This window comes from Panicum virgatum, chromosome 9N (assembly GCF_016808335.1).
Source record: "Panicum virgatum strain AP13 chromosome 9N, P.virgatum_v5, whole genome shotgun sequence".
Classification (NCBI taxonomy): Eukaryota; Viridiplantae; Streptophyta; class Magnoliopsida; order Poales; family Poaceae; genus Panicum; species Panicum virgatum.
The window spans coordinates 19,208,428-19,348,893 of record NC_053153.1 but is presented as its reverse complement, the minus strand read 5'-3'; the positions used below and the strand labels follow the sequence as shown (position 1 = coordinate 19,348,893).

General features: G+C 45.0%; 12 protein-coding genes, 1 long non-coding RNA gene and 4 pseudogenes across 27 annotated transcripts in view; 10 read left to right on the top strand and 7 right to left on the bottom strand.

Annotated features, from left to right (window-relative positions):
- Positions 1 to 23,077: 23,077 nt before the first annotated feature.
- On the bottom strand, positions 23,078 to 25,666 carry LOC120688816 (annotated as a pseudogene).
- A 688-nt stretch (positions 25,667 to 26,354) lies between these two features.
- LOC120691153 lies at positions 26,355 to 33,619 on the top strand. Of its 3 annotated transcripts, XR_005682122.1 has the most exons (5): positions 26,355 to 27,120; positions 27,992 to 30,904; positions 31,227 to 32,435; positions 32,762 to 32,848; positions 33,223 to 33,619. XR_005682122.1 is itself a non-coding variant. In XM_039974142.1 (2 exons), exons 1-2 carry the CDS (start codon positions 26,470 to 26,472, stop codon positions 28,349 to 28,351), a joined length of 1,011 nt encoding a protein of 336 aa, XP_039830076.1. In that variant the 5' UTR covers positions 26,355 to 26,469; the 3' UTR covers positions 28,352 to 31,739. The 3 variants fall into 3 exon arrangements, 1 of the variants encoding a protein (XP_039830076.1); XR_005682123.1 differs by lacking the exons at positions 31,227 to 32,435; positions 32,762 to 32,848; positions 33,223 to 33,619 and having other exon boundaries at positions 27,992 to 28,458; positions 29,164 to 29,295; XM_039974142.1 differs by lacking the exons at positions 32,762 to 32,848; positions 33,223 to 33,619 and having other exon boundaries at positions 27,992 to 31,739.
- On the bottom strand, positions 28,994 to 31,549 carry LOC120691152 (annotated as a pseudogene).
- An 8,071-nt stretch (positions 33,620 to 41,690) lies between the features above and the next one.
- Positions 41,691 to 58,623, top strand: LOC120689695 (galactose mutarotase-like). Of its 4 annotated transcripts, XM_039972063.1 has the most exons (7): positions 41,692 to 42,255; positions 42,352 to 42,401; positions 51,909 to 52,092; positions 55,561 to 55,665; positions 55,748 to 56,224; positions 58,232 to 58,345; positions 58,459 to 58,593. In XM_039972063.1, exons 1-6 carry the CDS (start codon positions 41,862 to 41,864, stop codon positions 58,294 to 58,296), a joined length of 1,275 nt encoding a protein of 424 aa, XP_039827997.1. In that variant the 5' UTR covers positions 41,692 to 41,861; the 3' UTR covers positions 58,297 to 58,345; positions 58,459 to 58,593. The 4 variants fall into 4 exon arrangements, with proteins under 4 accessions (XP_039827995.1, XP_039827997.1, XP_039827994.1 ...); XM_039972061.1 differs by lacking the exon at positions 58,232 to 58,345 and having other exon boundaries at positions 41,691 to 42,255; positions 58,459 to 58,623; XM_039972060.1 differs by lacking the exons at positions 58,232 to 58,345; positions 58,459 to 58,593 and having other exon boundaries at positions 41,699 to 42,255; positions 55,748 to 56,606.
- A 144-nt stretch (positions 58,624 to 58,767) lies between these two features.
- LOC120689697 (oxysterol-binding protein-related protein 10-like) lies at positions 58,768 to 59,696 on the bottom strand. The gene has a single exon (XM_039972064.1). It carries the CDS (start codon positions 59,446 to 59,448, stop codon positions 59,095 to 59,097), a length of 354 nt encoding a protein of 117 aa, XP_039827998.1. The 5' UTR covers positions 59,449 to 59,696; the 3' UTR covers positions 58,768 to 59,094.
- Positions 59,697 to 64,083: 4,387 nt separating this feature from the next.
- Positions 64,084 to 65,789, top strand: LOC120688815. The gene is made up of 2 exons (XM_039971186.1): positions 64,084 to 64,449; positions 64,551 to 65,789. Exons 1-2 carry the CDS (start codon positions 64,084 to 64,086, stop codon positions 65,787 to 65,789), a joined length of 1,605 nt encoding a protein of 534 aa, XP_039827120.1.
- Positions 65,790 to 75,686: 9,897 nt separating this feature from the next.
- On the top strand, positions 75,687 to 77,244 carry LOC120693199. Its single transcript, XR_005682918.1, has 2 exons — positions 75,687 to 75,782; positions 76,521 to 77,244. It is a non-coding gene; the product is annotated as an uncharacterized LOC120693199 (long non-coding RNA).
- A 2,536-nt stretch (positions 77,245 to 79,780) lies between these two features.
- Positions 79,781 to 80,907, top strand: LOC120688814 (subtilisin-like protease 4). The gene is made up of 2 exons (XM_039971184.1): positions 79,781 to 79,978; positions 80,512 to 80,907. The coding sequence occupies exons 1-2, from the start codon at positions 79,781 to 79,783 to the stop codon at positions 80,905 to 80,907; spliced, it is 594 nt and encodes a 197-aa protein (XP_039827118.1).
- Positions 80,908 to 85,542: 4,635 nt separating this feature from the next.
- LOC120688813 lies at positions 85,543 to 90,320 on the bottom strand (annotated as a pseudogene).
- A 3,789-nt stretch (positions 90,321 to 94,109) lies between these two features.
- LOC120691883 (molybdate transporter 1-like) lies at positions 94,110 to 95,990 on the top strand. Its single transcript, XM_039975083.1, has one exon. The coding sequence runs from the start codon at positions 94,341 to 94,343 to the stop codon at positions 95,757 to 95,759; it is 1,419 nt and encodes a 472-aa protein (XP_039831017.1). The 5' UTR covers positions 94,110 to 94,340; the 3' UTR covers positions 95,760 to 95,990.
- Positions 95,991 to 96,180: 190 nt separating this feature from the next.
- LOC120691884 (protein FATTY ACID EXPORT 5-like) lies at positions 96,181 to 99,173 on the bottom strand. Its single transcript, XM_039975084.1, has 3 exons — positions 98,800 to 99,173; positions 96,554 to 96,641; positions 96,181 to 96,437 (listed from the first exon to the last, which is right to left on the bottom strand). Exons 1-3 carry the CDS (start codon positions 98,996 to 98,998, stop codon positions 96,365 to 96,367), a joined length of 360 nt encoding a protein of 119 aa, XP_039831018.1. The 5' UTR covers positions 98,999 to 99,173; the 3' UTR covers positions 96,181 to 96,364.
- A 1,659-nt stretch (positions 99,174 to 100,832) lies between these two features.
- LOC120692984 lies at positions 100,833 to 102,520 on the top strand (annotated as a pseudogene). The gene has a single exon (XR_005682813.1). The product of XR_005682813.1 is annotated as an uncharacterized LOC120692984 (transcript).
- Positions 102,521 to 104,132: 1,612 nt separating this feature from the next.
- On the top strand, positions 104,133 to 107,716 carry LOC120692023 (4-coumarate--CoA ligase-like 1). The gene is made up of 6 exons (XM_039975233.1): positions 104,133 to 105,173; positions 105,368 to 105,560; positions 105,789 to 105,931; positions 106,761 to 106,828; positions 106,917 to 107,034; positions 107,250 to 107,716. The coding sequence occupies exons 1-6, from the start codon at positions 104,163 to 104,165 to the stop codon at positions 107,364 to 107,366; spliced, it is 1,650 nt and encodes a 549-aa protein (XP_039831167.1). The 5' UTR covers positions 104,133 to 104,162; the 3' UTR covers positions 107,367 to 107,716.
- Positions 107,717 to 107,797: 81 nt separating this feature from the next.
- On the top strand, positions 107,798 to 110,507 carry LOC120691408 (F-box protein At5g07610-like). Its single transcript, XM_039974462.1, has 2 exons — positions 107,798 to 109,177; positions 109,781 to 110,507. Exons 1-2 carry the CDS (start codon positions 108,408 to 108,410, stop codon positions 110,370 to 110,372), a joined length of 1,362 nt encoding a protein of 453 aa, XP_039830396.1. The 5' UTR covers positions 107,798 to 108,407; the 3' UTR covers positions 110,373 to 110,507.
- Positions 110,508 to 114,692: 4,185 nt separating this feature from the next.
- Positions 114,693 to 117,429, top strand: LOC120692346. 8 transcript variants are annotated; one of them, XM_039975615.1, is made up of 8 exons: positions 114,695 to 115,141; positions 115,232 to 115,383; positions 115,865 to 115,999; positions 116,102 to 116,174; positions 116,266 to 116,304; positions 116,413 to 116,467; positions 116,679 to 116,729; positions 117,258 to 117,429. In XM_039975615.1, exons 3-8 carry the CDS (start codon positions 115,885 to 115,887, stop codon positions 117,291 to 117,293), a joined length of 369 nt encoding a protein of 122 aa, XP_039831549.1. In that variant the 5' UTR covers positions 114,695 to 115,141; positions 115,232 to 115,383; positions 115,865 to 115,884; the 3' UTR covers positions 117,294 to 117,429. The 8 variants fall into 8 exon arrangements, 5 of the variants coding, with proteins under 5 accessions (XP_039831546.1, XP_039831547.1, XP_039831549.1 ...); XM_039975612.1 differs by lacking the exon at positions 115,232 to 115,383 and having other exon boundaries at positions 114,693 to 115,141; positions 115,891 to 115,999; XM_039975613.1 differs by lacking the exon at positions 115,232 to 115,383 and having other exon boundaries at positions 114,694 to 115,141; positions 115,894 to 115,999.
- Positions 117,430 to 131,078: 13,649 nt separating this feature from the next.
- Positions 131,079 to 133,228, bottom strand: LOC120692149 (purple acid phosphatase 18-like). Its single transcript, XM_039975391.1, has 4 exons — positions 132,563 to 133,228; positions 131,861 to 132,049; positions 131,652 to 131,740; positions 131,079 to 131,559 (listed from the first exon to the last, which is right to left on the bottom strand). The coding sequence occupies exons 1-4, from the start codon at positions 133,199 to 133,201 to the stop codon at positions 131,535 to 131,537; spliced, it is 942 nt and encodes a 313-aa protein (XP_039831325.1). The 5' UTR covers positions 133,202 to 133,228; the 3' UTR covers positions 131,079 to 131,534.
- A 3,471-nt stretch (positions 133,229 to 136,699) lies between these two features.
- The window catches only part of LOC120693392, a 5,571-nt gene continuing 1,804 nt past the window's right edge, over positions 136,700 to 140,466 (bottom strand). Inside the window, exons 2-5 of one of the 2 annotated variants that reach the window (XM_039976817.1) lie at positions 139,969 to 140,166; positions 137,179 to 139,867; positions 137,000 to 137,078; positions 136,700 to 136,906 (exon numbers count right to left, since the gene is read on the bottom strand). In XM_039976817.1, coding sequence (XP_039832751.1) covers positions 137,016 to 137,078; positions 137,179 to 139,867; positions 139,969 to 140,166 — 2,950 coding nt within the window. In that variant the 3' untranslated portion in view covers positions 136,700 to 136,906; positions 137,000 to 137,015. Of the gene's footprint in view, positions 137,079 to 137,178; positions 139,868 to 139,968; positions 140,167 to 140,466 lie in introns of both variants that reach the window. The other variant, XM_039976816.1, reaches the window with a different exon arrangement.

The following is a 140,466-nucleotide window of genomic DNA, read 5'->3' as shown; positions in this document are numbered from 1 at the left end:
ACCCAAACCTTGTTGGGTCCATACAAGTTAGACACAAGATGCTTAGGAATCCAAATGGCCCTTATCAAAGTTAATTACTCTAATAGCACAAGTACCAGCTTTGTCTTTCCTAAGCTTAGTAAAATCATAATGAACAAGGTTTGAGTTGGGTGATTTACCTTTGGGACAATCCTTACCCAAATGTCCCTTTTTTCTACTTGTGTAGCAAGTGCGATGTTTGGCTTTGCTTGACTCAGAATTATCCTTGACATTCTGCACTTGCCTCATTTTGGGCTTCACCCATGAGTTATAATCTTGATTGCGCTTGTAGAAGTGAGGCTGGGCACTCTGGGCACCAACTGGTCTGACCGGTCTAGGGTGACCGGTCTGACCGGTCAGGTCAGATCCCACTTCACTTTGCTGAATGGGGCATGCTACAATAAGATGTCCTTTTTCCTTACATCTGAAGCATACCCTAGTCCTTGCACGACACTTTTCTTTTCCTGAAAGCTTGATCTTGTTCTTGGAGTTCAAGAAACAAGTGAAGTGTTCCATGTTTGACTTTTGCCTTTGAACAAGATTGCTTCTTTTAGCTTGACCTTGTTGAAGAGTAAAGGAAGTGTCATTTGAACCCTTCTCAAGCTTCTTCACCATGTGACCACGGTTATCTTGAGAAGGTTGCACTTGAGCCTTACTCGTCAACTTGGTTGGCTTAGATTTTAGCTCTTTGTCCTCTTTCTTGGAATTATCGTCTTTTTGATTAATGAGGTCTTCACAAGTATCTGCAGCAACATGCTCAACACAAGAATTTGTTGCTTGGGAGCAACACGATTTATCACAAGATAATGAAATTTGAACCTATGAGCATGTGCATGTGTGTGTGGGAGGTTGATAGTGTGTTACCGATGTTATTACAACCTCATGAGCAACTTGTAGTGACACATGTGAATCTACAAGCATCTCATAGGACTTTTCAAGTTCCAAATGAGTTCCTTGTAGAGCCACATGCTCATTAGTGAGCTTCTTAACTTGATCTTTGACCATTTGATTTTCTTTCTCCAATGATGCTACACAATCAATTGAGTTAGTAGCATTAGTATAATCATTGTATAGCTCATTATACCTCTTGATCAAAGAAGCTTGCTCTAGTTTGATCTTTTCAAGGTCTAGAGTTAGAGCCTTGATTGCTTCAACTCTTCGATCTTCATCTTCCTTGATCATTTTCTTGCTCTTGGCCATCAAGCACTTGTGATCAACTTCTCTTGAAGATGTTGATCTAGATGAGGGTTGCGCTTGTCTTGATCGCCTTCGGGAGCATTTCTTGCTCTGTCTGCGTTTGTCCCTGGGTAGACCGGTCTGACTGGTTACAAGGACCGGTCTGACCGGTTCCGCCTGGGAACCAGCAAACTTAGTCGATTCAGCCCCTTGATCTTCATGAGGAGTCTCAAGAGGATGAATGCATGTTTCTGAAGTAGAGCATTCCTCTAGTGACTCCTCTTCTTCTTCTTGATCCTTATCGTCACTATCTTCTTCCATATAGCTTCAAGAAACTTCTAAACACGATGAGCATCAACACATGTCACTTGTAGCTTGTCCTCTTGATGTATAAGATCTGAAAGTTCTTTATCCATATTCTCAAACAAGAGGTTAGTGACACAAAGATTGTGAAACCAACATTCTTTTTCCTCGTTTGACAATTTTACAAATTATCAAAGTCCTTGGGAAGAATACTTGTTTCCACAATCTGCTCATAAGAAGGACCCAAGGTCCTTAAAGCATTAAGAATATGAGCCATCGCATTGGAGTGGCTCAAAGGATACCTCACAAAGGGTCAACATCGAGATACTCCAAGCGGTCAAACTTCAATCTGGAGACCGAAGCACTGATACCAATTGAAAGGATCTTTGGATGTCGCCTAGAGGGGGGGTGAATAGGCGTTCTAAAATTTCTGCAAATTTCAGCACTTAAAAATAATGTCAGTACACAAACCGGTTAGGCATACCAGCCAGACCGGTCAAAGACTTAACCACAGAAAATAGAAGGCAACCAGTCAGAACGGTTGTGTGGACCGGTCAAACCGGTCTTGTACAGAACCTGCCCGAAAATTAGAGTTTCTCCCATCTTTGACTCTAGCACAAATGTAATTTGGTGTAGTGTCTTTACAGGTGATATCAAATATATTTCTAGTCCATGCACACACACAAAGAATACAACCAAGTAGATTGAAGCGGAAGCACAAAGTAATAGCTAGAGAAAAGAGTAGTGAGGCAAACCACAAGGAGGCACGAGGATTTGTTTCCCGAAGTTCAGATTCACCAAAGTGAATCCTACGTCTCCGTTGAGGAACTCGTTGGGCTTGAGTCTTTTGCAACTCGATCCCTTGAGTTGGGTCGTTTTCAACCACTCCTCCTTTCCACTATCTTGATTCTTTCCACCAAGGGGGCAAGATCACGCCCGCACAAACTTGCCGCTGCTCACCACACCGTTGGGAGCTAGCCGGCGACGCCTAGCCGTATAGGAGGCTCACCTCCAAGAGTAACAAATGCAAATATGAATCTTTGACGAAAGCAAGAGTGCTCAAGCTATGAATGCTCTCAACTGCTCGAAATGCAGCTCTCACAATGGTTACTTTGCTCACACATGCTCAACCTCTCAACCCAATCCAAGGATATGCAATCTAGTTAGCACAACTCACAAAGAGTGTTGGGGAGAGCTAGCTGGTCAAGAAAATACTTCAAAAAGCTCAGAATAATGTAAGGAACCAGCAACCCACGCAAGAGAGGGCCAAGGGGTATAAATACCCATCAATAAAAAACTAGCCGTTGAGACTGTCAGACTAGACCGGTCCTCCAGACCGGTCAGACCGGTTTGGCTAAAACTAGCTGTTACTCTCCCAGACTGGTCTGACCGGTCAGGGCCAGAGAACCCCAAACCCTTGTTTATAAGACCCTACTTGATCCACCAAGTCAAGACTTTATCATTCAAGTATTTCTATGTTAGTTCTCAGAGGTTTTCTCTCAGGATCCTCTCATTGGTTATCTATGAGCACTTTTGACCGAGTCTAATAATCAATGTTGCATCGCTTTTGATAGTATGGCAAACTTATACTCAAGATTAAATATGAAACACAATTCAACCACTTGAGCCTTGAATCGCTTCAGTCTTGCCATACTTTGACTTGTCAATCTTGGGATTTCAACATTGCATTCTCTTATCATGAGCAAATCCATACTTGAGCTAGTGACTTAGGAATTCCAACTCTTAGAAAAGTATGTCCTTGAATCCAAGTCACTCTATAATATATTTGATGCATTGCATTGCTTCTCCCAACATGGCTTAGATATGATACTTCGAAAGCCCCACGGATACTAGCAACTTCACCCTAGCAATTCACACATGGTAAGCCATCGCTTCACCAAAGCTTGTTTAGTCTCTCGCACTAGTCATCTCGGTTGGCTTCTTCATCACATACCCTTGCCACATTAAGCTTTGCACATCAATAATGAATTCCACTTGAACTTTCTATTTGATTGCTTGAGCTTGATCTCATATATAATACTCCATATCTCACGCTTCCTCCAAACATCAATGACTTGAATAAGAAATAATCTCATATATGTGTCTTGCTTTGCTATCACTCTTCAAATCAAACACCTTTTAAATTTATGCCAAGCCATATATATGGAAACCACTTGTTGTCATTTCATGAACACTTGTTTCTTGTTTCTCTTCACAACATGCTTGACTTTCACTAATATTTGCCTTTTGTTTGATTCTATATCATATAAGCTAATGACAATAACTGATTTGCAAATAAATCCCTGCTCATGACAACTTAAATGATATCATTAGTCTTTTAATCATGTTGTCAATCAACTCACAAAAACCCATTAGGGCCTAGAGGCACTTACACAATAGCTTCACACATATCGTTCGTACGCGCCCGATATTGATCTAGCCTTTACTACAACCACTCTGCGTTGGACCGGTCTGACTGGTCGGCCCTGTGCGCCGAACGGGATCGGACCGATCTGACCGGTCGGCACAAGCGGTCTGACCTGTCGCCTCTGGAGTTTCTATTGAACTCATCTGATTTACATTAAATGATTTAGCCAATTATCCATTGGCTTTAGTATAGTAGAAACAAAACCATCCTTAGTGCAACTGATCAAATCATAATTGAACAGATCCACGCCCGATAAACACTTGGCGTTGTCATGTGCACTAATAGAATCAGAATCGGCTAAGGCAACAAATGACGAAGTGTCTCCATGGACCACCTCAACCTCATCGCCGATCCACTGAACAAAGAACTGATGCAAGGTAGAGGGAACACATTGATTTGCATGAATCCAATCCCTCCCAAGGATCAAATTGTAGTTGCCTTGCACCTCCGAGATGAAGAAGGCCGTAGCAAGCGTCTTACTTCCAATGGTGAGCTCCATGGAAGCAACTCCATTGGCACTAATGGGCTTGTTCCTACCAACGCCACTGACCGTCATGTTCGTCTTGATCAAGTCTTCGTCTTGGCCACCGAGCTTCTTGTATAACGAGTAGGGCACAAGATTTACAATGGCCCCACCATCCACTAGCATGCGAGTCACCGGCTTCCCGTTGATGTGTCCCCTCATGTAAAGAGCTTGGAGATGGTTGTCCTTCTCGCTTGGCTTCTGGAACACAGCTTCACGGGGCCCAAACTGAAGATGAGCCATGTCTTCCTCCGAAACCACGAAGTAATCTGAAGAAAAGTGCACCACATTGACTTCCAAGTTGGTGCGCTCCGGAAACGCTTCATAATCCACCAATTCCTCATCTTCTGATGCCGAAGGAACTACTAGGGCTTCATCAACAGAAGGAACTGAAAGGGTGGAGCCGATTCGACTCCTGGCTCTGCACTTGGCTCGACCGGGCTGACCGGTTGGTCAGAGCGGTCTAACCAGTCAGGCTGACCGGTTTGGCCAGTCGGCTGCAGCAGTCCAACCGGTCTGGCTAGCTAATCAGCCATTTTGATCTGCGAAACCTTGCCTTGAGGGATCACGGGTCTGTACTTGTTGAAGTGGTCGTCCCTCATCTTCTTTGCCTCCTGCTCCTTCTTCTCCTTGTTACAAAGGCGTTGCAGCTTCCTCTTTTGCGTATGAGTCAACCCCGAAGGACACCACCTAGGCTGGTGGTACTTATCTGCTGCGCTCTTGCTGCTACCGGCCTCATGATCATTGGCCATGACTGGTTTTTGTGAAGGAACATCAACCGATTTCTCAATGTCCATCGATCCTTTGCCCACATCCTTTATGGGCACCTTGATTTCACCGATCTGAACAAACGCATCGGCTTTGGGCTTCTCAAAATCAGCAATAGGCTTCTGCTCCTCTTTCTTTTCCTTAACACGATATTCAAACTTCGGAGCAAGAACTTGGCCCGACCTCTGATGAGACCAGTCTGACCAGTTGGAGGTGACCGGTCTGACTGGTGGAGCCTGCTGCACTGGACCAGATTGGCGTGGTCCCAATCAGTCATGCACGGACATCCTAGAGCTTTCCCCTTGATAATGCGGAGGATACAGCATTGGGAAACACAACATCCAAATCCCCTCATGCTCCCACGCCAGATTTGTAGCATTTGATGCCCGCGGTACCCATGGCATGGTGGCATACATCTTCTGAGGAGGATACAATGTAACAACATCACCTCTGCTCCTGCTGGATTCCCTCCTTGGGGACACTGGACGATCTTGGCGCGGCGGTGATCGTGGTCTCTTTTTTAGCGGCCGATCCTTTTGAACGACCTTTGTGTACTTGTTCAACAACTGGTTGAAGGTAGGCTTCTGATTAGCAGTTCTTCCCTGCACCTTCACCTCATTGGTCTTCCAAGTACCCACTTCCGGACGCTTCGACTTGAAAGTCCGGGGACGGTCACCAGACCGGTCTGACTGGTCGGAGACACCGGTCTGACCGGTCGTGCCTGAGCAGCAGACCGATTTTCTGGTGGAGAGCTTCTTTGCCCCCCGAGCCTTGGATTTCTGATGGTGATCTTCAGAGTATCTTTGCCATCATCAGTTTTCTCCTTGATAACCTCTCTGGTCAGAATCTTGTCATTTGCATTCATTGGCCTTGGATCACCAATGACAACATTCTTCCCCTTAGCTCCTTCGGCTTGTTCTGGCCGAATGAGTACCTTTGGATTATTCAATTCTAGGATATGAACAGGGAAAGGAGCCTTGCCTATTTGCATCTCAGAAAGTACCAATCGTCCTTCGTACCAATCGTCCTTCATTAATGGCCGATTGTACCTGCCGATGAAAAACATTACAATCATTAGTCGCATGAGATGTAGAGTTATGTCACTTACAATATGCATGTCGTTTAAGCTCCTCGGGCGATGGTATAGCATGTGACAATCGGATGTTACCATTTTTAAGCAATTCATCAAAAATCCGATCGCATTTAGAAACATCGAAGGTAAATTTCAGCTCCTCCTGATGATTCTTTTGAATCGGCTTGAGAGACGGAACTGAACCAGGTTTGGCCTTTCATGGCCAAATAAATTCGGCGGCGTACACTTCTTTGCTCTCATCGTCCGAGCTATCCGAATCATGATAAAGAATATGAGTATTGGACCGATGAGGCTTGAAAGTGTCTTTGGCATTTTTAAGCTTAAACTCTAAACCCATGACTTTGACTTGAAAGAAATTCACCATATGATATTCAAAGCTCTCAAGTTTTCTTTAAAATAAGAATGTAAACCATTAAACGCCAAATCCGCCAAATCCTTTTCAGAAATTGTTAAACCAAAACACCGATTCTTAATTTCTTTAAATCTCTTGAAATAATTAGAAGCAGGCTCATCACGGCCTTGCTTAATCGATGTCAAATCCAACAATTTTGCCTTGGTTTCCCCACTAAAGAAGTGATCATGAAACTTATGCTCCAATTGATTCCAATTGCGAATAGAATTTGGAGCAAGCGAAGAAAACCAAGAGAAAGCCGTTCCAGTCAAAGATAAAGAAAACAAATGCACGCGCAAAGCATCATTGAAACTGGTTTCCCCCAACTGCAAGATTTACTAACTCACATGTTCCCAAGTTGTACGAGAATCATCGCCATTAAACTTAGTAAACTCGGGAATACACCAACCAGCAGGAAAAGAAACAAAGTCGAACTCAGCGGGATAAGGTTTTTGATATAAACGCGTAGTACCCATATCCACCACAAGCTTACTTTTAATCGCATTTGCCAGATCTTCTTTGAACTTAAGGAGATCAGCCTGATAGTGATGGCTGGTATAAAATTCAAAAAATTGACGATGTGCATTGGGATTTCCATGTGTCATCGTCTGTGAAAAAGTTGGGATCGGTCCTTGGTTAGATCTAGATCCTCGTGATCCACCTGCCACAGCAGTAGTGCGAGGTGGTGTGTATATCGACAATTCATTGGTTCGCCCAGGGGCAGCCGAATTTGGAACCGTCTCGAGGGGCGTCGGTGACGGCACCGTTCCTGAATAACTGGTCTGACCGGTCAGTGAGACCGGTCCGGCCGGTGCTGTGTACATTGTCGATGATGTCGGGGATTGTCCTGGAAACGAGTTCGGCAGCATACCATATCAGGTGTGAACTCAGGGGTAGCTGAACTCGAATCTGATGAGTTAGGATCTGCCATAGGTTTCTTGCCCTTAAGCGCATCAATATCACTACTCATCTTAATTAAAACATCACCCACAGCAGCTTGTGCAGCAACAATCTTCTGATCTATCATGGATGACATTTTATCAAACATATCAGAGGGAGAGAGGCTTACATTGGGTATCTCTTGAATCTCATCCTTGTTAAGATTGACAGACGGCAGCACGAACTCCTCCACACTCTTGACGAGGCCATCACGATCCTTCTTGAAGCCCTTCAAGAATTGAGCCTTGACGTGTTCTTCAACAAGAAGGTAGGACCTGCGCTCCTCTTTGGTGAGCTCCTCCAGCGTAGCCGTGATGATGTTTTCCTTGTCGATCTCTAAAGAGCCCATCTTTTTTGGAGACTAGATTAGATCAGTTTTTTAAACCAGATTAATCTATCCCCAGTGGAGTCTCCAAAAAGTATGTTGACACAGAATTGCGCCAACACACTCGAATGTGCTAGAACGCGTGATTGATCGTCAAAATGACCAGAACCAACGAAACCCTGGTGGACCGGTCTGACCGGTTCCACCGACCGGTCTGACTGGTGTGGAGCAGGGCACCGCGAAGACCTAGGAACACGAGCTCAGGAGGGACCCCGTTAGAGCTTGCGCAGCTAGGGTTGCTCTGAGATCGGCAGGCCACTCATAACGCCTTCAAATGCCATCGAGACGCAGGAAGAATAGAATTAGGGTTTGGAAATGCTAGGGTTTGAGAAGAACAAAAAGTAGATGTAAATTGATTTGATTCGATTAGGAATACCTCAATCAGCCTTAGCCTTTATATTTATAGGCCGGGGAAGTCGTACCTCTTCTCCAAGTCGGATTACATAAAGATTTCATCAATAAAACAACTCCTACCCGGATTAGAACTGAGCAGACCGGTCTGACTGGTCGGGCTGCCAATTTTGCCGTCAACAAAGGCCCAGGCCCGACTCAGCCCGGCACGATTAGGTCCGGCCCGATTGGCCCGAGTATTTATCCGTGCCGGGCCGGGCCGGCCCACATGCCGAGGCCACAGGCACGAGCACGGCCCGAAGGCCAATTTGGCATGCCGGGCCGGGCCGACCGGACCGTTTGGCCCGTTAAGCGCCCCATAACCCGAGAGGCACCGGCTGCCACGGCGTGGAACTGCCGACCGCGCGGCACGGGAGGATGGGCGGCGCCGGCCACCATAGCACAGGAGGAGAGGAGGTGGCCTGCCGGCCATGGTTCGAGAGGAGACCGCCGGTCGTGGTGCGGGGGAGAGGATGTGGCGCGGCGGCGACGGCCGGCGGCTGCGCGGAGAGAGGGGCGGCCCCGGCTATGGCCCGGAGGAGGAGGCAAGCCAACCCAGGCGGGCGGCGGTGATGAGGACATCGCCACGCTGGACATGCACGAACCGGCCTCATCTCCAAGTTACAAGTCGACTCCAACTCGGTTTTCACGTTCATCTCGGATTCAGCCAACACCCCTTCACGGTTTTGGCGATATCTCCCTCATACGGAGTTGAAAAGAGGTGATCTTGATTCCTACTAGTCCTGGAGGTTTTTCGAGGAAAAGATTAAAAACAAGTGCATAGAGTGTTGTTTTGCTTGTTCTTTGAGCATTATCCGCCGTTCTTTGTTCCAACTTGTTGTGCTACGCCTAGGACATGTCTTAGTCAGCAACTATGACTTATACTTAGGATACTTATTGAACTTTGCTAATCTACATTCGTTATTTGCTACTCCTTGCTACATATTGTGCCTGTCCCACAGCTCCACATATACTTCAATCAGTACAGGTTCATCTTGCAACTGTTACACCCAGCTCAACAACAGATTGTACCATCCTGTTTGGCTTTGGTAAGAACACTTGCAAGATGGTAGTAAGCCGCTTGAGATTTTGCTCCCCACTTTCACCATCACCCAGTACTTGTTAGTTGATAGGGATAATACCTTGGTGTTGTCTTTTGCTGTCTTCTAACCATGACAGGGTCAGGTAAAGGAGGGGAGTCCCTGCGAACTTCAATGAATGTGTCACCAAGGATGAACTTAAGAAACTTGTTGATGACCAGCACACCTACATCGACGGGAAGTTCAATGAGATGATGCGCAGTATCAATGGAGTTGTCACACGCCTTGAGCATATTGAACAACATCCCTCTCGATAGCGACACCGACACCACCCTCCTGATGGTGATGAGGATGAGGATGAGGATGCCGTCCTTGATGATGATGAGGATCATGATGCGTACCGTCTTCGGCGCAATCATTAAGGTATGAGAGGTAATTATAATCGTGGTAACAATGATTCTTTTGCTATGATTAAATTTACCATGATTCCTTTTGCTGGTACTGCTGATCCTAAGGCTTATTTAGATTGGAAACTCGATGTTGAACAAAAATTTAATTCTCATTTGGTTCCTGCTGAGTATAGAGTTAGACTTGCTACTAGTGAATTTACTAGCTTTGCTTTGTTTTGGTGGAATGATCTTTGCAATGCAGGTAATGCTGCTGCGGTGCCTCAAACTTGGCCTGTTTTGAAACAACGCATGAAGTCTTGTTTTGTTCCTCCTTATTACCAGCGCGATCTATGTTTAAAATTGCAAAATTTAAAACAAGGTGATAAAGGAGTAGAGGAATATTATCAGGAATTGCTTATTGGTCTAGCACGTTGTGGTATTCATGAGGATGATGATGATACTAGTGCTAGGTTCTTTGGTGGTTTAAATCCTGATATACAGGATATTCTTAATTACAAAGACTGGACTCGTTTTTCCCAATTATACCATCTTGCTCTTAAGGCAGAACGGGAAGTACAGGGACGCCGCATTGTCCAACATTCTTTCAGGTCCAACACTAGGAGATCGTTTCAGCAGTGTTCCGACGTTGAGAAGCCCAAGAAGGGGAGGATGATGAAAACATCACCATGCTGGACATGCACGAACCGGCCTCATCTTCAAGTCACAAGTCGACTCCAACTCGGTTTTCACGTTCATCTCGGATTCAGCCAACACCCCTGCACGGTTTCGGCGATATCTCCTTCAAACGGAGTCGGAATGAGGTGATCTTGGATGTGTTGGAATCGTGACGATGAGACGCTTCTTTTGGTTCTGGTCCCAGCTCCATAAGCCTCGTGGATCCTTCTGTGTGACCACAGAAAGCTGCTGCGACACCTGTTTTGGGCCTTTTCAGGCTTTGTATCGTGTCGGGCCTTAAGCTCAAGTTGTGGGTGCCCCCCTAGTCGCCCCCAACCCTAGGATGCCCCCTTCTCCTTTAAACTCAGTAGCCGCTGCCATTTAGACTTGGGTTTTGTTTAGTTCTTGTGTTTTCCTTCGAGAAACAGAGATTGATTCGTTGTAACTGTGGCGACTAGTCCTTTTACAGTGATCCAGGGCCCCCATTCTTGATCTCCTCCAATGTGTCGATTAGTACTTTGGAATCGAGTTCTCGAACCCCTCTTGATTCGCTTCATTTATATTTGCAATATCAGATTGCGTGTTTACAACTTCTTGCTTGTGTCCTTCGATTCGCTTGCAGGAAAAGCCTTCTCGGCGAGGTCAATCAAGTTGTGCTTGGTTGATAACCAACGGAGCAGTGGTGTAACAGTTGCTTGACTTCGAATCGTGCTGATTAGAAGCCAGATCGCCAATGTCACACACTCCACAAATCGAATTTACCTTTATCTCTCTGAAGATCGGGCCTAGTCCTCATCAAGTGGTATCAGATTTTAGGTTTCCAGTGAGGTATAACCCTTCGTTTTTCCCTTTAGATTCGTTTCGTGTCACTGTCCTAGAGTCCACAAAAACCCTACAAAAAATATCATTGTCCTAGATCCATTTTAGCCTTTGCAATTTCATTTCAGATTCGCTTTGTTGAGTTTGTGTTCGTGGTCGAGTCTTGTTGCAGGTTTAGTGTGTTCGTAGTCGTAGTTCAATCGCCCATTGCAGTTTGTTTGTTTCCGCCGCTATCCCATCCACTTTTACCCAAACAACAAGTCAATCCACCCCATTACTCGACTTGCCCTCGCTAGCCGCCTTGCATGAACTCTCGCCGTGCCAGCCCTAGATTGGTTGCAAACCGCTTTGTTTTTTTCGCCTTGCATCGCAGCCTTTCTTGATTCCATCTGGCGATACCTATTGCTGCATATACTAGGGATACTTTGCCCTAGCTGAGACACTTTGCTCAGTCGCTTTGTGTGCCGGGGATAGGGAAGCTTTGCCCTAACTGCCGCCGGCCAATCTGCCGAGTTATGCCATTGGAAACGCGTAACTTGAGTTACCTTCGGTAAAACAGGCATAACTTTTCGCTCGGTGCTCCGTTTTAACTCAATTTTTTACAGCAGAGAAAAGACAAAATTCTGTACATATGATAAAACTGCATTGCCGTTTGGAGCCGATCTCAAAAAATTCAAAAAATTTGGGAAGATAGAGTTTTGAGGCTTCCAAGTTATTTTCCAGTTTTTCAGAAACGCTCCCGATTTTCTGTAGGCCACATCCCACCTCTGTTTAAGGTGCAAATTTTTGTGGTTGGAGCTTGTGTTACATCTGTTCGGAGAAAAATATAAAAAAATAGTTGAAAAAATAAGAAATTTTGATTCCTACTAGTCTTGGAGGTTTTTCGGGGAAAAGATTAAAAACAAGTGCATAGAGTGCTGTTTTGCTTGTTCTTTGAGCTTTATCCATCGTTCTTTGTTCCAATTTGTTATGCTACGCATAGGACATGTCTTAGCCAGCAATTGTGATTTGTACTTTGGATACTTATTGAACTTTGCTAATCTGCATTCGTTATTTGCTACTCCTTGCTACATATTGTGCCTGTCCCACAGCTCCACATATACTTCGATCAGTACATGTTCATCTTGCAACTGTTACACCCATCTAGACAATAGATTGTACCATCATGTTTGGCTTTGGTAAGAACACTTGCAAGACGGTAGTAAGCCGCTTGAGATTTTGCTCTCCACTTTCACCATCACCCAGTACTTGTTAGTTGATAGGGATAATACCTTGGTGTTGTCTTTTGCTGTCTTCTAACCATGACAGGGTCAGGTAAAGGAGGGAAGTCCCCTACGGACTTCAATGAATGTGTCTCCAAGGATGAACTTAAGAAACTTGTTGATGACCAGCGCACCTACATCGACGGGAAGTTCAATGAGATGATGCGCAGTATCAATGGAGTTGTCACACGCCTTGAGCATATTGAACAACATCCCCCTCGACAGCGACACCGACGCCACCCTCCTGATGGTGATGATGACAAGGATGAGAATGCCGTCCTTGATGATGATGAGGATCGTGATGCGTACCGTCTTCGGCGCAATCGTCAAGGTATGGGAGGTAATCATAATCGTGGTAACAATGATTCTTTTGCTACGACTAAATTTACCATGATTCCTTTTGCTGGTACTGCTGATCCTAAGGCTTAATTAGATTGGGAACTCGCTATTGAACAAAAGTTTAATTCTCATTTGGTTCCTGCTGAGCATAGAGTTAGACTTGCTACTAGTGAATTTACTAGCTTTGCTTTGTTTTGGTGGAATGATCTTTGCAATGCTGGTAATGCTGTTGCTGTTCCTCAAACTTGGCCTGTTTTGAAACAACGCATGAAGTCTCGTTTTGTTCCTCCTTATTACCAGCGCAATCTATTTTTAAAATTGCAAAATTTAAAACAAGGTGATAAAGAAGTAGAGGAATATTAACAAGAATTGCTTATTGGTCTAGCATGTTGTGGTATTCATGAGGATGATGATGATACTAGTGCTAGGTTCTTTGGTGGTTTAAATCGTGATATACAAGATATTCTTGATTACAAAGACTGGACTCCTTTTTCCCAATTGTACCATCTTGCTCTTAAGGCAGAACGGGAAGTACAGGGACGCCGCATTGTCCAACATTCTTTCAGGTCCAACACTGGGAGATCGTTTTAGCAGCATTCCGACGTAGATCATCTACAAACATCACCTGTTGCTAAGCCACCAGCAACACCACCAGCAACACCACCAGCTCCTGCACCAGCTTCTGAGGTAAGCAATGTGTCTACTGTGCAGGCCCAACAACACAAGAAGCATGCTATGTTTGAAAGGGGGTCTTCGAGTAGATCATCTACAAACATCGTGTGCCACCGCTGCAAGGGAATGGGACATGTCATGAAGGATTGTCCAAGTACTCGAGCTTTCATCGCTGCACCTGATGGTAATGGATATGTAAGTGCTAGCGATGTTGTGGATGAATTGGTTCTTGCATGTAACTTTGTTGCAGATTCGGAGGACGAGGGTGAGGCAATTGATTCTGCGGCTGCGACAAAGGACCTTCCTAGTCTTCTTGTGCAGCGTGTGCTGACTTCTAAAGCGGAACATGAGGATGAGGAGAAAATCCAACGCAAGAATTTGTTCAAGTATTGCCGTGTTCTCACCATAATTGATAGCGGAAGTTGCAGCAACTTGGTGGGTTCAGATTTGATCAAGAGGTTTGGTTTGCCCACTCATTCTATTCCTCAGCCTTACTACCTTGAATGGTTCAACACTAGTGGTAAGACTAAGGTAACTAAATCAGCACGCATACACTTTTCGGTTGGTTTTTATCATGACTATGCTGATTTTGATGTTGTACCTATGCAATCATCTTCATTGTTGTTAGGACGACCATGGGAATTTGATAATGATGTTGCACACCATGGTAGAACTAATACATACACTTTCATGCATAAGAATAAAAAGATTACTTTGCTTCCTTTATCCCCAACTGATATTAGGAATTATTTTAATGAGTTTGCTGCAAATGATAAGAAAACACCTCCTAGTAATGACTCTTGTGATGCTCAAACTAATGGAATTAAATTGAAGGATGGTGTTTATATTGCTACTACATCTGTTACTGCTGCGTTATGTGATAACCCTGATGCACCTTGTTATACAATGCTTTGTCAAGATATGTGTTTTATTAACAATGATCCTATGCCATATATTTCACATCCTATTGTAACTAACCTTTTTGAAGCGCCCCCTCATGAGAGAAGACTTAAAAGTGATACAATATCAGTCCCAGGAGGCTGATAACACTTTTATTACATCAGATGGTACATCACCGTACAACTCTACGCGGAAGTGGGCAGTGAAGCGCCACTATCGCGAGGATAACAACTAACACCCACACAACGATATTAACTAAGAAGAGGGGGTCATCAGAGTCTTGTGCCATACGGAACTTCATGCGGGTGACCCTATCCACAGGCAAGGTTGGGTGCAGGACGGTACCTCTACTCAATGTCTTCGGGAACGAAGCCTGGATCTTCCTCTGTAAAAATTAAGAATGGGGTGAGTACAAACGTACTCAGCAAGTCCAACCACACCCACGGAGGGGTATAAACAGAATATAATGCATAGGGTAAATCAAGGATAAGGCTAGGGTTTAATTTGCGGAAAGCTAAGTTTTATGCAAGGGTTCATTTGAAAGAAAGGATTTTCAAAGCAAGTTTTCTTGTACCGAGCAACATGTAGTGTTGATCCACACAGGATCCCAGTTTTAAACTGCTACCGGACTCCTCATCCGCCGTAGCACACGGCACAACTGCCGGACGTTTTTCCAAAACAACTCACGCCAACCCATCCCTTCCCAGAAGAAACACTAGTTGTGTGACCACACCGTAACTCGCCTAGTACCGTGGGCACGGCTATTCAAATAGATTTTAACTCTGCAGAGGTCTGCAACTTTACCCACAAGCAGGGTACCACAGCTCGATCACCGTAGTGTCGGTGCAGATCCCAACAAAGCCATTACCCACCTTAGCTAGACCTAACTAGCCATCACGGAATCCACCAAGGGGTCATTGACGTATCACAGAGGTTCTAACTGGGGCATAAGTCACACAGAGCTAATCCCTTCTCTTTGATCACCCGTTGCTCTCAGCTCTCCTGATGGCTATCATACTAACTAGTGGGGTTTATGCTAAGCTGTTGCCCATTCAACGGTCGAGTGGTTTGCATGATATTGGAGTTAGGTGAGATGACACACAAACTTGGTCCTTAGTTGTGACAAGATGGATATCTCCCTTCCTTGCTCTGCCACACAGGCACGAGCACACCATCCGGCAATTCACACAGAAGTGCCATCCATCTCATCTAATCTCATCTTTCGAAATCCCACATTTTTCCCTTCCCACACACTCACACATTTTCCTTTTATAAAACAAGTTGTATTGTGTTTAAGGTCCTAAGCGTTCTAGCGGCAATTAACGTCCAAACACATTCAGACATTAATCTAGGTGGTCAAGGAATGGTTATAACAAATCAAGGGGTGGCTATCCAACCATGTTTTCAGCAGGAAAAACATATGCAGTTTTATAAAACAGGCCAATAGGTTGTGTTTATAAAAACTAGGACAAAACATGCATCAAAGGGCGGGATTGAACTTGCCGTCTTCAAAGCCTTCCGGGTGGTCCTGATCGAAGTACTGTCCTTCGGGCTTGGGGTCGCAGAACTGGTCCTCGTTCACTTGCTCACAGTACTGCTCATCGACGTTTTCTCCCTCATTCACACCGCGATCTACGACGCATACAAACAAACGCACAATCAAGAAAAAGAAATAAAGGTTTTATCGTTGAGCTTGAATCGGAAACAATTAAGATATAGAGGTAGGAGTAATATTTTTGGATGGTTTCTTAATGGCACAGCCAAAATTATGTTAGGTTTGGTGTGGTAAAGTTTCAGGTCGATCGGAGATTGTTTGGCGCATAAAATGATAAGTTAACGAGGTGTTTAGGGTCTAAACAAGGGTCCATGGACTTGTTTGTAATTAGTGAAAGGACCTGATTAGAATTATGGGGAGTGTTTGCGTTATTCTGGAAAAGGTAGGGGTTTATTTAGAATTAATTTTATATGGTGGAAGGGTTTATTTTGAAATATAATAAAAGATTGGGTTTCTTTTGCAAAATGGTTAGAAAGGGGGAGGGACTCTTTAGGAAATAGAGAGAAGGGGAGGGGGCCAAGGGTAAATCTGCCCTCTTCTCCTTCCTTTCGACTGGGAAATAGGGGAGGGGGAGGCAAGGCGTCGGCGGCGGCCAATCCGGCCGGCCTGAGCTCCGGCGACGGCCGTGGAGGGGGGGAGCAAGAGGGAGGAGAGAGGATTTGATTCCCCCGCTCACCTTGGACTGGGACGTGGCGAGAAGGCGGTGCAGCGGCGGGGGCGGCGGCCGGCGAAGGCGTGCGTGGCGGCGGCGCTAGAGATAGGGAGGCGCTAGGCTGGGCGGAGCTACGGGTTATGGGGGCACCAGGGGTGCTCCTCGGCCCCTTTTATAGGCGTCCGAGGCGGTGGAGGGCGGGGCGCGTCGGTGGCGGTAGGCGAGTGGCGCGGCGGTGATGGCGGCCGCGTGAAACGCGCGCGGCGTGGCCAGGCGTGCGGGCAGGCGGCCGCGACGTGGCGCGGGCATCGCGGCTCGGTGCGCCGAGCGCCACGTTCGTGCGTGCGCGTGCGCGTGCGCGTGGCCAGGCCGGGGGCGTGGCGCGCGCACACAGGGACGGGGAGCGGCCGAGGTAGCCGGCAAGCGTGGTCGGGGCGGCGCGGCTAGCGGGCTGCAGCGCGCGGGAGAGGAGAGAGGGAAGGAAGGGAGGAGGAGGAGGAAAAAGAAAAAGAAGGAAAATTTTAAAAGGAAAAAGAGAAAGAAAAGGAAAGAGAGAAAGAGAGAGAGAGAAGAGAGAGATGGCGGGGATCGCGGCGGCGACCGCGGCCATACGCGCATGCGCGCCGGTCGGGCGTGACGCGCGGGACGAGGGCAAACAGGGAGACGGGACAGCGATTGGATGTCAGGACCGGGTTTTCGGGAGATCGGGAGATCGGGCGGGGATCGATTTTGAATGGACTGAGCTCAATGATTGAAAAGAGGTTTTGAAATTATTTAGCGCGTGATTTGATTTGGTAACTTTTTGGGACGTTACACTTTTGCAGGAATTTGATGCTGGGATGGAGTCGAGGACGACTCCAATTCAAGAAGGAGAGGATGATGAGGACATCGTCACGCTGGACATGCACGAACCGGCCTCATCTCCAAGTTACAAGTCAACTCCAACTCGGTTTTCACGTTCATCTCGGATTCAGCCAACACCCCTACATGGTTTCGGCGATATATACCTCATACGGAGTCAGAATGAGGTGATCTTAGATGCATTGGAATCGTGACGACGAGACACTTCTTTTGGTTCTGGTCCCAGCTCTAGAAGCCTCGTGGATAATTCTGTGTGACCACGGAAATGTGCTGCGACACCTGTTTTGGGCCTTTTTCAGGCTTTGTCTCGTGTCGGTCCTTAAGCCCAAGTTGTGGGTGCCCCCCTAGTCGCCCCCAACCCTAGGACGCCCCCTTCTCCTTTAAACTCAGTAGCCGCCGCCGTTTAGACTTGGGTTTTGTTTAGTTCTTGTATTTTCCTTCGAGAAACAGAGATTGATTCGTTGTAACTGTGGCGACAAGTCCTTTTACAGTGATCCAGGGCCCCCATTCTTGATCTCCTCCACGGTGTCAATTAGTCCTTTGGAATCGAGTTCTCGAACCCCTCTTGATTTGCTTCATTCATATTTGCAATATTAGATTGCGTGTTTACATCTTCTTGCTTGTGTCCTTCGATTCGCTTGCAGGAAAATCCTTCTCAGCGAGGTCAATCAAGTTGTGCTTGGTTGATAACCAACGGAGCAGTGGTGTAACGGTTGCTTGACTTCAAATCGTGCTGATTAGAAGCCGGATCACCAATGTCACACACTCCACCAATCGAATTTACCTCTACGTCTCGGAAGATCGGGCCTAGTCAATGAGTCCCGGAGGTCCGAGGAGGAGGGGGTGGCGGCGGCGTGCCGGAGGTGTGGCGCCGGCTGTCGCGCGACGGCTCGGAGGGGAGACGGGGACCAGTGCCACGCGCATGCTGGAAGGGAACGGAGTGGCGGGAGGCGGCGGCGCTTGGGGAGAGCTGGAGCGCGAAGAGGGCTGGCGGCGGCGATTGGGGAGCGAGAGCGACCGAGAGGGTTGTGACTCATGAGAGGAGGGTTAGGGTTTCGAGAGATTGATGGGCTGGGTTGGGTAAATGTTTATTTGGGCCTTTCGTGCTCGGGCCGGCCCGCGTGCTTTTGTCGGGCCGCTGGCTAATCGTGCCAGGCCAGGCTGGCCCACGTGCCTAAGGCGAGCCCAGGCATGGCACGACGCCCGTGCCGGGCCGGCCCGGGCCCATTTAAGTTCGTGCCGGGCTGGGCCTTGTACCGGGCCAAAAAAACATGCCTCGGGCCGGCCCACGGGCCTCGGGCCAAATGGAAAACTATACCCGCTCATTATTTCCACTGCTGACGCCAACGGCCACTAGACCAGTTGGTCTGGCGGTGCGCTAGGCATCCGCCGGCCAGAGTTCGACTCCTATGAGTAGCGGATATCTTTTCCGGAGGTGGCACAATTTATCTGCGCGTTGCAAAAAAATATCCTCGTCTTTCCCATATCCAAATCATAGTTGGGGACTGACTTTTCTCACAGGTAACAGGCCACTATGTACGTGGTACAATTTATCTGCGCGTTGCAAAAAAATATCCTCGTCTTTCCCATATCCAAACCATAGTTTGGGACCGGCTTTTCTCACAGGTAAGAGGCCACAGGTAACAAGCCACTATGTACGTGTGTAAGGATCGATGGACCAAGAGGGGGGTGAATTGGGCATTTTTCAAATTTCTAAAACAAAGTAAAACAACCTTAACCTATGTAATACTAGTGAGGCTCAATTCACCAACCGGCTAGCTAAGCAAACTACACAAGCTTATGAAGATACAACTAGATAAGAAACTAAGCAAGGTAGAGCTAAGCTATGATCTCTAAGGTCAAGCACATGAATAATTGCATGAAAGTAAGTGCTTGAAAGTAAAGAGTGGGCAAGAGACAACCGGATTTTTTCCCGTGGTGTCGATGTGTTGGCACACACCCCTAATCCACGTTGTGACACTCACTAAGAGTCTTGTCACTTCCCAAGTCACCGAGATAAGGGCGCTCACTAAGAGTCTCCGTTCACCTTCCCGGCGTGGTGGAGCTCAAGCCACGTACAAACTTCTTCGGGCTCCCACAATCGTTGGCAAGCTCCGGAAGAAACACCTTCAATCACCAAGATTGCCTAGGTGCTGCCAATTACCAAGAGTAATAAGCTAAGGTCTTCACTTGAGCAAGAACCGATCACCAAGAACGGATGCACACAAGCTTCTCTCTACTCAAGTCCTTAGTCTTGCTCCTTGAATGATTGAATGAGCAAATATGTGAAAGATGAAGCTCAAGTTGGCTCTCAACAATATATGAGTGTATGAATGTTGCCTGGTGTCAAGAGAGTGCAAAATGACCCATTGGAGGGGTATATATAGGCAGCTCACACGAATAGAGCCGTTGGAGAAAAGCTGCCAGAAAACTGCGTAGCGCCGGTTAATCCGACGATCCTCCAATAGCCAGCGTCGGTTTAACCGATGAAAGTAAACTGCCCATTCTGAAAACTAGCCGTTACAACTCGGGCAGATTAACCGATGTATCATCGGTTTAACCGGTGAGTGTAGTTGTCCACTGATCAACTGAAAAACCAAGTCTCTGGACAACTGCACCGACGTTAACTCAAATCCATCGTCGGTTTAACCGGTGAGGACAACTTCTGAAATCCCTGAAGAAACCATCTCACTGGTCAATTGCACCGACGTCTCATTTCAAACAGCGTCGGTTTAACCAGTGTATTGAACTTGAAATGCCCTGGAAAAACCAACTCTGGACTAATGCACCGACGTTAATTCAAACAACATCGGTTTAACCGGTGTATAGAACCTGTCCAGACTCTGTTGACTGCGTTTAACCGACGTATAGAAAAGTGTAAGCGTCGGTTAAACCGGTGTATAGACTTTTTCTGATTTTGCCTTTCCTGATTTGAGTCTTGAGTGAAATCCAAATATTCTTGAGATATAAGTTGAAAACCACTTATTTGAACTTCTAGAAACCTGAGTGACCATAGTGTGTATCCATTTTCAAATGACATGTCCATGCTCAAGTTACTTGACCTTAACCCCTCTTAATAGTGCGATCACTACAAAACTATAAAACCTATACTAACCTAAGTGTCCTTCTCAACCTTACGACACTTAGGACTAGAAAGATCCTTAGTCTTGTTATATATTTGAGTTGAATACCGAGATCGCCTTTTTGAATAACGGAATTGAGGGGCCTCTTTTGACATATGACCAAATGAGCGATAATGATCTATTAAGCTGCACAAACTCATTAGTCACAATAATGGTTGTCATTAATCACCGAAACATACCTTGAGGGCCTAGATGCTTACAACGTGGTACAATTTATCTGCGCATTGCAAAATAATATCCTCATCTTTCCCATATCCAAACGATAGTTGGGGGCATGCTTTTCTCACAGGTAACAGGCACTAAGTACGTGTGGGTGCTTTGTTTATGCTGACCGTTGATTGTTGTTAACCACACGTGGGACCCTAATTTATTGTTGTTAACCACACGTGGGACCCTAACGATTCGGATTTTAAAATTTAAATTGCCGGGGAATTAGCTTACAGTTACAGTTCAGTACTAAAATTAATGGCACATATTTAATTTTCCTTCAATCAAGCAACGGTGTCATTTATTTTTCTTCCAATAATACATGTCTTTCTTTTCCTTCCATAAACAATGATATCAATTGTTATCCTTCTAAAATAAATAATGATGCGAACTATGAGTGAATGTATGTGCTAAAGAGAGTAAAGTGTGTGCTAAAAAAAGTAATACGAGGGTACAGAGGTTGGTATAGAAAATTGTGTAAAAGGTATTAAGATTTTGGTGGAAAACATTGATGAAATCAATATCCCTCTCCCTTTCTTCAAACATTTTAGCCTGATAAGTGAGACCTCTGCAAGAGATACGATGGATTTGGTAAATATAATACAACTTCCACAATATAGTGTAGAGACCAGTTAAGTACTCCAAATAGTTCACACCATACTACTACTGATATTGTTGGATGATAACACTAAAAGGAAGAAAAACAGGAAACAAACATCACAACTTTTATTAGAGATGAAAAGAGATTACCTAAATGAAGCAATGCTGGATATATGTCAAACTTAACAATAATACATATTGTATAAGTAAAATCTTTTCCATAACACACTCTACATTTTATAAAATTCTACTCCCGCAGAATTTATTCCATTTGTTACCGGATCATTGCATTTTAAATGAGGAGCATTAGCTTTAACCAAATCATGGTATATGCATGTATATTTGCAAAATTAGCCATTGTCTATTATCTAAATGTGCTCTCATGATGAACTGATTTAGACACACTACTATAAAAATTGATTAACAGCGATTTTTTAGGAGCTCTGAGGCGGACACAAAAAATAACCAACTCTGTAGTGACACCAAATCATGGTATGTCCATGTATTTGCAAAATTAGTCATTTACTGACGAATCAGCTCCATCAATGACTGCAGTGGCAAAATCCAATTCCCATGTCATACATGCAACTGTAAAATAGAGCATTATCTTAGTTAATGAAGTGTACAAATTACAATCCTACTCTCCTAGAAAAACAAAGATGCAAAGCATAAAAATGTCAGAGTGCCTGTGTACGTAAATATGAGTGATATCTATGCCTTCTCGAATGTCATAGTGTTACACTATGTCTAATTATAATCTATTCATCTAAGCATGCAATTGACAAAAGTTTCTACCTTATGCAAAAAATTGCACTTAAACATCTCGATTTGCATGCATTGTGATATGAAGCGAGCAAGGAAGCGACATTAATGTAACTATTCAATATTCACAGTTCAAGAAAAATCATAACATAGCTAATATATATATATGCACAGAATATATAACAAAAATTTTCTACATAATAACATCCTAAACCACCATATGAGTTCAGTGGCTTAAAAATTAAGTATCCTTATACCAAGAAAAAGATCTCCCAACCTAAATAAACACAAAAGCAACTATAGATTCCATTCAGAGTCATCCCAACTATGAGAATCACACCCTCATTTAAAAAATGCACTACATTGCAGTATTACTATTTAAAAATTCAAAAGTTGCTCCTGATTTGTCAAAAGTCTCCTTAGTACGTTCATGTCAGGATTCACATCATCAACGTATTCCTTAACGGACACTATTCAGGGTGTGTTTAGATCTCAAATTTTTACACCAAAACATTACATCGAATGTTTAGACACATACATGGAGTATTAAATGAAGTCTATTTACAAAACTTTTTGCATGGATGAGTTGTAAATCGCGAGACGAATCTAATGGATTAATCAGATTCGTCTCGCGATTTACAACTCATCTATGTAAAAAGTTTTATAAATAGACTTTATTTAGTACTTCAAATTAGTAAGATTCTATTGCAAAAATTTTTTGCGTTGGAACTAAACACGGCCTTATTCAGGTGTGTTGCCATTGTGATTCGTGTAATTCTTTTTCCCTCTGCTTGTCCGAGCACATGAGCAGTTACAAGAATACTATATTATTCATCAAAACAAAATCAAAACTGTTTATTCAAGGGCAAAAAAATACGAAGGGCAAAAAAGGAAAAAAGAAAGTCACTTTGCATCCTCTCCCCCGAACCAATCAACAAACGCTTTGAGCGGTCAGACGCCACCACGGAGCTGGACAGCTGGCGACCTACACGACCCGGACAGCAGCGGCCGCTGCCACGGCCAGCGGCGGCCTCCCCCGTCCCATGGTGAACCCGCGCGTGCCGTCCGGCATCCTAGGCCCCTGCGCCGCGTGCCGCGGGGTCGCGGCGAGGGACTCCAGGTGCGCGGCCGCGCCAGCGGCGTGCGCGGAGGAGTGCGGCGCCGCGGCGGCGGCGGCGTGCGGCCTGCCGCGCCCTCTGCCCCACGGCTTCCTGGCGCCTGCGTGCTGCTCCTCCTGCTGCCGCCGAGAGGCCAAGGAAATCGCGAGGTAGGTAGTTAGCGGCATGCATGGTCGGTCGGCGATAGCGTGGCGGGTTCGGCTTACGCTGTGCTCAGGCAAGCGCGCCGCCGCCGCCGTCGGGGAGTCCGGCGCGCCCTCCTCGTCGGAGGCGGCGAGGTTGTCCAAGTCCGGCCGCTTCGGACGTGTTACCGGCTTGGCCTGCAGCGAGTTCAATGGGCGCCGGCCGCCGGCATGCCAGCAGGTCAGTGATCAGTCCAGAGATCGGGCGACAGCCGATGAGTGAGTGGGCGAGGGGAGGCTTCGGTTACCGGGCGGCGCAGCACGGCGCGCACGCGGAGGCCCTTCCTCCAGTTCCTCCCGTCGTTCAACTTGTCCACCTGACAGAATACGAAAACAGATTCCAAAAGCACAAGTGGAGTCACGGGAACTGGAAGAAAAACTTTCAAGTTTCATGTCTGAAATTGACTTACTGCTCTGTCGGCTTGCTGCGAGGTCTCGTACTCTATGAGGGCATGCAACTGTGACAGAACAGAAAGCCAAATTTTCAGAGGACGAGGTGAAAAGAAAAAACTGAATTTCAAGTTTTCAGAGGCACCACTGTCTGCGTCTGCAAAGCGTGTCAATACTGAATTACTAGAAAGAAAAAGTGTGTGTACCTTGTTACTGACCAGCAGTGGGTTTGCGTCAGGCTTTGAAGATCTGGAAGATCTGGGCTCCTGCGGATGGCAGATTCTGATGTTCTTCACACTGTAAAACTTGTTGCATCGCGTGGCACACGGTTAGGCGACGGCGCATCGCATACAGTACACTACTACAAGTCGCATTGAGATCAGAGAGGAGCTGTTTGTTCTGAGTTTCCTAACCTGCCAATGACGCCGAAGATCTTCTCGAGGCTGTTCCTCGTGGAATCGTCTGGCAGATTCTCCGCGATGACCATCCGGGACTGCACGAGTCAGGGTTAGTCTAGTCTTTAGATGGCTGATGGTGCAGCAGTTTCCATTTCAGGAACCAGAACCATGCCATGGTTTGTCCATTGTGTGTCATGTTCGGAATCACTGACCTGCAGCTCTTCTTTGTGCCTCTCAGTGAATGGCTGTGCCCGTCGCACTCTCCTGCCGTCGTCGCTGACAACCTGAAGCCAACAAATCAAACTCGAAAGTGTTTCATGATACTCCATGGTTACCATTTGTCGCGAGACGGTAGAGATGCGAAGGTCGAGATGGCCGGCTTACGAGCTTCTCCGAGGTCCGAAGAGCCCTGACCAGCAGTTGGTTTGTCACCCCCATAGCCTTGATCTTCTTCCATGACGAGATCACAGACAAAGGAACTGCCCAAACGGTGAACACACATTCAGTTTTCTGTTAACACTTTTCTTCGGTGTTCCTGCATTTAGGGCCGTATAATCCATGTCTTGGGAATTTAATTCTTGTCCCTCACCATAGCCCTCAGGATCCTTGTTCATGATCTTCGTCAGGAAATCATTCGCAACCAAGTTAGTGTCGCTGAATTGGTACTCGACCTGCACAAAGGCCAGCCACTCCAAGATCAAGAAACAGAAGGAACATCGTGAGGAAAAGAAAAGGTCAACAGCACGATCTACGCAGGTCCGAAAATCACGAGGATCGTCTGATAACTGAGAATATCATGAAGACAAATAGCAGCATCAAACGCCTTGATCGATCGGTATCAAACAATGGATAATGACACCGGAAAGAACAGTGGAGATTGCTAGATCATCTAAGTTTTCCAAACCTGCTTGATAATCTTGTGCGCGATGTCGGCCGGACTTGCGCCCTTGGGGTGTCCGGTGATGCCGGCAGCACCGGCGACACCGGCGATCTCGGCATGTCCAAAGTCCGGCAGGAAGAACGTGGGGTCCGGCTCGGCGAGGAAGGTCCAGTCCGCCGCGGCGAGGAAGGTCCAGTCCGCCGCGGGCAGCCCAACGCCGCCGCCGCCGGGCAGCTGCAAGAACGGCGGGTAGTAGCCGGCGGCCGCCAGAGCACCGGCGCCCATGGGTCCGGCCTCCGGCGCCACCGGCACGAACTCCCGCGCGTGCACGTTGAGCCTGAACGGCGTGGAGCAGCCGCTGCTGCCCGCCGACGCTTTACTGGAGCTCTCGCAACCCTCTTGCGCCATTGCCAGTTCGGTCCGCCGGCGCAGAGTGGTGTGCCTTGCGATCTGGATTGCCGTGTGAATTAGTAAGTAGTCCACGGGGGTTGGGGGATGGGCTGTGTGTCCATGTGTAAGCCTGTGACATGTCTGACCGCTTCTTCCCAAGCGTTTGTGTGGCGGGAGTGTTTCCTGCGCAGGTTGTTTCGCTGTCACCTCTGAGTGCCGCCCAAACCGTTACATGTAGGGGATAGTCGTTGACCACAGTACAAATTACTCAGGCTGTGAACCTACTAAAAAAAACTCTAGTAGATACAAAGAGGCGTCACCAAGTTATTTTCAGCTAATAGACTTTGCGACCCATGACCAGCAATGCAACAACCTATAAGCTGAGGGATCTAAACAACTTCAAACGTTTTGTTAGCCAACTTTGCTAATACTACCATGGACCTCTTTACTTACCAATATTAACAATTTTGGAAATTTTCATGGAGACCTTTTTTTTGCACTTTGTTCCCTTAAAAAATATTCTCTCATAAAATTTTCAACATTTTTAGAGTAAGGTTTTTCAATTTTTGAAAACACAATTCTGAAGAACTTTGGGGAATTTTTTAAGAGGAGGAGGAAGGTGACATATGAGAGTTTTGGGCCGAAAGGAAAGGTATAGCGAAACCGGCCCACAAAATGAAAAGGAAAACAAAACGAAAACTAGAGATCCCGTGTCGGGTTGCGTCACCGCCGGAGCAGCAGCGCAAAGCAAGGCGCCGATTTTTGCTCCCCCGCTCGCCGCCGGTGGCTGCTCCCCCCGAAGCTCCAAACTCCCTTCACCAATGCCGGCGCTGCCCGCCTCGGCGCCGTTCAGCTCGTGGCGCCGGAACGCCAGCCCCTCGGCGGCGGCGGCGTTCTCCTCGACCCCCAAATCCCTCCTGCTGCTCCTCCTGGTCCTGCTGCTCCTCCTCTTCGCGCTCTCCAGAGCCCCGGATCTCGCCTTCTCCAGCACCTCCACCGCCGCTATCGCGGCCGCCCACTCCTCATCCCGCCACCTCCGCCCCTTCGACTGCTACGCCTCGCCGCAGGCCTCCCCGGTCGTCGCGAACCTCGTGGAGGGCGTGCCCCGCCCCTTCTTCTACTCGCTCGCCGACATGGGAGCCCTCCCCGACCGCCCCCACAAGAACATCGTGCGACTCCTCAAGGGCAAGCGGTTCCGCAAGCCCGACATCTCCGAGACCATCCAGGGGCTGCTCGGCGGGGAGGCGGGGAGGGGCGGGCCGTCTGGCGGGGTGGTGGTGGACGTGGGGGCCAATGTCGGCATGGCGTCGTTCGCGGCCGCCGTGATGGGGTTCCGGGTGGTGGCGTTCGAGCCCGTGTTCGAGAACCTGCAGCGGATTTGCGACGGGGTGTACCTCAACCGGGTGCGGGACCGCGTTGTGGTGTATCACGCGGCGGCTTCAGATCGGGTTGGGAACATTACTATGCATAAGGTAGTGCTTCTAACCCTAGCTTTTATAGCCTACTAGTTTTAATGGCTGTTTCTTCAATGGAGTATGTTATGTCAATATCATAACTGCCTGTTGTTTTAGTTTGTTGCTACCGCAACTACGAGAACATCATATAGATTACTTAAGGCAGTGCACAACAATGTTTCATTTCTGAAACCATTACATCACTCCTGAAAGGATCAACTGAGTATCCATACTTTTTCTGGTCTATTATGGTGCATAGAGGAGTCTCCTATTATTGATGATGGTGACACTCATCTGCAAATAAGTCTCATGTTTGATATACTGAAGTTGTGAGTTTGATTTTCATTTACACATTAAGTTATCATTAGAGTGTTGAATGCATTCATCTTCTATCGCTGTGCTATAATTGCTACATGGAGTCACTTGGAAATGGAAAATGCTACACATTTTAGGAATAAATGTGCACCCTTTTCGTACTGATCTATATACTTGTGGTATTTTTTCTTATTCTTGAAGCTTACATAAATGTCATCTAATGTCATCTAAGTGATGGAACAAGTTTATATGAAAAATCAATATTCCAGACTCATAATGTTATATTTTTGATTTTATTAAAATGACACAATGAACTTTGCATTACATGATTACCATTTTTCTTGGTAGTTTATAACCTGTCTATTTTTTAAAACATTCATATGGAATAATTAGAGGAGACACAGGTGTATAAAAGACTATCCATGCACATAAGATGTTACAGCTTGCCAGTTATTCTGATTCTTATCTTCATGAGGTTATGCATATTGTAGAAATCTCAGGTTCCTTTCTATGTGTCTGGATAGTGCTTCTATCTTGCCTTTATACACAACTTATGAGTATTGTTGTAACCTAGGTGATTGGCCGACTTGACAACAGTGCTATTTCTGCAACTGGTGCAAAGTTAGCGTTTAAGTCTAATGAGGAAATTGCTGTTGTGGTTTCCACAATCCCATTGGATGAAGTCATTCCAGATACCGAGCGAGTTCTTATGATCAAAATTGATGTTCAAGGTTGGGAATACCATGTACTCAGAGGTGCATCAAAATTGCTTTCGAGGACAAAAGGTGAAGCTCCCTACCTTATATATGAAGAAGATGAACGCCTGCTGCAGGCAAGCAACACAAGCTCACAGGAGATAAGGGCATTTCTGTCTAGTGTTGGTTACAATCATTGTACACAGCATGGCACTGATGCTCACTGTACAAAAGAATAGACAAATTGGTTTCTGAGTGGTGCTCTGATGCTCCTAAGCTCAAGTTGATCAGACCAGGGGTTTAGAAATTTCATGTGTCCAATAGTTGGGTTGCCTTAAGTTCCATGGTACTCTTTGTTTTTTTAACCTTTTAGGTTAGTTTGTTAATTGCTGAGTCTTGGTATAATAGAAATTTTAGCCATGATTATGTAGCTTATTTCATTAAACTTACACTCCTTGTAGAAATATATGTGGTCACATTGAACATCATGAATCATAGCGGATGTTTCCAGATTCTAGTGCATTTTTTTTGGATTATGACATTGGAATTTGTGCTACTTACTGGATATCATTAATATAGATGTTTCAGTTATCCAGTGTCTTAAGAAGCATCTAGGAATTTTGTCTAAAATTGAATAGCCAAACTAATTTATATTAACTCACTGTTTGGCTTACCACACATATTTCCTTTTAGTTTTCATAGGTTACCCAAGTAACTTGATCATTTTGAATTAGATTTGACATTAATTTTACCTTGAATGCCAAGATCTGACAAGCTGCATTTTTTTTCCTGAGAGGGCAGAATGAATGAATGGTAAAAAAAATAACAGTTGCACTTTCCTGAGTTCAGAAGTATTATGATAGTTCACATATTAGTACTTCTACTGAAGCTCTAAGCTAAACTAATCTTTTTTACTTTTAGATGTATTTGGTACACTAAATTCCTTTCCTAAAATCAAAGTAGCATCAACATGGCAATATCTATCGATATTGGATTCTAAGTTTGTGATCGAGAAAATATACTATTTTCCTATTTGCAATTTCTGCTGCAGAATTTCACCATCTATTTCGACCCAAGGGATATGTGCAATCTTCGGCCAGTCAACGCCATTTTCTTTTTTCAGTTTCTCCTTGAGCAGTGGGTGACAGAGTGCAACTTCAATCTTCCTAATGGATAGCGGCAGCGGTTCCTCTGGCAGTGATTCCAATGCAGGGCAGTTCCACAAGACCAACTTATACAGAGACTTCATTCTGGACAGGGTTGAAGGGAGTGATCGCAATGTATTACAACCACTGATACATAAGCTTTGGAGTGACTTTAGCTGTAGGAGAATATCGTTATCATCTGTGCTGAAGGAGGTGATTTCTGAGCAATCTTGGATATCTAGGCTCTCAATGAGCTCAAGCCTTTCTCTCAGAAGAGGACACTTGAGTATTGTTATCTGATCAGTGATAATGCTTCTAAGTAAGCCAAAGCTTGCATTGATTTCAATGGTCATTGGTGAGGATAATCTTGCAAGTAACAACGGACAGTTGAATATGCAAAGAGATGAGACACTGGATCTAGCAGTGGTTGCAGGTGCCAACTTTACATCATGGTGGTATGGCATCCAGTACCCCTTCCTTGCCGTTGTTATCTCCGTAAGGTTAGGAGGTATTGGAGGCAGTGCTTTGAGCCTACTGCAATCCTTAATCACAACATTGCGTAGATTCCTCATTGACGGCCACTCCACAACCACTCATTGAGTTCTGGCATGTCATCAAGCACCAGCTCTTCCAGCAAATGGAATGGCCCCTGTTGGCTGCCACTGCCATATGCCTCTGGGCCTATCTGCCTCAGCATTTTCAAACGCTGCAACCGGATTGTTTTGATGGAGGGAAGTTGACCAAGTGGTGGAAGCTGCTCCCATGCATTGCAGCCACTTAGGAAAATATGCTTAAGATTACTTAGCCATTCATTCTCAAGCCAACTAGGGGATTTGACTCCCATCCAACCCATGATGTCTAATCTCTTTAGATTTTCGTGTGGTTGGAGAGCTTCTAGCACATCCTCTTCCTTGTTTGTATTTACCTCATCTAGATCAGGGGCCCACATTAGCTGCAGCACTGATAGTTGGCTTTTCTTACAGAGCATGGCTTCCTTTGCCTCATCAGGAGTATTGATATTCTCAAGGTTTCTGATCTGGAGGGATCCTTGGAGCTCTAATAGATACCCAAGCTGAACTATGCTTTGTGTTTGCTCTCTGGTAACCTTAAAAATGGGCAACCTCTGAAGGCATTTCAACCTGCCAATGTTTGTTATGGAGGAAACAATTTGATTAGCTGCTGTGAGATGTCGTAGATTAACCAAGTTGTTCATTCTGGAAGGCAATTTTCCAAGTTTGCTGCAACCTGCTAAATTCAGAACCTGTAGGTGGTAGAGTTTGCACAAGAATTCTGGTAGTGTGGTGATCATAGTTGATGAGATATTTAGGTACCGGAGATGCACACATTGCCGTATGCTATCAGGAAGTTTGTCTATCATGCACGGTGACAAATCCAACACTCGGAGGCTTCTTAGATTATTGAGAACCACTTGAGGGATGGAAGCTTTGATTGGAGCCACTGTTCTGCTACTGAGGAAAATTAGAGTGCGCAGATTCTTGTATGATATTGTATCATCAAGTGCTGAAAGGCTATCTAGATGCACTGACAGATGGCGTACTGATGATGGGATTCTTATCCATTCATCATCTCCTATTCTGAAGCATTCTTCTGTTGCAACTGATTTTGCAAGCTTATAAATTACAGGAGGTATCACATAATAGCTGACAAATTCTTTCTTCTGAACTGTGAAGAATGACTTATTGCACAGATCATTTATGTATTCCTTCCCAATGTCCTCCATTCTCCTGCAACCATCTGGGTGTACAAAACCTTGTGCTATCCACTGGAGAATCAGCTGCTCAGCTTCAAATTCCCAGTCCCTGGGGAAGATGCTGCAATATGCAAAGCACTGTTTTAGATGTGGTGGCAGATTGTCATAGTTCGTTCGTAGAACTGGCATGATTTCTTCCCATACTGCATTTCTCTGCAAGACTTGTTTCCACTCATCCACACTGTGTTTATGTTTCAGGTGTCTAGCTGCAACCTTTGCAGCAAGAGGAAGACCACTGAGTGTCTCAGCAATTTTCCTTCCGATGTGCTCCAATTGTGAATTGATGTTGTGGCTTGTCTCATCAAACATAGAAGACTTCATCAGGGACCAGCAGTCATTAACTAGCAAGGCCTCCAAACTAATTATATAGGACGATTGCAGCATCTCAGCCACCATACTTGACCGAGTTGTCAGAAGCATCTTGCTCCCCTTCGCTCCATCCTTTAGGGGGGCTAGCAGCTTCTGCCAGTTCTCTTCTTCCATTGCTATTGTAGTGCTGTCACTGTTCCAAACATCATCTAGGACAAGGAGGAACCGTTTTGAAGCAAGCCTTGCCTTGAGCGCCACTTGAAGTCTATTGAAACTTATTGTGCCATCATGCCTAACCGACTGCTGGAAGCTGACTCCAGCATTTCTTTTGTGATCCTCAACTCGTCAAAGAGATGAGTAACAGAGATCCACATTCTCACATTAAAGTTCTCAGTTATTCTATTGTCATTGTACACATGCTGTGCTAAAGCAGTCTTGCCTATGCCACCTACCCCAACAATAGAGACAACAGACACTGGATTCTCATCCTGAGAGCTTGTTAGAGTGGTTACCAACTGTTGGGCTTTGAAGTCGCGTTCAATGATTTTCCCAAGGACTATTGAGCTAGTCATGATGTTGCGATTGTTGCTCCTGATGTTCCTGGGTAGGCTGAGGGCTTCACTGACTCCACTTGCAACCTGCTCAATACGCTCCAATAGCTCTACCATCTTATTCTTTACCTGGGTTGATCTATCCCAACGCTCCAATAGCTCCGGACTAGAAGCTGGGGCACCTTGGTCACGAAACCGGGAATGCATGAAGGCTCTGATTGGGCTACTGCTGCTCTCGTTTGCACTGGATTCTTCCATTTCATGATGGAGGCGGTTGTACTCAAGCTTGTCTAGGAGATCCTCTGCATGATATATGACATCTCGGAGTTCCTGCATCCATGGAAGAGAGCTGTGGGAGAGTGTGGGCGCCACCTCAGTTACATGGAGAACTGACTGTGTGCGAAGCAAAGCAACACGAAGCCTGTCTAGCTCATGGTCGATGCCACAGTTGGCTGCCCACCTCTGGAGCTTGTAGGAAAGATACTTATCGAAGATAACCTGGATGAACCAGCCACCTACAGCCAGGTAGCTGGAGATGTCCATACTGGTAATTGTTTAACTTGCTGTTTCTTCTTAAGATCAAATCTTGATATATGCTGCCAGGCTACCAGGTCAAAGTCTTCCACCAAGTCTTTGTGGAATTGTACACCAGGGGCTAGTGGAATCTATTAGTTTTCGAAAATGACACATTTCTCAGCTTTAATGATTTATTATGTCTCCGTGAACTTTAATGCACTCTTTTAACCTAACCCTTGTTGCTACATTGACCTGTTGTAACCTTTTTAAGTTCTGTATTCAGTATATAGTCCTAGAATTTGTTTGGATGTTAGATAGGCCAATGAGTATCACCAATTTACTTTTAATGGAATTTAGGACAAATTCTTACAAGAGGTCGCTGCGGTTCAGACATTATGTTGTATCCAAATGGAAGAGGAAGACATATATCAGAGAAATTAGAAGGTAACAAACATTTATAGTTCTGTCCATATACCACTAGTTAAATCCTGTGGGAACCATTCATATTATAAATAAACTGTGGAGATTGGAGATTCAAATTTCCAATGCAGAATCGGTTCTTTACCAGGTTACTAGGATAATTCTAACCGTACCTATGGATAATCAGTTCCCCAGACCCCGCACAGTGCGGGAAGCCTACGGCACTGGGTACGCTCTTTTTTTTTACCTATGGATAATCAGTTGTGACTATTGGATACTTTGTTATGAAGATAAGCTGGAAACACTAGCTGCATTTTTGTGGTCACCGATAAAGTACATAGCATCTGCCTTTTCAGTTCTTTCCTTTGCGCTGAATTTGTGTGGAGTACATTTTGCAGGAATTCTGGTGTGGAGACTACAAAGATGTTTTGGTCGATTTTCTTCACTGGTGGAAATATCAGCTTCCTTCAAGTTCCAATTGTCTTTGGGCCGGTTCTGCTGCTATTAGTTGGGCCCTTTGGAACATGTTGAGCCTATAGACCCTGCTGCTGCGTACAAAAGTGAAAAAAAAACTTGTGCTTTTCTGACATAGTAGTAGGCAGGTTTGTTCTACACTACTACGCTTCCAGGACCAGGAGAACACATGGAGGAAGCCAAACAAATAAAGAAAATATATTGCCAAGTGATGCAGAATGTCCCTTGAGGAGGGATGGTACTATTTAAATATCCCTGATGCTATGCAAGACTTATGGACTTGATTGACAGGACTAATTCAGTAAAAGACATGAACGTGAAGTAATCCTTTGTAGTACTGTCGGTGTCCTGATCCGGCGGTCCGGACCCAACTAGTGATGATGCTGCGTGTTCCTCGTTCCAGATGTTGATGCAAGAGGCAATACAGGAACACACGGATTTATCCTGATTCCGGTCGTGGGGTCGTATGTCCAGCAAAGGGGTGTGCGAGAGCACTGTATTATCTCGCACCGGAGGTGCCTGTAGTAGGGGGTACAGGCGAGGCGAGAGAGGGAGGGAAGCTCCCAAGTTTGCTAGAGAAGGAGTTGATTGAGGCGAGTGCCATATCGGGTTTCAGAGGAGCGTGTGTGCTCTGCTAGTAGTACGAAATGTTGTGTCCTACCGAATGGGCCGACCCCCTTAGGGAACGCCCGCCTCCTTTTATAAACACAAGGAGGGACGGTGTACATACATAGGGGGTCATGAAAGTCATCTTTTTCCCGAATCGCGGGGGTGCAGTGGTCGAGCACTGTGGGAAGTATACTGTGGGGTATGACGCCGAGCGTGGCTGTCATCCTTGGCATCGTCCTTGGTCTTGCGGAGATCATGCCGGCGTCCTGGCGGCTCCAGCGGGCGGCGTGACGGCGTTCCGAGGGTCCTGCGGGCCAGGGTCTTGTCCTGGTCAAGGCCGGAGTCGCTTCCGAGAGTTGTGCCCATCTGGAGCCGTTCGGGGGTTCCACGGAAGGGAAAGTACGAAGGAGGTACGGGGAGTTGGCAGCATAGTAGCTGGAGCAGTGCCGAGCACGTCTTGCACTGCGTCGCAGGTTCCCACAGTGCCGCCACAGCACCGGGGAGCAGTGACCGGAGTTGGCGGACGGGACTTCGGTCACTACCACTGTGGGGAGTGGCGGCCTGACGTCGTCTGACCCGGGCGCTGTGGAGGAGTGGTTGGCATTTAATGCCTTCGTACGGCGGGCGGGTGAGCGGAAGGGCCGTTTCTCCTTTCTGCCGAGAGGTGGCCTTGCCCAGCAGCAGAAGAGCACGCCTCAACCACTCGCACTTAATACGGGTGGGTGAGAGAGCTTCCAGTGGAAGGCTTGTGCTTGCACCCGCGTCCGCGTGACACGTGGTGGCTCTGGACCCCTCCTGAGCAGCTGGCTGAGCCGAGAGGTCACGGGGGTCCGGATAGGCACGTGGGAGTCCCGAACCAATCTGCGGGGGTCCGGGTCCTCGGCCACAGGTGCCGAACATTTCCATCTCTGGGACACGTGGTGACACCGGACCCGTCCCCGAGCGGGAAGCGGGTCCGGGACTGTTGGTCCGGTGAGATGGAGTCGGACCCTAGGGGTCCGGCTGCTCAGCTCCTTAGGGCGTAGACGATCCGCTTTCTCGAGGGTAGGTTCGCTACCCTCGAGCGAGGCGGAGGTGCGGGGTGCGGTTGAGGGCTTCGGCGGGGAGCCCTCGAGCGAGGCGGAGATCACCCCGCGGGTCCGAGGGGGGTGCATACGGGCCGTACTGTGTACGTGGGCCGCGTGCTGGGCTTCTTCGAGTCATTTTCTTTCTTCCATATTAGAAGGGGGTTGCTTGCCTTCGTGGGCCCGGTTGCCCAGCATGCGTTGGTTTTTAGGGCGATTTTAGTCCCCTGATTAGGGTGCCCCTAATCATGGTGCCCGACAAGTACTAAATAGTTGTTGGGTCAAGTGTTTATCTCTTTTTTTGTGGTAAGGTCAAGTGTTTATCTCTTGAAAAAGAATTACATATAGAATTAGCAACATCAGATGGCTATTTTCAAAGCAGGTCAGCAACCAAACTCTTTTTCCTTCAAAAGCATGTGACGTACTGACGTGCCCCAACTGCAGTTGATTGCTGAGCCCGTGGAAGAACACGGGGTGCGCAAACGGCGTTCAGTCCAGCGCCTTCCGTGTTCGAGAAAATTGGGATTTTGTCCTTATGAGAAGTGGGTTTCGCTGAAATGCCATTAAACTTGTGGGTTTCGTTAAATTGCTCTTATGAATGTTGTCCCTCACGCCATTTGCCATTTCAACTCATTTGACTGATTTACAAATGCTATAGCTCTTTTTTTTATATGGATGGACGGTTTTGCCCCTACCTCCCATGTCTCTTGTCCTGCTAGCGTGACCTCCATCACGGACCTCTCCTGTTAGTGGCTGAATCTCGCCGGCCCGCCGCTTCCTGCCGCCCCAAGGCCGCCCGCCTCTGCCTGCCGCCCCCAGGCCGGCGCGCCGTCGCTGCTCGGCGCCCCGAGGCCAACCGCCTCTGCCTGCCGCCCCCAGGGCGGGGCCCCGCCTCTTGCCCGCGGCCCCAGGCCAGCACACTGGGTCCGCCCAGCGGCCTGAGGCCGGCGTCCCACCTTTGCCCGGCGCCCTGACTCGCCCCGTGGCCCGCGCCGGCCACTAGCAGAAGAAGCAGCGCAGGTGGCAATGTATTTGTACTTTTCGACGGCTTCGAGTCGGTAACCCTTTGAAATCTTTGTTTGTAAAGTGCAATGAAGTCTCCTCTCCTTCGCGGAGAGGACGACCGAAAGTGTACGGGTGGGCACCACCCCTGCAGGGGATTTTGGTCCTCGAATGTGTGAAGTTTCCTCCGTGGGGGCGCGTCAGCGCACCCGCGGGTGTAGCCCCCGAGGCCTTGGAGGAGTGTTTGCACTCGTGCAAGGGCTATAAACGTCGTCCTGCTTGTTTGCTTCACTAAGGTGGCCGTTCAGCGTCTTTTTCAGCCGGCATCGACACTCCTTTCAGCCGGCCTCGGCGTTTTTCGTGCTGGCACAGCGACCCAGTGTCCAGCTGAACCATCTGGCAGGCGCGCGTCAAGAGTGGGAGTTTTGGTTAAACACATGGAACTTCATAATCGACGGTCGTCGATCCATTCGAGGGTGCGGCCTGAGCTGCGGTGTGTGAGGAGGCCCCGAGCCCCGGCCTGCGTAAAGGCGTCCGGGGAACCCTCGACTTTTATTACGGCCCTCATCACCCTTCCGCAGGGAGGAGGGGTGAAGCGCACCATGCTATCCATGCCCGGGCCGCGAGCTATGGCTGCTTCAGTGAGCTGTTATCGGGTAGTTCAAGTGGACGTCCGTGCCCCGTTCGATAAGGGTCGGCTAGTGGTCCGTGGACACGTCACATAAAGCGCTCGCAAAGGTTCGCTAGGCGGGGCTCGGACCCATTCGATAGGGTCCGAGGGCTCGATGCTCTCCCTCGATGGGATCCCCCTGCTAGGCACCCTCGACTGGCCTTGAACACTGCGTAGGATGTCTCGAACTCCGCGTTCGAGGGTAGCTTGTACGGCACACCTATGCAGTCCATGCCTCTGGTGATCTGGGGCGCCTGTCGAACCCTTGACGGGCCAGGCTTCGAACCCCTGATCAGTAAGGCCTCGAAAATTCGGAATGAGATTCCTTCGAGGGTGAAGAGCCCCCTAAAGGAACATTCCGTCATGGTTCGAAAACAGCATGGAGTCGCAGGTCGTGCGCACAGGTCTTTCGCTGGACGTGGGCGATGTGACCCAGTATGTGCGGTGCAGTGCGGGCGCGCCTTTTCAGGCGTCTGCCTTAGGTAGGCAAAGAGGCGTGGGCGGTGGCTGACGGATAGTACAGTGCTACAGTTGCGTCGCGCCCATCGGTTACCGCGCCGTAATTATTGCCAAGTGTGCGCGTGGGAGACTCTGCGGTCGTGGGGCCCAGCCGTCAGCGACAGCGAAATCTACCGCATTGATTGCGGCGGATTCGGGCCACGGCGGCGAATCCGCCCGTTTTGATGAATAAAAATGAGGAAGGGGGGATTGTTTGGGCTCACCTGGCCCTTTTGCCTTCGTCTCCCCTGCCTTTTCCGCCTCCCCTGCATCCTGAGCCCAGAGTCGAGAGCGAGAGGAGGAAGAAGGAAAGAGCGAAAGCGCACCTTAGCCGCCGTAAAGCTTGCCTTCCCGCACCCCAGCGGTTCGAAGCGATGTCGGATGTCCAGGAGCCGTTGTCGTGGGGGAAGTCCACCGCCACCGAGGCGGTTTTGGTGCAGCTGGTCGACAACAGGCTGCTGCCGGTGAACGTCAACTCGGAGCGGCCGGCGTGGATCCCCCCGCGTCCAGAGGAGACCGAACCGAATCCCCCCGAGGGCTGCGTCGTGAGTCTCGTGCGACTCCACGAGCGGGGATTCAGCGTCTCCGTCGGCAGATTCATGCGGGCGCTGTGCGAGTACTACGGGGTGGAGCTGCACAACTGTAGAAGGGCCCCTCACGGCGAACTCCCAGAGAACCCGGAGGCGACATACACTCCAACACCCGCCATCATTCCACTCCCATAGTAGCGGGTTGCGATTCAAAGTATCGTTGCAAATCAGGTAATTAGCTTACCGGTTTCGACTATCTCCTACTTCCGGCATGTGGTTAGTACTATTCAAACTTGGTCAGCACGGCCAACAACGGTACGGTCCTCAATCGACACAGGCGGAGGCTTACTTTCCATTCCTTTCATATCCAGATCCAATTCCTCTCCGCCCGGTCTCCATTTTTCTTTCCTCACAGATTCATTCTCAAGCCACTTTTCCATAAGTAACAAAAACCTATAGCTCGCGAGTGACAGCAATCACTCGACTTCTACCGGATCCTAGTTACGCATGGCGATACTAACGACACCTGTATACTAGACTCATAGGTACCTAGGGAGAAACATGCATACTAGGGTTCCATACAACTCCTAAAAACATAAATGCACAAATACTTAAATAAACATTGAATACTCAAATTAGGGGTTATGCTCCGGGGCTTGCCTGGGTTTGACACAAAGTCAGTTAGTTAGCTTGTAGTCTTGCACCGGTTTGACATCATCCCAGTCCAAGGATGCACTCCAGTCGGTCCTTCCGTCTTCTGGATTGGTCCACCCATGCACCATCTTCTGGCTCGACTTCAACATTGCCCTCCGGTTCCACATGTCGCACATTTAGCGTACCTAAATGATATGCAACGATGCAAATGCAATGCAATTAAAGGAACGACATGACTGGACAATCATTAATCGAGCAAGCACCGCATACACACTAAAAAGGCAACTGGGTTGGTGCTACAACATGAGAGTTCAATCAAGTATTTTAGCCTGAAGCGTTTCCTACAAAAAGTGTGACTAACTTGATTAGGAAGACTAAGCATAAAGCTAGAGCAAAAAGAAGTAAGCTCTGGACTTTATTTACTAACCAGCAAACACAAGCAAAGCACATAAAAAAAACAAGCAACAAACTGGTTCTAGCATGGTTAGCATGATTACCCAGGAAACAAGAATTATCTACTGAATTTAACATGTAGGAAATCACCTCTTAGCAACACACAAGAGAACAACTATATTTAGGAACCAAACAAGGGCAACAACTTGACATGCAGCAAGGACCTGATAGCACAAATTAATTAGCATGATAAGATACTGATAAAGAGTGTAAAAATAATTTACCAACATTTATTGCTAACATAAAGCATCTATTTTAGCCAAAACAAGACAAACCGAACAAAAATAGATTTACACACATGTGCATAGCTTTTGGACATGAAATTTTTACAGTGAACTAAGCATGCCAAGATTAGACTACGGCATAAATTTCATAATTATTCGACTTCCAAAACTGCAGATATTAAATTAACAAGCTAAAACAAGAATTACTCATAATTAAATCAAAACATCACAGAAACATTAAACAACCAGCATGTTAAATATTTTTTCTAAGTTCTACATGCCAAAACAAAACTAACCCAACTGGTTTTACCTTTTTACCATTTTTCTACTATTTACTAAGCATTTTCAAAGCTTGCAACCACCTAAACTAACATTTAAAATAGAGCAAAAACTATTTAGAAATTGAAAATCAACTTGTAAGGAAAGTTGTAGATCTTAAAACAAGGAGTCCAAAAAATTTTAGTTTGTATTTTTCTGATTTTTGTATGATTTACTACGATTTTTCAAAATTTCAGCCAAAAATTTCAAAAAGGTCCAGCGCGACACTATTCAACTGAGTCTTGGTGTGTGCAGATAGGCCCCTGGACTTGTGTCAATTGTTGCCCGAGGTCCCTGGTTGCGATTTGGAACAGAGGAGCGCACGGGAGCTCGATTTCCGGCGACGATGCTCACCGGCAGTGAGGGGAAAGAGGGAGAAGTGGAAAGGGGAAAAGGAAGGGAGACCAAGCGCCTGGGCTCGAGGGAAGGGCCTACGGTGGAGGAGCGAGGGCACGACGTACACGACCGGCGGCAGCGGCGCTGGGCGCAGGTGTGCGGCGAGCGCGCGGCGACGGCGAGCGTGCGGCGACGGCGTTCGCGCGCGAGCATGGGAGGCCGGCGTGGTCTGAGCGGTAACGGCGCGGCTCGGTTCGTGGCCGCGACGACCATGGCGGCACACGCGCGCGAGAGAGAGGCGAGGCAGTGAACGAGAGCGGTGCCGTGGACGACTTGAGGACAGAAACGATTCCGGGAGCTTCGAGAGGAAACAAGGAGATGACAAGCGGACCCAGTGGTCAGGGGAGCACAGTGAACACATTTGAATGATTTTGACCCAAATTTGACGATCCAAAACTCAAAAATTTATATTGGAACTTGAAATTTGGCCAAAATAGAAGTTGTAGAGGAAGAGAAAATCTACAACTTTTGTTTTGGGCAAAACTTGATTTGAAGCTTAGATTAGGGAGAAAAACACGATTGAATCTAGCTAAAGTGGAGTACACCATTCCAACTCGGTTAACACTAATGACACATTTAGGCTTGAGATTAGCGAGTTAAACCTAAAATTAACATCAGGGTGTTACAAAGGACTTGGCCCGCCTAGCGAGGCGCCGCGCTTGAGCGCGGTCCGAGGGTAGGATCCCTCGAATCATCCAGTCGAGGTACTGGATGCGCCAATCTTGCGAAGTGGGGGCCTCGTCAATCTCCATTGCTTCAGTCTCGTCCATGGAGGAGGTCTCGAAGTCAATGTCCATGGGCTCGGCCTCATCCACCGGAGGGTTCCCGCCGGAGGGCCCGGCGTTCGAGGGGCCTGGCTCCGCCGGATCCTTGAATTCGACGGAGGACTTGGTGATGTCACGAGCGAAGATGTTCGGGGGGACGGTGGTCCGCCCTGATGCGATCTTGGCTAGTTCGTCGTCATCCTCGTTGTACTTGCGCAGGACATGATTGAGTTCTAGGCCGTCGAACTTGTCTTCGAGGCGGCGTACTGCTTTGCAGTATGCCTCCATCTTCGGGTCGTGGCAGCTAGACTCCTTCATCACTTGGTCGATGACGAGTTGAGAGTCACTGCGGGCGTCGAGGCGTTTGACGCCAAACTCGATGGCGATGCGGAGGCCACTGAGGAGGGCCTCGTACTCCACCATATTGTTAGACGCAGGGAAGTACAAGCGTATTACGTATCGCTTGTGATCTCCGAGGGGTGGGATGAAGAGGAGGCCAGCGCCGGCGCCGGTTTTCATCACCGACCCGTCGAAGTACATGGTCCAGCATTCAGCCTGGATTTGTGGTGGGGGTAGCTGAGTGTCCGTCCACTCAGTCACGAAGTGAGCCAAGACTTGGGACTTGATCGCTTTGCGGGGGGCGTAGGTGAGAGTTTCTCCCATCATCTCCACGGACCACTTGGCAATTCTACCTTCGGCTTTCCTGTTGCAGACTATCTCTCCCAGAGGGAAAGACGAGACCACGGTGACGGGATGAGCCTCGAAGTAGTGGCGCAGCTTGCGCCGAGCCAAAACCACTGCGTATAACAGTTTCTGTATCTGCAGATAGCGTGTTTTTGTTTCAGACAACACCTCGCAGATGTAGTACACCGGCCGTTGAATAGGCAGAGCATGACCCTCTTATCTTTTGACGACCACCAAGGCGCTGACCACTTGCCCGCGGCCCCAGGCCAGCACACCGCGTCCGCCCAGCGGCCTGAGGCCGGCGTCCCGCCTCTGCCCGGCGCCCTGACGCGCCTCGTGGCCCGCGCCGGCCACTAGCAGAAGAAGCAGCGCCGCCAAGCACAGCCCCTGCGCCGCCGAGCACGGCACAGATGAGATAGATGGAGTTAGAGGCAAAACTGTCCATCCAAATCAAAAAAAGGAGCAGTAGAATTTGTGAAGAAATGACAAAATAGCGTGAGGGACAACGTTCGTTCATAAAGACAATATAGCGAAGCCCATAAATTTGCATTATAGCGAAATCCACTCATCGTAAAGGCAAAATCCCAATTTTCTCTCCGTGTCCTGTCCGCTTGGCGGGCGCCGGCCTCGCCGCTGGAGATGCTCCAGAGCTGAAACCCAAACCCCCGGGAAATCGGGACGCCGAGCGCCGGAGCAAATGGAGCAGCTGGTGGGGGTTCACCATCACCACCACCACCACTCCCTCTCCCCTCGGACCCCTCGCACCCCGACCCGCGCGCAGCCGCTCCTCCACCACCTCCCGTCCAACCGGTTCCGGGATCCCCACTCCCAGATTCACGCCGCGGCCGGCAGGATCCTCCGCGCCACCCCGCCCTTCTTCCTCGTCCTCCTCGCCGCCGTCTACCTCCTCGCCTCCGTCACCATCTTCTCCGCCCCCACGCCGCTGCTCCGCCTCCGCGGGACCTCTCCCAGGCCCCTCCTCCTCTCCATGCCCGCGCCGGAGTTCTTTGAGCTCCACGGCGGGGGGCTTCGGGTCCGCCTCACCAATATCGGCGCCGCCGTCACCTCGCTCCTCGCCCCGGACAAGAACGGTGAGCCCCCCCCTCCCCCGAGAAGTTTCTGCTTGCTTTTGCCTTTTGTGGTTCTGAATCTTTTGGTTCACGGTGTTCTGCTTGTTTTCTTCCCAGGGGTTCTCGCTGATGTGGTGCTTGGATTCGACTCGCTGGATCCGTATCTGGTGAGTTCTTGATGCATTCATTCCCATTTACAGCCATTGATCAGCACATTTGGCTCATTTCTCCGAGATCTCGGCGGGACTAGAGTTAGGACTGCAAGAAGATATTTTCTTGGTTTCGGACTTTTGGAAGTCAACTTGTGCTATTGCCTTATTTTTTCTGTATCCAAGCACTGCATTTCTTTTTGGTTAGCTTGTGTAAATGTCTCTGCGTTTGCGTTTGTGCTAGGATCTCTTTCTTTTTGTTTTGGCTCATAGGTTACTTCAGTTAAAGCCTGCATCTTGTAATAGTTAAGTATACTACAGTGAGATAAAGTAGTAATTTTAAATTTTCTCGCAAAGGTGCAGCAAATTCATTGATTCATGTCAGAAATCTAAAATAATCTTAGTACCTACAGTATTATAATGTAAAAGTGACATCTTTAAAACACTTTTGCCAGTAATAAATGCTTTAATCTTCTCTATAAGTTCTATTTTTACCATCTGCTGTGTTAAGTCAACTCTACTAGAACATTTGGTCATTCAATTGCCGTGATTAATATTTTTCTCCTCTATTTTTATTTTTTTTCTTGTATTTTTCTTCATGGTCAAAATGATATGAGTGGTGAAAAGGAAATGGACATATATGGTGCAGGGGTAAAAGACAAGTGCCGTTTTGTAGAAGTAGATGTAGATGAGATAATAGAAGTTTGTGTTAGAGAATGAAAATTGTAGGGACAAGAATGTAGTGAATGGAGCAAATTTTCTCATTGATCTCAAGGTCCCTTTATATAGGGAGATTACAACCTAGTTAAGACTAGGCATTTAAAACATCAGTTTCTCTTTCTAATGGCAGCCATAAAACTCATTCATTGCATAGTAATAAATCCAATTTATATCCTTAACCATGGCTGTTACCATGGTCTTGATACCTGCTTTGATGAGATCAAATAAAGAGCTTTTGTAACACTCCCCCTTTTGATCGAGTCCACCTTTAAGATCAATGTTTTATCTTGAATCCTCCAAAAATCCTGTAGGGAAAAAAAGAAGAAATATGTGTAGATATGCCATTAAAAACTCCTTAAAATCCAGTGGAAAAAATAAGGATAAAATTGGTATGGCATATGTTGATTACTGTCTCATTGTAAACTCATATGGGAAAAACCTTGGAAGGAAAACCCATGACAAAGTTTAGAGAACAATAAATATGATCTGAGGATCATAATTGTAATTATATGTCTTTGATACCTCCTCAAAAACCCCTGTGGGGAAAACAAGAGATATGACATATGTTTATGCTATTACTGCCTCATTAAAAACTTTCTATGAGAAACCTTGAGAGGAAAAACTCATAAAAGAAAAGAGTGCGATAAATATGATCTGAGGATCACTATAGGGATTATGTCTTTTGATATCTTCTCAAAACCCCTGTGGGGAAAAACAGAAGATCTGACATATAAACTTGTACCAATATTGCCTCATTAAAAACCTTATGTGAGAAACCTGTTTGAGGAAAAACTCATAAAGGAAAAAAATACAATATGATGTATTTGAACAGGTTGTAATATCAAGAGGAGTCTCCCCCTGAACCTTGCAATTCTCAAAGTTATCGCATACCAATCTCAGCAATATATTGTGATATGTGGAAATTGGTAGGGGCTTTGTGAATAAATCTCGTGGAGTTATCACTTGATTTATTTCGTAAGGTGTTTATCTCCTCACTTTCATGGAATAAATATTTCTGAAAGGCAATATAATGATATTGCTCTTATGTAACCTGCTTACACTCAAGCAACACAAGTTGCATTATCTTAAAGATAATGGCTAGTGATTCGATGGAATCAAATGTGGCCATTCGATGAAGTTATACATGTTCATGTAATACTTTAGAATGAGGAGTGGAAGTAGCCGTTAGAGCCAAGTTTGATGACTCCTATAACAACTTTACCACCATAACATCAGTATGTGATATGTCAATATAGGGGATTAAATAGTTAATATCTTGATACCCCACATGATCATATCTTAATTTAGATAATAATAAATCAAGATCCTTTGTGCCTATAGATATCTGTGGATATCTACTTTGACTCCCACCTTTCTGTGGTGTAGAAGTAGCACTATTTTGAGCTATAGTAAGTATCTGCAAATGCAATATCAGACCTATTGCGATATGCAAGATACATGAGCACTTTGATGGCACTAAGGTTGCAATCCCAAGGGTATGATGACTACCTGTTTTGATCTCAAGCATAATTTGGTTTTACCCAAATATTTCATCTCAAATCTGTCTTATATGATGACTACCTGTTTTGATGTGTCATATGAGATGTATAAAATCCATGGGATTCTATTATGAGTACACAGGTGGAATCATCAAGATGGGAGACATCTTTCTGTGGAAGGAACTCGCCTAGTCAGTTGTACCACAATCAACTTGACTATTTCAAGTCTTGGCGTGACTTGCGTATGTTGCGATTTATGTTTTGATTCAGAATACAAAGTGCATTGGGACCTGTAATCCAAATATATCCAAATCAAATTTGATCTGCCAATTATTGATATAGGAACATAACTTCCACACATACCAACAGATATGTTATGCTTGGTCTCTGCGTGAAACCATTTGCTACAAGCTTTCACGTCTTCACCACCTTATGGATTTGTGAATCCATAATGCTTCCATTGGGGAGCATTGTGAGGAGAAATCATTACGAAGTAAAGACTTTCCACTTTTTAGTGAAAGCAATTCTCTTTAATTGCCACCTTTGTTTGACCCAATGTGAGTGTTGAGACACTTTGCCTAGGACTTGTGGTCTGGATCCAGATAAGGTGCAAGGCAATTTTTTTAGGAGTATGCCGGCAATTTGTAGTCTTTGTGTGATTGATTCATTAGAACCAATTAAGCACGTGGAAATGTTTACCCTTTGAACTCTATGTTATTTCCCACAATAACAGACTTAGGGTGTTCCAATGACCCAGCGTCTAAATTTGTGCACATTGTGCTGGGCTTTTGAATGTTGAACATCCATAGGCTTTGGATAGTAAATATCCATAGTGTCTATCAACTTGATGTTGATATGCATGTATTGTCTTGGAGGATTTCTCCCCATAATCCAAGAATGCTTGCAAAAAGCCGTCTCCCCATGTGGCCATACTTCTCCCCCTCTTGTTCAGATTCGGGAGATGAGTGGTTTTGTTAGGTACCTCCACTCTTTCTGGCACATTAAACGGGAATAGGATTTGGTGACAAGTAAATGCATTTGGCAGACAATTTGCAATGTGTTGCAAATATTAGATGGTCTGAACTGTTGGTTCAGAATCTTTGGTACGTGGGTATGAGGATCGAACATCAATGATGACATTCTCCTTTTCTGATTCCTGGCATTCGATGTGTGGTAAGTATCTCCCCCTAATGACTGGAATCTTCCTCAAAGATGTGTCCAGCACATGGGCATGAATGAGTCCCCAATTAGAGATCTGAGGTACTATTGGATGACGGATAATGGTACCTCACGTAAATCTCCAATGCCCATTGATGTATGCTGCGGTGGTGATATTGGTACTGCAAAACATTACCAATTCGCAGATGGGAAATGATTTGGTTGTAACCAAATTTCCACGTACTGACTGCAACGGAGGGAGTCGTATGATTGCAGTTTGATAGATTTGGATCTATGTTGCGTTGTGTAAATCCGCATACAATCAACTGAATGTTGTTAAATTGCAATTCTATTTGGATCATCAAACAATTTGATTCTCTTGACAAGAGATATAGTTTTGCCATTGTGTGTGTGCACACAAGATACTTTATGATGAAGTCCAAAAAGCCAAACAGTTCCATGTTAATGGATTTAATCTCGTGTCCAGGATCATTTGCTCTAAATTGAAAATTTGAGCAACGAGTTTAGCAAATTTGTGATACTTTATGAGTAAAGCACACATTTAGGACAACAATGAATATGCATTGAATAGTATCTTTATGTTCCATAAAGTAGCAAATAGAGTCACATAAATGTTCTTGAATTTCTTCTAGAAATTTAATGACTCATATTTATGTTGTGACTTAATAGAATTGATAATAATTTTCTCATCATTCTAGATGTAGAATGGTCAAGGCAGATATGCCCAATCTTGATGCGATCAAGAGAGAAAATTATTTGTATGCTACATGTAAAGGGATTGATGTATGTATAATACACCCCAGATGATGGAAGGATTTTGCACAATTATATAGTTTTTAAATGTGTTGCACTAATGTGAGTGAGATTTTCATCATCGCTCCATAGTATTCGGTTTCCATGAAAAACCATGCAAATTGATAACATGAAAACATCATATGGTATTTCTAGAATCAGGATACTTGATGCATCCATGATTTATTGAATACCATAGAGAGAGCATGATCTCTCACAATTGTGTTAGTAATATAGTGGTACACTATACATGTTTCATTTCCATCTGGTTGAATCCCATATATAAGCGAGGCAAAAGAATATGTATATCATGTCTGAGGTACATGATATTTTTGTAATGGACAACATACCACATGTGGTAGTATGAATTTAGGCTAATATTATTTCCGATGGAAATATGGACTTTTGCAAGCGTTGCTTGTTGAAGTGAACTTCAAAATATTCCAAAGAACTCGCTTGTCTCCAATGAGTTGGATGTATAGTTGAACCAAATGTTTGATTTGGCGTTTCTGTGTTCATGGATTTGTACAATCACACTTTTGTTAAAATGTGATATTTGTCACACTTGATCATTTTCCGATGGAAAATGATAGCCACATTCAAGAGCATCCATTCTGATATAAATTGCCATAGAACGAAGGTCCTTGATAAATGAATGAGTGAACAATCATTTATGATTTTGGCAATATCACATCCTTTGTTGAAATCCTGATGAGGGACTTGCAAAAGGTAGATGGATGTCTTTTCCTCAGATTTGTAAAATCCAAGTGTCGGAGTTGCATAAAAGACGCAAAGTACAAGTGTGGCAATATACAGAATGGAGTGAGCATTTTGTTGGCATTGAGCAACAATAGCAGTGATGCCATATGCCTGAATGATATCGTTGGTATCTTAATGCTCATGATAGGAAAATAAATTTCATTCAACGCGACTTTGGAAAAATTCAAAAGTAGAAATATTAGCCATGTCCTACATAATTTGATCATGTATGAATTTACTTGTTAGTAAATTATATAGCAATAAAGGCAAAATTTTGGGTTCAAATTGGATACTTGATTAGTGTTACCAATATGTTGGATCCATTCCTGTGGGAATAGGTGATGTAAAATCGTTGCCAAAACATAGGCTCTGTGTAACCTCCAAAATAATGTACCATATATTGCTATTTATTTAAGCAAATGATACTTAATTAACTTCATATTCAAGATGTGTCTTGAATTGGAATATGCAAATATTGTAAAAATCAAGATGAGTCTTGAATCACATGTAGTGTTTACCTCATATTGGATAAGTGATTGAAAATCATCATGAATATTAAATATTACCAAGACCAATCCGAAGGATGGATTATGATAATCACCCGAAGGTGTAGACCATTTTACTATTCAATTCAAATTGGATATGCACACTGAGGATGAAATCCCATGGTATACTGTGGTACACCTTGTGTATGACCAATTTGAAAAATGAAGAAAATTATCACCATGAGGGTGAAGGTCATTTGCTAAAACTCAATATTGGGTATGCACGTTGAGGATAGTCAACACGTGCAACACATTGTAGATCCTATAGTAGTACTGAGGTACGATCTCGTGTATGGCCAATATTTTAAGTTTTAGAATATTATCCATAAATAATAAGGTAATCACATAAAGTATTTGCATAAAATAAATTAAGCACTTGGGCTTACGATATAAGCTAATGGACTTAATTAAAAAGAAAAATGCATAAATGAATTGCATGTAAAGTAAATTGCATAGAAAAATAATATGGAATACATTATTATTGGGATGTCATGAGGACAACACTTTGAACAATATACTCAACATAAGAGTACATTTGATTGGGAATTGCCGTAGGCAAACATTTTGCACAATGTGCTAGAAGTTACTAGAATAGAAACTGAAATATGAATTTACTGTGGCAAACTCATCTATATATTATGATGCAATATTCTGATGACTGATGGTCTCAAAATATTATTTACATGAGGTAAATATTGTGCATCATGATTCATTTTAAACATGAGGTATTAAAATGAAAATTTACATGAGGTAAATATAGTACATTATAGATCTTGTTAAAACCTGAGGGCTATTTGCAGAATTTAAATTGTTCGAAGTACAAATACTTGAATTTAAATCCTTGCAGAAATGTAAATAAAGGTTGTTCCGGCCGCGGGCCGGTGGGAGCGCCGGTTGGCCTGCTGGGCCGCCGCGCTGCCCACCACGGCCCAAGGCGGAGCGCGGGGAAGGGGCTCTGAGCGAGGCCCAGTCCGGCCCGTGGGGAGGGGGGCGTGGCAGTGGACCGCCAGGCCGGAATGAGTGGTGGCGGGTTAGGGTTTAACCCTAACCGCCCCTCCACTTTCCCTCAGCAGCCGCTGCCACCATCTTCTAGCGCCGCCGCCCCTATTCGCCGCCGTCGCCCAGAGTCCGGCCGCTGCCGGCGATGCTCCTCGTCCCCTCCACCCTTTTCTTGCTCGGGTCTTGCCGGCCTAGGCCTCCCCCTCGCCGGAGCGAGGTGGGCGCCCCTCGAGGCCGCGCGAGGTCGCCCCGGCTGGGACATGCCCGGTCGGGATGAACCTGCGCAGCCCTGCCGCCGTCGCGTTGCGGTCCGCCGGGATCGGGGGTGGAGGCGGGATTGGGAGCGGAGGTGCCATGGCCGGCTCAGCGATGCCGAGCTCGTCGACGGCCGCCAGCTCCTGAGGTGGGGGTGGAGGGGCGAGCTCCGGCTCGTCGAAGACGACCTCGTCGGCGACGTAGGAGCTCTCCCCCTCGTCGTAGAACGGGAGGGCGCCCCGGCGCGCGGCCCTGGTGCGCGGGAGCTCGAAGCCCGGCGGCTCCAGGGGCGTCGAGGTGTACTGCGGCGTCGCCGGCGAGTACGTGGGCGAAGCAGAGCGGACCGGCATGTGGATCGGCGAGTACACCGGCGAGGAAGACCGTTGCGGCATCACCGACCGGCGTGGCGAGGCGACGCCATGAGTGGCCGACGCTGCCGGCGACCCTCCGGACTCCACCCGCACCCTGGTTGTCCATCCATGGGACAGACGGTGGCGCGGGGAGCTCACGAGGGGGGCCTGGCAAGCCGCGAGGTCGTCGACGCGGCGAGCTCCATCGGCAGGAGCTATGCCATGGCGACCACGACGGCGAGAACGGCGCATTGGAGCAAACAGAGCCTCAAGGAGCTGCTCACGGAGAAGACGACGGAGTTGAAGCATTTTCGGTGAGCGCTTCGGCATCTTACACTTGCTAATGTCGTCGATCTCCTCCTTCTCTCAGTTTGCTCAGTGTAGAGCAGGGTGCTGATAACGTGTTAGAGAATGAAAATTGTAGGGACAAGAATGTAGTGAATGGAGCAAATTTTCTCATTGATCTCAAGGTCCCTTTATATAGGGAGATTACAACCTAGTTAAGACTAGGCATTTAAAACATCAGTTTCTCTTTCTAATGGCAGCCATAAAACTCATTCATTGCATAGTAATAAATCCAATTTATATCCTTAACCATGGCTGTTACCATGGTCTTGATACCTGCTTTGATGAGATCAAATAAAGAGCTTTTGTAACAGTTTGTTCAGTGGCAAAAGGAAATTCTTCTTTTAAAGTTGAAGTGTAAAAGGTAAATCTAAAAGTGAAGCCTCATATGGTTTAGATACGCCACACTCTTATATCTTATAGCACTAATAATACGTTGGATTATGCCTCTGGCATCATAGTGCTATAGGCAACTTTGACTTCCTGTGTTCTGAATTCTAGTATCCTTTTTCTTAAAGATTTAACAATTCCTTAAGTAACATTTGAACTTCCCTGCATAAGTTTAAGTCATAGCGTTTAATTTGGAAATAGCATTAAAATAATTCAATGATCATCATTATTATTTCAACATGTATTCATTACTGTTGCTTGTTGTTGGAGTTTTATTCAGTGACTTTTAAGTTATTTACCTATTTCTAAAATCTTTCAGTCTTGCATTTCACTTAATGGTATTATGATTTGGTGTTCCAGCAGCTACTTTAGAAAAAACAGGTGGAAGATTGTGGCTGTGTGACTCTTCCACAAACCACACCCTTTTTTCAGCTTGAGTCACACTTTGCCAAACTGCATTGTGGTGGCCAGCTGGCACCACTAGCAAGGAGTCAACATTTTGTTATAGAAGTAAATGCTTTTGATTGTTTGATGATAGAAACCAGGAAATGTGTGGTTACAGACAGCACTGAATTCTGAAGTTTGTTTTAAAAATACTCAAATTCCTCATAAATTTTATTGAACTGTATATGGAAATTCCAATAGAAAGTAGTGGTCAAAGTGCCCATTAAATACCATGCAATGTCCAAATTGTCCAATTTTCTGACTTGAGACAGTACTTCGTAATTCCACTAGTATTAACCTTTTTTGTTTTTATCTTACTTTTCAAAATCTGTACAGTTAGTTTTTCTAGTTCAGGCTAAATCGTATCGCTTTTAGGTGCTGCAGTCTTAATTTTCTTGATGTCTAGACCACTGTGTGTTGTTGCGTTCTTCTGAATTGTAACTATGAAGTATTTCATCTCTTCGAGCAGTTACCTAATTGCATGCTAAAATTTTTCTGAAATGGGTAGTTCTCTTCTGACCACTTGCTGTTCGCAACTGTGCGTGCTGCCACTTTACTTGTTCTGACACTGCATTTAACAACATGAAACCGGCCTGGTTTGAGTGGTTGACAATTTCAGATTTCATGGATGTGGTTGGGCAACTTATTTAACATATTACTCTCTTAACTAAGAAAGCAATCTCTGCATAAAAGTTCATGATGACATTGTTGCTAACTCCCTTTCCATCAAATATTCTCTTGAAGAAGTTTATGAAAGGCAGGCCAGGTGCAATGGTAGAGTCTCTCCACTTGTGTCCTGGAGGTCCTGGGTTTGAATCAGCCTGCTTGCAAAATAAGCGGATAAGACTGCCTAGAAATTCCATTCCCTGAATCCCACCTAGTGTGAGAGTTGTCAGCACTGGGTATGGTGTTTTGCTCTGTTGAGAAGATTGAAAAGTACGATTGTTAGAATGAAAAAATTATTTGGGGCACTGGTATTCTTGCGGCTAGCATTTATATTCCCCAGAAGTCCACTCAGTCCCTGAACTTCAAAGTGGCCTTCCAACGTAGCCACAGTTAGAAGGTTATCCAGTTCTGTAGTTCAGGGGCTAAGCACAGTGGGTGTAAAATGGAATTATTCCTAAATTAGATTTATGTGTCGCTTTCCTGGTAGGTTTTACTTTTTAAAGAACCTTTTCCCTATAGAGATTTGCCCCAAATGTGACTGTTGTTTATCTTCAGTTTCAATCGGTATTACTATTTACATAGTATATCTCAGTGGTCAAGAATTGCTTTGGTGCTAAGAGAGTAAATCTCTTTGATCAGAATGGTACTTCGCCTTACTTTGGCTGCATTGTTGGTCGAGTTGCAAATAGAATCAAGGATGGAAAGTTCACTCTAAATGGGGTGCAGCACAATCTGAGTATCAACAACCCACCAAACACTCTTCATGGTAAGACAAATCTGGAATGTTACATACTTACATTTCATTAGCGGATTATTTAAAATTTATATCAGCATGCAAGTATAACTGATGATCAATAATTTCTTATAACAGTCGTGATACTAAATGACTGACAAACTGGGATGCAACTGCTATGATCGTCTTGTATAACAAAGGCTAACTACATATCCATGTTGTTTAGTTTGTACAAAGCTTTCGATGGGGATAGTTTCTTATTGGTGAGCTATTAATTGTGATGGGCATAGCTTTTTATTGGTGAGCTATTAATTGTAGCCACATGATATAAAGCTTTCAATGTCCACACTGTAAATTGCTCATTTCTCATTAAACACATTGTTGGCTTACCCTTAGGATAGGACAATTATGCACTGTTTTCTTGGTAATCACCTATATCTTGAATACCACTGTAAATTACTATCATGGATACGTTCCTGGACCCAAGTAGTAAAATGACAACAACAAATAGCAGCTGCGCCACCAGGACAGGATAAGAGGAGGTTGGGACTTGTTTGATATTAATGTGTGCTTGAATAAAAACTTGGTCTCATGGAGGCCTACAGAGGCAAACCTCAACCTGCAAGGGGAGCGGATCGGAGTGCCTCTGTTGCTGCCCCTCTGCCCCGTCAGAGTAGATAAAGGGTCACGGATCGACCCGCACCTCATATTAAAGAAACCTCACTGGTCCGCGGGGCACCAGGGGTCAAACCACATTAAAAAATTCTCACGGGCCTGCACCTTACATTGAAAAAATCTCGCTGCGCACCGACCATACGCTGCCCAGCCCCTTGTTGCGCTACACCGCGGCCGCCGCCCCTCTGTTCTCGCGTGCTCTGCCGTCGCCCCTAGCCATGCCTAGCTACAGGCGATGCAGGAGCCCCTCCGTCGGCATCACCTCAGGCTTGCTGCACGCCGGCCGCGTGCTCCCCATCCCTGCTGCACGACACCACGGCCGTCGCCCCTCGCCATATCACTTTCTGAATTCCGGCCAGGTCCAAAGATTACCGACCCGGCGGCGCTCAAGAGCGAGGCGCTAGACCTCGTCCGTGGCTGGCCGTCCGACCTCCTCGCCGTGATGCAGAGCACGCCCGAGGGCGCCGTGGTGCGGACGCCGCTCGTGGACCGGTGGCTCTGGCTGGGCCAGGCGCCGAGCGCGTCGCGGGGCGGCTGCGTGGTGCTGGCCGGCGACGCGTGGCAACCCATGACGCCCAACCTCGGCCAAGGCGCGTGCTGCGCGCTCGAGGACGCTGTCGTCCTGGCAAGCCGCCTCGCGCCCGCCGTTGGCCATGGGTCAAGCCGTCATGGAGGAAGCCCGAGGCGGGGCAGCTGAAGCTCAGCTTCGACGGGTCATCGAAGCGCGCGCCTTGACCCTTGGTGGATGGGGATGATGAGGCGTGGCCGCGTAGGGAGAAGCATCTATCTTGCAGCGAGAGTGGCGGCCGGCGGGAAGAAGGAGAAGCGCCGTCGGGTCGACGGTCTATTGGGGTCAATCGGATCATAACCCTATCGCCCCTCTTTTATTTAGGGTCGAACCGCTTCGACCCGTGGGCTAAAACAAGGAGTGGATCGAACCGAACCCCTTGCAGATTGAGGCAAACCACTAATAAAAAAACCTCGACCAGCGGGGGAAAGACAGCCCCCACAGCATTGCACTAAGAAGAAATCTCAGCCAAGCGGTCGAGAAAACATCCAAACCCCGGCTTTACCCTATATGGCCACACCGTAACCTCGGCCGACCACGACCCATTGGGTTGGTGACCACTGCAACTACCCCTTGGTAGGAGGGCCCAAACCAACCACAGGTGCCACAGGCCGGTGCCCTGCCATTATTTTTTGGGTTGCCAGCAAGGGGATTTTTTTTTTTGCTGCCACCAGGATTTGAACCCTGGTTGGTATCTTCCTCAACTGGGAAGCTTACCACTACACTACAGGAGTGTTGGCAGGCAAACCACTCATAACCGGCCTCATGAATGAAATGATCTGTAATTAAAACCTGAGAGGGTTTGATGAACCCAAAAAATGGTTTAGTGGGGAATAAAATGCTGTTGCCTTGATACTTTATTTTGCTTGCTGAGTGACAATAACTGCTGGCTGTTCTTTTTGGATCTAGTCTGTATGCACGGCCATAAGCATTGCACTCTAGAGTTTCTCAAACCACATATCAATTGTTTAACCATTGACCCAAACCAGCCATCAAATACCAAATGTTCTAGTCAAATAACTAATAGGATATGTCATCAACGTAGATAACCAGGCTTATCTTGGAAGCCACCTTGTACGGCAATACCTTTATCCCTGACTTTTGCAGATGACAACTTACCCACCAGGGGGATAGGATGGGGCACAAGTAGCAATTTACCTTAGGTCCAGTTGAGGCAAGGGATTGGCATTTTCATTTCTATAGGCAAACAATAAGAATGAATCAACCTACTTGCACCTCAATCATCAGTCTGAACCTCCTTAGCGTGAGATCGAACACTCATGCAAGAAGATGGTTATGGCAAAAGAGAAGGCTGGGGGGAGCGCACGTTAGCGCTGCTGGAGTCAGCTGTTACAGTTGAGATGCTGCCAACTACAACAGCCATGGGGCTAGCAGTCTCTGTTTTTCCGTTGCCCGCTACTGAAGTATAGTCAGTTAATATGTGTTTCAACAACAACAACAACAACAACATAGCCTTTTTTCCCAAGCAAGTTGGGGTAGGCTAGAGATGAAACCCGAAAGAAATAAGTTCAAGGTTCAGGCACATTGATAGCTAGTCTCCAAGCACTCCTATCCAAAGCTATCTCTTTAGAGATATTCCAATCCTTAAGGTCTCTCTTAACCGACTCATCCCATGTCAGTTTAGGTCTACCTCTACCCCTTTTTACATTATCGACCCGCTCAAGAACCCCATTACGCACCGGCGCCTCAGGAGGCCTTCATTGGACATGTCCAAACCATCTCAGCCGATGCTGGGTAAGTTTCTCCTCAATTGGTGCCACCCCGACCTTATCCCGAATAACTTCGTTCCGGACTCTATCTCTCCTTGTGTGCCCGCAAAACCACCGCAACATCCGCATCTCTGCTACACTCAGTTGCTGGACATGTCGCCTTTTTGTAGGCCAACATTCAGCACCGTATAACATCGCCGGACGAATTGCTGTCCTATAGAATTTGCCTTTTAGCTTTTGTGGCACCCTCTTGTCACAAAGGATGCCAGAAGCTTGCCGCCATTTCAACCAGCCAGCTGAAATTCTATGCCTAACATCTTCATCAATGTCGCCATCCTTCAGTTAATATGTGTTTGTTATGAGATATTTTCTGTTATATGTTCTCTTATTGATAATCCCTATTGTGTTGGGGATGCTTCCTAACCTCGATCAGATGCATGTTTGGACATAGTAAATATGATATCTATGTCACTTCAATTATTTGTGCTTCCATGTTCCATTCATTAATGCATGCAATTTCTTATTCAGGTGGATTTAAAGGGTTTGACAAAACTATATGGGAAGTTGCTGAATATAACGAAGGGCACAACCCTTCAATCACCTTTAAGTATTATAGTAAAGATGGAGAGGAAGGTACTGTGTCAATTAACTTATCTGAGCAATTACTGTATAAATGCCTTAATATGATGAATATTATTGTTTTTTGAAAAAACAGGTTACCCAGGTGATGTTTCTGTTACTGCCAGATATTCCCTTCTTCCAAGTGCAACACTGAAGCTTGAGATGGAAGCCATGCCATTGAACAAGGCCACACCCATCAGTTTAGCGCAGCATACCTATTGGAACCTTGCAGGCCACAACTCAGGAGATGTGCTTTCACACTCAGTCCAGATATGGGGCTCTCGGATAACTCCAGTAGATCAAACCTCAATACCTACAGGCGAGTTCATGCCAGTTAGCGGCACTCCCTTTGATTTCCTGACTGGGAACATGATTGGAAGCAGAATTGATCAGGTACCTGGTGGTTATGATCACAATTACGTGCTTGACTCTGGTGAAGTGAGGTTAGGCTTGCGACACGTGGCAAAAGTAGCAGACCCGTCAAGCTCAAGGGTCCTCGACATTTGGGCAGATGCACCTGGAGTACAGTTCTACACTGGAAATTTTCTTCATGGCATTGTGGGCAAAGGAGGTATGGTCTATGGGAAGCATTCTGGCCTTTGCCTTGAGACGCAAGGTTTCCCAAATGCTGTTAATCAACCTAATTTTCCATCAATTGTCATTCACCCTGGTGAGAAGTACCAGCATACGATGCTGTTTGAGTTCTCTACCGAGTGATGTAGCCCCTGTAGATATACACCATTTTTCTTGTGTTTTCTGCTTGTCATTAGTTACAAGCTTATGGTGCTGCAGTTGTTAAATTTATTCTTGATAGGGCTAGATATATAACAGAATGTAACAAAGTTAGTAGGAAATGGGGCGAATTTGCTGCCATGAAAGTGTAGGTTTGCCTCATGTGAACCCTGTACTTACGAGATAATGATAGTTTATCCAGGATTGCTGGATTAACAATTCTTGCATGGAGTAGGTTAAAATGCCATTTTTTATCGAGGAAAACTGAATGAAACATGAGATATCCTAATAGAGTAATAATATAAAACCACCCAGAAAAGGAAATAGTTTGGTGAAAGAATGGGTTGCGTATGCTGTGTCTAACAGCCTTGTATATGCCTTATGAGACAGGTATCTTTTTTTCTCACAATTATAATCATAAGAGTAAAGTCTATTTTTGACCATCCAACTATCGACTGCGTCCGGATTTGGCAATGCAACTCTAAAACCGGACATCCGCAGCCATCCAACTCTTAAAACCGTTCATATTTGGCCATCGACCTGTTTTGCTGGGTAGTTTTGTTGAGTTGGACGCCACGTGGCGGTGGGACCCACCAGTCAGCCCTCCTCTCCCTCCTCTCTCCTCTTTCTCTCTCCCTCCTCTCTCCTCTTTCTCTCTCCCTCTACCTCTCCTCTCTCCTGTCCCCGTCGGCACGCGCGCCTGAGCTCCGCCATCCCCGTCGGCCAGGTAGGCGGCCGGAGCACCGCCATCCAGGTAGGCGGCCGGAGCTCCGCCATCCCCGTCGGCATGCGCGCATGAGCTCGAGCTCCGCCGCCCAGGCCGGCGAGCGCGCGAGAGGGGCGGGGCACACCGGAGCGCGCGAGAGGGGCGGGGCACACCGGAGCCGAGACAAGCGGAGGACCTGAGGCGGCGGCGGAGGAGGAGCCGGAGAGAGGGAGAGGAAGGAGGAGGGAGCAAGGGCGGGGGACGGCGCGGCCGCCGCCGGCCCCTGCTCGCCTCGCCGACCGACGCCACCGTGTCGAGGGAGCCGGCCAGGGCCACCGCCGTCGCCGGAGGCCCGCGCGTGCCCTGGCCCGTTTGCCGTCGTCCGGCCCCGATCCGCCATGGGAGGGAGGAGGAGGTGCTCCCGGATCCGGCCGGCTCCGGAGCTTGAGGGCCGCCGCCCTGCTCGCCTTCGTGGGCTGGCCTCCGCGGTGCCCGGCGCCAGAGGAGGATGGGGAGCAGGGGTCGCCGCGCCGTCCGCCCGCGCGCGGGATGCCTGGCCGATCCCGCCGCGCGCCGGCTCCGCCTCGTGCAGGCCACGGGAGCTCGTGGCGGAGGGGTGCGGGAGGGGAAGGCCCCAGGGAGCCTCGCCGCGCCAGCCACCGTAGCTCCTCGGCCTGGTGCAGGGGAGGCCGCCGCAGCTCCTCGCCCGCCGGCCCGGCGCGGAGGGAGCAGGGGAGGCCGGCGGCCACCGCTCCGCCCTGCACCGCCGCAGGAGCTCCCGCCGTGGAGGGGAGTAGGGGAAGGGGAAGGGGAGGGAGCAGGGGAAGGGGAGGCCGCCGTAGCTCAGTGGTGTTGGACAGGAGAGATGAGAGGTAGAGGGAGAGAGAAAGAGGAGAGAGGAGGGAGAGGAGAGCTGACAGGTGGGTCCCACCGCCACGTGGCGTCCAACTCAGCAAAACTACCCGGCAAAACAGCTCGATGGCCAAACATGAACGGTTTTGAGAGTTGGATGGCTGCGGATGTCCGGTTTTAGAGTTGCATTGCCAAATCCGGACGCAGTCGATAGTTGAATGGTCAAAAATAGACTTTACTCTAATCATAAATGTATTAAGCACTCTGTAAATCATGTTTGATGCACAGGGAATTGTGTGCATCATCTCATCATACACCTTTCTCCATTCGCAACACTAACACTCAAGAATTGAAGATGGTCATATGGACCTGCTGTTATGCATCTTCAAAAAACTTAAGCAGGTTGAATAGAGAGTGAAATAGTTATTTCAATTTTGTTTGCCATCCATCTATTATGAGAAACAGCATCTATCTCTAATGATGATCCAAGTAAAATGTCTGTCTTTTGTTAACAGAAGTCTGCTTTGATTCTGGAGCAACCGTCAGGTGCAGCGCTAGAGAGGAATCCAAGGGCATTGTTTACTTTGTACAGTTATTCTTTGCTTAAACCAACAGATTTATCTTTCAAGAAAAAAAAATCTACGTACGATCTGACGCAGAATTCTAGAAGTTCGACTGAATCATGTCCATGAATACAAACATTTGGTACCCGTGAGAGTATATTCTTCAAGAAATTAAGCATGAAAACTTTCACCTCGTCCAAATTCAGGACGAAGTTAAAAGCACCTTCTCTAAGATAACGCAATCGAACAAAACATTCAAAGTAACGCAACCAAATTTGCCTCGAATTCTGAAGCAATCCTGTGTCAGTCATAATAGCATGCAGCATAGATTACTATGGGCCAACTAATCTGATGCCTCAAGCACAAGCAGTCGGCCATGGATGCAAGTTAAACAAGAAGCCATACATGATTCTCTGATCTACTAGTCGTAATAAACAGTGAACAAATGGAGGGAAAACCAAAAGAAACTCACGGAGAAAAAGCGAAGAACAAGAAAATCACCCGGTACCCATCATCGGCACACCGGATCTGACGCAGAATGCTCCACCATCCGTCGTGTATGTCCTCTGAATGATCAGCAGCTGCAGGCTAGTCCTCCTGAATCAGAGCGTCCCCCTCCTCCCCGAGAGGCCGGTACCGGACCCTCGCCGGCCGCTCCCTCCGGCCGCCGCCGCTGCCGGGTTCCTCCGCCACCTCGGCCGACGAGCACAGCCTCGGCAAGAACGACCCGCTGCCTGCGCCGCCCTTCTTCCTCTTCGTCTGCTGCTTCTTGCTGCTGCTCCGGGGGCTGCCGCCGCCGCTGGCCGCCGCGACCTTGCTGCTGCTCTTCTTGCCGTGGCCGCCGCCGCCGCCGGTGACCTCCACCCTCCGGAAGTACTCGACCTCCCGGAGCACCAGCGAACCCACCGTGCCCCGCGCGCCGACCTCGACCGGCGCCGCCATGCCGCCGCGGCGCCGGCAATGGCAATGCCGCCGCCGACGCAGTACGTACTTGCTCTGGCTACCAGCCTACCACCACTGCTAGCTCTAGCTTATTATGGCTCGCTTGGGTTGGGGATTCACTTCAGTGGGAGGTCTCCCCAGGGACCAGTGGGGGTACTTGCCAGTGCCAGCCATGGCCCTCTGGCGGCGAGCTTTTTGGGCGCATGCTGGAGGTGGAGAGAGGCGTGGACGCTACTCCAGTACCCGACGATCTGCACGCGCGTAGTGTCAAGCGCAAGCGGTTGGCCCTCCCGTGGATGCATTCGTTGGAGACAAGCAACCATGGGACAGACCGGCCATTGGAGGACCCAAGACCTGTCGTGATCGTCCTGGTGAGGCCCGCCGTACGCCGGGGGCGCGGTGCTGGTGGCCAATGGAGGACATGCCCGTGTGCTTCCATGTGTACCACGCCATCTGCCTGGAAGGGATCGGGAGCTAGGGGATCGTGGCCATGGCCATAGGGACCTTATGTTTCTTTGATTATTTTTTTGAGAAGTAGTGTTGTTTAATTTGTGGCGAGTGTGGTGTGGCACGCCGTACAAATGTTTCTCACAATGGTAATGCTAGCATCAACACGTCCAACAAATCGGACGTCCCAAACTAGCACTGAAGTTGCGGTGGAAATTTTTTGCACATAATTTTGTTTGGGTTTTTTATGCACAGGACACTCTCAAAATGTTATTTTGTGCGCTACACACTCTATTCCTTGAAATAGTCTATAGGACACCTTAAGTCATAAATTTTGTACGCTGCACATTGGATCCATTAAACAACTCATTTACATTCTTGGAGGTGAGAGAATCAGACCTAAAAAGTCTAAAATGCCCCTGGCTCTCTAAAAGAGCATTCTGAAGCCACGGAGTGTGCAACAGCCACACCATTCCGTCAGCATATTTGTGGAGACAATATAAATAGGATATAATTAACTAGCATGTCATAATTGTTCACATGTCATAATTGTTCATATGTCACAAATTACATCAATTTAGCATGTCAAAAGACATATTAACATGTCAAAAGACCCATTTGGAACTCATGACAAGTTCAATGCCTTCGTCGGAGATCCGGTGCTGTGTAGCCGCCCCACACCACGGCACCACGCTGATGTGTTTTAGCAGAAAAAGGCATTCTAACTTCAGTGGACTTTTTTTTTACGATAGGCATACAATGATATTGCAGTAGGAGTTTAAGGTCATTACTAATATTGCAGTAGGAGTGTCAGTTAATTATTGCTGATGCAATGGCTATAGTTGACGTAGCTTCTCGAGGTCGTTGTCTACTCCTACCAATGCATTCAGAACTGTGCACGGCATTGCGCTGGCGAAACATTGCCAAGGAGGAACTTATTTAAATAGCAAGTGTAACTTATCTGAGTTCATTTCTGCAGGGATGATAGATATAGGCAGTATGCACCATGTTAACTTTTTGGATGAAGGACGAAGTAAAACCTCCAGCCATCAAACTCACGAACATCTGGAAACTTGGACACACTAGAAAAAACCTCAAAAGAAACACAAACAAGCTACACGAAAACCAGGGCCGTCTCCAGCAATGCGAGGCCCCAGGACGAAATGTAAAATGGGGTCCTAAAATATAGAAAAATAGTACATCAAATATAACTAATATATTTTTTCATGCAATTATACAACTCTTGTTTTTAATAATAATAGATAAAAGTAAATCAAATTTAAACCACACTTCATAACTAATCAACAGAGAAAAGAAGAGATTGAAAAATAAAAACACCAAACCTGTCGGGGAGTGGAGCGTGGTGTTGTAGGGCCACAGGGCGCCAGACACTATTGTTGCCCTGTTGGTCAGTCCTCCCAGGGGCCAACGCCCAACGGGTAACCGGCAGGCTCCCAGCAGCCACCGCGGTTGCTGTTGCGGCCGGCAGATGCAGGCGCAATCCAGCCCTAGCTAGCAGCGACAGCAATCGGACGACGATTCATATTCTATTTCGCTGATGATGATTCGTTCACCAGATTAGAGTGCCCAGCTGCCAAGCTGCGCTTAGACCCAACTACTTGAAGGTGCATTGGTCCAACTAATTGGGGCCCCTCAGTTTGCGGGGCCCTGGGCCGTCGCCCAGCTCGCCCGTGGCCATGGACGGGCCTGACGAAAACATTCACAGAAAATGCAATGGAATCATGGCTGGTGCCAAACGCTAGGCCCATGTAGTACGCCAATCACTCGGTGTTCGTGTTTGTTATGTTTTCCAAATGTGCTGAAGATTTGTGTAGTAAGCTTTTGGTTTGGACATAGCCCAATCAATATATTCAAGTAGGGGATTCTCTCCCCTCCCGTTGATTCTCAAAAACAAATCTAGAGGCATGGTTTCGCCCGTTAGACATCAAAATAGCTTAAATTTGCAGCCAACTTACTTCAAACCCCAATTTCAAGTTTTTCGGCTTTAGAGGTTTGCCATGAATAGAAACTTTCGATCTACATTACATAGAGAGAGAGAGAGAGAGAGAGAGAGAGAGAGAGAGAGAGAGAGAGAGAGAGAGATGATGTACTCCTACACTTGAATCGGAGACTGGTTAGGCTATAGATTAGACCTACAGTTAGCCCAATAAGCCCATGTAACAGATATGCCAGACGTTCTTTTCTTCTTCGAGGAATCTGATCGTTGCGAATATATATCGCGCGCGTTGCAAAATCATCATCCATCATCTGAAGGGATCAGAGAGCCACCATAGGTAGGCAACTGATCCAATAAATTTCTGACAGCCCAGCTTGCAGTCCGCTTGGATGTATAGCATATCACTACTTGCTTGTATGTTGCTGTAGCCTAGCTGGGCTACACATACTGCATGCAAGCTAAGCTTTGGTCCTTTTTTTCTCTTTTCTTTTTTCTTTTTCTTCTATATTTTTTCTTCATTCTTTACTTTACTAGTCGAGTTGTATGGTGGCACGTATTTAAAGTTAAATTGTTTAAAAATAATTAGATTGCATCAAACTAGTACTAAAAATTTCTCATTTGTTGTGTGATGGAATAACCAATTATATTTACTTTGTAAAAGTCTAAAAGAAAAATAACATTTAATATCTATATAAGACAACCCTTGATTAAATATGGAGTCTTGGAACATACTCAGTGAGGAATTTTTTGAATAATATTATTTTAATAGTTAATCGCAAAATTAGATGGTAAATTGAGAAAATTGCAAAAATAGGTGCCTGTCGGCTCTCCAAGAGCCGACAGGCTAGTAATCGGCTTTTGGAGGGCCGATTAGTGCCTGTCGGCTCCTCAAGGGCAGACTAGTGCTGGCCACGTCAACGACGCCCGTGGGCGAGGTTCCACCAAAGCACCAGCTCGGCCTGTCGGCTACATAGGTACCTGTCGGCCCTTGGAGGGCCGACAAGGGCCTATCGGTCCGATAAGGCCACTTATTGGCTTCTGGACGGCCGATAGGCCTGTCGGCCATATAAGCAGCCGATTCCCTCACCCGGCCGCATTCACGCGGCCGTTTTTTACCGCCGCCTTCCGCGCATCGCCGCCGCCACCTCCTCCGCCGCGCCTCGCCTCCGGCGCCGCCACCGCCGCGCATCGCTGCCGCCTCCGCCGCGCCTCGCCCCCGCCTACGATGCCGTGCGCCGCGGCCCTCTTCTTGAGGTGCGTGCGGCGTGAGGGGGCCGGCGGCGGGAGAGGCACCGCCGCCCACCGGCAGCCAGTAAGTTTTTTTTTTCTAATTTAGTATTTTTTTCTAATTTAGTATTTTTTAAATTACATTATTTTGTAATTATAGGCATATTTAGTTAAGATTTTTAATTGTAGTTAGTTTAATTTGATGTAATGTGTTTTTGTAATTCTAGTTAATTTATTTTGAAGTTTAGATTAGATTTAGTAATGTTTATGTATGTTTTAGGTATATTAATAATTAAATTATATTTAAATATTGTTTAGATATATTATTTAGGTACATTTAAATAATGTTTAGATAAATTTTAGGTTTTATATATAATTAATGTATATTTAAATAATGTTAGATATATTTTAGGTTTCATGTATATGTTAGGTATATTTTAAACTACAAGTAAGATATAGTTTAGGTTAATTTTAGGTATATGAATTCTTTAAATTAGAAATATTTTAATAATGTTTACTTATAGTTGAACTATAGTTTAGGTATAGTTTTTTGTACCGGGTTTTAAGTTAATCATGAAAATTTGAGGGAATTGTACTGAATATTGAATACATATTCGAATGAATCACAGTGTAGGTGCTTATAGGTAATCAGAACACCGATTCGAATGAATTACTGAATATTTTGTAATGCATTAGCAGGGATGAATTCGGAACTAGTAAATATCAGAGTTCATCATGGCAATGGGATCATCAATTATTGTGACTCGGGGGTAGATTTAAGTCAGTTTCAGTATGTAGATACAACTGTGAGTAATCCAATATACATTAGACATGGAGATATGTTAGGTTGGATGTATAATTTTCTGCAAGTTGACCCAAGTCAGTGGAGGATTAAAGTTTCTGGTGTAGTTCCAAGGCAGCGTGAGCATGGTTGGCACTGGGAATTGGCCGATATGAGGAACTCGAAATGTTGGTGTGGATTTATCCATATGGCTACGAACACAATGAAATTCCCTCTTGTTGTGCTTGTGCAGCAAGAACTGGCAAACTTAACTGCAGGACAGAGTAGCATGAGTCATGCCAGTGCTGCACCAGAGGAGGTGGCTGAAACCGATTGGCCGCATGAAAATGCTACTGCAGAGGAGGTGGAGGTGCAGCCCGTGGTCGAACAACAAGAGGAGTATGAAATTGAAGGAATTGGCGGTGACATGACTGTTGATCAGGGCGAGTTGGATGAGGCGATAGTTGATGAAATGGAGGTAGATGACGAGGAGTACAGAACCTTTGTTGAAGGTCGAGATACTCGACTATTCGACAATGATGATACTGTTCCCGAGGATTGGGCAACTTTGACATGGATGGGCATGACAGTAACTAGGTGTACAATCAAATTGAGATCCAAAGCGGACAACTGTTTCACGATAAGAAGCACTTGCAACATGCAGTTAAGAAATGGTCTTTCATGGAAAAGAAACCATTCAAGGTGGTTATTTCCAATCCAACCACATATGATGTCAAGTGCCTGTTCCCTGGATGTCCGTGGTGGGTTAATGGTTACCTGTCGAAGGGGGAGAATAACTTTGTGGCTTCTATCGTCGTTGGGCACTCGTGCAAGCTTTCAGAAACCGTTGTGAAGCATAGAAACATGACAGCTGAGTTTGTGGCCAGAGTGATGTATGGAGAAATTGTGAAGAAGACTTCTATATCTCCATTTCAGATCATGCTTGCAATTTCCAATAGATTATCCTATGAAATATCTTATGACATGGCATGGCGAGCAAAGCAGAAGGCGCTCGAGTGGAGGTTTGGCTCGTATAAGGATTTGTACCACCACCTACCACATCTACTGGCTCTACTACATAGTAGGAATCCAGGAACTATAATTGATATTGATGACTACCAGGATGCAAATGGTGACAGGGTGCTTAGGCGTGCCTTCTGGTCTTTTGGGTGCATGATTGAAGCTTTCAAACACTGCAGATTGGTTCTCTGTGTGGATGGAACATTTCTGACCGGCATATATAAAGGGCAGCTGCTCACCTGCATTGGGATCGATGCAAACGACAAGGTTGTCCCGATTGCCTTTGCTTTTGTGGAATCTGAGAACGCTGAAAGCTGGTTGTGGTTTCTTTCACTCATCAAGCGGGCCGTGGTTTGTGAGAGGCCTAACATGTGTGTCCTCCATGATCGCCACAAGGGTATACTGTCAGCTGTCAAAAAACTGCAGGAAGGTCGCAATGTGGATGTTTCGTGGCTTGACCTGCATAGTCGATGGTGCATGAGGCATTTGGCTGCGAATTTTTACTCCCAGTTTAGAAGCAAGCGGTTGGAGGATCTTTTCAAGAAAATGTGTAGGCAAAATCAGAGATGCAAGTTTGACGAAATATGGGCCATGCTTGACAAGCTAGCTATGAATCATATGGAGGAGGTTCGTAAGAAACCTATTGTGGCACAGGAAGAGGAGCCGCGTGGTTTAGATCCTATCGAGGGTGAGCCTGCACGCGTGACAAGGAGGCGTGAAGGGGGAAGGTCTGTGAAATGCTTCTCTGAGTGGATAAAAAATGAGCCCCTTGAGAAGTGGGTGTTGATTGCGGATACTGATGGATCGAGGTATGGAATTATGACAACAAATCTGGCTGAGGTGTATAACTGGGTACTTAAGGCATGCCGCTCTCTTCCCTTGACCGCCATTGTGGAGTGCATTCTTTGAGGAACAGTGGCATATCACCGTATTTTCTGAAGGAGGCAGCAATGGCTACTTGGAGTGGCGAACTCCGTGGCTGGAGGGCGCTAGCTGATTTTACGCAACCTCCGCCTAATGGGCCAGATTGGATTCCTGATTCGGAAACTAAGATCATTCACCGGGGTCGTCGGAAGAGTCGTCATATTAGAAACGATATGGACGCAAAAGAGGCTACAGGTGGTGAGAAATTTTGCTTAGCATGCGGTGGAGGGCACCTCCGCAAGGATTGTGAAAGCTATCCAATCCACAGGAATGCAGACGACATGGCAGAAAGACGTGTTCCACAATGCAAAGCTAAGAAGAATTAGGTAGAAGGGCTATGGTTGTCTAGATGCAATATGTATTTGAATTTTCTATAATGTTCCGATAATTCTATGAACTATGTGTTGTACTATTTTATTGTAATATTGTTTTAAGTACTATTGATGTATGTAAGTTTTTTATTTTCAATGTACTTTTAATTTAATATTGGTCTTTGTTGAGCTCAATTATTTAATTTGCATATGCAATGTTTTCTTACATTCACTGCGCTTCTGTAGGTATGGCCGAGTTTCAGCTGATCGATCCGGTGATTGACGCGAAGCACCGTTCGCGTTTGGTGGACGGCCAGATTCCACCCCCTCTGAGGTTACGGACGCACGACGAGTGTTGGCGGATAGACGCCCGTTGGATCCCTAGGTACGCTATATAAGTTCTGCAGCTAATTTTGTTAGTTTCTAAAATGATTTCATGTAATTAACTATTATATTATCGTGCCACAGGTTGCGTGCGTCCGGTTTGCTCCCGCTGTGTCGTTTGGTCGAGCCGACACGGGGGGGCGGTCTTCGGTTTATTGTGGACCGTGCTCTGTTGTATGCCTTGATGGACCGTTGGCGGCTAGAGACTCACACGTTCCACCTTCCAGTTGGAGAGATGGCGGTCACCCTCCAGGACGTCTCCCTTCTTCTTGGTTTGCCACTCGTTGACCGAGCCATGGCTGCCCGGGCTGTTGACCCGGACTGGAGGCAGGTGATCTTGCAGCGGTTCGATGGAGTTCTCCCACCGGTTGAGGACCAGCCGCCTCAGGTCGGCTTTTCTGACAACCATGGACTGACGAAGGCTTGGCTGCTGCAATTCACGGTGGAGCACCTTGCTTTGGACGCCGAGGAGTGGAGGGTTAGGAGGCACCCGGAGGCGTACCTGTTGTGGCTCTTCGGTTGGGTGTTGTTTACGAGCTCGCACCATGACAGCGTCGACAAGCACTTGATCTGGTATGCTCAGCAGATCGCCGACGCTCCTTTGGACGACGTTCCTCAGTTTAGTTGGGGTTCAGCCTTGCTCGCTTGTACTGAGAGGGCCTTGTGCGACGCGTGCACGAGGAGGAGCTCGACCAGCACCTTGGCTGGCTGGCCGTTGTTGCTGATGCTGTGGTCGTTCGAGCGGTTCGACATCGGACGGCCACGGCTTCGTAGCTACGAGCCGTACGAGGCGGCCATGTACCACCTGGACGATGACGGCGACTTCGACCCGATCGATAGGCCCACCATGGGATCGATCTGGACCAAAAGAAATGTGAGTTTATTTCAATTTCAAAATTTTGTTTATTAAAGTAAGTGCATATATTAATTCGCCGCATTACTTCACTGCAGCCTACGTGGGTGACGGGTACCAGACGTTTGACCTATCTGGCCTTTGTCGCCGCGTTCGACCAGCTCAAACCTGACCGGGTTCGGTGGAACCCGTACACTCCAGCACTAACGGCGGCACGTGCTCCACTAGGTTTGTCTGTGCTTTGCTACCGTGACCAGCTCCTCTGGTACACGAAGAAGAGTTTGGTTTTTGATATTTTTGTCGAGCCGTACTGTGTGCACCGAGTGTTTCGCCAGCTTGGGGTGCGCCAGGAGTTCCCACTGCCACGTCAGCGTCTCGATCATTCTTCACACATGTAAGTACTTTTGTAAAATGCAATTCATTTGGATTAAGAGATGAATACAATATGGTTACATGGTTTACATGTGCAGGCTGACAAGGAAAGGGCAGGGTGCTGCCTATGAGGCAACTTGGGCTACAAAGATACAGCCATGGACAGACCAGTGGCTGCAGGCTGGCGACGATGTCAACCCGATGCACCTTGCATACGAGGAGGCCACGTACCCGAGCTACTTGTGTTGGTACCACAATGCTACACGTTGGAGGTGCTTCCCCGTGGCAGCGGACCCCGAGCCCCACGAAGCGGAGATTATAGACATGTTTGCCACCGAGCCTCCCGCTGCCTTCCACGTTCTAGTAAGATTTTTTTCTTTACATTTCCCGATGCTAGGATTATGTTGCGGCATGTAATGGATGGTTCATACAATGCTGTGGTCATTTTTGTAGACCAATACTTGCACAGATGTCGGCGCGAAGCTGATGTCGTTCGCGGAGCGTATAGAGGCCAACCCGCCGCGTGTGGCCAGGAGGGAGTTTGCGAGTGGCTTACGACGCCTCGCACAGCGCTGCCTTGACGGAGTTAGGCGTGCGACGTGTCGAGCGATGCCAGAGGTGGCGGTTCCAGAGCATAGGTCGACTCCAGTGCGTGCTACCCGCACGACTTCTCCGCCACAGGCTCCTGGTCAGTCGACCGCTAGTGCGCCGTCCACCGCAGTAGGACCTTCAGCAGTGCACTCCACGGGGGCCACCACGCGTGCCGGGGCAGCAGGTATGGAGTAACCAACCTCGAATAGTAAGTTCTATTTAATTCGTATTGATCTTATTAAAAATATTGTATTCGCAGCGGTCGAGACAGCAGTCGAGACAGTTTCAGGTAGCATGGACAATTTTTTCGTGCCAGATGCAGACATCTGGCCGCAGGACGACATAATCAACCCCTGGCAGATGCCTGGAGCCCCCACGCCGACACAGCCGACCCAGGACGACGCAGGCATGTCCACTCCGCTTCACCCCCTGGAGCCGCGTATTAGCAAGGCAGCGGACCGTTCCACGTTTTCGTCTGGTCAGCTTGCTAGGTAGAAATCGAAGAAGTAGGTTTAGGACATCGCTGTTGTCCTCCACATTATGCTGTAGTTGTTTTATTTTGCTTCTCGACAGCTTTGTATGATTATTGTGTATCCCACGCTGTGACGCTCATGGATGCCATGTTAGCTTGCATCGGATTCTTCTGCATCCCCACTCGTTCACTGTGTGTGCATGTGCTCGTACGACAATAGACTGCTGTTCGCTTTTCAGGTTGCGTGAACTCTGCCTATAGACCAACTACCTCCATCTATAAATAGGGACATCACCCCATCACATAGAAAATCAGTAGACATCCCCGCATTACCGCCATGTCTTCCTCTGGTTCCATCTATATTCCGTGGAACAAGGTTAGAGAGCCTGTACCTCAAGGAGTGCAGGTTCCAATGTGCTTCTGCGGTTCGTTGTGCAAGCTGATGGAGTCCAAAGTTTTGGGCGATGACTTCGGCATGAGGTTCTTCATGTGTGACAACTACGAGTACGACCCACCTAAGCGCTACGGCAAGGACAAACAAAAAGTACCACCTAGCACTATCTAGTTTGCGGCTTCAGAGTACAGTTAGTTAAATCTAACTCGGCTTGGAAATAGAGTTCACCACCTCTTTGTGATTTCATACAGTGGCCGGACACGGAGCAATCGACCGAAGCTAAGGAACACGTTGAGCGCGAAGCAAGGTGGGCTGCGGAAAGGTGCCATCGAATGCTGTAAGAGGAAAAAAAGGAGAAGAAGTGGAAGAAAGATAAAGAAGAGATCCAAAAGAGATTCGCAGATGTGGAACGTCGACAGGCGGAGCGTGAAGCTGATAGGGAGATGAAGCGAGAGAGGGACCGCCGTGCGAAGGAGGCGGGGCCGGAGGCTATTAGGAAGGGGAAGTATCCTCGGTGCACTCAGTTGATTAGTATCGTTTAATGTCCGAATTAAGGCATGTTAGGTCTAGTTCGAACACGACATTAGCGTGTTCCATGCACATACCACTGCAATTGTTTTTGTAATTTCAATGTCCACTTAATCTGCATTGTGTATGTTCTACTACAAGTACCCGTTTCATAAAACATGTCCATGCACTCAGCTTTTCAGTGAGATATGACAACTCCATGAGTCATATGTCGGCCACTACACACAATAAAAACAAACAAAACAATCACCCTTCACACATTCAACACAAACAAAGTAGTGGTCCACACAATTCAATGCACACAACACATAAAATGGCATGTCAGGACCTATTGAAAGCTAAGATAACGAAGTCCAAGACTAAACCTAACACGCCTTAGGTAATTCTAACAAACAACATTACATAGGCAGGCGGAAGAGGCTGCCGAAAATAAACACGCAACATATTGGCTGGGCAGTTACATTACTTATTCAGACAGCACGATTCATCCAAACGGGACAGAGCAGTGCAACATCAATCATTCACGGCCAGTACCCTTATCACGTCCCATCCTGTCTGCTTTCGTGCGCTCGCAGTTGCGTACATCTTCATCCACCTTCTTCAACCACTCCATATATTGCCAATCACAACGAGTGATTGACGTGTCAATCCACTTATGGAAATGACACCAATGGGTATGCGTGTCATCAGGAGTGTACTTTTGTAAAGAAGAAACAATTCAAATTTATTAAAAATAGCAAAACCACTAGACAAACATATTTAAAAATTAATCTATACCTCTGATATTGCACCTCTTTTTTGGACTTCCTCGATATTTTTGCAACACCAAAACCTCTGGCCAAAAGTCTCGTAATCACGAGATATGTTCGGGAAACAACGCATCTGGCAATAGTAATCGGGTGGCTCTACACCTTTCGGCCATACCTTGCAATCTGTAATACATCTAGTGGAATCATTAGGAGAGGGCCCTAAATTCCTCTCCATTTCCCAACGGAAAGCTGCCCGGGAGAATGAGGAGCTCATAGCCGTTTGTTTGGTCTAACTAAAATTATGTGGAACCTGAATTGCAAGCATGTGTGTAGCGAAAATGGCCTCTCATGCCATATTTCAATATAATGTTTTGGCGATTGATGACACACGCAACACTTGAACTAATGTGTTTGCTTAGATGATATACTCAGGCTTTTAGGTTCAAGTGATGACAAAGAGAAGAGAGGCGAAGCTAGGCCCGAAGGGCCGCCCCTACGGGGGTTCCGGTTAGCGGACGGGGGTCGAGGGGGAGCCGCCCCTCGCAGGTCTCAGGGCAGCGCCCTGAAACCTAAAAGAAATCAAGTCACCGGTTGAACCGACGCCAAGCAAATTACACACGTCGGTGCATTGACTTGAGCACGTCTGGGAGTTTTAGTATCACCGGTTAAACCGACGTAAGGCAAAATGTACTCATCGGTGCAATGACAGAGATGGCCTGCGGGCTAGGGTTTGGCACCGGATGAACCGACGATAGCAAGTTTGAATACGTCGGTGCAATGGCAGAAGCAGACCAAGAAAAATGCATACATCGGATGAACCGATGATGCACCAGTTAATGGCATCGGTGCAGTTGTCCAGAGAGTTTGTTTTTCAAGGATCAGAGGACAGTTGCACTCACCGGTTAAACCGACGCTAATATTACATACACCGGTCGATTGCGTCGGTTGATTGCCCGTACACATAACGGCTAGTTTTCAGTGGGCAGTTTAGTATCACCGGTTAAACCGACGATGGAAATTTGGGGAGCATCGGATTAACCGGTGTTAAGCACATTTCTGGCAGCTTTTCTCCAACGGCTATATTTGCTTGTGCTACCTATATATACCCCCAAGGCCGCACCATTTGAGTTAGCTGGAGTTCAAAGAAGTATACTAGAGCTAAAGATCATCTCCAACCACCATAGAGCTTCATTGTACATCATATAGGCTTAAGCACACTTGTTAGAGTGCTTAGTGCTTGATTAGGGATTAGTTCTTGCGAGAGCTCCCTTGAGAGAAGTCTTGCTGCGGCAAGCAAACACTTGTACTCGTCGTGTGACCCTCCGACTTGGTGTGGAGTGGCAACGACACTTTGTGCGGGGAAGGAGGCCCCTACTTGGTGTTAAAGCTCCAAGATAGTGAAGACGGTGCCGTGGTGACGCTTCGAGATAGACGGTGGCGGTGACCTCGTCTTTGTGACTTGGTGTCACTTAGCCTTTGCTTGTCGGGAGCCTTGGAGGCGTGGCAAGACGGTGATCAAGCGAAGTGACTTGGTATCACACTTGTTCTTTGTGAGCAAGTGGCCGTGGACGTAGGGAGGGACTTTGGTGTCCTAACCGAACCACGTTAAATCGTGTGTCTTGGTGTCTTCACGGGAGTTTGCATATCCTCTCCCTTACCGCTTTACTTACCGCATTACGTTTCCGCATTTACTCTTTCTTGCTTACCTTTACTTTCCTAGTTAGTTTGATTAGGATTGACTATAGGTTGCAAGTCTTTTGGGGTAAGTAGAGGGTAGCATAGATAAACCTTAGTCATAACTAGCATGTGTAGGACGTGTTAGGTTTATCTTATGCAATTAGATTGAGCCCTAGGATAGAAAAGCGATTAGCGACCCTATTCACCCCCTCCCCCTCTAGGGTCGGACACCCCGGTGATCCTTACAATGTGCTCTCGATAAACACATGCTCGCCTTTTATACACGCAGGGCTGCCCGCATCGTCCTTTCGAATAGCGCCACAGCTCTCACTGCTCCACAGTCATCCACACTTGTGCACTCGCACGCTACACAATGCTCACTGCTCCCACTTTAAACACGGACACAACCTCTCACTGCTTCTGAATTTTGCCCTCGCACGCTCCACACCGCTCACTCCTCTCACATTAAACAATGACACGACCTCTCACTGCTCCTGACTTCTGCACTAGCACGCTCCACACCGCTCATTGCTACCACTTTAAACACGGACACGACCTCTCATTGCTATATGCCAGGACAGTAAAGACTATGTCCGTTCACTGCGGCACACTACTGCACTCTCACACCAGGACAGGCAAAGCAATCAATGAGCGTCCTTTGAACGTTCAATGTCGGCCACAATGTTCAATCAATGAGCACACTACTGCAGCGGGAAATGACAACTGAATGCATTCCATGTCGGCCACAATGTTCAACACATTCATATTCGAATCCAATGCAACCTTCACACATTAAACACAAATAAAGTACGTTTTACATAATTCAACGCGCACAACACATGAAATGGCATGTGACGACCTCTTGAACACAACGGTAACGAGGTCCTGGACTAAAGCTAATATGCCTTAGGTATTTTTAACAAACAACAAATACTAACACAACATCGAGCGAACACGAAGTCTACCTCCTAATACTGCTCCCAGTTAGCAAATTGTATCGAACCATCTCCATAGTATGCTCCCGTAGCAGGAGGTGGTGGCGGTGCTGGCGGATTGTTGTTGTGACACGGTCAGTTGCAATATGGAATAGTGCATGGATACTTCGGTAGGCTGGGACCTTTGTTCTCATCTTCCTCCTCTTCGTTGTTGCAGCTGCTTACTTCCATTTCTAAATCGAAGATACGATTCTGCAGATAATAGATGTACTCGGCGTGAGGATAAATTGGGGGAGGATCGACCCATCGTACGAACCCGCAGTTCTCTGGAGCATTGGATGCCTGAAACACAATAGATAATGTAAATCATACAATACATATTAAATATATCCAACACACCCTTAGTACTCAATATTACCCATGCTCGAGGGCACTTGAAGAAACGACGACCTCCATCCGTTCCCTCGGTGAGCATCTGCACTAAGCAATCCTCACCATGCATGCATTTTGGCCAATCTTCTATACGGTTATCGTACCCTCTCAGCGGTGAATCTTTGGTGAAATCACTCCTGCTCTCAATTGGAAACTCATACACTGCTTCTGGAAAATCCTCAGGGTCAATAGAACCGGGCCACAATATCGGTGGTCCTTTCCTACTCCCTTTTCCTCTCCCCGAACCGAAACCCTTCCCACTAGATGATCCCCCACTAGCCATCTGTAATGCAGCTAATTTTTTGTTGCCACTGGCCTCCATCGAAGTCTTTATATAGGCAAAAGTGGGCCCTAGGACATGTTGGCTCATTGGTGGCCGACTGGGGCCTGTCGGCTCTTGGAAAGCCGACTAGTGCCTGTCGGCCCTTGCACAGCCGACAGGTACCTGTCGGCTCTCAGAAAGCCGACAGACCATGTTTGGGCCGACAGGCCCCCACAATGTTATTGGGCCGATACCACAGTCAGGCCGACTGGGACCTGTCGGCCCTTGGACGGCCGACAGGTTTTTTTGGCGCCGGCAAGCCGCGACTGCGTGGTCCGCGTGCGCCACATCAAATGCCACGTCGCCTGTCGGCTTTCCAACAGCCGATTAGTTGCCTGTCGGCTTTTGGAGGGCCGACAGACACCTATTTTTGCAATTTTCTCAATTTGGCATTTATTTTTGCGATTAACTATTAAAATAATATTATTAAAAAATTCCTCAGTGAGTGATTCAGTATCTTTGAGGATGATCCGTGGTGGCCTTAGTCCTTATTCAGTAACTTATTGAAACATACTCTATAGCAGGTTGAATCGCCTGCCACTTCTGAAGTCCTCTCCTATTTTTGGAGAAATGTGCTGATCACTTGGGAGTCTAATGAGCACTCAGTCATGCCGATGCTACGTGGAACGGTTACATTTGTGACGCCCGGTCCTTGCTGGGACATAAAAAAAAAACAGTGTGAAAAGAGTGTTTCTGTTTTACGTTGTAAATTAGGATGCAGTGCGGTTTACAATTCAGACATAAAAAAAACAGTGTGAAAAGAGTGTTTATGTTTTACGTTGTAATTTAGGATGCAGTGCGGTTTACAATTCAGTGGAGAAATTTTTTACAATACTTGGGGAGGCGTCGCAAGGCGTTTCATGTGTCTATGATTTGTGGACCCAATACGGGGAAGGCGTTGAGAGGCATCAATGAGGAGGCATTGGGAGACGTTTCACGTGTCTATGGTCAGTGGGTCCATATGTATCGTAACGTCTCTAAACGCCCCCCAACGCCTCCAAAGTTAAGAGAATTAAAAATTCATGGCAATTACTTTTTTGTAGTAAATTTTTTTTAATCAAGGGTAAAATGGTAAATTCATAATTATAAAAATAATATTTTGAATAGTATAGCTAGGGTGTATAATTGAAGTACTAAAGTGAGATGAATATTAGGGTTCCTCTTAATAGGGTTTCTTCTTCATCGGCGATTCCATCTGCGGCGTCCATCGCCGCCTGAGCTGCCTCGCCCAGGGTTTTATTTCCCGACCGGTAACCGGTAACCGCCGGGCTCCGGTTCCGGTTTACCGGACCGGTTTGACCGGTTACCGGTCGGAACCGGTTGAATTCAAATAAATTCAAAAGCTCCCGTGCAACCGGTTCCGACCGGTTTACCAGCCGGTTTGACCGGTTTATCGGTCGGTTTTACCGGTCGGTTTGACCGGTTTGAATTAAAATTCAAATTCAAAAGCTCCCGTGCAACCGGTTTACCGGCCGGTTTGAACGGTTTACCGGCCGGTTTGACCGGTTTGACTGGTGGGCCTTAATGGGCCGGCCCATTTTTTTTCTTTTTTTTTGATTTAACTTTAAATCCCCGCAAACTATACTAAATGAACGAATTTGTGAGAAAATTTGATACCATTAGATTCATCGCAACTTGAAGTATTTTTGGGAATTTTTTATTTTTTGAATTTAAATTTCAAATTTGAATTTTGGCCGGTTGGGTACCGGCCGAAACTGGAACCGGTCTGGACTGGTAACCGGTCAAACCGGACCGGTTCCCACCGGTAAGGTTAACCCTGGCCTCGCCCCGACCTTCGTTTCGATTTGCGGGAGCGGCCCGGCGGCGTGCGTCGGGGAGGGGTGGTGGGGGGGGCGGGGGGGGGGGGACATCGGCCCAGCGGACTGGACCTGCGGCTGGCACAGCGGCGGGTACACGGGAGCAGCGGCATGGGGCGAGGGGTCGCTGCGTCGGCCAAGGTACATCTGGTGCCCTCGCTGTCGCGTCATCCGCCCCCGCCGTCGAAAGCACATTTTCAGTTGTTTAGTTGAGCAATGAAGTGACTACATCCTTCTGTGCCTCTCGATCTGAAAAATATCGGTTTAATTGATTGGTTTAATAGAGGTGTCGAAATTGTAGGGGATGACGCTGCTTGGTTGGGGAATTGAAGTTGTGTGCTGATTCAGTGGCATTTATATTAGGGCAGTTGAGATGTAGTGGTGGATTTGGGATTTATTCTGTTCTTCACTGAATCAGTGGTGCATATGGGTACGAATTTTGAATGCCATGAATCGGTTCTTACATTACAGCTATTCTGTTCTTCACTGGTTGCTCGACGAATAATGCATGAATTGTTAGATGGTGTATAGAGATAAATTAATTTATCAGTAGTACTTACTGACAAGGAAGCTCTCCATAATGCTTCTATCCTGGTGAAGAACTTGTGATGACGTGGTCTCGTGATGAGTTGTGAAGATCATCACTTGGCATCTGAAACCAATCCTTGGCATAATTTTTTTTCTTGATGAAGCTAATTTTGGCACCTTTTTCCCTGTTATGTCAATTGTCATCTTTACACTTGGCTTAAGCAATGTGTCCAATATGATTAATAGTAACTTTTTGGCTATTGCAGTGTTCATGGTTGTTGTATATAAAACCATTCCATATTACATTAGGCAGTGGCTAGATGTGCAAGTTCAAGTTGATTTCTCTTGCAGGCATGGCAAAGTCGAGCTCGCAAGGTTCCAGTATGGGTGCAGGCAGTCACGGTGTCCGTGGGCTTCTGAGGTTGCGACCACCGGTGCCCTATAGAGAAGGCCCTCTAGCTTATGAGCCCACCGTGGTGTGTTTGTGCAGCAAAAAGGCACCACGGTGGATTTTATGGAGTGATGATAATCCAGGTCGGAGGTACTACAGATGCAGCCGAGCAAGGGTACTTTGGTGCATGTACGATTTGAATTGGCATTGGATTTGTTTGTTATATGCTGTATAGACCGATGGGGACTGTGGCTTCTATGTGTGGTATGATCTTGAGCACACAACATTTATGAAGAATTTACTTTTGGATCTCCGTAATGCTGTTTGGGAATTGAGGAGCAAAGCGGAGGATATTGCTGAGTTGAAGCAAAACAATGAACTGCTGTCCAGTGAGAATAAAGAGAAGGTTGTAGTCATAAAGGCACAAGAGAAGGATCTGGAGGAGAAGAATAAGCAATTGGTACTCCTGGCTAACAAGATCAGTTCAGGGAGTAGGTGTAGTTTATTCTGTTGTAGCTTTATAATATTACTTGTTGGCTTGTTCTTTGGCCTGATGTTGGGTGCCATGTGACATATATGAATACCCATGTCTGGGAACAGAAGAACCAAAACATGACTAGCCATCTTGAAGCGATTGAGACGGTCTTTGGTATATCTTTCTTGACTACGAAATGATTGTATGAATGTTTCCTGTTGCCAAGAGAGCTTCATTTGAGGTGTAGTGCATGTATTTATAGAGGCATACCCAAAAACTAGCCATAAATTCAGTGCTGCGTAGCACTGACCGACTAATTCAGTCAGGGCCAAAAGCAATGACAGAATTAGTCGGTCAGCCTTGATCAGGAACATTTCAAGTCACATGACCGGCTGATTTGGTCATTTGCTTCGTCATTAGCACCGTATCAATATGTCATTCCAGTATGCTTTGGCCTTCTGATACACACAAGCAGACTGATTCGGTCACCCTCAGTTAGAAGGATAGAATGAATCGGTCAGATGTTCTGCAGTCATGGACAAGGACCACCGACTGATTCAGTGACCCATCTTCACGTGAGCGAATTAGTCGGTCAGTTCATTCTTTCCATTTTCAGAAAAGATGAATTATTTATGATTCAGTAAATAACATTTCTAAGATCAGAATTTATTTAATATTGACACCTCACAAACAATTTGATGGCAAAAAGAATTTAAAGCCCTTTACATTGATGCCACCATCTCACCGAGAGTGCAACTGTATACAGAAAGTGCAAGAGCGTAGCCACAAGGAAATTAAATTAAACTAGGCATGGCTTCTAAGGCTTAATAATCTTGGCAATGCTGGCTTCGACCTCCTTTTTGAGCTCCTGGATCGCCTTAGACATCCCAACCGCCGTCTTTTGGAGGTTGTTGATCTCCCTTTTCATGGCATCAACCTGCTTTTGGAGCTCCTCGATCTTCAGTTCATGAATGAATCGGCTAGGCAATAACTGTGGAAGATAAAGTGCATTCATGAATGAGTGTGGACTGAACATGCTAAACAAAGATTTTCAGCTTACTTTTGCCAAAAAGACTGTCCTGATAGACTAAATAATGAATCATGAGAAGCAGTAAGCAGTCCTCTATCATCAGCTTGAAAAAGGCATAAAACGGTGCCGGCCTCATGATAGTTGTAGATATTAACAATACGCTGTCACTACAAGAGGAATTTCATGCTTCTGCCGGATCCTCTCTATCTCCTGATCGAGCTTGTATAGGTAGATATTGCGTAGTAGGGCCGATAGTAGTACACTGTTTGGGACGGAGTCAGGGCCCTTCTCACCTCCTACGAGTCGTCCGGCGGAAAACTGTTTCTGAGTGGGGTAAAAGAACTTGGAATCGTCGATCTCTTCCTTCAAGATTGAGATGAATCGATGTCGGTCGATGGTGTGAAAACACTTCCTGATGTCGAATTCCAAAAACTAGCGAGAGGTTCCCCACTCTTCTTTGATCCGTCTGAGGGCCGAGTGGCAACCTCGACCCGAGCGGAAGTGCGATGTGTCTGGAAACTCGGGATCGTAAATGGATTCGGGTACCATTCTGATCGCCTCATTCATGATCTTTTCTATGGGTAGAACTACTGTGAGCGGTCTAAACTTCGACCCTTCTTTCTTCATTTAAAAAAAGGGGAGCAAAACCTTTTTTTTTTTTGCTCCCTCAATTGATAGATCAGGGCCCTTCCTGCCGGCCCGAACGAAAGGCTCTTTCAGGAAGTAGTCCCATCACTCTCGGGCCCGGCACAAACCAAGAGGAGGCGGGGCTTTCTCCAATCATTCCGAAGAGCCGAGATCTCGTAAAGGAAAAATTAGCTAGCTCAGCAGGTTTGAACTCGGGTGAATCAGTTCAGTGAAGGAAAGGAGCCTAAACTTAAGGCTTTTCCAAGCCTTGCCGATAGGTGCCTCATGGCTCGCTCAGTTCGCTCGTGGAGTTCTTAGATCAAGTAGATCTAGATAGAGTCTCGCTCATAAAGGAAGAGTAGCGTGCTAGCGCGGCTCGCTTCGCTTTTCGACGCGGAGCTCGCAGCTGTCGAAGCCTGCTTCAAACTAGGTACGTACGATGGTACCATGGACATAAACGTGGTCGAGCATATCTTTAATGATTTCAAATTAAAGCGTACCTAAAGCCTGCCCTGGATATGAAAAAGGGATTTGAGCCAGAAGAAGATGAGGATCTATCACCAGATGAGGAAATGGAAACAACTTAGTATTAGTTAGGTTTAGGTTCCGGAAATGAAATAGTAACAGCGGCCCAAAACAAAAATGCTAAGGTTTTCTTTGAAAAGAAAAATGGCAAGGCGACGCAGCTGACGGCGAGCTTCCAAGCCATGCCGACAAGGCGCCGGCCGGAGACGCAGCTGCCGGCGAGCCTCCAAGCCACGCAGGCAAGGCGCCGGTCGGAGACGCAGCTGACGGTGAAGTCAGCGATCGCCACCAGATCGCCACTCCGAGAAAACCGGGATTCAAAACTCAAAAACCATAGAGCGTCTTCAACATTATTAATATCAATGGTTCTGGTCATGTGTCTTTTAATTGTAAAATGATTTTGATGCCACTATTTAGTTGCCAACTTCTGATTTGTCAAAAACCTGATAGATCTGGAAAGTAAAAATCTGTCAGCAGATGACTACTAGTTAGTCCCATTAATTAATTATTTAATAATCTGGCTTCTGCTTGTGCTGCTAATTCGTTCGATCAGGTTAGCCCTGATGACCACCGCCGATTTCCTGGACAACACTGGGCGGCTGCTGATCCTGGACGAGCATCGGAACCTGGATCAGCCGGCTGGCCTCTACGCGACGGGCGCTGGGCACGTCAACATCAGCAGGGCCATGGACCCTGGCCTGGCGTACGACCTCGACGAATCAGAGTACGCAGGGTACTTGTGCGAAGCGGCGATGCGGCAGGTTACCGTAGGGCCGTTTAGTTTCCTAGAACCCTAGCAAATCAACATTTTAACTGTTAATTATGGTGTCAAACTAAGTCAGTTTATAAAACCAACTTCAAAATCCCTGCGCTAGAAATCCTGAAGAATCTAATGATGTTTTTTACCGCATAATTATAGGATAGTTACTGTGGCATCACTGTAGCCAATCATTGATTAATTATTGTCATTTGATTCGTCGCAAAAAAATTACACTCATCTATAAAGAGATTTTGCAAATAGACTTCATTTAGAGCATGGGCAATAGTTGCGCCCACCCGCGCTCCCCCGCCGGCTGGATGCATGCCATAATGATGACGGGGCCCACTGATTCATCCAATAAGAGTGGAGGAAAGGCCTCTCCGCCAGCTTCAGCCTGCGCATGGTGAGTCGCCCACCATCTTATATCTCTTTGTCCACGTAGACTCTCAGTCTACTCTCCACCTTCTATAATACTTATTTTTAATATTCCATGCATATGAAATTTTTTTCTCGGCTTACATGCGCTAGAAATAGTATCTGGAACCAAACAAAGTCAAGACCGCCCAGTGCCACGACCACGTACCACAGACACAAGAAAACCTGAACTACCCAAGCATCGTCATCAACGTGTTCCCGGAACCCAAGTACGTCGGCCCTGTGGAGAGGGTTCTGACCAACCTTGTAGAGGACGCCCTGCCGGAGGTGTACAAGGTGGAGGTGTTCATGGCGGGTCCGGTGTTGCTTGACGTGCAGGCTGCAGCCCCAGGTGCTGAACTTCACGTCGCCGGGGGAGAAGCAAACCTTCATCGTCAGAGCCACCCCGAGGCCCAAGTAAGGGAGCCACCTTCGAGGGCTCCATCACCTAGTCCTCGAACCGCGGGCATAGAGTCCGAAGCCCGGTGGTGGCCGTCGTCGTGGGTTGTCGATTAAGGTCTTGTTTGTTTAGATACCAAAATTTTACACCCAAAAAACATCATATCAAATATTTGGACACATGAATAGAGTACTAAATGAAATCTATTTGCAAAACCTTTTGCACGGATGGGTCGTAAATCGCGAGATGATTTTAATGAGCCTACTTAATCCATAATTTGCAACAGTGATGCTACAGTAACCATCCGCTAATTATGAATTAATAATGAATTAATTAGGCTCATTAGATTGGTCTCGCGATTTACAACTCATCCATGCAAAAAGTTTTATAAATAGACTTTATTTAGTACTCCTAAATAGCAAGATTCTCTTTAAAAAAATTACACCAAAAGATCTTAACAAACCCTAATCGTGATTGCGCGCGCCTGGTTCAGGGAATCAGGGTATATATATCATCACTGTAGAATCTTAATGAATGCAGTTACGCTGATGTACTCATTGTTATTGGGTCTGGTTCAGGGTATATCATCCTAGTACTAATATTTTACTGCCTAGAGCAGTACGCTGATGTACTCATTGTTATATAATCAATGAATGGGAGTGGCAGCGAAATACATAAAGTTTACTGGACATAATTCTGCTCTCAGCCAAACAGCACCCATCTCCATGTCCCTCCGGCATGCTGAACCAAAGGTCCGGATTAAAATGGCCGATTGTGTGCAGGACACTAGGAGAAGTCCAGCTGGCAACCAAAATTTCCTGACCCCAAATCACAAAAATTCAACGCACTGCAGACGAGAAATCTCCCTCCATGAAAAATGTTTGCTGTGGTTAGCTGGGCGGCATTCCGTATTTCACCGAGTGGCCCCGGCATTAAAATCTGTACAGTACATGTTCAGCTGAGCAGCATTTGACCAGGTGAAAACCAGGGATTTAAGATACTGGCACTTGTTTCACTGAGCACAAGCTCGATCAAGTTCTCCAGCATTGAAAGAGTGACACCCCAGTAGACGGATTGCTTGCCTGACAGGCAGGCAAGATTGTAGGGACGCTGGCATCCTCTCTTGCCAACACACGCAAGTTCGTAACAACTTACCAATGCTGCTTATACGTTAATTTACAGCTGCTTTACAGTGACTCTGACTCATATCGATTACTTACAAGTTACAACTCAGAAACACCACCAAAAACTCACAAATTACACGAGTGGCTACCGACGAGTTCACAGATTGTAGGGATTGCTTCGGCTGTTTGGGCCGATGACTCTTCGGCATCCGATGGCTGCGACTCGTGCTTCGCCGCTGCCTGGAGAACCCTGTCTTTCACCGCCGTTTTGGAGGGGGACGTTGCATGGCAGGCCCACCTTGTTCAATTCGGCTCTACATTCTTAGCTGCCCATGACAAGGCTTCTGCTCCTACTTGTACAGGAGACAGCAACAATCTAGGCAAAGAGACAACTTGTAATGATCCGTTTGTTCTTGGACTTGTAACCCAAGACTCAAATCAGCTCAAAAAATGGATATTTTGATACAAAAACAGGCACACGATAACTTACTTTAGGTCTTGCTCCAAATCCTCGGAGCTCTCGTATGTAGAGAATCGCGAGTAGATAGTCTACAAAAAATAATCGGAAAATTCAGGCTAACTGTGTGCTGCCACATTTTGCAAGTGTATACATTTATATTTGCAGTTAACAGTAATATACAAGTGCAGAGTGATATTGCCGTATTGTTTTCCATAAATGAAGATGCACACGTATTGAATAAACAAACAGGTTGTGTGTCAAGCGTGCTACATACCAGCCCAATGCTTAGAACAGCGATGTGTATTGCAGAGTCGTCTCCCATTCTGCAGACACCGTGACCAATAGACGGTTAATCAAAACAGATATTCCGATTCAGCTCCAGTACACATGTTTATTCCAGTCAGATTTTAAAAGACCCAGCAACAAGTATGCATCATGGACAAGTCAAAGAAGATCAACACAAGTGTTTAGGTGAACTGAGCAAGAAATGATAAAAAGGGTGTAGCTTGTATTTAACCCTCAGGAACACAAGGGACTATTTTTCTAGGATGGACTCAGAACCGTTCTGGTATCATGTCAAGCGTGTATAACCAAGCAATGTATGAAATATGAATCATATAACAACATAATTACTGCTATGCTTACCTAGTACAGCATATATAGGAAAGTATTGCAGAGGGGAAAACGAGAGACAAAATAATTTATCAAGAAAAAAAACACACCCAACTATTGCAGGGGGAAAAGGAATAATGCATCTAAGAGATATATGGACAATAATAATGCACTAGCTCTTACAAAATGTTATAGAAAATTCGTTGCAAGATATTCGGAAACAGCATGTCAGCATGCTAACATGAGCAAACGACAAGAAAATGAGAATAAGACCAGTGACCTACCAGAAGAGATCCGAACACAAGAGTTGGGGTGGATTTTATTTGTCCGATGGTTTCCTCAACGTCCTTCATATGTCCAAGACAACAATGTGAGCGAAAAAACAATAAAAAGGTACAATTATGTATCTTACTATTACTAATTAGAGGCTTCTTTGAAGTCGCCACATGAAGCCACCTAGCACTACTAGAAAACTCTACATTCGTCCGCGGTCATTAATACCGGGCTCAATTCCAGCCGGTACTAACGTACCCATTTAGTACTGGGACAAACCTATAATACCCATAGGAGTTAATTAGTACCGGCTGGAGGCACCAGCCGACACTAAAGTGCTCCACCGACAGCCGCCTGCAACAGCTAGCAATCATTTAATACCGGCTAGAGCCACCAGCCGGTACCAAATAGCCCCTAAAACATTTAATACCGGCTAGTGGCTCCAGCCGGTACTAAATTGGGAGCTTTAGTACCGGCTGAATTCAAGAGCCGGTACTACCCTCTCCGTCATCCGCTGCCTACCTATCTTTTTATTCAGCTGTCCACCGCACCCCATCCATATCTCTCTCTTCTCTCTCTTATCCTATCTCTATCTCACAGCTTTTCTCTCTTCTCCAGGCAGGAGCTTGCGAGGGGGGGGGGGTGCGCCGGCGCACCGGCCGGCCTGCAGCGCGGTGGCGCGCGGCTCCCGGCGCGGGGCGGGGCACGCGGCTCCCGGCGCGGGGCGGGACACGCGGCCTCCCCGACGCGGAGGTGCGTGGGCGGGCGCCGCCGCCAGGCCGCCGGCCGCCAGCGCGCAGGCCGCGAGGGCCTTCCCCGGCCGCCAGGGAGCAGCGGGCAGAGCGCGGGGGGCGAGGAGGCCGCCAGGGAGTAGGGGGCGGCGCGCGGGGGCGCGGAAGCCGCCAGGCACCAAGGCCGCTGACCACCATGGGCGCGCAGGGAGGCTTCATGTTGTGTTTTATTTTTTGTTCTTGTGAAACTTTGACTTGTTCATGTGAAATCTGTAACTAGCTCGTCCATGTGATTGCAACTTTTTTGTGATTTTTGTGGTTCATGTATTCTTGTGAAATCTGGTTCATTGATTCATGTGATTGTGAACTTTTTGTGATTCATGTGATTGTGATTTTTTTGTGATTCTTGTGATTGTGGCATGTGCCTTGTGGAAAAGAAAATGAGAAAAGAAAGTGGTAAAAAAGCTACGGGTGATGCGGTGAGGGAGAAGTTTGTACCGGTCGGTGTTATCGACCGGTACAGACACTCCACTTAGTACCGGTCGCTCCGACCGGTACTAAATGATTGTGTATTTAGTACCGATGGATGGGTACCGGGTGAGCGACCGGTACTAACCAGAGGTTCCTACCCGGTACTAGTGTGGATTTTTCTAGCAGTGTAGAATCCTAAGTGGACACTAAAAAAATAGAGAAATCCTATAAATTCTAACAAAAATTAGAAATATCTAGGCATCAATCTAACAACTCTAATTATAATAGCCATCGGATCTGTTATCTTTCCTTATAAATTACCCACCTCTGTCATTATAAAAATAAATTAAAGTAACCCTCTAAACATGTATCTAAATTACCCACCTATGCCATTATAAAAAAAATCTAAAGTAACCCCCTAATCTTCGTGTAAATTACCCACTTATGCCATTATAATACAAATAGCCCCTAAATTTGCATATAAATTATCAAATTGTATCATTATTAGAAGTTAAATTACGCCTAAATCCGAATTTAAATAATATAATTGTAACTAAATATTAAAGTATTAATATAAAATCTAAATTACAATTTCTATCATTACTAATATTATTGTATATATAAAAATACTACACACGATGTGTCACCATGTATTTCTGTATGATGGAAGAGATAAACTAGATTACCAATTCACAAACAAATAGTTCCACTAAATATATATATCGAATACACGTAGAGGTGGGATGCAAATGAAATCTATTGTAACTAAATAATGATAAATATATATTTAGAGTATTTGTTATAATATTTAATTGATGAAAAAGAGCATGAGATATGTAATTATAATTATTGATCTCATTCTTATATTAATTTTAATTAGCCCGTGCGGAAGCACGAGTTGACAGGCTAGTATCATTAATTCTATGAAACATTTTAAATGTCTGCTCACTGCTCACAAGATCGAGCTGAGATCTAGACGAACTATTCAAATGATAAATACTACCAAACATGATCTTGAAAGAAAATAAGAACATGATCTGGTGTACAATTAGATTGCCATGACTGGCACAATCCTTCTGCTTAACAGATGAGCTTCTGGTTCTCGTTCTTTTTAGTTTTTACCTCATTTATTGCTGTTAATGCAGTCTCAGGTTTCAGCTCTTTGACACGAAGGTTCTTCGACCATGCTTGGAAACCACGTACCAGAGCATCTCCAAAAGTGCCCAATATACACTTCTAAAAAATAGTTTTTTGCAATAAACTAAAAAACAGCAGCTCCAACAGTTCCCTAAACCACTGCCCAATATTCCCGCACGCCCAAAACTGACTGAAACCCTAGCCATTTTTGTGCCGCTCGGTCACACTCACAATCCTTGAAGTTGAACTGATTCCGCGCGATTTCTTCTCCTCCCTGCAGTGCGATTTCTCCCTAGGTGCCATTTTTCCTCTGTTCCATCTGTCCTGCAGTGCGCAATGACGCAAGGCCCTCCACTGTTGAGGAGCTGTAGCTCTGCTGATGTTGCCGAGTCTTGTGGGTGGAGGAATGGCAGGTGTAGAAGTAAGGCGGCTTGAGTTGCTGGCACCACTGGACACTGGTTGCCTATTTTGCTCAGGCTCTGTTTAGATCACTTTGTATTTTAGATTTTTAGAAAGAAATTTATTGTCCATTTGTGCATTACTGTAGCAATTTATTGTCTAATCATGTATTGTCTAATCATGTCCTAATTAGGCTCATTAGATTCGTCTCGCGATTTACAGTCCATTTGTGTAATGCGATTTATTTTTCGACTATATTTAGTATACCATACAAGCGATTTATAAAAATTTTACATTTTGGCTTTATGGATCTGAACAGGGCCTCAATCAGAGTAGGAAGGATGGGAGCAGTGGCGCATGGTACTCGGCCTGGACCTTCAGCAGCTGATTGCTTCGGTGGAGAGAGGAACAGAAAGAGAGGGAGTATGCTGGACGGTTAAGTGGATGATATGACAGTAATTAAATTATTTTATAGCTAATTTTTGGGAACTGTTGGAGGAGGGTTTTTTTTCCTCCCAATATTTTTTTGTAAGATCCCAAAACTAGTTTTTAGGCTTTATTTTTTAGGCACTCTTGGAGATGCTCGTTGCATCAAAATGTTAAAATTCAGACAGGGACGAGGCATGGCACCGAAGTAATAGTAAACACAAAAAGCATTCGAAATTTGCCTGCACACCGAGCTTCTTCAGTAACGTAGCAACAGCTTTTGATCGAGCTCCATTAGCATCCATAACTATGACCTTTGAGTCACCCTACAGTGGCAGAAAAAAAATAGTATAACTTAAAGTGAAGAAATGTGAGAAAGCAGATACAAAGTTTATGCCTCAGTTCTAACAGCGTACCTTAACCAATTTCAAGTTTCGGATGACAACTGCAAGTAAGGCATCATCAATATCTCTTCCACCTTTAAGCATGTTCTTTATTGGTCCTTTGATCTAAAGAAGATAATCAAATGAAATAATTATTAGAGAAGCTATGAAACAGCCCCTGCCGTCATGACATGAAAGACAATCATAACAATGAAACACTTAGTCCTTATGAAAGGAGCTGAAATCAGTGTAAGCAAGCATAGGAAATGTCCAGCAATCACTGAGTGATTACAAGAATAACAAGAATAATCAAGGACCACTTGACATTTTTTTAGCTGATATAAGACATACCTCAGGTGAAACTACACTTGCATATTTAGACCTAGCCCCAAGGCGTAGATCAGGAACACCATCTTTTTCCCTCAAATCCTACATAACACAATCCGATAGTGAGCTTGATTGCATTTTCCTATGCTGCAGAAAACATGCCAATAACCTTCAGTAACTATACTTGCACTAAATAAGTTTATTGGAAGAGATAGCATGACAGGAATAAATAACTTGGCAGTAAACTGCTGTACTGTAGGAACAAGACACTAAATATTCCTTTCTAGCAATTTGAAATGATATGATCTATTAACTGGATCCAGAGGGCATGGGCTCAGATGAAACAGGACATTTTAGTGGAAGGCCATCATCTATGGACAGTGACGGATTTAGGATAATTATTAGGAGAGACTTTCTTCTACCTCTAAACAACTTTAGTTTCTTCTCGCAGTGTATTCATGTTAAAAAATTATAAAGGGACTTAGAAGGGGCTTCATGAATCCAACGGTGGTAGGAGGGGCTAGAGCCCCTCCCGACCCACCGCTGGATCCGCCCCTGTCTACGGAAGCCACACATTGTTCACAGCTACAAAGTTAACTTTACTGGAGTGAGCCATCACCTGTGTAAAAGCTTAAAAGAAAGAACTACAAGGCACTGGCTGGTATTCATTGTCCTCCGTTTCATGATTTCGATCACTACTTCTTTTTCCTCTTAAGTATTTGTTGTCATGCTTCTTCAGATGATGATTTCCGCTCGTCACATAATATAGCAATCAGTCTATTCAAGCGATATAAGAATTTTATTGATCTACGAAGTGGAGATAACCAAAAAGTATGGATTCTTGTTTGATCTTCTTCACAATACTTATTTGCATAAGTTTATATGCACTAACTAATAATATGGAGGGCAAAGAACACCGTGCATTCAGGAATTACAATTTTTTCATTCCAGTGGGAGGGATACTGTAATATTTTTATAGAGTTAAACTAGTTGCTGGTCACAATCAAGCCTAGGCTTCTAGCCAGCCTCACCTGCTTTTCGATAAATTTCTGGACATCAACTTCAGACAGTGAACTCTTAGGTGATCGTACAACATAGGCAATGGGAACTTCCCCTGCTTCAGGATCAGGATACCTTGGCAAAAGGAGACTCCAAAATAAGAGACGAGCAAACAACAGAATTTAAGATTTTTTTATCCTTAAGCAGTAAACACTAGATTCTAATATCTTTAGCTTACGGGATGACAACAGCATCAAGGATTTCTGCATGAGACAGGAGCAATCCTTCAAGCTCAGCAGGAGCAATCTGCCAGTGAATAAAGAAAGATATAAACTTCCTTAAATGATAAAAGTAATATGTTATAAAAGATATAAGAAATTTCACTGAAGGTACTTTGACGGTTTGATCAAATGTACCTCATACAGTTAAATTTTTATAATAAAAAATGTGATATCTTCTCAAGTTGTTCATTTATTATTACATCCTTTTGTTATCTTATTCAACTTGTCTTGTGCTTAAATGATAAAACTAATATGTTACAAAAGTTATAAGAAGTTTCACTGAAGGTACTTTGACGGTTTGACCAAATGTACATCATAAAGAATTTTTTTATAATTAAAAAATGTGATAGCTTCTCAAGTTGTTCATTTATTGTTAGATCCTTCTGTTATCTTATTCAACTTGTCTTGAGCTTACAATTCATGATTTTTGCTTTTTTTATAAAACTTCTCTAGGCCATGGTTCTACTGAAAGAGTGAGCCTACCGACATTCTGTTTCACTTGAAATTTCCATCAGTTACAAATATTTTGTACTACCCTGTTTGTTTCCAGAAGGATGTCATATCTCATATATATGTAATCAAACTCCTGATACTTTAAACTATAATAAAGAAATATTTTTTAGATCTTTTATTAATACCAAGCTATCTATGTAGATCTCGTGTGAATGTTTTTATGGTGTATGATATTTCAACAATGCTTACAACAAACACGTGGCATTAGTACAACAGAGATAAGTAGAAGAATGGGCCGAAATTCAGTATAAGGACATTTTAATTTTCCCTCACATGATTACAAGAAAAGACTTGCTAATACTGAAAAGTAGTTTCAGAAAAAAAAATGAATTTCTTTACCTGGAAGCCTTTGTACTTGATCAGCTCTTTAAGCCTGTCGACAACATAAAGTTGGCCTTTTTCATCAAAGTATCCAAGGTCACCAGTATGCAACCACCCTTGTTTGATTGTGAATTCAGTAGCTTGCACATTGTTGAAATGTCCTATATATAATATGTGCAAACAAGTAAGGAGAAACTCTGACGAGGTGTTTTGGCAAGTTCTCAGTGAACAACAATGTAGATATAATAGCTCATGACAGGGAAGTTTGTAGGTAAAGCATCTTGATATAAAAGCTATTGACTTGTCCTTGTTAAATATGCCAATTACTGTCTGGTGATAAATCGTGTTTGACAAAAAGACAAATTTCTCCTCGCATTATGCCAATTTACCTTGCATTATGTTTGGTCCACGAATACAGATCTCTCCTAGTTGATTCGGAGGCAGATGCTTCGTTGTCTTCACATCTATAATCTTTGCTTCAACTCCAGTGACAAGAGCTCCAGTTGAACCAAACTGACGGGCACGTCCTTTTTGTGGGTACTCCAATGATATGATCCCACAGGTTTCAGTCATACCATAACCCTGCAAGAGGTAGCATCATGACCCATGATACAAAAGTATTGCAGCTATGTCATGAAACAAGTGCTCTGCTAGCATAGGCGTCTAAACTGTCTTACTGTTACAAGAGTATGAACACTGCCGGTGTACTAATGCAAAGTTTTAAATTCTTAAAATTTACTAAATTTAAAACTGAACAGTTCCAAATGCCCGGTCACCTGGATAATCTCGGCGTTGGGGAATTTTTCGGCCACAGCCTCCATGACGCCCTTGCCGAGCGGCGCGGCGCGGCGCCGGATCCGATGCACCTGAGCGAGCTGAGGTCGTACCTGCCGCCGCTCCCATGCTTTGCGAGCGCGATCATCACTGGCGGCGCACAGAAGAGGTACGTGACGCGGTGCCGCTCCACGGCGGCGAGCACGGCGTCCACGTCGAAGCGGGCCATCACGACGACGGTGTTGCCGCGCTGCAGCTGCCCGAGCGTGACCACGGACATGCCGAAGATGTGGAACATTTTACATGCACATAATTTGTCCACCTATAAGGATGGTTTGCAGAAATAGTACACCTTAGCATCTGGATTTAATTACAGCCCACCCACACGGTGCTCCGCTTCAGGTGATGGTTCGTGCGCGACCCATAGTTGCGCCCGAACCTGACTCCACGAAATAAAAAAGCAATGGGCACAGCTAAATACGGAGTAATAAATTAAATGGGTCGAAACCGACGAGGAAGGCCGAGAAACTTTAGTGGTTGTTTCCTTCATCTAACATCTTTTTAATTTAATCTCCTTTTTAGTATAATTGGCAGCTCTTCTCCTACTGCTGGTTCTCGTTCAAAAATAAAAATCTTGTTGACGTGAACAACTGTGTGTTACGTACGCGCACACACAAGTATCACTCATATGGCGGTGTTTGACTTCTATCTTGGTGGTGGTGTTGATCACTCGTTTTCATGAGCCTTGAGATGTGTGACGGCAGATGCCATGCCTACAAGCTCTTCAGCAGCTTCCTGCTGCCACTTCGATCACTTTCTCTAGACGGCGCCAATAATAGGCACTAGGACTGTAGCGGGATCACAGCACAGCAGAAGAGTTGGAATTCCCTTCCCTTCCAGCCAGAAAAAGACACAGCACTCATCTAGTATTTGAATATGCTTAACAGACGGACGGCTCGTAATCAGTGTCTGGTGCGGTTTTGGCATCGAATCCAATCGATGGAATGTGTCGTCGAGCCTTTGCATTGGTGCTGCTCAGTGCTAAATTTACATCCAACCATCCTTTGATCCCCTACATCAGTTTATGATCTGAACAATGCAACCACCAGCACCAGAGAAATCTCTCTCTCTCTCTCTCTCTCTCTCTCTCTCTCTCTCTCTCTCTCTCTCTCTCTCTCTCTCTCTCTCTCTCTCTCTCTCTCTCTCTCTCTCACACACACACACACACACACACACACACAATCATCATCGAACAACTGCTGGCTTATACTGAATTGAAGGAAAATATTCATTCTGGCAGACTGTTGGTTTCGTACGCATTCAGGCATTCCTCGAACCGTATTATCCACAGTATTGAATCAGCTATCGATTCATTGTAGATTTGCAGGTTGCTGTCAGGTAGTATATATACCTGCACCAGGTACGAACGCCGCCTGATGTAGCATCCATCTCCTAACACTATAGATCGAGCATTCCTGTGCCGTGGCTGATGCTATCGTGGTATTTTTTTTATTAGTTATTCCACGACGCAGTTAATATTTTTTATGAGTTGAGAATCAACAGCTAATTAATATTGTTATGCGTTGAGAATCAACAGACAGGGATTAAAAAATTTGATCAAAGTCAACCCAAAGCCATACATTTGTTGTTCTCTCGCTCTCTACTCTTTGCTGCGCTATTCATGCTAAACTTTAGTATCTATTAGCACTGAAACTATATTGCTAAAGTTTTTAAATCTTAGCTAAAGTTTAGCCCACCTCGCTAGAACTTCCTTTTAGATGGACTAGTACTAAACTTTAGCACTTTTGAGCATTAGCATTTGGGTCCAAACATCGATCCCGTCAATTAGTGTATTAATTAGACAGCGATCTGAAAAGAATATTATTTCCGAATCTTTATGAGAATTTCTCTCATCAAAATACAGCTAGCCGTAGCCGTTGCTACAAAAGGAGGAGAAGGCTCCGTTGACGACGTTGTATGCCTGCCTCTTGGGGTTCCCATGGGGCACCGCATGCTCACTACTTAGGGTGTGTTTAGATTATTTTGCATTTTGCGTTTTTATATTTTTGGAAGTGAATCTTTAATATTTGAAATATTGAATGTAGACTAATCACAAAACTAATTATAGATCTCGTCTGTAAACTACGAGACGAATCTAATGAGTCTAATTAATCCATCATTAGAGCACTGTAGCATTAATGTAGCAATTTAGTGTCTAATCACGTCATAATTAGACTCATTAGATCCGTCTCGCGATTTACAGTCCATTTGTGTAATGCGATTTATTTTTTGACTACATTTAGTACACCATGCAAGCGATTTACAAAAATTTTGCATTTTGCGTTTTGGGATCTAAACAATGCCTTACTTGCCCATCTTCCTTGCAACGTTGTCTTAGCATTAATTCTCTTCTATATTTGTTTGGATCCATTGGGCATGCTCACTACTCGGACGAGCCTGCTCTACAGTTACTCGCCGATCTTTTTTTTTTATTCAGACACATGTCATTTTAAAACTTATGCCGACCATTTTTTTTTCAATTTTAAACTACTGAAGAATTGCAAAGATTGCCCATGTCATGAAGTTGACCCTGTACTCTAGTAGTATAAAAGTGCATATTCCATGAAGGATGCTTTCAACTGAGATGAGGTGAGGTAAGGAACATGTACCTACACTACACCGGATAAATTCATGTCTTCGATCTGTTCTTTTTTTACAAGCATTCCTGCCGATAGCAACAACCAAATTGTATACGCGCTGTGTTGAGAGGATAACATTGTTAAATTCTAACTTCTATTCCTCCTTTAATTTACTTGAAACAATGCAGCATAGTTTTTTTGAGGCGTAATAAATTACCGTTTCTATTCCTGCAACCAAAAATGAAAAAGGAGAAACATTCTTCTGTTTTCACTGATGGTAGTACCATGTCCTCAGATGTTTCTTTAGGTGGGCGCATCCAACTCATAGACTCCACACCACCAAGAAAGAGCTAGTGCATTAGTGTGGTTATTAGCTTTTTATTGTTCTTGCCCTTGTTTGCAGCCGAGCTGAATATGTTTATCTATTATCTTATTATTTGGCCAAAAAACGGAACCTCCACGTTCGCTCTCAAGGCCTAGAAATTCCCACGTTAATCGGAGAAAAATAGAAAAATAAAAATTACCCACCACTGCCATTATGATAAAAATTATATTATTTGGCTAACAAACGGAGCCTCCACGTTCGCTCTCAAGGCCTAGAAATTCCCACGTTAATCGGAGAAAAATAAAAAAATAAAAATTACCCACCACTGCCATTATGATAAAAATTAGCCTAAAATACCCCTGTGCCTAATTAAAAATCACCCACCAATGTCATTATAGAAATTAAATATAAAATAACAATTAGCTATGTATAAGTTACAAACATATACTATTAGTAAAAACTAAAGCTAACAACAATCAATCAAAATAAAACGAAAATAAGAACAATTATATGCATAATATTATTAAAGCTCAACAAATCAAATTGTTATTACAGGTAGATCATATTTGAATTGTTTTAACCAACAATAAGACATAATTTACGATAATGAATATGATGATGTATGGTAAAAAAAATAAGTTTTGTAAAAAAAATAAGTTTGATACATACTATCTTCTCTGTTTGCCTTAAAACATCCTATCATACGATTCGTATGAGAAATCCTAGCTACTGAAGGCAACAACAAATCCCAGGTGGCTCAAGTCCGATCACTAAAATAGAACATGGTGATGTCAGAACAGAATTAGAACAGAACCCGAACCAGGTCCAGGTGCCTTCACCTCTTCTCGCTTCCATGTAGTCATCATGATTATTTGTTCAACCAAATCGATCCGTCGTTTCCTTTTTGTTCTCATGTTCGTTAAGTTCTTCACTGTTTCAGAAAGAAAGAGAAATTTATAAGTGGCAGGTTTTTTATCATATTCAGTGACGTGGGTGAATGTGTATACGAACTGAGCACATATTCTGACGGATAACCATGTCATCAAAGACTTCTGATGGAAACATGAAGCAAATATAACTCCTACACAACTGATCGCAGTGCATTTACTCCTAGTCACGACGATGCAAACAAAAAAAAGGGGGGGTGGAGGGTACACGCTTCAAAGATCGAAAACAAAATTTTGATCCGTATCATAAAGGAAAATGAATATGAACTGAGGGAGTGCGTGAAAGCGAGCCGAGGTGAGGCGAGCAAGTTAAGCCAATGATCGATCAAGACGAGCTCAACAAACCGCCGCCTATAAATACTGCGGCGGCGCCGCTATTTCTTCTCACCAAGTGATCAGATCGAGCCATGGCGACCACCGGGAACCCTGACCCGGAAGCGGCGATCGCCGACAAGGAGCCGAGGGGGCCAAGGTCCCTGCTCGCTCGCGCGCGGGACAACCTGGCGTTCCGATCGGTGTGGCCGGAGCTCAACGGCGCCATGGGCGACCTGGGCACCTACATCCCCATCGTGTTGTCGCTGGCGCTGGCGCGGCACCTCGACCTCGGCACCACCCTCATCTTCACCGGCGTCTACAACGCCGTCACCGGCCTCATCTACGGCGTGCCCATGCCCGTGCAGCCCATGAAGGCCATCGCCGCCACCGCACTCTCCGACCCCTCGTTCGGCATCCCCGAGATCATGGCGGCCGGCATCCTCACCGCCGCCTTCGTCCTCTTCCTCGGCGCCACGCGGCTCATGCAGCTCGTCTACTGGTTCGTCCCGCTCCCCGTCGTGCGCGGCATCCAGCTCGCGCAGGGGCTCAACTTCGCCATGGCCGCGGTCAAGTACATCCGCTACGAGCAGGACCTCGGCAAGGGCAAGTCCTCGGGCCGCCGCCCCTGGACCGGCCTCGACGGCCTCATCCTGTCCATCGCGGCCATCTGCTTCATCCTCCTCGTCAACGGCGCGGGATCCGAAAGCACCCGCCGCCGCCGCCGCAGCAGCACTGTCCAAGATCAAGGCGACGGCCAAGTAGGAGATAGAGACACCCAAGAAGATGAAGAGCGCCAGGAGGAGACGGAAGGCCGCTGGCGCTCAATGATCAGGCGCGCGGCGCCGGCGATACCGTCCGCGGTGATCGTGTTCGTGGTGGGCGTGGCGTTCGCGGTGGCGCGCCACCCGGTGGCGGTGCGGGAGCTGCGCGCGGGCCCGTCGCGGATGCGCGTGGTGCGCATCCCGCGGGAGGCGTGGAAGCAGGGGTTCCTCAAGGGCGCGGTGCCGCAGATCCCGCTGTCCGTGCTCAACTCGGTGGTGGCGGTGTGCAAGCTGACGCTCGACCTGTTCCCGGAGAAGGAGGCGTCGGCGACGTCGGTGTCGGTGACGATGGGCGCCATGAACCTGGTGGGGTGCTGGTTCGGTGCCATGCCGTGCTGCCACGGCGCGGGCGGGCTGGCGGGGCAGTACAAGTTCGGCGGCCGCAGCGGCGGGTGCGTGGCGGCGCTGGGCGCGCTGAAGCTGGCGCTGGGGCTGGCCCTGGGCGGCTCCATGCTGCGCGTGCTGGTGGAGTTCCCCGTGGGGCTCCTCGGCGTGCTGCTGCTCTTCGCCGGCGTGGAGCTCGCCGTCGCGGCCAGGGACATGTCCTCCAAGGCCGAGGCGTTCGTCATGCTGCTCTGCACCGCCGTGTCGCTCGTGGGCTCCAGCGCCGCGCTGGGCTTCCTCTGCGGCATGGTCGCGCACGGCCTGCTCATGCTCAGGGCGTGGGCGATGGGGGTCAGGCTGAACTAGTCAAGCAGCTAGCGCCATCGATCCCCATTCAGGGTCAGGTCGAGTGTTTGTAAACTGTGAATTGCTTTCCCTACTATGACTGCGAGTGATTCTGTGTGTGCATACGTTCCTCGGTCACTACTCGTTGACTGGGCAATTTCATCTTCAACAATGTTATCAGTACAGCTCTCCATGGCTGAATGAACAAGGGTGATGCTTCTTCTGCGGCAGCGCATGCTGCCTCTTGCTCTAGCCTTTTGCTTGTAACATGAAGCTCCTAGCGTGCTGCCTTTCTCAGGAGAATTGCATACTCCTATGATATCTGAAAAGGCAGAGAAAGAAGACAGATTACTCGGGTCACAGCCCCGACCCCCAGAAGCAACTTCCACCCACCGCAAGCAACAGACACCATGATCACACGCGCCTGCCTCGGCACACCACATTCATTTCGTGAATCACATCTTTAATCTTTATTTCTTGTACAAAGTTCAGAGATCCATGGTACATTCTAACAGAATTACAAACGGAGACCATCACTAGTCCCTCAAGTTACCGTGCAACTAGACAACACAATCGGTCATGATCTTTGAGTTCAATCAAACATATATTACAAGTTAAACCTTGGTTTACTCTTTCTTTGGTGGGATGTGGTTGCCGCCAGTTGCAATCTTGAATAGATAGAATGCAGACATCACGGCGCTGCAAGGAAAACATCACGTTAGTTCAGTGAAGCTATTTTTTATTTGCAGGAGGAAAACAAATGGCAGTGTGTAGAAAATCAAGTGTCGCATCCAAAATGTCGGGGCTGACATTACCTGAGACCAGCAACAACACCAGCTGGCATTATCTTCGAAGTTTCTAGGTATCTCTGTCCCATAACGTAGGTCAAGGCGAATGCACAAACTGTTTGGCATGGGGAAAGTTCCAGTTAGTACAGAACCGATAACCATCAAAGCAATTCGTTTATTATGCACTCAGCAATTGATATTTCGTCTAAAGAGCACAATGCCTTTCAAGGTATGTCCAGTCTCTACCAGAAACAACGAATTGTAGAATAGAAGGCGAAACCTAATTATGGTTTCTAACAAAAGTTACCATGTTATGTAACAAGAACTCACAATCTTTAAAATAGAGAATATGCCCAAAACATTTGAACACTAGCAAGATAGGCAATTGAAAACGTGGTGCTAAGGTAGCCCTGTTGCAGCCAATGCTTTAAATCATTATTGAATCCGACATAGCAGGAGATACAATCTAATAATGTGCCTCTCTTGTGAGCCTCGGGGCTTCAATTGAGATTAAACTTTGAAGATGTGGATGATCCTACACAGGATTCCAGAGGAAATAACTGTTCGTTATGGAGGATTCAGAGAACATGAAATGTTCTGGCAATTTCTTGGAATCAATCACTAAATCGCAAAAAAGGAAGAACTGAAGTCTCCAACAGAATTTTATAAAGGAATGGTTAGGAACTGAAGATCAAAATGCTCACATAAATGCTTCGCCAAAGACACTTAACACAAATTAACAGGGCAGAGAGCAGAATTTGTTGACATCCTTGCATATTTAGTATATAGAGGCTGTGACCTGTGAGGTGTTGTTAGTGTGCTGAAACAACTGGACTGAAGAGTCAGCCATAGGAGGGACAGTTGTTACTATTCTCTTCAGATAGTTGGTGTACTTCTAGGACTGAAGTTATTGATCCATTAAAGTTTATATGGAAATGAAAATCTGCCAAATACAGAGTGGGCAAAACTATTTTAAACTGAAACAAAACTTTTTCAAAGTAGATGTTGTCAACTGTGGATTTATGTGACAGATAAGGTCCAATTTCAAAAGCTTGCAAGTAAATCTGTACTCTTGACAAACATAAAGGCACTATGTGTTCCTGAAAAATTACAGTTAACTGCTAGTAAATTCCAAACAGTCCTAATTCCTAGACATGCAGGAAAGGATCATGCAGGTTGCCCGGTGTTGGAATGTGTCTAGAACTACAGGAGTACATGTATGGATCTATCCCTGTTCATACCACGAAAAGCAAGAATATTTCACTTCATGTTTCAGATCGGAACAAAACTGTATGAATGCTCACGAAATTGGAAATTAACAAGCCATTATAAACTTTGAGTTAAAAAATAGTAAATAGTATGTTTGCGGCATTGATGATTTTCTAATCTATACACCTAATCAGAGGCTGATTTGATATACTAAAAGAAAAACTGATATCATGCCAAAAGCAATTGATGTATACCCACATAAAGCATCAATAGGAACCAAATGACCATTAAGTTGGCATTGCCATGGCATAACCTATTGGTACAATACAATGCAGCATTTTGAACAAACTCACTCCTATCAGCCCTGAGCACACACCCAGTGTGTTGCTACGATTGGAGCTCAGCTATGAAGAAACTGCTGATGTTGCAGCAAACTAATGTCCTCATGTCATGTACTCATGTTCCGAATGAGGCAACAAGCAAGAGGCTCTGACGATGAGTAATACAAGCCACACTGAAAGGTTATGGAGCTATTGGCGGCGGAGGTGCAATCACCCACTGGGTAGTCCCTTTCCACACCTGTACTAGTGAGACAGCAGCACAAGGAAACAAATTTGCTGGTATCCCTGAGACCACCGCATGGTGCTTAAACTGTCTGCAAAAGGACAGTTGTGTGTATTTCTCATATTTTCAACACAACCGACACAAGATCCGCAAGCATTTCGGACTGCTTAGAACTCTGAAAGGATCCCATAAGAGGTTCCCAAACGTGTCGAGTAAGAAGGAAACCCAGATAACAGTATACCCAAAACAAATCAAATCATTACACTCTACCGTCAAAAAAATTATTAGTTGCCAATTTCAACAAAGAAACCGCACATCATTACAATTCGGCATCGCATAAACCCCGTAATGGCCGCCCCTCCACGACAATTAAGCTAAGACATCCGCCACCCAGTTATTACGAATCAGGTAATTTCCTTTAGTCCTAGGAAACGATCTCAGAAACGTGCTAAGCAAATCAAAATGCGCAGCCGGGAGTGAAGCGGGGGAGCGGGGCGTACGGGTCTCGAGCGCGAGGGCGAGGTAGGAGTTGCGCCGCTTCTCGAAGGCCTTGAGGCTGACGAACCCCGCGAGCAGGAGGAGCGCGCCGGCGCCGGCGCCCCCCGCCAGGGACGCGGTGCTGCCGCGGCGGAGGTAGCCCAGCACGCCGCCGGCCAGCACGGCGAACCCGTAGGGGATCGTGAAGCAGAAATCGTGCATCTTGGCCGGGGGCCTCTCTCTCCCTCTTCCTCCCAGATCTCGCGGCGAGGCTTTCTTCTTTTGGTTTGTTTTCTCCGGGGGCGCGAGGTGGGCGAGGGAGGAAGGAGGAGGAAGTCGTCGTCGACTGGTTGGGTGCGCGCGTGGCGGGCCGCGGGGTTGCGGCGAAGGAGCGGGTGGCGCAGAGGCGGAGGGGCAGTCTGGTCATTTTTGGAGGGCAGGCGACCAGAAAAGTGTGCCCACCACTCGCTCGCCACAGCAGCGCACGGCACTACCAAATTAAAAATCCAACGTTCACATGCTAGTGGAACGTTCACTTTTTTTTTTGAAGGAAAGAACGTTGACATTTTACTTTTTCCAATTTCGTTCCCAGCACTGCCATTCCATACGACTTTCATTTAGGTCTTGTTTAGATGCATAAAAATGAATCTGTAAAGCCTTATAACACTTTCGTTTGTATTTAATAACTATTGTTCCGCCATGGATTAATTAGACTCAAAAAATTCATCTCGCAAATTATAGACAAACTATATAATTAGTTATTTTATTTAGCTACATTTAATATTTTATGTATATGTTCAAAGATTCGATATGATGTGGAATCTTGTAAAATTTTGAAATTTTGAAGAGAATTAAACAAGGAGTTAGTACACAAAAAAATTGACATAATTCTTGTATTCCTAATTAGAATTAGATTTCCTTCTGACGCGATCAGAGTTAGATATGACAGGGCTCTTGTTTATAAACTAGTATGGAATGACTTTGTTAATATACTCTTGTTTATTATTTTGCTCATTTAATTCAAATCTGTGGTCTGATAAAGTTTTGAGACGTATAGGAGCGTCATTTATTTTATTATTCACCATCTTCTAAATATTAAGAATAAAAATAAATCTGTAATTCACTTTTTTAGAGAGCCAAATCATACAAATTTGAACTTACTAGCTTTCCAAATCTTTCATTTCCGATCCATAAAAAAAGAGTGAAGTCCGTCACCGGTCTCTAAACTTGTGTCGTTGTGCCATCCCGGCCCCTAAACTCACAAATCAACCGTTTAAGTCCTCAAACTTGTCCATTTGTGTCATCTCGGTCCATAAACTTGTTCCACTATGTCATTCATGTCCCTAAACTAGAAAATCAAATGTTTACGTTCTCAAATTTGTTCAGTCATGTTATTCTGGTCCCTAAACTTGATTTTGAGTCTCATATGGGTCAAACAAGGCGATATAAAATCTATATATCAAAAAGTAATTCATAATTTTTTATATAAACTTGAATGAAGATAAATTTTATATCAAAATGGTAGCCCTCGGCGTAATCTACAATTTTGTAGTTGAAATATTTTTGAATTAAAATTGTTCGGGGTCTCAAAATATTGTTGTAAGTTTATAGATTTTGAAATTTAAAAGTTAAAATTAAATTTTGGGACTCTAAACAATTTTAATTCAAAAAATTTTCAACTGCGAAGTTGTAGATCGCATCGACAGATACAATTTTGATATAAAGTTTGTCTTCATTCGAGTTCATATAAAAAATTATAAATTATTTTTTGATATAGAGGTTTTAGATCGTCCGATTTGAATTTAGATGAGACTTAAAACCAAATTTAGGGACTGAAATGACATGACTGGACAAGTTTGAGGATCTAAACAGATGGCTTATAAATTTAAGGACCGAAATGACACAATCAAACAAGTTTGAGTATCTAAACGATCGATTTACGAGTTTATTGACCGAAATGATATAGTCGAACAAGTTTAGGGACACATACTTGTAACAAAATAATCCAACCCAAAACATTCCCCAGTATCTTTCATGCTCCAAAACCCTAGCGAAACCCACAACAAACCGCCGATACCTCTCCTCACCCCCGGGCGGCCGCCCCCAGTCTCCTTCAGCCCATCCATGGCGGCGGCGAGCCAGAGCGACGCGCCTCGGCGGGAGCCCGGCCAGCGCCGTTCCATGTGTGGCGTCCGCACGAAGCCCCTCCGCCTCTGCCTCTGCGGCCGCCTCCGCTCCCCGCCGGTGGACACCGCCGTCGGCGTCACCGTGCTGCAGCACGCGATGGAGGCCCACCACCCGCTCAACTCCACCCGCGTCGCGCGCCTCGGCCTCCGCAACCTCGCCGTCGTCCAGCCTCCAGGTCACCGACGTCAACCAGCCCACTTCATCCTCACCGCGCTCGAAGCCGGCGGCGCCACGGCGTCGGGTCCTGGAGGCGGTCCTGTAACCGCCCGTTCCGGAAATCTTGCATTTCGTCGTGATGGGGCTTGTGGGAAATCAGATGGAGAAGTTGGTGCGAGCTGCGATTTTGAGGAGCCGTGGTTGAATCCCTCTGGTAATTTTGGATTCGAGAAGATGAAGAGTGATGGACAACCTGCAGATCTTGAAAGGCCTAGTTCTGCAACCAATCAGATAGGGAACTCTGGTGTTGGTTCCGTCAATGGTGAAACCAACCGTCGAAGTGAGGTGGGGATGAAATCTAAGGTAAATGGTAATTTGTACATCCTGCAGTAGCAAATGGCTCAGAAGTTCATAGGATGTTCAATGATTGCAATGCTATAGGTGGAGAAAAAATTGAAGTTGGTGCTGATATTGGGCAAGATTGGACCAGGAAAAGCATGGATAAGTGCACTATTGCATTCACGAACAAGGAACTAAGGATTGATATTGAGCGTGGTGTGAAACCAAAAATCAGATGGTTATCAAGAGGCCCGCTTGGTGAAGCAGTTGTCTCAAATGGTTTTGTTGTGACAAAAGTACAAAAGAAGAAATGTAAACTCACTGGCGAAGTAACAGAGTTTGAGGAGTTCTCAATCACCATACCGCCAAAATCAGCTCTGCTATTTCCGTGCAAGCGGGCAATCAGCATTGATGCTTCAGGTTGTCAGGTACAGCATTTGATTGTGTTGGATGGCACTTGGGCAAAGGCACAAAGGATGTACCATGAGAATCCATGGTTACAACTTCTGCCACATGTGAAGCTGGAGTCAGATAGGGTTAGTTTGTATAGTGAGGTGAGGCATGAGCCAAGGGCTGGGTGCTTGTCTACTATTGAGAGCATAATTGTTGCCATGTGGAAACTGGGAGAGGATTCAAAGGGATTGGATGATCTCCTGGATGTTTTCGAGTCAATGATTGCTGATCAGCGGCGATGCAAGGATGAGAATGTGAAGCAAAAGCTGAAGTCCTAACCGTAAAAACAGGTCCTATCATTAGCCTGTTGTCTAACTTCCTGGTGACCTCTGGATGCATTTTTCAGTCCAGATGGTATATATTTGTTACTTCATACTGAGAGCCTTTTATTGCAAAAAAATCATAGGAGATGTTTTTTTTTATCTAAGCTTTGTCTCCATTTCCTGGATACTAGTGTCAGGGCAGAGCATATCGTTGTAGGTTTAACCTTATCTATGCTCCGATGTAACTCTTTTTTCATTACTGCTAAGCTGGCATGCTCAACTACTTTGTATTAGAATTGGACCTATGGTACTCTTTTGAATGGGATGATGATTCATCATACATACAGCCTATCTTGACTGACTTATCACACAAACACATGCTTGTAATGTGGCACTGCATATCTTTTACCTTTATTCTCCTGTTCTGCAAAAAGTTTAGCTGCTTACATCAACATCCACAAAGAAGATGTTTTTTTAGTGAAGTACACCAGCGGTCCCCAAACTTGTTCTGGTGTGTCATCTAGATCCCTAAACTCTTAAAATGCATTTTTAGATTCCTGAACTTGTTTCAAGGTGTCACATAGGTCCCTAATATCTTAAAATGCATTTTTAGGTCCATAAACTTTTCCTACAGTGTCATGCATGTCCCTAAACTCTCAAGATGCTATTTTAAATTTAATGTAAATATCTGTTTGCTACTTTAAGTTAATGAAAAATTCTTTTGCTACTTCACATTTAATAAAATTGCTATTTTGATTTTTTTATTGAGAATGGAAACAAATTATCTTAATAAATTTATACAAAGTGCACGCAAAATATAAATAGTTAGTAGGAAATATTCAATTATAGCATTGATATGTCCATGTTAAACAAGAAAACTATAATATCCACCGTTGATATCAAATGATCTAGATTAACCCATGATATAAGTAGCTGGTTCACAATTAAAATGATTTTAATGGTAAGTTTTCTAACTGGTTAAAAATAGTGTAATAAATAGTCAATTTTGAATACAATTAATTAATAATAATTTTTAGGGATACAAAAATTCACCTAGGGACTGAAATGACATATTGAGAGAAATTTGGGGACCTGGAGATGGATCTTGAAAGTTTAGAGACCCAAATGATATCTCCTGACAAATTTAGAGATCTAAAAATGTATTTTGAGAGTTTAGGGATCTAGATGACACATCGAGACAAGTTCGAGAACTGCCCCTATATTTTACTTATTTTTCTATAAATTTTTTTATCAAAATTAAATAAGTTTGACTTGAGACAAAACTAAAATAAAATTATAATTTTTGTAGAAGGCTCTTTTCATTGCTATGAAATAGAAATAAGGCTTAGCCACATTCAAAGAACAAGATAACATATAATATGGTAGAAGAAAGGGCCAAACGAACTTCAACTATCAATGCCATTTCATATATCCAAACAAAACCTTTAAGAATAACAAGGGTGCACTAATGTTTACTCTCTCTATTTCAAATTATAGCTCGCTTTAGGTTTGTCCGAATTCAAAGTTTTCTAACTTTACAAAGTTTATAAGAACAATCATAAATACTTGCAACATCTAATTAGTTTTTATTAAATTCACCGTGAAATATGTTCTTATAGTGCATTTGTTTCGATATTATAGATGTTACTATATTTTTCTAAAAACTTAGTAAAAATTAGAGCAGTTTGACATAGAAAAAGCTTAGAATACACTACAATTTACAATGGAGGAAACAGAAATCATTGTTTAACAATAATGTTACTATCTTACTGTACTTCTCACAAATAAAACACATAAGACAAAGATAACTGCCAAATTGCATAGAATAGACCGTAGATCTCGCTGTCCTTTTCTGACCATATGACGGCAGCGTCAGTCTCACAGACAAAGGAGCTCCATCCCCACACTCTTGTCGCAGCAAACCAGCGATCCACGCGAGGCGAGCGAAGCAACTCGGTCGCAGCAGCGAAAGAAAGAGGCAGGCAACCATGGCGGGCACGGCGTCGCCGGCCGCGGTCTACGGCTCCGACGGCGTCTACCGCTCGCCGCGCCCGGTGGCGCCCATCGCCGCCGATCCGGAGCTCTCCATATCCGACCTCGTCCTCCGCCGCGCCGCCGCGTGCCCCTCCGCGCTCGCGCTCGTGGACGCCGCGACGGGCCGCGCGCTCACCTTCGGGGCCCTCCGCTCCGCGGTGCTCGTCGCGTCCGCCGCGCTCTCGTCCCGCGCGCGCGTCCGCCGCGGCGACGCCGTGCTCCTCCTCGCGCCCAACTGCGTGCTCTACCCGGTCTGCTTCCTCGCCGTCACCGCGCTCGGCGCCGTCGCCACCACGGCCAACCCGCTCTACACCCCGCGGGAGATCGCCAAGCAGGCCGCCGACGCCCGCGCCAAGCTCTTCGTCACCGTCTCCGACCTCCTGCCCAAGATCGCAGACCTCCGCCTCCCCACAATCCTCCTGGACGGCGACGGCGCGTCCCTGCCTGACGTGACCCTCTACTCTGACCTCGTCGCCGGGGTCCAGGAGACGGAGTACCGCCGCCCTCCGACGTGGCAGAGCGACACGGCGGCGTTGTTCTACTCGTCGGGCACGACGGGGCAGAGCAAGGGCGTCGTGCTCACGCACAGCAACTTCATCGCGGCGGCGACGATGGTGACGTCGGACCAGGACCAGCTCGGCGAGGGGCGGAACGTGCTCCTCTGCTTCCTGCCCATGTTCCACATCTTCGGCATGTCCGTGGTCACGCTCGGGCAGCTGCAGCGTGGCAACACCGTCGTCGTGATGGCCCGCTTCGACGTGGACGCCGTGCTCGCCGCCGTGGAGCGGCACCGCGTCACGTACCTCTTCTGTGCGTCGCCGGTGATGATCGCGCTCGCAAAGCATGGGAGCGGCGGCAGGTACGACCTCAGCTCGCTCAGGTGCATCGGATCCGGCGGCGCGCCGCTCGGCAAGGACGTCATGGAGGCTGTGGCCGAAAAATTCCCCAACGCCGAGATTATCCAGGTGACCGGGCATTTGGAACTGTTCAGTTTTAAATTTAGTAAAATTTAAGAATTTAAAACTTTGCATTAGTACACCGGCAGTGTTCATACTCTTGTAACAGTAAGACAGTTTAGACGCCCATGCTAGCAGAGCACTTGTTTCATGACATAGCTGCAATACTTTTGTATCATGGGTCATGATGCTACCTCTTGCAGGGTTATGGTATGACTGAAACCTGTGGGATCATATCATTGGAGTACCCACAAAAAGGACGTGCCCGTCAGTTTGGTTCAACTGGAGCTCTTGTCACTGGAGTTGAAGCAAAGATTATCGATGTGAAGACAACGAAGCATCTGCCTCCGAATCAACTAGGAGAGATCTGTATTCGTGGACCAAACATAATGCAAGGTAAATTGGCATAATGCGAGGAGAAATTTGTCTTTTTGTCAAACACGATTTATCACCAGACAGTAATTGGCATATTTAACAAGGACAAGTCAATAGCTTTTACATCAAGATGCTTTACCTACAAACTTCCCTGTCATGAGCTATTATATCTACATTGTTGTTCACTGAGAACTTGCCAAAACACCTCGTCAGAGTTTCTCCTTACTTGTTTGCACATATTATATATAGGCCATTTCAACAATGTGCAAGCTACTGAATTCACAATCAAACAAGGGTGGTTGCATACTGGTGACCTTGGATACTTTGATGAAAGATGCCAACTTTATGTTGTCGACAGGCTTAAAGAGCTGATCAAGTACAAAGGCTTCCAGGTAAAGAAATTCATTTTTTTCTGAAACTACTTTTCAGTATTAGCAAGTCTTTTCTTGTAATCATGTGAGGGAAAATTAAAATGTCCTTATACTGAATTTCGGCCCATTCTTCTACTTATCTCTGTTGTACTAATGCCACGTGTTTGTTGTAAGCATTGTTGAAATATCATACACCATAAAAACATTCACACGAGATCTACATAGATAGCTTGGTATTAATAAAAGATCTAAAAAATATTTCTTTATTATAGTTTAAAGTATCAGGAGTTTGATTACATATATATGAGATATGACATCCTTCTGGAAACAAACAGGGTAGTACAAAATATTTGTAACTGATGGAAATTTCAAGTGAAACAGAATGTCGGTAGGCTCACTCTTTCAGTAGAACCATGGCCTAAAGAGAAGTTTTATAAAAAAAAAGCAAAAATCATGAATTGTAAGCTCAAGACAAGTTGAATAAGATAACAGAAGGATCTAACAATAAATGAACAACTTGAGAAGCTATCACATTTTTTAATTATAAAAAATTCCTTTATGATGTACATTTGGTCAAACCGTCAAAGTACCTTCAGTGAAACTTCTTATAACTTTTGTAACATATTAGTTTTATCATTTAAGCTCAAGACAAGTTGAATAAGATAACAAAAGGATGTAATAATAAATGAACAACTTGAGAAGATATCACATTTTTTATTATAAAAATTTAACTGTATGAGGTACATTTGATCAAACCGTCAAAGTACCTTCAGTGAAATTTCTTATATCTTTTATAACATATTACTTTTATCATTTAAGGAAGTTTATATCTTTCTTTATTCACTGGCAGATTGCTCCTGCTGAGCTTGAAGGATTGCTCCTGTCTCATGCAGAAATCCTTGATGCTGTTGTCATCCCGTAAGCTAAAGATATTAGAATCTAGTGTTTACTGCTTAAGGATAAAAAAATCTTAAATTCTGTTGTTTGCTCGTCTCTTATTTTGGAGTCTCCTTTTGCCAAAGTATCCTGATCCTGAAGCAGGGGAAGTTCCCATTGCCTACGTTGTACGATCACCTAAGAGTTCACTGTCTGAAGTTGATGTCCAGAAATTTATCGAAAAGCAGGTGAGGCTGGCTAGAAGCCTAGGCTTGATTGTGACCAGCAACTAGTTTAACTCTATAAAAATATTACAGTATCCCTCCCACTGGAATGAAAAAATTGTAATTCCTGAATGCACGGTGTTCTTTGCCCTCCATTAACTGATTGTTGTGTAACCCCACATCAACTGAATATGACCCTTCTAATACTGTAATGATATTTTTCGTGAACTATATTTCAGGTCGCGTACTACAAGAGGCTGAGGAAGGTTACGGTTGTGGACAGTGTACCAAAATCTGTTTCGGGAAAGATTTTGAGAAGAGAGCTCATCGCCCAAGTCAGATCATCCAAGTTATAGCAAGTCAATCTTCTCAATTTCAGAACAGTCTTGTCACTAGGTTCCGCACAAAGTTTGCATATATACATGCATGATTGCATTGTTCGGGAGGAGCTGATCGATCGTCGTCTGCCTATGCATGGAAAGCGGAGGAAACGGGGCGCATCCGAATCGACTTCGTCTGCCTATGCATGGAAAGGAATCGACTTCGTCTGCCTATGGAACGCTGGCCCAACAGAGCTATATACTACCGCACACAATCCAATACGAAAAAAGAAAAAAATAAGGCAAACCCTACTACGCGTACCGCCGCCCGTCGCCGCCGCTCCCGGCTCCCCTCCGACGTTTCAGTTGCTCGCGTCGTCCCGTGCGCGGCTCCACGCCTTCTCTCCGGCCTCAGCCCGTCCGGCCGGCTTGGCCGTCCGCCGCCCGGCCGCCCACGCACGCCAGCCACCACATTCCCTTGCAGGTATGCAATATTGTTGCGTTGATCGGTTGATGCCAGATGGCTTCGCATGTTCTTCTCCATCCATTCATACTCTTGTCACTAAACAAATATAATATTAATGCATGATTTTTTTTCGACAAAAAAAATGAGTCAGGTGATAGTCTTTTAGATGATTGTCTTATCACATTCATTGCATAGAATATTTTTAATTTTCTTTGAAGCGGATTACAATGATATAATTGAGACTGGTAGACGGTTATCCTGCCACTAAATAAGCTGCAGTTCTTTTCTTTGTAGTTGACCTGTTCTCTCCAGCAAGAGAGTCGGTGTACTCTTCTTTGCTAGGGGAGCTTGCAGTTTTATCTCTTTTGGTTGTCGTCTGAACGTGTGAACTCGTTGTAATTTTGTTGTTATGCTGGTAATAATGAAATTTGGGCTCAGCACAAAGTGAAAAAATGATATAATTGAGGATTTTTCATGGTCCTCGTTATTAGAAACAAAAAGTAACATGGTAATCATCTTTGAACTGTTATAGGCGTGTAAGCTCTTTTTATGCATGTTTTGGGCTTAATTAATATACATTTAGATTATTTGTATTATATTATAATATTTTTATGCATGTCACGGCTGATTTGTCCTCTTTCCATATACTAGCTAGGCTTGTCATGGCAGAGCTTCCATCGCCAAGCCGAGTACGAGCCATGGATCTACTACCTGATGACCTCCTCGCCGACGTCCTTACCCGCCTCCCACCATGCAGCCTCGCCGCGTCACGCTGCGTCCGCAAGCACTGGTGCGCTATCATTGACACCCGACGCCTGCTACGCGCCGACCTCCTTCCTCTCCGCCTTGATGGCTTCTTCTGCGTCCTGGCGGAGACGCCCCGCAACTATGACGACGACACGTTTTGTCTCTTCTTCTCACGCCCCTCCACGGCATGCCGGATCAACGCCGACCTCTACATCTTGGACCACTGCAATGGCCTCCTCTTGATTTGGGGTGTGAATCCCTATGTGATTAACCCTGCCACACGGCAACGGGTGCCTTTGCCTCCCTTCCCGGAGATCACACGGCAATGGGTGCACTTCAAAAGTTTTTTTTTCCTTGCATACGATCCCATGGTGTCACCGCACTATGAGGTTGTTCTTATCCCTGTTCCCAGAACAGGAGCTAATAACATCGAACTCAAGGAATCATCGGAGTGGCCACCATCACCGTTCACGACGCAGGTCTTCTCATCGAGGAAATGGAGGTGGGAGGAGAGGTCCTTTGTTCGGGAAGGAGAGGCTGCCGAGACCATTGCCGACATGCAGTACCACAGGTTCGAAGCCGTCTATTTGCGGGGAGCACTTTATGTGCATTGCCGGAATGGCTCTGTTATGAGGTACACATCGATGCATTCACTCCTTGAGCATAAATATGATATGAATGTTCTATTTCGATCTTCTTTCTCTGTTTACAAAATGTACCGCGCGCCAAATCTATCGAATTCACATGAAACCTCAGAACATACTTTTTTTTCTTGTATTAAAATACGCCATTGTCTTAGTTTTTCATATACAAAAACGGGCTGCCATTGTGGAAGACAAACTAAAGTAGTAGTGTTTCCCTACCAAATAAAAATTAGATGTTCCTAACACTTTTTTTTTTGGTAAAAAGACAAACACATGCTCGTTATGGCCCTTATTTATAGGGGAATATATCAGGTTCCCCTATAAGGAAGACAATAAGGACAAGCTCTGTATTTTGTCATATAATATTTTCATCCGGTTCTATGTGCTTAGTAGTAGTAGAAAGCACACAGAACTTTAAAGATAGAATGATCATTGAGCTAACTCTTAAAGTAAACTTAAAACTTTAATAAGATCATTTAGGAGCTATGTGGTCATTTCATGATTTTGGATGACGAAGTAGGGGAGTAATTTATAAAACTAAAATTACACCTGATATAATTTACTAACATTTTTCGCTAATCTCATGTTTGCAGAATAGCCTTGCAGAACGACAAGTACCAAATGATTAAATCACCAGCATGGAATGAAGATCTTGCTTACTACTTGGGGAAATGTGAGAGAGTGGTGTACTTTGGGTCACTTTCGGAAGAGAATATGTGGCCCCGGTTCCGAGCTTGGTTGCTCAATGAATCATGCGGTCAGATGGAGTGGGTTTTGAAGAATGATATCAGCCTTCAAGCGGTGGTGGAAAATTTCACAAACGTTTACACCGATAGATATAGCACGCCATGGATTGTTAACTACCAGGATGAATCTGATTGGGTTAACTACCAAAAGGATGTGAGTGAAGTGCAGCCCGAGGATGAATCTGATTGGGACTTTGACAGTGGTATCGTCCTTCATGAAACCAAAGATAAGGTCGCAACAGACTATGCTCCAATGTTGTTCCTCGGATTCCATCCTTACAAGAAGATTGCTTTCTTTTTGTTATCAAGGAGCTCAAGAGTAGTATCTTACCATTTGAATACCTCAAAGGTCCAAGAGTTGGGAATCCTAGACGAGTTATTTTCAGTAAGTTCATTTCCATACACACCATGCTGGATGGCGTTGTTTGAAAACAATTAGCTCATAGACTTCCTACATGATCTACAACATGCTAGTTAGTCCACATGTAACTTGGAGGTCTAAAACAATTTGAGAATTAGATGATGCGCATAATAAGCAGCTAAACGCTAATGTGTATGCATTCTACTCGAGACAGTCCTCTGTTGTTCTCTTCCGCTTAATTTATTCCCGCGAAGGCTAGTTTTGGCTTCCCAACACGCTCTTCTAACAATGCAATCCTCTCAGCAAAACCAGGAAATTCTGAGGGACATAATTCCTATCGTGGTCACTTTCATATTTCATATCGTGGTCAAGTTTCTCCATGATGCGAGCGAGTGTTGACTCGACAGGGGAATAAAGCATTCTGAAGTTGAAATGCGAGGATAATATAATGTGTATTGCCTGAAGATGCATATCCCGAAAGGTCGGCGGCTGGTTGGCTAGCCCAGGCCCGGTAGTGTTGCGCTCTCAGTAGGTCCTGAGTTCGAATCTCATCAAAAGTAAATTTCAAGCTGCTGAGAGAAAAAAAAACACTCGTTGTGCTTGCCGCAAGGCTTGACCCTCACGGGCATGGGCCAGAGTTTGGAGGGTTTCTCTGTCCGGTTAAGCGGGTTAGGCTTCCTCTTAATGAAAAAACGGTGGGGCCGTTTCACACCACTCGGTAGAGTTTTTTTTCTTCTAAAGATGCATATCCTTATTAATCATTTCAACAACAACATCTGCATGAGAATAATAATTATTGGTTAAGCCGGTTAGGCTTTCTCTTAATAAAAAAATGGTGGGGCCGTTTCACAGCCCCCGGTAGAGTTTTTTTTTCTCTGAAGATGCATATCCTTATTAATCATTTCAACAACAACATCTGCATGAGAATAGGAATTATTATTGCAATTAGGCACGAACGAGTATGTATATTTTTAACTTCTTGATTACAGCAGCGCCCATTTTTATTTTCCTTCAAAAAAAAGAGCGGGCCTTGATTATGAGAACATGCACAGAATATTGAGACGCAGATTCTAGTTTGCGCTTTAGCAGGGCATCCCTGGAGTGCCCACAGTTAGAGCAACTCCATTAGGGGTTTTAAATTTGGGTGAGCAAATATCTATTTAGAAGTCCACTTTTAAATTTTACTCACTCAAATATGGGCATCCACTCCAGCAGGCCGAGTAAATTGGCTTCTATAGAGGGCCCATAGTTGGCAGCCCAAATAAAGGGCCACCAAATTGAGGGGTGGGGAGAGAAATTTGGAAGGCCTACCAAAATGGCAGCCCAATTAAAAGGCCTGTTGGAAATCAATTTTTTCACCCACCGAGCAAATATAGAGATGGAACCATACCTCCAGTATAGATACGCACTAGGTACAGAACTACATATCATATTGATTGCAGAAAGTTTGCACTTTTACACCTTGGTTTTTTTCTTACTTTATTGAGGAATTCGAGTTTCTTGCAGAAAGGCACTCGGGGAATCTGATTTTAGCTAGAAGTTAGAAATCAAGTGTACTTTACTTATCGATAAATCACCCCCCCCCCTGTATTCTAGTATTCGAGACAGTTTGTTGCTGATTTTTATTTTATTCCTTTAAATATGCATAACTATAGTAATTTGATTTCCAATCATAACATTCATGTACAAATGTCTAACCTTCTCTATGATCAACTAATAAGATTATAGGAAGGAAGAGTCGATGTATGAACGATAACGAAAATAGGTTCCTTTCCTTTTTTGATTGTATCAATCTCTTGCGCGAACATCATCTTGATGTTTCTAATGGTCGATCGTAGGAAGCATTTTTCAGATGGCATTTTATAAAAGTAGAAGAGCTGAGTCACAGTTGAAATATTTTACACTACTACAGAAACCTTGATTTGTCTCGGTTGGGAAATCATTTTTATCCCGGTTTCCCAACCGGGAATGCCAGGCCGGGACAAAAGGGGACCCTTTTGTCCCGGTTCTGGCAACCGGGACAAAATGCACCCTTTTGTCCCGGTGTTGCCAACCGGGACAAAAGGGGCTGCCAGCTCCACGTGGCTGGCGCACCCTTTTGTCCCGGTTGGTTCTTTTTTTTCCAGACGTCATTTCTTTTCCATCTCTATTTGGGTTTCATTTCAAATATACTTTCATTTCAATTACACTAATAAATATAAATATATACTAATTTGCATAATATTGGTCCCAAATATATAAAGTAATTCATAAATATATGCATACACATAAATAGAAATGCATTGACATATACATATATTTACATACGCGTCATGTTATCATATTACAAATTCACAAAGTGCCTCAAGTTTACACAATGTTCTCATATTTGCTTTTATTGTCGGTGTTCGATACTCTGTCATAGTAGAATTCGCCTTGTACGTCGAGGACCTCATCATTAATAAATCCGCACAAGGCTTCTTGAACAGCCAGAAGCCTTTCCTCTGGTATAAGTTCATCGCGCATCTTCTCGACCTATGGAAAAGTAGAAATATTTAATATAATTTTTTACGATAAGAGTTGAAATATTGACAACTTTTCTACTTCTCGCTGCCATTCTGCTATGCTTTTCCGAGGACGAACTGCATTGTGCATGAATTCGCAAACATAGTATGCACATAAATTGTTTCCTTGTGCCTGCCTCATACACTTTAAGAGAAAATAAATTATCAGGTATCTATATGAATATATACTAAAAGATCTTTAAACGAGCAAAGAATATTCGAGTATGTACCGGAAAATCCCACCTAAATGATAATGTCTGGTTGTAATTACCTTTATGATTTTGAATGAATTTTTTCCAAACTCTGTGCATGATTGAGAACAATTAGAATGAAGTAAAACATTATTTGAAAGTGAATAGTGCTAGAATTACCTTTTCAACATGTCCGTAAGATCTTTGTATTGTTGTGGATCTCGCCTCAATGAGTCCATAACAAGCACTACGCTGTAGTCGAGAATTATGACTAGTAGTATCCAGTGATCACTGTAAGATTATAATGAGGAAGTGCATGGTAGGGTTTAAAGAATTGAATTATACAAAATTTGAAAGAGTTAGTTGGTAGGAAACACTCATGCAAAGTTGTAAGGAAACAATAACTTGAACTTGTCATGCTGGACGGCAAAGTACTTGTACAAGTTTTGGAATGTCTCGTCGGGGTTGTCCCGTAGATTCTTACAGTTACAAGTAATTGGGTCCACAAAGCTAAGGTGTGAGTACCCTTTCCTCCTGCAAGTTTGAATCTTCATTCTACATTGTACAAAACAAAATAAGGGATCAGGTGCTTGAGGTTATGCGATACAATACATAACGATTAAAATATAACGAACACCACTTACAGAACCCACAAGCCGACCATAGAGATGTCGAGGGCATCCTGATGGTATAGTTGGTAAACTTCTTCCAAATTAATCCATATGATGGCCTCGCCCTGAAGGAACATCTTTAATCTTCGCGCCACTCATGAAGACGCACTGGGACATCATGATCATGTATCGGTCGTGTAGCCTTCGCATTTTCATTGGCATCAAAGACACGACTTCGGGGGGGGGGGGGGGGGGGGGCTCTGACAAGATATGTACCCAACTGAAACTGCCATTTGGCGATCACTTGGGCCTTTGGAATATCCTGTCCCCCAGCAACTTGAGCTGCCGTGAGGTTTGCTTCTTTCAAGAATGCAATCAAGTCTGTTTGTTTCGTCGTCTGTTCCACAATGATAGGCTCTACTGTTTGGTTCTTTTGGACTCCGAGCTGTGGAACGTCGGATGTCGACGACCTTGATTGTTTCTTCTTCTTCGTGTGAGTCTTCATAATTTGGCGGTCGTAGTGAGAAGGCGGTTCTCTCGGAATAAATTATCTCTTATTTGCTTCGCACATTCCAATAAAAAATTTCAATTGTCCTGGATTTATTACTTTCTCGGGCTCCGGCTTTGGCTTCGGCTTGAAGTGCTCTTTAACTCTTTCTTGAGTTATCCGATCGCATTCTTCAAGACTCATGTCCCAGGGTTTAATAGGAGCCTGCTTGGTTTTTTTTTGCTTTCACTACGTGAAAACCTCAAATAGATAACGTGGCATTGGTAACGGACTTATATTGCCCGTTACCAAAAATATTAAAGGTAACGGACGTTAATGACGTCCATTACCAATGATTCTATGTACGTTACTCATAAAATCTACAGACTGCTGCCCAGCCTTATTGGTAATGGACACTAACTATCGTCCGTTACCTTTAGTATTTGTTGTAACGGACCACGGAATGTCCGTTACCCATCACAGCTTCCGGACCCGAATTTTGATTTCAATCCCGTTAATTTGTGTCTTGCGTCCGCCCACGTACCCCCACCCCCTTCTCGCGTCCGCCCACCCCCCTCCCTCTACCTCTACCTCCACCCCTCGCCAGTCGCCTCCCTCCCCTCTACCTCCGCCGGCCTCCCGCTCCCCCCATTTCCCTCCACCCCGCCGGATCTGGGGCCGCACGGGCGGTCTGCCGGCGGATCCGGGGGCGGCCGGCCTAGGTTAGCGAGCCGCCGTCGGATCTCGGGTCAGCTGGTCTCGGGCGCCGCCGCCTAGCCCTTGGCCGAGAGGGGGATGGGGAGCAGGCCGCCATGCCCTTGGCCGAGAGGGGGAAGGGGAGCAGGCCACCAGGCCCTTGGCCGAGAGGGTGAAGGGGCTCTACACGCGAGGGAGGACGATGGCACGGCTAGCGGCGCAGGAGGCGACGACGCGGCAGCGGCGCGAGGAGACGGCACGGTGGCATGACGAAGCACCGACGACGAGGCTCTCCACCATCTCCGCCGCCTTCTCACCAGTAAGGGTCGTTCTCTCTTTCTTCCCCTCTCTTCTCCTAGGGTATCTCGTTCTTGGCGATGGTGACGTAGTTGCGGCACTGGTGGACGAGGTCGAGGCCGTCGCAGATGGCGTTGCAGAGGACAGAGGTCGAGCATAGAGGTTGTGCTTACTGGGCAAAGATTTTCTTCCAATGCCTCCATCGCTAGATCTGGTTGCTTGATGTGCGTTTGTGCTGTTCTTTGCTGGCCATGGTAGATTCAGGTAATGCAAGAGCTGTCTTTTCTCTGTTCTTAGGGTTGGCCTTCTCTATGCTTGTTTATATATATATATATATATATATATATATATATATATATATATATATATATATGAATCATGTGTCCAATATTTTTTGCAATTTAGCTAGTAATTTTCTACAGAAGTATTTTTTCTCCTAAGTCTATAGAATAAAGAAAACGAGACCTATTTCACCTCCCTCTTGTGTTTTTATCCATGAGAAAGGTCTAAGCTGATGATATTAAATTATTTATGCATCATCAATTACACCCGTCTTGAATCTTCTAAATCTATAGACAAATTAGCTCATCAATCATGCACTCTTAGTGCATAAATCTAAGGTTTCAGTTTCATCAAATACTTGAATCTATGCGAGAGATAAAGCTGTTTTTACCAACTTAACTGTTGGACTATTACTGAACTTGTTTACTGTCAAGAGTATAGTTATGTTTTTTTCCCTCATTAGTGTCCTAAAAGGCTAGAAAAATGAAGCAGGAGTCCAGCAAAATGGTATACTTCATGAGGCAGACGATTGGAAACGCCCGCGGAACAGTTGGTATTATTCATGCACCGGGGAATGCTGCTTCCAAAATCAAGCTAGGTATTTCTTTTTCCTTCCAGGAGTTTTCACTTTTCAGCTCTTTTAAGTTTTCATCTACATGTTTTGGATAATCATCTAATATGAGATAGGTCATCTGATCAGCACTTCGTTTGCAGGTGAGGGGTCGTATTTTGATAGATTTTATATACAAACTGCTGATATGGATCCAGTCCAGGTTAGTGGTTCATGTGTTACAATTCAAAGGCTTCCATGAAGATGGATTGCCTTTGTGTTCAACTAACATATTGGATACTTCATAATTTCAGTGTGCTGCATTTCTTGTGGAGGACCAAGAAATGGATAAGGTAATATTATTTAGGGACATAAAGAGCTTGTTGATAACCTGATATGCAAACAGTTTGATAAGGTAATTCTCTGCTAATTGATAATTCTCTTTGTTCTGAATCTTGCAGGCCTATGCATGAGATAATTTTTGCCATGGTTGATAAGCCAAAGTTCCTTAGTCAGGTAGGCAATCTTTTTCATCCTCGGAGACCATTGTTCAGCGACTGCTTGCTGGCTTACCCTATGTCATTTATACACTTATTTGCAGCTGACCTCTTTACTTGCTGAACTTGGTCTTGACATCCAAGAAGCACATGCATTTTCAACAATTGATGGCTATTCGTTGGATGTCATTTATGTTGTTAATGATAATTTCTTTTCCTGCAATTTCCAGAGTACCGAGCAGCTACAAGGAAAGTTACTTCAGAAATTTCACAAAGTTGAGGTACTCATTTCCTCCCATTCTTAGTTTATCAAAGCAGATCACACATTGGAATCTTATTTTTGTAGACAAAAATAAGATAGCTTTTAGTTTACTTGGCGAAACATTATTCTATTTTTCAGAAAGTTCATAAACTTGTGCCCCTCTGGGCAAAACCAGAATACCTTTCTGGGTAACCAAGGGTGGAATGTCATCTTCGCTTTGCCTGAAATGTCTCTCTTGTTAATCATTGGTTCTCTAAAATATAACATAGTTTCAACCAGGGTGATTATATATAAATGAAAGAATAATGTTACATGTACACACTTGATTCGATGTTCACATTACAATTGCATGCACCAAGAATTTTTATCAGTTACCTGTAGTTACAATATAAGCACTGATATCATGAACTATCTTTTGAAATCCTGCAAGCAGTGTCACAGTCAATGGGACATGTTGGAATAATCCTATCAATTGTTTTTGCACATGCTGAATTGTATTACATGCCTATTCCTCCCTTGATATCATTTTGCTTTTGGTTCCTGGCAGTTTTGCTGTCATGACAAAGGCATACCCAAGTATTGAAAGGAATGATCTGATTTTGGTCCAGGAGATTGCAAGCTATATGACATTTTGGATGTAACTGTGTATGGATGTAATGTAATGGATGTGTATGGATGTAATAAAGGAATATAAGAAATTTTATTTTTTTGTTTTTTAATTCCAAATAGGTAACGGGCATTATGGTAATGCCCGTTACCTATTTGTGTTATCGGTAACGGGCATAATCGATGCCCGTTACTGATGATGGGTTATTAGTAACCCGATAATGGTAACGGGTGCTTGCCCGTTACCAAAAGGTCATCCGTGCCTGTTACAAATTTGTGGTTATCACGTAGTGTTTCCTTTTTCTTTGGAGGCTCCTTAGCCGGTGCAGCTACCTTCTTTGCCGGCGGTGGAGGGGGTGACCATGGAGGTGATGGTGACGCTTGAGTGTTCATCGGCACATGAGATGATGGTGATGGAGAATGTGTCGGTGAACTTTGCCGAGATAGTGCTGCCCTTGGGGAATTTTGCGGAGATGCCGGCCTTGGAGAGGCATGCTGAGATGCCGGTCTTGGTGTTCGATCATCCGACTTTAGGACGATGTAGCGCTTATCCCATAGGATGTAGACATGAATGGCTTCTGCTAGTGTCCTCTCCCCATCGCCTCCAGGAATATCAAGCTCGAGCGTCTCCCAACCCTAGCACACTTGCTCCACGCCAACTCTTGTGTATCCTGCTGGAATTTGCTGCCCGTGGTACACGTCGCCTGGTTGGGTTGGCATGGCGGTACCGTACGCAATAGTGAATATTAAGTTCTTAATGGCAGTCTGCAGGTCACAAGGTGTCCGCTGGGTGATCTCATCCACTGGAAATCATTGCGGGGCCGTTATTTCAACTGCGGCCTGGATCCCCGTTGTCTCAATGGGGACATTTGTGGAAGTGCAGCTGCTTTTCCGCTGAGACAGATGATCGGCTATGACATTAGGCTCTAGAGGCACCTGTTGCGCTTGCTGTTGCTGGCTCATTTGCTATGGCCACTTGGCGTTGAACCTCTTCCTCCAGTCTTTGATTGTGTGACATAAGCCGTTCCTCTAGCCTTCGCAAGTGCGCCTGCTCATCATTCTTTCTTATTTGCCTACTTCTATATGATTCAATGTAATCCCTGAACCCATACTTCCACGGAACCACGCCTTTGCCTCTTGTGCGGCCCGGATGTTCTAGATTCCCAAGGGCGTAAGTCAACTCGTCCCTCTCTCTATCCGGGTGGAATGTTCCCTCGGCCGCTGCTTGTATGGCCTCCTGTAGTCTCTGGGCTGCTACCTGGATTTTTGGCCCATAGATGCAGGCCCCAGTCAATGGGTCCAAGCTTCCCCCGTGACCATAAAATTAGGTCCTTGACCTTTCAGGCCAGTTCATGGTCGCAGGTTGGATGCCTCTGTCAAGCAGATCCTGCTCCATCTTCTCCCATTTGGGTATTGCAAGCTTGTAGCCTCCTTGTCCTAGAGTGTGATGGTACAATTTCTTCGAGGCGTTGTCTTTGGCCTTCTGCACCTTCTGAAGCCAAAGCTCTCAAGACTTGTATTGCACAAATGCATCCCAGTGACTCCTTAGCTTTTCGAGCTCGCCGGTAAACACGGGCGTGGTCCCGGTCTTGATATATTTCTTCGTCAAAATTTTCTTGAATGATTGCAGCTGTTCGGCCATCTTGCTCAGGGTCCAGCGCTTGCATATCTCTTCGAATTCAGCTGGAACCGTGAAGTTCTTCTTAAGCTCCTGCCAGCACTATTCTTTTTCTCTTTCGGATACCGCATCCCGTTCCTCGCTTGAATTGGAAGCTTTTCATAGCCTGAAGCTGATAAAGATGTGGTCCCTGACAATACATCCGGATTATCTTACGAATTTTTTGGCAGCAGCTTCTGGAGCGATCGGTTCACCATCTGGACCAACTTCCGTTATAATGAACCGCAATTCTAGTTTTTTTGTCAGGCATCGCTTCATCTTTTTCTGCTGCGACGATGATCCAGACGGCTATAAAAAAACATTCATAGTATTCATATAGATTCAGATGAAAATATGATTTTCAATACAAGTAAGTATAGTTGTGATATGTACATTAGCACTATATTCACTAGCAGCATCATCCTGAATGGATGGTGCCTCAATTCCATCACCGGACATATTCAAATATATGTCGGTATTGCTGCCATCATCAGCTTGTTCAGGGGCATCTCCTTGTGCACCACCACCTTCGGCAATCATATTCAACAGGAACTGTTCGTCTTCCGCGTCTGTGTGTCGCGGGTCCATCGTAACTAAAATATGAATACAAATAAAACCCTTAAGAAAATTCTCTAAATAATGCACATATTTGCGAGGATTTGATCGGAACTCGTTTAGATGGACGAGGTCGAGAAGGGGACTACGTTTGGATCGGACTACGTTTACATGGACGTGTAGATGGAAAATACTCTAACCATTTCCAAGCAGTAATGAGAAGGGGACTACGTTCGGTAACGGTTGGAAACGACTTTAGGAACAGGTTTTCCAAGCGGTCGGAATCGGTGAGAAGGAGATAGTGAGAGAGCGTTGAACGAGTGAGTGAGTGAGTGAGCGAGCGAGTGAGTGTGTGTGAGTGAGCAAGCGTCGATGAGAAGGACAGAGCGTCGGTGAATATAAAAAAGTAATATAAATGACACCTTTCAATTAAGAATAAAGAATACATGTAATTCAAGTCTTTGAATGACATAATTAAATAATAAATACATGATAAATTAAAGTTTATGAATGACATATATAAATAATGAATACATGAGAATTAAAGTCTTTGAATGACATAATTAAATTATAAATACATTATACACTCTCTAATTCTCTAATACATTATACACTCTCTAATTCTCTAATACATTATACACTCTCTATTTAAATAATTAAAAGCATTTCCTTCTCTATTTCTCTCTAAATTATCCATAATTCTCACTATATCTAATAACTAAATTCTAGATAATATCAAATAATGGAAACCTTATACCTTAATTAAATTCAACAAAAATATCTCTATAATTAAATTGTAGTTAATATTTACTAATAGCAACTAATAATATATATATAATTCTATAGTAAAAGAAAAAAAGAAATGGCCGGCGGGTGGAGAGTAGCAACGTCGGGGATAGGCGGCGGCGCGGCGACGTCGAGGCGGAGCCGGTGATGCGCAGGAGCGGGGGCGGCGGCGTCGAGGCACACGGCGGTCGGCGCGACGGAGGCAGGGCCAGAGCGGGCCAGGGGGAGGCGCGCACGGGGTGGAGGAGACGGCGGCGAACCTCACTGGTAACTCCAAAGGGGCGGAACGGCGGCGTGGAGGCGGCCTGACGGTACTTGGGCGGCGGTGGTGGGGCGGCGGAGCTCGGGCGCGCGGTGCTCGGGGACGGGATGGGGGACATCGACGGCGCTCGGGGACAGCAGAGCTCGGCACCGACTGCGCGATGGGGCGGCAGAGGTCGGCGGCGCTCAGGGACGGCGGCGGCGGCGAGCAAGAGGCGCGGTGGGAGCAGGGGACGACGGTGGCGCGGCGCAGATCAAGAAAACCACCAAGTGTTGGGGAAGGGGGGAGGAGGAAGGGAGATATAGGGGTGGGGGTCTTTTGTCCCGGGTGGAGCCACGACTCGGGACAAAAGGCCATTTTGTCCCGGGTGAAGCCACCACCCGGGACAAAAGGTGTTTTTAGGCGGGCCGAGAAAATTCCCAGCCCGCGGCCCACTTTTAGTCCCGGGTGGATCTAGCACCCGGGACAAAAGGGGCCCGTTTTCCCTTATTCCCGCAAAATCTTATGTTTATTTTTGTTTCTTTTTACATCTCTTTTAAAATAGGCTTTCATTTATCAATTCAGTTAAAAATTATGGTTCCAAAAATTATGGAACATAATTTCTTATCTCTATATAGACTTGATACACGCAACAAAAATGTTTAATTTTCATTCAAGTGATTGGGTCAATGAAATATGTAACTTTTTTATTTTGACCATGCAAAAATATATTAGGTGAACAAATTTTTTCAAACTTTTGCTTTTCGACAGAAAGTGGGTTCTATCACGAAATTAATGTTTAAAAAGTGAATTTTACATAAAATTAAGCAATTTCATGATATTAATTAGTAGTGTGTGAGTTTGTGAGATAGTGTGTGTGTGTGTTAGTGAAATAGTGTGTGTGTGTTAGTGTGTGTATTAGTGAGAGGGTATAGTGTCTTAATGTGAATGTAATTTCAGGAAATAAATAAAATTAGTTGAGTAATTCATATTATTATATGAAAATTATACTTGAGTCTGATAATTAAGTGAAAATTATAAAAAATGATATATATATATAACACATAAAGGATAATGGTACAGTATATATATAATAAAACTGTTTGAATTGTCATTACTTTTGTATATAATAATAGAAAATGATTTAAGTACATGAATGATTAGCGGTAACAGACTTTCTCTTGAAAATTGTCCCTTGATTATGATCGCGGCGCAAGTATGGAGCATCATCATTGGCTAGCAGGATGTATGGATCAGCATTTACTTCAAAAGGTGGAATGGCAACAAAGTTATTATATTCTTCTGATAAGTCTGTCTTGTCCTCCACTCCAACGATGTTTCTCTTTTCTGATAGAACTATGTGTCGCTTAGGCTTATCCTTTTACTTGTTTATCCCCTTCTTTGGCTTGCTGGACATGTCTTTAATGTAGAAAACCTTAGCAACATCCTGGGCTAGGACAAACGGCTCGTCTCTATACCCAAGATTGTTGAGATCAACTATTGTCATCTCATACTCATCTTTTTTTACCCCTTCTCCAGATAGCTTAACCCATTAGCAATGAAATAGAGGCACCTTGAAATTGTGACCGTAATCCAGCTCCCATATCTCTTCAATGTAGCCGTAATATGTGTCCTTTTTTTTATTATTGTCCGTGGCATCCATATGAACACCGCTGTTTTGGTTGGTACTCTTTTTATCTTGGCCTATCGTATAAAATGTGTTTCCATTTATCTCGTACCTTTGGTATGTTAAGATATTCCAAGATGGTCCCCTAACCAATAAGAACAGTTGTTCACTTATATCCATGTTATGCATTAGATGCTTCCGCAACCAGCTGCCGAAAGTGTTCATGTGCTCACGTGTAATCCATGCCTCAGACTTTTCTTGGAATTCGGAGAGCAGAATTTTCTTGTGTTCCTCGATATACGGGTCAACCAAGGATGATTGTTGAAGAACCGCATAATGTATTTTCTTGAATGAGAAATCATCTGTGTAGACATAAGATTTCTTTTTTAATGTACCTTTTCCAGTTAGTCTCCCCTCATATCGCGATTCAGGGACCCCAATCAGTTTAAGGTCATCAATAAAGTCAACACAAAAGTCAATGACCTTCTCAGTTCCGTAGGCACTGGCGATGCTTCCTTCTGGACGAGCTCGATTACGAACACATTTCTTGAGTACCCCCCATGAACCTTTCGAATGGGAACATGTTGTGTAGAAATACTGGTCCGAGGATATCAATCTCTTTCACAATGTGCACTAGAAGATGTGTCATGATGTTGAAGAAAGATGGTGGAAATATCAGCTCAAAGCCAACAAGGCATTGCACCACATCGTTTTGCAGCTTTATCAAATTATCCGGGTCAATTACCTTCTGAGAAACTGCATTGAGGAAGGCACATAGATTCACGATGGTTAACCGGACGTTATCAGGCAGAATCCCCGGCAACACAACCGGAAGAAGTTCGGTCATAAGCACGTGGCAATCATGGGACTTGAGATTTGTAAATTTCTTCTCTGCCAAATTTAGGATTCCTTTTATATTATATTGGATGAGTATCCAGATGGAACCTTTACACTGCTCAAGCAGTCAAACATGTTTTCCTTCTCTTCCTTGCTAAGAGTATAGCTGGCAGGACTTAAGTATTCTCGTCCATTATCTCGCTGTTGTGGATGTAAGGCATCTCATTCTTCCATACGTTGCAATTTTTGCTGTGCTTCTAGTGTATCTTTTGTCTTTTTATAAACTCCCAAGAATGCTATCAGGTTGACACAAAAGATTCTTCGTGAGGTGCATCACATCAATTGCATGACGAACATCTAAGACTTCCCAATACGGTAGCTCCCAAAACATAGATTTCTTCTTCCACATGGGCGCCATTCTGTTTTCGTTCGGAACAGATTGGCTACCAGATCCCTTTCCAAAAATAACTTCTAGATCTTTTACCATGTTGAAGACGTCTTTACCACTACGGTGCATCGGTTTTATTCGTTGGTCCGCTTGGCCTTTGAAATGCTTACTCTTCTTTCGTACCGCATGCCTGATGGGAAGAAACTGACGATGACCCATGTATACAACCTTCTTACAGTGAGTCAACCATATATTGTCGGTATCATCTAAACAGTGTGTGCATGCTTTATATCCCTTGTTCGAATGTCCTGAAAAGTTACTAAGAGCAGGCCAGTCATTGATCGTTACGAACAGCAATGCTCGTAGGTTGAAGTTTTCCTGTTTGTATTCATCCTACATCCGTACACCTTCATCGCCTCAGAGCAATAAGAGTTCTTCGACCAATGGTTTTAGGTACACATCAATGTCATTTCTGGGCTGCTTTGGGCCTGGAATAAGCACTGGCATCATGATGAACTTCCGTTTCATGCAGAGCCATGGTGGAAGTTTGTACATACAAAGAGTCACAGGCCAAGTGCTATGACCACTGCTCATCTCACCAAAAGGATTCGTGTCATCCATACTCAAACCGAACCTTATGTTTCTCGCATCCAAATCAAATTCAGGGTACGTTCTATCTATTTTTCTCCACTGCGACCCATCAGCGGGGTGTCTCAACATCGAGTCTTGCTTGCGTTCATCTTTGTGCCATTGCATCAACTTAGCATTATCTTTATTTTTAAACAGACGCTTCAAACATGGTATTATAGGCAAACACCACATGACCTTTGCAGGAACTCTCTTTCGGGGAGGCTCCCCCTAGACATCGCCAAGATCATCTTTTCTGATCTTGTAACGCAATGCACTGCATAGGGGACATGCATCCAAATTCTCGTACTCGCCTCGGTAGAGGATGCAGTCGTTGGGGCATGCATGTATCTTTTACACTTCTAATCCTAGAGGGCAAACAAGTTGTTTGGCTTTATACATTGTGGTAGGCAATTCGTTGTCTTTAGGAAGCATTTTTTTAACAAGTTTGAGTAATTCACCAAATTTCTTATCGAATACACCATTTGTCGCCTTTCATTGCAGCAACTTCAAAGTGGTGCCAAGTTTCTTCAATCCATTTTCACAATTTGGGTACAACAACTAACGGTGGTCTTCTAACATCTTCTGGAACTTCAACCTCTCCGTTTCACTCTCACAGTCTGCATGCACATTGTGCAATGCCTGCCCCAGATCGTCGCTGGGATCATTTTCTGCTACATCTACTTCAAGCTCTTCCATGGGAATATCGTCATCGAATGCAACGAATCCAGCATTCCCGGGAAAGTGGTCGTCAAAATCTTCTTCATCATTGTCTTCCATGGTAACCCCCTGATCTCCGTGCTTCGTCCAACAAACATACTTCTCCATGAAACCATTTGCGAAAATATGGATGTGTAGGATTCTTGAAGAGAAGTAATCCTTGTTATTCTTGCAATTACCACACGAGCAGCAGATAAAACCATTTTGCTTATTTGCCTCAGCCACAGACAAAAAATAATGCAGGCCTTCAATAAATTTGTTAGAATGTCGGTCAGCATTGCACATCCATTGCCGGTCCATCTGCATTTTAAAGGAATCGATTTGAATTCTTTACACGTATCGAATAAATAAAATATATCCAACCTAAATGAAACTAAATGTAACATAACATGAATAATTAAAAGATCTGCAATATCCGTCATACATCATGATTAATTAAAAGGAGTACTTAATCCATTACAGAACTTAACATAAATAGTATAAATTAAAATACAGGATAATACATCCTACTCAGGGACCTATCAACCAATGTCTTCTTAACCGCCTCCCGAAGTCTCGACATGTTACGGTTAAATTCTGCCAACCCCGACTCTTCATGTCTAGCATTATATCGAGCCATCAACTCACGATCATCATCCATACCATGCAACTCAACATTAAACTCACGCTGAAATTTACGATCTGCTTTTGAAATTGAGAAGTAGTAAAATGCTTTCTTAATCCAACGACGAATACAACCGCTCACAAGACCAACATGATCTTCAGGACGGAACTCAAGGGAATGTCCAGTGAGCTTCAATTGATTGTGTTACGTCGCCCGAGCATTACTAGAGTGTCAAAATAATCCATTGATAATAAAAAAAATTCTATTAGACTCATTTCATTAATTCATTCACCAATTACTCACTAGATGGTTTCAGTGTGAGCCTGAATAAATACATCACTAGGGTGTCAAAATAATCCATTTATAATAGAAAAATTCTAATATACTCATTTCATTAATTCATTCATTAATACAAATTTCAACTATCCACAATATGGCATATATACAAGTAAATCACATAAAGTGTCTACACTCATTCTAAAAATTTCTACTATCCACGTACTCATCTAAATTTAAAAGAAAATCACACCTACATATATATGCAATCTAAATGTTCAAGAAATGAGCTACACATTTTCTCTATTTCTAAAGCATGAAATGATCTACACAAGCAATGTAAGAAGAGAAAAATAAGCCCCAAACCTTTAGCGCCGATGGATGGACGGGGGAATAAAAAATCTTCACAAATGTGGTGAAGAAATGAGCAAGAACTCCCTTCTCCCGAGCCAAGAACAGCAAGAACAAGTGAGCTGAATGGCTCGGGCGGGGGAGAGGGAAGGGGATAAGGGGGCCAAGGAGTTTTGTCCCGGTTGGAGCCACCAATCGGGACAAAAGGGCCGCTCCCTCCCCTCCCCCTGGCCGGGCTAGCCATTGGACCCGGGACAAAAGCCACCTTTTGTCCCGGGCCCAAAGACAACTAGGACAAATGGCCTGGAAGAAAGGCCTATTCTGTAGTAGTGTTAGTTTCACAAAAAATTTGTATTGAACTCATCAACGTTTCACAAGAATTTTGTATTGAACTCATCAACGTTTGTTTATCATATGAAACTCCTACAGAATGCCTACAGGCCAAACAGGAGATTTATATGGTTGTGGTGAGGCCGCGCAGAGGGAGGACGGGATAGTGGCGAGTTGGCGACGGCAACACGAGGGGAGGTCGGTGCGCCCATCGATTTCTCGGCGAGGCACCGGCGACGCAGACGCTTTACGACGTGAGTCTCAAGAAGCCACAGCGCTGGTGGTGACGCCAAAAGGGACGAGATGAAAAACACAGTGAGCAACCACCTGGAGTTACCTATTGACGGATGGTGACCGGGGCACAGAGGCCTTTATCACACCCGGTTTAAGAAAAAAATCGAATTCATCTCATACGTACAATAGACGACAAAGAAAATGAAATACCATTACAGTGCCATATCAAAAGAGAGTAAATAAGAAATGTTATTATATGACCGAAAATCTTAATCTTAAGTGAATAATAAACATCTCAGAGTAAACAGCGGATCTTCACCAGCACAAGCAGTTGATTGGTAGACATATGGCTAGAAATCCTCGAAGTCTTCAGGGTACTCCGAGCAATTATCTTGGTCTGAACAACATTTATGCAAAGATGAGTATACTTATGGTTGGTACTCAACAAGTGGTAGGGAAAACTATATTACATGCAAGCCTAAATCAACAGATGGCTGATATGGTTTGACTGCGATAAGCAATTTTAGTTGGTCAAATTTTATTAGCAAGCATTAACTAAGTGCAAATTTATACTATTAACCCATAAGTAAGTAATGAAGTAACAACAGTATCATAAATAAAGAACACCAATTTAGATCATCTTCAAGTTCAATTATTATGTGAGGGTCCAAGCCGCTCATGATCGTGAGCACGGCTGATATATCAGTTTTACACTCTGCAGAGGTTGTACACTTTACTCACAATTCGTGTTCCCCTATGTCGTCTGGGTTTGCAAGGACCTTAAACACTTACTTTGGTGAGTGGCGCGAGGTTCAATATGAGACCTTTATAAAGATTCCCTAATGAGTAAAAATCCACTAAGGTTTCAAGCCAAAGCAGAGCATAACCTCCCTAATGGTGAGCACCTTAGCTAAGGCTGCTACCCCAAGAGGACCGGGCTATACTCACATCGATGCATCTTCTCTTACCCTTTCGGTAAGACTGTCACAAGCTAGAGTTTCTAATTAATTAGCCAAGATCAGAGCCATGTAGTATTGTGGTTGTTCTATTTTTCTAGGTGGCTCTCCATGTTCTAATTAAATCATATGCTCTTGTTTAACAACATTAACCAGTGTCAACATGAAGTAACATAGGTATAACAAGTGTCTCATCTGTATCCAACCATGACCCAAAGTAATAGCAACTAGCAATGCTATCCAACATAGATAAAGTAACACAGGTTTGATCAAGGATGGATATAATAAACTAGGCATATCCTTAATTGGGACCCATCATATTCAAGACACATGCTTTGCAGATAAAGTAAATGTGAACTGCTGATAAATTATTGGGACAACAAGCATAGTCAAGGACCACTTGCCTTCCTCAAACTGCTTCTGTTGTTCCGCGTCTTCAAATTCTTTCTCTGGCTGCTGCTCGAATTGCGTACCGTCTATTGCACCACACACGTATATACAAGAAAACAAGTGTAATAAATAAGAAACAATACACCAAACAATGTAAGCAATACAAAATGACAATACAGAACTATTGTACACGTTGCAAGGATCGCGTGAGCGCAAGAATCGTTAAAAACGGAGTTAAAACGAGAAAGTTATGGCTAAAACATGGTTCTAAGGGCTTATTTGTAAAAGATTTTATAAGAACAAGGGCTCTGACTAAAGAAACTAGGGTCTAAGATGTAATTAAACCTAATTCGCAGGGGCTAGAAAGCAAAACTACAGCTTAGATCTAAGTGGCTGTAGTGACGAAATCACGATAAGAAGCCGATAGGTGCAATAGATCTAAGCTGGATAACTGTGATAAAAACTAAAACAAACTAGATTAATCTAACCAGAGAAATCTAATATTGATAACTGGTGAATAAATTAAATCTATGTAAAAGCGACACATTATAAACCTAAGATCTAAGATATTCGATAACTTGAGCACAATAGCAAGAGGAAGACACGATGCACCGTCAACCTGTGGCCTATCTACGTTACTCGACTCGGAACTTACCAACAAACTGAAGATCGAAGCCGATGTAGCCCCTGCTAGATGGGAAGCACTCGTAAAAAAAAGAAAAAGTTGCTGCAATTAGGGTTTGGCCAAGTGGCCGACAAGTAAAGGTAAATGCAAAGTATTGTAATGTTTTATTTGATTGATGATAGTTGTTTACAAAAACCTTGAGGTCTGTTATTTATAGCTTGAACAAAGACTCCTATTAGACTCGAACTCGACACGATAACTTGCTGACGCAAACCATCAGCCCAATCTTCAATCCATCAGCTCTGATGCTTCCTCCGACCATCAGATTTGCTTGCTCTGGCTTCTTCTGCTTCGGCATCGGCCAGTTTCCTTGACCCGTTTCCAAAAATCGGTATCAACAGATACCCTTCTCATCCCATGCGCTTCTAGCAGCTCGATCGTGTGTTGGTGGCTTAGAAAACAGGCCAAAGATCCAGGCCAAAGGAACCACTTGTTGCTTGAACCGGTAATAATGTGAGACATCAGCACCGGCTGCATCAATAACCGGTACTCTTGGCCTGCGCCAAGCGCTGGCAAGGCGCGCCACGGCACAAACCGGTGCCAATGCACTGACAAAGACACCGGTTAAATCCATCAGCCGGTACCAAATTGGCTATGCATCAATGGCATCGGGTGGTGGCATGAACCGGTGCCTATGGAGCAGACATTAGCACCGGTGGAAGAAACCACCCCGGGCGAGCGCCACGCGTGCGTCGCGCCGCCGCGTGCGGGCAGGCGACCGCCGCGCCGCCGCCTTGGCTCTCCCCGTGCGCCGCGCCGCCGCGTGCGGGCAGGCACCGTCGCCTCGGCTCTCCCCGTGCGCCGCGCCACGCCGCGCCGCAGCGTGCGGGCGGGCGAGCGCCGCGCATGCGGGCGTGCACCGCCGCCTCGGCTCTCCGGCCCGAGGTCCTCCCCTGCTCGAGCGACGTGCGGCCTGGCTTCTCCCTCGCGGGGCGCGGCGGCCCGGCTCGAGCTCTGCCGCGGCGGCGAATCTCCGACCGGCCTCCTCCGCGTGAGGCCACAACGGCGGCCGCTGGATCTGCGCAGGGCCTGCAGCAGCGGCGGTGGGCGCGCGCGGCGAGAGGGGCCTCCAACGCCAGCCAGCGGAGCTCGCACGGGCGGCCTCGAGCTCCGCGGCGGAGTCCACGGTGGCAGCCCCTCCCTCCTCCCTCCGGCCGGGTGCTCGCCCTCCTCCTCCATGGCAGACCTCAAGCTCAACGGTGGCCCTGCTCGGCGGTGGTCCTGCCCGGCGGCGGCCTTCAGCTCCCTCGGCACGGCGACGTTGGGCGGCGAGGCGAACAGGGGCCGCCGGCGGGTCGGATCCCGGCGGCCGCGCCGCCCCTTCCCCTACTCCCTCCCTTGCCGGCCTCCTCTGTCTGCGCAGCGGCATCTACACCGGAAATTTGCAGGCGAGCAACTCCCGGCCGGCGAGGGTCTCCGCGGCGGCGAGCGGCTCCACCCAGCCGTTGGTGATTTTTTTACTTATTTTTTCTTATTTTTATGAAATAGAGATAGGTGTTGATTGTATTATCCTGTGATCGATTCTTTGAATGATAAATCTATATAAGGATTTTGTATATGTCGATCCAATATTTTGTGGTTGATCGATTCTTGAATGATTGGTGGAAGGTGAGAAGAGAACGGAAGAGAATACGAGGGAACGGGAGAGGATGCGATGGAACGAGGTGACCGTCTTTGGTACCGGTTGTTATTTTCAACCGGTGCCAAAGAATACTTTAGGCACCGGTTGATTTACCCGGTGACGAAGAGGGAGGTCATTGGTCGCGGTTTCGGGGTACCGGTTCAAAAACCGGTACCTATGCCTCTTTTCAACCGGTGCCTAAGGCTATTTTTCTAGTAGTGAGCTTGGTGCTTAGATTCCTCTCCGTATGTATAGTAAGTGCAGTCAACTAGTTTAGAATTTGACTGTAGTGTAGAATTAACGGCAGAAAACTATATTACTACCGGATGTGCTTTAGTGCTATTGCACAGCAGCCTAAATTTACACTCCACCCTCGTGGGCAGTAGCACATACAATCAATTTTAAAATTTAAAAAAGTTGTAGCTTTTAAACTATCCATTAAATTCAAATTTCGATTGCACAATTGTATCTTTTGCAAAGAGACCTTCAAAACAAGACCCTACTTGTATATGTTTTAATAATATTTTTCAAAGACATGTAAATTGCTTTATGTAAAATGAAAAATACTAAAATAAATTAGTTAAAATGCTCAACCGATCTGCTAAAGTTTTCTATTATTGATCATGCAATAACCATTCACCTACCTAAAAAAATTATTTACCCTAAGTAGGTGGGTTCAATATCCACTAATGAACCCACCTACTTAGGGTAGTTGCAACAATTTTCAACCCAGTTGATTGTAATTGGCTCAGATTACAGGGCAGACCGTTAGGATGAAGTCGGGATTCGTAGATTTTCTCAACTAAGCTGCATACCGTATCACTTGTATATTTGTAATACCATAGGGACAGGGAGTTTTCTTTTCCACTCCGGTAAGTATGTCGCACGCCCTTACAGAAATATCAATTTCAGTCCATTACAACATCACAGTATACAGAAGTGTTACTTGCTACAAACATCATATTACACAACAAAAGTACTCCGCGACAATCACCCTTGATCAACAGTCTACAATATACAGCACAACGCTTTAGTTTCTCTTTTCGGTGTTAGTTTATCTAGTCGTGGAGATATATACAATACATGGCAGGATCTTTTACACTGAGCTGTAGCGGATCGCCAGGTGCAGCAGTTGTTCTCAAGGAGACATTAGAATCTTCCTCAACTCATGGCTGCCTTCCTGGATGCACCCGGAACCAGCCAGCGAGTTTATCCACACGTCATCCGTTCTCACTGGCTCTTCATCGTCGTTCCTGTGCCAGGTCCAGTGGGCATGGGTGGAGTTCATGATCTTTAGCTCGCCGTGACCAAAGCTCGCTTTCCTGAAGACTGATCAAGCTGGCTTCGGATTACGATACCTGAACATGCCAAGAAGCAATTAACCATATCTCTAATGATGCTGAAATGCGTAAAATTCAGAGGCATATCTACAGTGATAGTCAGGTAGTACCTGTGGGCCAAGCCTTCACGGTTTCCACCATCCCCAATAGTTATGTGAACAGCACCACAAGGATCAAGTCTGCCATTGTAGACGCGCTCCTGCACAAAGAGTGATCTAAAATCATATGGATTTTCCATTCAGATCAACTAAATGGTCACAGTGGTTCAAATTTGAACAATCATGCAGACTGCAGTTCAGGGATTTATGGGGAGTCATACCGCGCGTTCGTAAGCATGCACATGACCCGCTATTACCATATCCACATGAGCAGCATAGAGCAAAGGCTCCATCGCGGCCATCATACTGTCACCTTCACCCTGATGAGCCCAATTGCTATTATACCACGGGGCATGCAACAATACGATGAGCCATGGTGTCTTCTTCCTATCGGCCTTGGCAAGATCAGACTGAAAAGCAGAGAAGTCAATGCATAAAATATCTTATGTATTGTTAGAACGAATGACTGAGTAGGGTTTTTGAAGTTCAAGACATCCTCTTCAATACACAAACAAATATCTATGGACCATAAATAACCACTAACTAATACTCTGTCTCAAAATATAGCTACTTTTAGGGTTGTCCTAAGTTAAACTATCTCAGGTTTGACCAAGTTTAAAGAAAAAATTATTCACATCTATGGAACCAAATAAGTATACCGTGAAAATATATGTCATGATTGATTGTGTGGTACTAATTTGGTGCTATAAATCTTGATATATTTTCATATAAATTCGGTCAATTCCAAGATATTTGACTTAGGATAACTAAAAGGAGCTATACTTTGGGATGGGGAGAGTGATGACAGGTACACTGTGTATGACTTGGAATCATTAGTATATTCTTAATCCTAGTAAACGTAATGTTAGCGAAACTTTCATTCCTTTAAATGGAGAAGGGATTTTCATAATGAAGTTTCATACCTTGAGCCAAGCGTACTGATCTGAGCTCTCATCATAATCTGTGTACGAACCTAGCATTATAATGTGTGCCCCTGCAACCTCAAAAGAGTAGTACAAATTTGATGTAGATCCACTTTCTTCATAAGGCATTTTCCATCGTGCATTATATGACTGAAATCCTGACTCAAGAAACAGAATGTGCTCCTTCTCATGGTTTCCTTCTGTCACCATCCAAGGCCGTGTGCTAGCAAGTGGCTCAACCAATGTACCAAAGGAATCCCACAGATGTTGCATAAAATCAGCGTAAGAGAGATCACCAGGGAGTAAAAGCATATCATGCTCGCACTGCTTAATGTGATCCAGTGTTGATTTTGTCCAACTAGTCTGCCCAAGATCACCGACAACAGCCAATGACAACGGAAATTGGGATGGAGGGGTCTTAAATTGGAATTCCAGACCTTGCCCTCCACATCGGTAGTAATAAATTGTGTTGTCCTCAAGAGGTCCGATAACTACATGATGAATTTTTCCTGAGCTATACAATAAGTAGCTGTAGGATGTGCTTTCTCCTTGAGATGTCATTGTGTATTTTCCTTCTTTGGTTCCATAGTCCACCACAGAGGGGGCAGAGTTATCATTGGTAATCCATGTTATTCTCATGTGCTTTTCTCCCGCTAGCGATATGTGCACCTGTAGAACACGTGATTACATACATTTGAGCTGTTCATGACCATTTTTACGAGCATATAGTATTGAGAATAAAAGGAAGAGCACAAACAGGATTACGGACTAAATGCTCATGAAATGCACAAGGGCCTTCTGCAACGAATTTCAGCTTTACTGCTTTAGGGGTCAGAACATCAGATACATTAATGCAGTTAAATACTTCCGGAAATCTCAATTTATGATACTCTTGCTTAGCATAGAGAATATTCTGGTAGGCTTCTAAGAAACGGCAATGAAGATAGGGTAACCATCAAGAAAATAGGAAAAATCCAAAAAAAAAACGAAGGCCTAAGCCATCAATGACACATTAACAGATTTCCCATGAATAATAATAATCCAAGTCTATAACATGAGACTTATCACCTAATTGCTTTTATGTGTCAAATAAGTAAATTTGTTATCAACAGGCCTCATGAAATTTACACTCACTCAACTTCATAATATAAGGTCGAACTACACTTGTATCACAGTTAAGAAATGGTGATATTTATGTGACAAGTCTACTTGTACTATATATGCACCTAGAAACCCAATATACTCCTATAATTAGGGAAATATTGATGAAATGAACCTTGAATATAAGAGAGGTCAAAGGTCTCATGAAATGAACAGAGGTGCCAATGAAATTCAAGTATTCAACTGATGATGCCAAGTTACAAATCTTATAGAAATATACAAATCCAAGTTATTTTTCAACCTAAAGATAATGCTTAGAGATCTGTGCTAGGTATTATATTCAAAATAAAGACATCACCGTGCATGGAGTAAAAGTAATATTTGGGCGCAAAGCCATCAAAACTAGCAGAGAGGCCTTATCAGGGAGTATGGTCATACAAACGAACGTAACTATACAGAATCAGTATATACTATAAAACAACGATCATAGCTGCGTGCCAAGTGGAAAATGATACTAAGGTCTATTGAATCATATAAGTAGGGAATTGTCGTGGCATTCAATGATATAGAATTTCCGCATTATCATACCGGAAACTGGAACATTAAAATGGCCTTCAATGTGGTTTCTGGCCATTCGGCCTGGTGCAAGTGGTAGTGCTTGCCGCCTGTGAACCGAGAGGTCACAGGTTCGGGTGGTGGCCTCTACACATTACACGGTGTGTGGGAAAGACCTCCCGCTAATAACCTCCTCCATACCCCGCACAGTGCGAGAGCCTACGGCACTGGTACGTCCTTTTTTTAGAAACGCACTGTACGAGTGGGATTGACCTCACCCACGAAAGAGACGTAGACTGAGGGGAGAAAATATTCAGAGGATTAGATGAGCCGGGAGCTTAGGAGTATTTCTGAATATGGAAACCGAAACGGAAGAACTCAACATCCTGTGGGAACTGCTCGTTGCATTTTTCGGGAACGTCTCGTTGCATCATCCTGTGGGAACGGAACGGATCATCTTTGAGAAAAGACTGGGTTTGAGTAATGGAGTGCCAAACCAAAATATGAATATGTCTATAAATTTTGGCATTCACTTAAATTGGCATGGTTCACATCGTTCACATTTTTACTTTGTTTCAATTTTTCTCATAGGGCGGTTGGATGTCAAAATATTAGCACCCCAAAATGTGGGGATGCCATTTTTTTATTAAAATTTTAGCAAATTTAAAATAGCACTTGGTTAGATAGGTTGTCTTTTCAGCCTTCAATGAAATAAGTGCCAAAATTTATATATTTGCCCATATTTAGCATTCCAGAAACGAACAAATCAGCCTATATTTTTGGCATGCCCATTGTTTGGTTGCCAAATTTTGGAACCCAATCAAGCTCTAGATCTTGGTTAATGGTCTCTCTCTCTGATACTAGACAAATATAAAAACGGACACTGATATATATAATCTCATTGAGATGTTAGGCTTATATGCTTAAGAGTACTCAGATTTAAATTAAAAAATGCGGCCTGATAGAATATGCGGCTCTCTTTTTATATGCGTAGGATTATTTTTTATCATTTTATGATTATTGAAGATTTTGTTTTATATGCTCAGGAGCTTATAGGTTTTATATTCGCAGAATCGTTCCAGGTTGGCGAGACCAACACTACAGCCGGTGTGCTTTAATTTGGTGTAATATTCTACTCGATACTTACCATATTTATTGCAAAGTTTGTATTTAATAAGCAGCCTCCCTTCTCGAGATATCTACAGTCGTGACTATGCGGCCTAAAATTTTGTCGTCTCCCCAGGCAGTTCCACCCGAAGGGAACACTTCTCTACAGCTACGTTATTCTCTCAACTACCACACTCGGCTTCAAACGAGAATTACCGTAAAGGTTTCTCCTATAGGGTCTTTAGCACAGAGATTTAAAGCGCACAACCAGACCAGCAAATACAAGAAAATTAAAGGAGGAAACAAGATTACATATGGTTTTCCCTTTCGAAAAAACCCCCAAACTATTAAAACAAAGAAGGGAAAGATTACCTTACTGTAGGTATTCTTACAACTGAATTGGTGGCTATCTTATAGGGACGGTACAAGAAATTTTATTGGGTTTAGGTGCTCTCGTAGGAACTTCGCTCTTGGAGGCTCTGGCTTCTCCTATCGATGCCTTCATCCTGTGAAGCACGTCCTCCTAATATATAGTGCTGCAAACAGCGCTGAAGCCTTCGCTGCTTCTTATCCGAATTATCAAGTACATCGTTCTGCGATATGGCGCTAACTTGCATGGCGTTGGTTTGGGCGCTTAATTTATACGGCACATGACCTTTGCTGCTTTTGTTTTCTGGAACAAATTCCCATATAGAATCTTCCAAAGATCTGAGTATAAACTTATCCATGCAATGCTTCTGCAGTGCTTGTTATATCACGATCTGAGTTATTAGTATTAGTATTATTTTATATATATTTATTTTGAATTCTGCGGATTTTATTGGATTTTGTAGGATATGTCTTCCACCCCCAAAGATTTGATGGTACCACTATCAAATTAAGGGAATGCGAATATTTGTTCTCTCTCTCACACACACTTCTGAATAGATATTTTGATCAGTTTACGCCTTTAGGGTTTACCGAAAGATTGCTGCAACCGAATCACAAAGTTAACTTTTGAAACACAATTATAGTGGAATCTCACACTCAAAAAAGAGTTGACCACGAGGACAGCACGCTGCCAAGTAGCTCAGACGACCAGGCAGAACAAATGCGGAAGACGTTGGGAAAGTAATTAGGGAGGGGAAAAAAGTGCCATCTAGAAGTTGCCAGACAGTCTCCACCACCGCGAAACAAGCGTTGCAAGCAACATTGCTCAAAAAAGCATCATGCACCACCAAAGCAAGCGCCCATGAAAATTAGGTGAAACGCGCACCATCACATGTCGCGGCCCAGAACACACCACACCACACCACACCAGTTTTAACCTTTTTTTTCCCGCTTCATGATTGCATCACCAGCCGAAAAGGCTGACTCACTAAATAATAGTGTACATTCATAAACATCTGCTTGGCCTATATACATAGGCCATGGCATCACTCGGTAGTGATGACGTGTTAAAAATCAACAGGTGTACGGTTGTCAGAGTAGACAGTTGCAAGATGGCTCATCACGACACGAGCAGAGAAGGTAACATGTCTGAAGTTTTCATAACTTGATTGTGTCTTTCCCTTCCATGGACCATGGTCGCTTCCCAGCTACCTGTAGAAACAATACAATTCATCGCCGGCATGTAACAGCTTGACAACCTGAGAATACGGAGAATGGTATCAGCAGATGGGCCCAGGAAAATACTTGCTTTGCGTTTCGCTCAGACACCACCAGGGACAACTCTTTTAAGAACTTCTCTTCCCACGTACAAATTCAGGTACCCCTGCAAGACAGAGCAAAGTATGTCATGTTCACCAGTTTGCTGCGGTGGTAGAACGCATGATTTGCATAAATGGTGAACAGGATGAGGATTGATGGTCCACCTGAACAAGCCTCTCTATGTTTTTAGCTTCCTCGGACAGGATCCTTGAGATGTCCGATTCTGTCGAGGGAGCGTTCGAGGCCCAAGCGCCAGCCACTTTTTCCACCACCTTCTTCACAACAATCTTGTGGACTTCCCGAGAAACAAGCCCGTTTTCCCACAGAGGCTTCAAGAAATTTCTGACGAACTCATACAGGGCACACTTGAATGCAGCCATTGGCGCCCTGCTCTCTTCGACCGCGCTTCGCTGTGGAGGCCCGGTATTAGATTCAGAGATCTCCATCTGAGCTGCCACTTCAGAAGTGCCCTCCTTTTTGCAGACATCACTGATGATTTGATTTGCCTCAGCTTGCCTACACTGCTGTTCCTTTACTTGCTCATACTGCTGTTCCTTTACAATTGGCACAGTCAACGAAGCTGGAAGACTCTTAGTAACATTCTGAGGTTCAAAACCGCCTGCAGTTACCTGGCAAACCAGTTCCTCAGGTGCCACAAAATCTTCATCGGTGAGCATATTAGGCGAGCAATTTAAGTCTGGTTTAGAAGAATATGGGATCCAATCACCTTGTTTAGCAGCACCAGAATGTGTCATGTTAGAAGTACAATCCTCTGTGGTTATCTGTCGATTTGATTTATTCTCAACACCAAGATATTGAGGCTCACAGTCCTTCGTATCATTCTTGTTCAACTCATTTTCAGGGCCTGCCATCATTGAACATACTTGCTTCTTTCTTAAAAGATTATGATCCATGGCTTCCTCTTGGTTATCTCTATGATCATTTCCATCTAACCAATTTTTGAAATCTCTAAAGTAAGTTCCACTGGACCTATTGACTTGCTTCTTTTGGCACATGTTTGCAGTTCCTCCATCAAGTATATGATCATGAAATGGAGTACTTCCACTCTCGTGATTTGGAGTCTCTAGTGCATTTACCTTCAAATCTCCATGCATGGAGCAACGAGCACTAGTCTCTTGGTCCAGCAATGTAGGGTCAGTATAAAAACCAGTAGATTGTTCAACCCATTTAGCACTATGGCCTTCTCCTCTCTTTTCACATTTTACACCTAGTTTCTCTTTCCTTCTGTCAGCATTATGTTTCTCCTGATGAGAAATATTCTGATGTGCACGATTGTCACGATGACAAACAGCAGCTTCATCCACCATACTAGTGTCAGAACAACCATTCAAACCACCATACACCATGGCATCTGGATGATCAGTCGATAATTGCCTCCTGTTAAGAATGTTTTCCTTTTCTTTCTGATGTGCAAGTTCAAGAGGATTTGCTTCCAGTGGAAGCTTGAGACTACACTCCAGACCTTTCTCAGCAGTTGCATTTTCAGGGATTTTGTTGCATTTACTGCTACTAGGGAATTTGAGGGGCGCCTCTAACTTTTTGTTAGCTGTTCCATCACCACAATTTTGTAGTCCATCAGATGATGTTGCACTACTAAATTGATCAGAACACTCCAATGCACTGTCATCTTCATCATCACTTTCTGAGGTAGCAAAAGCAGCAGGTCTTCCATTCCTCACTCTTCTGCCAGTTGACACCTTTCTTCTTTGTCCAGTTTGTTGTTGATTTGCTTTTACAATTTTGTCAGCCTTGGCAGCATTAGCCTTTCTTAATTGTCTTGCTCTCCATAGGATCAAACAATCTTGGCGAAGTGCCTCAGACTGAGAAAGATTATCTGATTCTTTCAGTTCCACAGTCTTCTCTGTATGGGTGACTGGAAGATGCTGTAGTATACCTCTTTCGGTGCAACCATCGACATCAGACTGCTTGTCAGATTCTAGATCCATGTCACTACTTCCTTGACTCAGATTTGGTGTGTTCGGTGAAGTGACAGTTTTGCTGCACTTGGGACTTAACATGTTTGCGTTCTCATCACACTTTGTTGAGCCAATTGCAGCAGGAGCTGTAGCATCCTTCTTTAGATCGCAATTCCCTTTTCCTCCGTCTCGACCCACAAACTTGGTTATTTCAGCGTTTCTCTCCAGACTACCATTTCTCCTCTTGTTAGTCTCAACTTGTTGTTTCTGGTCCTTTTCTCTGGGCCAGCGAAATCTCTTAGATTTTTCCTCATAAGCCACATTCTTCGTAACTTTCTTTCCTCCCAAATGATCTGCCTTCCTTTTCTGGCTACTGTTTCTCTCATATTTACTAGCTCCAGCACCATTGTAAGTGCTTTCATGGAAACCTTGTTTTATAAATTTCCTTTTTACCATCTTGCCATTATAAGCATTTCTGAAACGATGGCTATCTGAGCATTCATGAAAGTTTTCATTGGGAGAGAGCTCAAGTTGCTCATGGTGGAGGGAATGAAATTCATTAACTTGTCTCTTCGGGTGACCTCTTTCCTCTTCATCTCTTTGACACGATCGACCATGTGAGGTGCGAACAGGAATATTTAATGTAGGATCCTTCCAAGAGTGTCCCTTATGCTTACTATGACAGTGAAATCTGCGCATATAAGAGCGATGCATTTCTGCATCTATCTCAGAAAAATGACCATCCAGGAAGTCATGTTTACCTGGAAGATATCTATCATCATGATGATGTCTATTCTGACTACTAATCCCCTGGTTAGCAGAAAAAATCTTCCTACAACTTCTTGCTTGACATATCTGTCTGTGAGCTCCTTTTGCACCATGATGACCATGACCAAAGGAAGGGCTTCTGTTGGTTCTAGATTAGAAACAAACCATTTAAACAGCCAGAAATAAATAGTGCGAAAAGTTGTCATAAATGCATAACAACAAATATTTAATGTCAGAACAAGAGATTACCGGTAAGATCTGATGGGATCAAGTGCAGGTACAATGCTGCGCCTAGCCTGTTTCGATGTATTGCTGACACAAGCATGATCTTTACCATGGCATCTACCATAAGAACAAGAAGATAGGTGGCATTGTCCACTTACTCCATTTCCTGGGCCACGAATCTCAGAATGTCCATGCCCATGTAATGCATTATATTCCCCCAACCTGCATGCCAAAACATCTTAGTTCCATAAAACTGAAATATTTAGTGCAAGTAATAATGACCATCACAAGATTGACAGTGGATGCACACCTCCTTACACATGTATCACAGTTACAATATCTATAGTTGACAATTTCTCCTCGAGTTCTATGCAAATCATAAGAATCTCTGGGCAGATGTGAAATTTCATTAGCAGTCCCAGAATCTTCTACCCTGTTACATACATCACAAAATTCCATCAAGATAAGATAATTCTGAACCTATGAAATTAAAAGCATGACTATATAGCATGGAATTTGAAA

Excerpts from the sequence above, each read along its gene's own strand:
- LOC120689697 (XM_039972064.1), bottom strand. The coding sequence starts at position 59,448 with ATGGCGGCGCCGGTCGAGGTCGGCGCGCGGGGCACGGTGGGTTCGCTG.
- LOC120691153 (XM_039974142.1), top strand. The coding sequence starts at position 26,470 with ATGCCGGCGCTGCCCGCCTCGGCGCCGTTCAGCTCGTGGCGCCGGAAC. Across the intron at positions 27,121-27,991 it reads GGAACATTACTATGCATAAG|GTGATTGGCCGACTTGACAA; the intron begins GTAGTGCTTCTA and ends GTTGTAACCTAG.
- LOC120692346 (XM_039975612.1), top strand. The coding sequence starts at position 115,025 with ATGGCACGGCTAGCGGCGCAGGAGGCGACGACGCGGCAGCGGCGCGAG. Across the intron at positions 115,142-115,890 it reads TCTCCGCCGCCTTCTCACCA|CAGGAGTCCAGCAAAATGGT; the intron begins GTAAGGGTCGTT and ends AGAAAAATGAAG. Across the intron at positions 116,730-117,257 it reads AGAAATTTCACAAAGTTGAG|TTTTGCTGTCATGACAAAGG; the intron begins GTACTCATTTCC and ends GGTTCCTGGCAG.
- LOC120689695 (XM_039972060.1), top strand. The coding sequence starts at position 41,862 with ATGGAGCAGCTGGTGGGGGTTCACCATCACCACCACCACCACTCCCTC. Across the intron at positions 42,402-51,908 it reads ACTCGCTGGATCCGTATCTG|TATATCTCAGTGGTCAAGAA; the intron begins GTGAGTTCTTGA and ends CTATTTACATAG. Across the intron at positions 55,666-55,747 it reads TAGTAAAGATGGAGAGGAAG|GTTACCCAGGTGATGTTTCT; the intron begins GTACTGTGTCAA and ends TTGAAAAAACAG.
- LOC120688814 (XM_039971184.1), top strand. The coding sequence starts at position 79,781 with ATGACCACCGCCGATTTCCTGGACAACACTGGGCGGCTGCTGATCCTG. Across the intron at positions 79,979-80,511 it reads GCGAAGCGGCGATGCGGCAG|TATCTGGAACCAAACAAAGT; the intron begins GTTACCGTAGGG and ends CGCTAGAAATAG.
- LOC120691408 (XM_039974462.1), top strand. The coding sequence starts at position 108,408 with ATGCATGTCACGGCTGATTTGTCCTCTTTCCATATACTAGCTAGGCTT. Across the intron at positions 109,178-109,780 it reads CGGAATGGCTCTGTTATGAG|AATAGCCTTGCAGAACGACA; the intron begins GTACACATCGAT and ends TCATGTTTGCAG.
- LOC120691884 (XM_039975084.1), bottom strand. The coding sequence starts at position 98,998 with ATGCACGATTTCTGCTTCACGATCCCCTACGGGTTCGCCGTGCTGGCC. Across the intron at positions 96,642-98,799 it reads CGCCCTCGCGCTCGAGACCC|TTTGTGCATTCGCCTTGACC; the intron begins GTACGCCCCGCT and ends CATGCCAAACAG. Across the intron at positions 96,438-96,553 it reads GGTGTTGTTGCTGGTCTCAG|CGCCGTGATGTCTGCATTCT; the intron begins GTAATGTCAGCC and ends TTTTCCTTGCAG.
- LOC120692023 (XM_039975233.1), top strand. The coding sequence starts at position 104,163 with ATGGCGGGCACGGCGTCGCCGGCCGCGGTCTACGGCTCCGACGGCGTC. Across the intron at positions 105,932-106,760 it reads TCAAGTACAAAGGCTTCCAG|ATTGCTCCTGCTGAGCTTGA; the intron begins GTAAAGAAATTC and ends ATTCACTGGCAG. Across the intron at positions 107,035-107,249 it reads AGAAATTTATCGAAAAGCAG|GTCGCGTACTACAAGAGGCT; the intron begins GTGAGGCTGGCT and ends ACTATATTTCAG.
- LOC120691883 (XM_039975083.1), top strand. The coding sequence starts at position 94,341 with ATGGCGACCACCGGGAACCCTGACCCGGAAGCGGCGATCGCCGACAAG.
- LOC120692149 (XM_039975391.1), bottom strand. The coding sequence starts at position 133,201 with ATGAGAATAACATGGATTACCAATGATAACTCTGCCCCCTCTGTGGTG. Across the intron at positions 132,050-132,562 it reads ATCAGTACGCTTGGCTCAAG|TCTGATCTTGCCAAGGCCGA; the intron begins GTATGAAACTTC and ends TCTGCTTTTCAG. Across the intron at positions 131,741-131,860 it reads TGCATGCTTACGAACGCGCG|GAGCGCGTCTACAATGGCAG; the intron begins GTATGACTCCCC and ends CTCTTTGTGCAG.
- LOC120688815 (XM_039971186.1), top strand. The coding sequence starts at position 64,084 with ATGAAATTCCCTCTTGTTGTGCTTGTGCAGCAAGAACTGGCAAACTTA. Across the intron at positions 64,450-64,550 it reads TGACATGGATGGGCATGACA|AAACCATTCAAGGTGGTTAT; the intron begins GTAACTAGGTGT and ends TTCATGGAAAAG.